The sequence below is a fragment of the Capricornis sumatraensis genome, chromosome 10, assembly GCF_032405125.1.
Source record: "Capricornis sumatraensis isolate serow.1 chromosome 10, serow.2, whole genome shotgun sequence".
In the NCBI taxonomy this organism is placed as follows: Eukaryota; Metazoa; Chordata; class Mammalia; order Artiodactyla; family Bovidae; genus Capricornis; species Capricornis sumatraensis.
Genome location: NC_091078.1, coordinates 48,259,072 through 48,380,967, shown reverse-complemented (window position 1 = coordinate 48,380,967; position 121,896 = coordinate 48,259,072). Strand labels below are relative to the sequence as shown.

General features: G+C 42.3%; 1 protein-coding gene across 2 annotated transcripts; it reads right to left on the bottom strand.

The window, feature by feature from the left end:
* Positions 1–1,828: 1,828 nt before the first annotated feature.
* Positions 1,829–84,533, bottom strand: CMC1 (C-X9-C motif containing 1). Of its 2 annotated transcripts, none has more exons than XM_068982739.1 (4): positions 84,451–84,533; positions 61,993–62,082; positions 5,064–5,154; positions 1,829–2,073 (listed from the first exon to the last, which is right to left on the bottom strand). In XM_068982739.1, the coding sequence occupies exons 1-4, from the start codon at positions 84,467–84,469 to the stop codon at positions 1,953–1,955; spliced, it is 321 nt and encodes a 106-aa protein (XP_068838840.1). In that variant the 5' UTR covers positions 84,470–84,533; the 3' UTR covers positions 1,829–1,952. The 2 variants fall into 2 exon arrangements, with proteins under 2 accessions (XP_068838840.1, XP_068838839.1); XM_068982738.1 differs by lacking the exon at positions 84,451–84,533 and adding an exon at positions 70,124–70,196.
* Positions 84,534–121,896: the final 37,363 nt, after the last annotated feature.

The window sequence follows — 121,896 nt, the reverse complement described above, 5'->3', positions numbered from 1 at the left end:
CGAAGGGCCGAGTCCTAGGGAACAGAGCAGCGTTCTCATCCAGAAGCGCCCTCTGGAGAAGACAGCTCACACAGGGTGGGAGGCCGGTGGCCTGCATCCGCCCAGGAGAGCCAGGGTCAGGGGGCGTTGCGCGACGGGGCCGAGGCAGGGAGCATGCGCGGCAGGGGCCAGCGGGAGGGGCGCCAGTGGCCGGGCACGCGTCTCCCACAGGGGACGTATTTACACTCTGTAAGCCAGTCTGTCCAGTAGCAGTAAGGATGCAACATCCGCACAGATGAACTGTCCACATAAAAATGAAGCTGGCCCCTACAGAATAGCCACAGGTTGTATGTTGCTTTTCAAAGTATCTTCCCTTTCTTCATGTAAGTCATCCGACTGCTCAACAGAAAAAGGCCCCCAGCGGCGCATGGGCTTGCTTACCCGCACACTGCTCTCTGCCGCCCTGGTCTCCCACCTTTTCATCCGTACACAAGTGGTGCGATACCTACACATGTGGGCGAGTTCCTCTCTTTCTGAGGTCCCCAAAATACTTGAGATTCCTGCTCCTTACCTGATAAAGGTGCTGGTGCGGGGCACCTAAGAGTTTCCAATTTCTAGAGGGACCATGTAGAAAAAGAAAATGTCTCAATTCTACTTAACAAAAGTGTCATTTACCAAGCTGCTGTAAGTCGTAATTAGCTTTAGGGGAAAAGTTTCCTTGTATCTGGAATATACAGATTACAAACCAGATATTTTAGCCAAAAACCAAAAAGATTATAATCTTGTTCATTCTGTTTCATGGGACTGGGGCCTAAGTTAAATCTTAGGCAGGAATTTCTATTTGTGATTTTAATAAGAACTATGTAAGTGCATATAAAATAAATATATATACATATATGTAAAAACATATAAAGTACCTGGAAACTAGTTGCAGTGGCTATGGTGAAGAGTTAACAGCTTGTATGAAAAAAAAGCAACTTTTAATATAAAAGCTCAGCCTGCAACCAAATTACTGTATAGGGACAGAAAATTTTTACTCTTATTACTATGTTACAAAATGGTCATTCATCCTTATAAAGAAGACTTTTAAAAACATTAAAATATTTTCAGTGGCAGAATTAACAGGTCAGGTCACGGAATGTTAATACATTTTAGGAAATTTCCTGTTAAAGATGTAAGCAGGGACTTCCCTGCCGGTCACTGGTTAGAACCCTCCCTGCCTGCGACAGGGGCACTAAGATCCCACACGGCACAGGGCAGCTAAGCCTGAGTGCTGCAGCAGCTGGGCCCGGGCACCGCAACTAGCGAGCGTGCCCCACAATGAAGGAGCCCACACACTGCAATGGAGACCCGATGCAGCCAAGTAAAAAAACAGAGATGTAAGTGCAACTGACTGATGTACAAGCACTTATCTGTTTCCAAATAACCCTTCTACCAAGTTACTGAAGTGCATTTACCTCATCCTAGACGCCGTCTTGCATATTCTGCTTAGCTGCAACAGTTAATCCTCACATCCACAGTCTGTGTAACTATGGAGACTACTTGCATCCACAGCTGCTTAGTTACTAATAAAATGGTTAAGCCGGGCTCATGACCGCCCTGCTACGCTGCCCAGTCACGAACTCCTCTGGAGACTGTCCACTCCTGCTCCCCTTTAGTTACTTCTGGCTCCATGATCAGTCTATACATTGACTAGTAATATTCATGTGGAAACCTAAAATTCAGTGTCACTGTTAGAGATCTATAGTTGTGAGACCATCTATTTAAAATCCATTACAACCAGGCAAACCATGTCCCAGGCCCCTGCTTACTCTTATCAGTCAATAACTTTGAGGTTAAAAAAAAAATCTTTATTTCAGATAACGTTATTTCCATAATTAAGGATAAAGGAAACACACTTCCCTGAGTCCATTATTTCAGGTGACTGATTTCCGTGAACACTGGCGTTCCTGAGCATCATCTTGAATATCTGCCTACATACTTGTGGGAAGCTTCTGTAGCCTTTTCTTGGTAGGAATTCCAGTTCTTCTGAATTCCTCCCTTTCCTTCAGGTATTCCATTTTGCATTCTTCATAAAAGGCTGGATCTTTATAGCTGCGAGAAGGAAAAGAAAATTCTTTTAAAGCAAATCACTTTGCAAGCATGTAAGATAAGCCTGCTTTAATGATAAATTCAGACACCCAGTTCATCAAGCACAATCTTTACAAGCAGGTTTTTTAGTCATAGTCATAAATTCATTGTAAAGGTGAGGCTACCAAATGAAAGGAAAAAAAAAACTAACGGTTCTTTCTTGAATAGCAATGTCCCAGGGGAGGACAGTGGGGAGCAGGGCCCCTGTGCTCAGGGACCCATGTGCGCAGACATCACAATGACATGCACAGCATGCCGTGTGGCCCAGGGCACCAGGGAGAGACAGGGTGAAGAGAACAGGGAGCTGCCGGGGAGACGTGTGAGCTGCATTCTGAAGGACCAACAGAAATCCCCACAGAAGGCCCACAAGGAAGAACCCACAGAGGAGGGAAGCTGAGATGTGTGGAGAAGCCCAATCTGCCCTGCCGGGCACTGTTAACAGCAGCTGGGAGATCAGCTCGGGGCCTCGGATGAATCTCACAGTGTGGAGTGTGTGTGGCCTGTGGAGCCCACACAGGCCAAGGGGGGCCAGGGGCCAGCAAGGTTAGAGGCTGAATGCCCAATAAATAAACTACTCCAGTAATCCAGACAGGAAATGACAAGGCCCAGTGATCTAAAGGAGTCAACTCTGGTGAAAAGGACGCAGTGGAGCTGGGAGAGACTGGGGAAATGCAATCAGTAAGATCCTAGATCCCAGACGATCAGAACTGCCCAAGACACGAGGCAGGACTCAGAGGAGCTGAGTTCAGTAAGGGACCTGCAGGAGGAAGCAGAGGAATGCCGTGACCCACAGGAAGCAGAGTTCCACGGGGGCACACTGAGCTTTCTCAGACTGAAGATGGAGAGGAGACCCTGGGGAAGTAGCTTTCAGGAGGAGGTTAAGGAGGAAAGGGTGGAGAAGAAGTAGGCAGAGACACCGGGGAGACAGGATGAAAGGGGGTCTAGTAACAGAGAAAGAATGTAAAAGACAGATGCTGGAACCCTTGGAAACAGTTCCAGGGGGTGAGGGCAGAAGCCAGACATGGTCACTGGGACGAGCAAGATGAGATAGGGAGAAATGGAAGAATACGACCATTGATGCTTCCCGTGTCACCAGCCAGAGACGCCAGAAGGTAGTGCTTCCACCCACAAAGTGTCCACAGGAGGCAGAGCCAAGGTGCCTCTTGTGCAAAGACGAAAACACAGTACTTCTTCAAGTATGCTGAGACTTGTGCTAGCGCTGAGTCGTTTTAACCGTATCCGACTCTTTGTGACCCTAGGGACCACAGCCTTCCAGGCTCCTCTGTCCAAGGGATTCTCCAGGCAAGAACACGAGTGGGTTGCCATTTCCTCCTCCAGGGGATCTTTCCGACCCAGGGATCAAACCCGCATCTCACTGGCAGGTTGAGATCGCCTGCACTGGCAGACGGGTTCTTGACCACTGAGCCACCTGGTGGAGACTTGTCAAGCAGAATTCTCCATCAGCAGCTCTCATTCCCTTCCCACATTCCCGTCCCTCCTCTCAGTTTCCCCTCTGCTCCTCTCTCTTCCAAGCAGCAGCAGGCTCCCCCAAACCCCCAGCCCCCCAGATGGCCTAGGACCTCTCTTCCCCTTCTCAAGGGTGAGAGATGGCGGGATATTCCAATGATTAATATTCACATAGCAAAAGCTGAAAATAACACAGACGAACTTTTAACAAGAGCCAACATCTCCTGAGTACCTGGCATCGATACATGCCCAGCACTGGAGTGACGTGTTTCCACGTGAGGAATAATCTCCTGCTGGAGCGCAAGGACCCTGCCCAGGGCCCGGGAGACCAGCCTGCTGCCCTCCCCACAGTCCTGCTCCCAGCTTCAGGGCCCCCCTGTCCCAACTAAGAGTTACAGGCACAACGGAGCCTGAAACGGGTGTCAAAAGCCACGGATCAGGTGCACGGGGAAGCTAACAACCTCAGCCACACAGACGTGCAAGAGGCTCACGTTCACCAGTGTCTCCTGGGGGCTCTAGGGACCCGAAGTCTGATTTCTCCACAGTTACATGGTCAGGGGAGGTCTGGGCTCATCAAAAAGAGCAGCTATTAAACTGTTTTTATTTATTACCAGCTTGAGAAAAGGCGTGGACTTGGACTATGTCTCCTTATCTATGAATGCAGATAATCAGTATTCTAAAAGAGTGCCTAAGTCCATGTGTACTAGTTATCCAAAAAGAAAACAATTTAAGATTCAGATAATCACCACTTTCTTTTTATGTAATCATCTAAGAAGTATCTGACATAGATGCTCACAGGCCAGGGGAGCTGAGTACAGAAGGTACTGATCTGATCTGACCTCACAGCTGTCTGATCTCACAGATAGCTCCCTACTCACGAAAGCACCTGTCAGTAACGTGGGTGATGATGAAATCTGGGCAGATGAGCAGAAAGCACCTGCATTCAAAGAACTCCACACATTTTTACTTTAAGACTCAACAAACTACAATGATGTATCAGTGAACACATTTAAGAACTATTTTTTAAAGTAATTTAACTTCAGAAATCTAAATATACCTTTGTTTCCTTTGTTTATTACAACTCTCCTAGAAGTTAAACATCTTCATCCAAAAGATCCTAAGGCTGGTAAAATTACCTTTTCATTAAAAGATAAGCATAATATATTCTATGGATTAAGCTGTTCATGAAAAGGCGTTTATTAAATCCTATAAAAAATCATGTATTTTTATGGCTGACCTAATATTTTAATCAGATAAAATGCTGACAAACACACATAACTTGAAAAGACCCTTCAAAAATATGTTGTACCACTTGTCTTAGAAGCATCTTTACCAAATTAAAATTTCAGACTCAGCCAACAATAGGATGAATCTGGTGGGGAGAAGTACAGAATATATGACACATAGCGAGTTAAATACACACTCTCACCTCCAACACATTATACACACATACACGCAGGAACACAAACACCAAGGCAACTACTTACTAAGAGGTTAGACAGTCTTTCAGTGCAGAATTTTCTTTCCGGCATTTTACTACCATAAGGACTCCAGAATCCTTGCAACACTTAGTGAAATCTGAAATAAAAAATTTGGAAGAGAAAAAATCATCTGTAATTACATCTCTATAAGTTTAAAGAGCTCTAAAATCTTCGTTCATTTAACATCTATGGCCTAGATTGTGCTTGGCACACACACAGTACATGTTCCACAAAAGACATGAACGTGAACAGAAGGTGGTAGGTCTGAAAGGAAGGAGGGGACCCCGGGGGGGAAGAAGGAGTTCGCTTCACGTGACACACGGAACGCGGAGACAAAGCAGGATTTCTAACCGGCTTCACTTTGCTGCTTTGCATCCACGTCTCCGTGTCATACTGTGGTAATTCTCGCAGCATTTCAGACTCTTTCAGTATTGCAATTGCTATGGTGACCTGTGATCAGGGATCTTTGATGTTACTGCTGTAACTGCAGACACAGAAAACAGCAGGCGAGCTAGAATTAGAGGTGGAGCCTGAAGATGGGATGGACTGCTTCGTCTCCTGATCACCCTTGACCAGGGAAGTCGCTTCTTAAGAATGAACAATGACTGTGGTGTCCTGAAATGGAGTCTATTCCTGGTGAAGATACTATAACCTTGCTGAAATGACAATAGAGCGTTAGAATATTACAGAAACTTAGTTGATAAAGCAGCAGCAGCAGGGTTTCAGAGGACTGACTCCAGTTTTGAAAATTCTCCACCAAATCAAATGCCACCAACTGGCACACTGTAGGCAGAAGAGAAATCGTTCCTAAAAGGAGGAGTCCTATGCAGCAAACTTTACTACTGCTCTCCTATTCTAAGGAACCCACCTCAACCTTCAGCAACCCCACCCTGATCAGTCAGCAGCCACCAATATCAAGGTAAGACCCTCTTCCTGCAAAAAGATTACGACTAGCTCAAGGATCAGGGCTCAGAGGAGCATTCGCATTTTTCAGCAATAAAGTATCCTTACTGAAAGCATGTACAGTGTTTTTTTTAGACGTAATGCTATTACACACTTCGTAGACTACAATGCAGTGTGGATATAACTTTTATATGCGCTAGGAAGCCAAAGACGGAATGCGACTTGCTCTCCTGTGATACTGAGTGTTTTGCATTGGTCTGGAACCAAACCACAGCATCTCCAAGGTCTGTCTACAGAGAGGAAGCATGTACTCCATGGATGAACAAGGTCCCGCTGTACAGCACAGGGAACTATGGTCAATGTCCTGTGATAAACCATCATGGAAGAGAGTATTTTAAAAAGAACACACACATATACGTGTGTGCGCACTCAGTCACTTCAGTCATGTATGACTCTTTGCAACCCCATGGACTGTAGCCAGCCAGGCTCCTCTGTGCGTGGGATTCTCTAGGCAATAATACTGGAGTGGGTCGCCATGCCCTCCTCCAGGGGATCTTCCTGACACAGGGATCAAACCTGCGTCTCCTGTGTCTCTTGCATTGCAGGCAGGTTCTTTGCCACTGAGCCACCAGGGAAACCCATAAACATATATATATACACACACACAAACACACATATATATACACCCATAAACTTATAGAAAACGGAGTCACTTTGCTGAACAGCAGAAATTAACACAACATTGTAAATCAACTATACTCCCAATTTTTTTAAAATGAAAGAGTATATTCCAGAAGAGAGAAGTAGGGAGAGTGAAGGGGGATGTATCGGACACAGCCCCTCCTGGGGTCCAGTCTCTGTGGCTACTGATGGCATCCTTCAACCCCGTTTCCTTCAGAGAACCTGCCATGGCCCTTTACTTTGATCCCAGGGCTCCCATCCCATTCCTGAGCCAACTCTGAGGTGACCCAGAACCCAAATGGCTTTCTATCACATTTCCATTCTGCTAGTTTGGCCCTCAAATCATACTGGTCCCCTCGGGGTCCTGCCTTCTCAGGGGCCCCAACCCAGAGAACTCTGGTGCCGGAGTCCAGCCACAGCGGCCCGCTGCTCTACCTGGCCTGCGCTGGGGCGGACCCGCTTGCTCCTCAGCCCCTCCTTGGGACGGGTGTGGGGCGCCCCTGCTCTAGCAGCGACTCTCCCCAGCTGTCTCAGTCCTTCCCCTCCCCGGGGGTCTCTAGGCCCAGCCTCGGCCTCCTCCCATCTGTAACCAGCCATGTCCATGTTAGACTTTAAAATACGACACCACCCTCACCAAGAAGCTTGTATCATCATTTAGTATAAAATTACCAGGATTCTCTTACCCTTCCAGCTACTAAGGAATATGATTTATAATCATCTTAAAACAAGCAGGTAACCTCAGGAGTCCCCATGAAGACACATAACTTGTAACAAAAGTGGTTTTAAACCACAAGCAAACTGAAAACGACTGACATTTGTAAATGCACAGAAAATTCGAGGGGCTTTGCTGGACCGAGAGGCCTCGGGCACGGACATCCGTCTGTCTGCAGCATCAGCGCAGTCTGCAGGCTGTGGGCGGGCAGAAACCAGGCCTGCTGGTGCAGGAGGGGCCTGACTCCAGACGGAGGGCACGTCTGGTCACAGCCACGGGGCAGGGATGCTCCAGAGCGGGTCACAGGCTCCGTGAACTAGCTGTTCACCAGTCTCAGGATGCCACCGTTTGCTCTGAGTCCTGAACTGAATCAGGCATCTTTTACACTCAACACACACTCTTGTGGTCCCTGTGCCGATGAGCTGTGCATGTGGCCAAATCAGAGCAAAGGGGACTTCCTGTGTCCTCTGCGACGCGAAAAGGCAAAGCAGGGGCTTCCCTGGTGACTCAGTGGAAAAGAAACCGCCTGCCAGCGCAGGAGACACGACTTTGATGCTTGAGCCGGGAGGATCTCACATGCCGCGGAGCAATTAAGCCTTGTGCAACGCAACTGCTGTGAGCCCGTGCTCTAGAGCCTGCGGGCCACCTCTACTGAAGCCCGGGTGCCCCAGAGCCCGTGCTCCGCAACGAGAGAGGCCATGCAGTAAGGAGCCCACACACCGCAACCAGACAGGAGCCCCCGCTCACCAGAGTTAGAGAAAAGCCTGCACGCAGCGAAGGCCCTGCACAGCCGAAAATAAACAAGTCAAACTATTGTTTTCTCAAAAAAGGGAAAAAACATTTCTCTTTTTAAAAAAGGCAAAGCAAATGCAGGATTAGTTCGTTCTCATCGGAGGTCCTGAAGGGAGCAAGCCCACTGAAACATCCACTAGCCTGCACTCTCGAAGTCATTAGCATCCTAACACGTTAACTGCTCTCCACACAGCCTGATGGGAAGACTTGCCTTTCCAGAGGCAAGGGCTACAATCCTAAGCATGAATGAAAGCATGAGCTACCCTCAATGGAAGCGTGGACACAAAGTTAATCCAGAGGTGACGAATGGTGGTGACAGGCCGGGGGCTGGCTCCTCGCAGCCCCACTGTCATTCAGAGGCCTGGACAGGCTCCCTCGGAAGATGGCGTCCACAGAAAGTTTGTGAGCATCAGGGACCTCCCCTCGTAAGCACGTGCGAGCTGACCAAACCCCAGGCCCTTTCCAGAAAACACGAACACAAGGGCTCCTAGCAACAGTACACTTTCTGAATTCAACACTCAGTACTCTGGCACATGACAAATTCACAAGCGAATGCTCAGGCACTGACTTATGTTAAGTTCTGTTTTCCCCAACGTGACTGAAAATGTCCTCAAGTAGGGAAGTGGCTCCAGACAGCACGTGTGTGTTCTGATGGGCATGAAGGCACAGTCTCTGCATCTTCACACTTGTCCAGATCTCTTCAGGAGTAACTGTGACTGGCCCGAAGCCTCAAGCTGTTTGTAAGGTTTCTGTCACTTGTTTAGCAACAAGATTTTAATGAGGATCCTTCTTTCAAACCACATTAGCAAACATTCATATAATGGTGATGTCGCCAGCTGATTTCTGCAATGGTATTCTGAAACAAGCCCAATTTAAATCACTTCTGTCTCTCAATAGTAAGTGTTAAAAAGTTTGTACACCTGTAAATAAATATTCACCTTTAACCACTACGAAAATGAACTGTCATTCACTAACATATACCTTAATGTTATGCAAATAAATATCAGTACAGAGTAAGAGTAGAGAGATGATTAAAAGTTATCGCAAACTTTAAAGAAGTTTGGGCTTAAAGACAGCATTCAAGACTTTTTTTCTTTAAAATATCAAGAACATGAAATTCTTTCTTTTGTAAACCCTCCTTTCTCTGAAAGAAACCACTGAATATCATATAAAATAAACTATTGGTAAACATATTCTGTGAGCATGATAAAATTTTCACCAAGTGAAGCTAGGGAAAACAGAGATAAAGTCTTCTCCCAACTGTAGTCTAAGATAATGGGCAAAATAATCATACTGTATTTAAGTACAAGAATACATAATTTCCAGTTTATATAAGAAAAAACTTAGGGAAACTCCATATGAAAGCAGTAAGAGAAAGAAATGGTTTGGAATTCATTGTTTTTCACTCATTTAATTTATGAACTTTGGAATATATGTTAATATTTAAATAACCGCCATAATTAGGTTTCCTGATTAAGCCGAAGATGAGCAACAAAGTGTGCATGGGAGCAGGAAGACTGACCCACACTTCATCAGTTTCAAGCAACATACAATTTTGCAGACACAGTCATCCAGGTAGGACTATAGCATTCAATGTGAGATAACAATTTAAAAACATACCAGATTAAAAGAAGTAATTCCAACGTTTCATATTTCTGACTAGAACCACTCCTTTTATAATTCCAACAATTTATGTTTTCTAAACCTGGAAAATCCCATGGACGGAGGAGCCTGGTAGGCTGCAGTCCATGGGGTCGCTAAGAGTCAGACACGACTGAGCGACTTCACTTTGACTTTTCCCTTTCATGCATTGGAGAAGGAAATGGCAACCCACTCCAGTGTTCTTGCCTGGAGAATCCCAGGGACAGGGGAGCCTGGTGGGTTGCCATCTATGGGGTCACACAGGGTCGGATACGACTGAAGCGACTTAGCAGCAGCAGCAGCAAACAATCCTGAGCTTATGAATTTTTACACAACTATCTTTAGAAACAGCACTTATTTCTAACTTTCTAGTACTTTTATTTCCTCAATCAGTGAAGTACTTAATAAAGTACCTATTTTGTTTCCAGCATTATAAAAAGCAGAGCTCTATTTAGGTACCAATGTAATTTAGAATTTTTAACATGTAAGTTCTGTGTAATAGTTCTGTGACTAAACCACCATCTTGATGGTCTCGCTTTTAAATCTGGAACTTCAATTTAATCGAAAAGAAAGACATTTAGGAGGTCTTGCTTACTGAAGAAATGTAGCAAGCAGATTTTTAAATCACCCTCAATTCAAAACATTTCATCAACTGCACAACAGGAAATCTTAAGCATAAAACTGCTTCCTTATAGAAAATTAGATAAAAATAAAAACAGAAATGTACTTGAAACGATGGATAAATGATCTGCCGGCAAACATTCTGACAACAACAAAATTTCAGAGACAATTTTTCGAGAGATCCATAAAATTAATCACTCAGTGGAAAACATAACACGCAGAAGCCACCTCATCTTTCACGAGCATCAGTCACCGAAACAGTGACTTCTTAACTGCACTCACGCCTTCAAAACGTTTCCGTTTCCAAAGGTGAGTCAAAAGCAGTGCAGACGGGGAAATCACCAAAGCATGCCATCACACCGTTTAGGAGAGGACCCAGCTGAGAACACTTCATGGATCTGTCCCTTTTCTAGCTTTTACTTTATGTTGGCGTACAGCTGACGAATAGTGTTGTGTTAGCCTCAGGTGTGCAGCAGCCAGTCATCCGTACACGCATACCTGCTCTCTTCCGGATTCTGATGCCGGGGGCCAGCGGGAGGAACTCCGCCTACGGCAAAGGTCATGAGGAAGGAGGCTTGGCATACGCAAAGGCGTGACCAAGCCTCAGGAAACCCCCTGTTCCCGAGCATCTGCCCCCCAAACCAGAGTCTATCTACTTTACTGTTTCGTCTCTCGCCTACACCTCTGACTTTACGGGGGGCTGTTCCCCACCGGTTCTCTCGGAGAAGGAGTTAACGTGCAGCTCCAAGTCAATAAAAATTCCTGGGCATGACAAGAGTGTTCCAACTTATGAACTCCTCTGAAGGTTATCTAGCCCACCTGTAAAGGTTCCTCTGGCCACATGTGATTGTTTACAGCCTCCCAACCTGAGAGGCACGAGATGTTTTAGGCTTACTAAAGGCAAATTCTTTTGGGAAATTGTCAGTATAGTGGGTTAGTTAGGAATTATATTGGTGAACGGTTTTTCATTTGTTGTGCCAATAATTGCTGCTAATTCCCTGCCCTGGGTGGGACAAGGGTGTCTCAGGTCAAACCTCTCTGCTGGCAAACTAGCTTGTGTGACAGGATTATCCATACTCCTGCCACTGCACACATGATTGTTTACTACCTCTCAACCATAAACAGCACAGAGAGTGTGGAGTATTTTGAGACTCTTAATTAGCATAGGGCTTTTCTCATTGTTGAGTCAATGATTGCCGCTAGGCCTCCATATCCTTAGGCACCTGGGAATATATTAATCAATTTATTTGGAATATAGAAAAGGAAATATAGTAGTTTTTAAGGTTAGCAATACTAGACTTTTTGAGTTAATGAATTTTCTCTTTTGTAATAGATCACTGTACTTTGTTATAAATCACTGTGTCCTTGCTATGTAAAAATGTAACTTTATCACTATCTTAAGACTAAACATATCTTAAGGGGAGCATTAGTGAAAGGATTTTCATCTGTTGGGCTGATGTTTGCTGCTACGTCTCCATATTCCCTGCCCTTATAATGAATATAACTAGCATATAGGAGAAATAAGTATTAACCTTTAAGCATATAGGAGAAATAAGTATTAACCTTTAAGCATATAGGAGAAATAAGTATTAACCTTTAAGATTAATCATGTTAACCTTGGGTTAAATAAATTCCTTTCTTGATTGTAACTCACTACACCCTCACCCTATAGGAATGCAACTTTATTTGGAGGGTGGTGCCTGGTTTAAGAAAAAACACCCTTGGAAAAAATAAGTTTTTTGGTTATCAGAAAGAAAGAGTCATAAAATGTCAGCAGGCCTTATGGCCAGAAGTTGATGTAAAACCCCTAAGATCTTTTTTTTTTATGTAAAGCACCTGATTTTGATAAAGGTCAGGACTGCTGACCCCCGCGTGACTCTGTATTCATCCCTATGTGTAGCAAAAGGTATATAAGCAAACTCCAAAATAAAGAAATCGGGATCAGTTTCCGGAAAGACATGTCGTTCTTTCTTGCTCCCCGTTTTTCTGGCTGAATTCCCATCTGGAGCGTGGGTGCTCGCCATGTCTACTTACTTGTCCCGGCTTTCAGGCCCAAGCGAGAAGGAGCCCAAGGAGGGGCACCTTCCGATATTCAAGTGGCACCAGTGGCCCAACGTAGATGGTGCAAATTTCTTGTCTTGGAATTTTATTGGTATCCCACGTAAACCAAGTTATTCAGCCTCTTTTTCTCTCCTACTATTTTCTGGCCAAATTCCCATCTGGTGCATGGGTACCCACCAAGGCTGCTAATTTTGCCTGGGCTTCTAAGATTGGACAGGGGGGGCCTCAGTGCCTCCTCTCCTTCAGGAGAACGGGAAGACGCCTGCGGCCTACGTAGGTGGTGATTGGTATTCCATGTAAACCAAGTTATTTAGCCTCTTTTTCTCTGCTAATTTTCTAATCCCTCTCTATCTGTAATTAAATAAGTTATTTCCAAGGACGCCGACTCCGTCCCCACCTTCGAATCACCCTGGATCCACTGGGGCTGGACCCCGGCATTCTGCTCCCACAAACGTCATTACAGAGCACTGAGAAGAGTTCCCTGTGCTACACAGTAAGCAGGCCCTTCCTAATTATCCATCTTATATACAGTAGTATGTATATGTTAATCTTATATCATTTATTTCTTAAAGTATCAGAGTAGAGTGAAAATGAAAAAGTCACTTACATTCCTGCCTCATAATAGTAACAACAGCGATAGTGAACACTTCTGTTTACTGTGTTCCTGGCACTAGCCAATGAGTTAGCACAGGCTTTCACAGGTATTAACTGATTAAAGTTTTGTTTTCAGGTATTCTTTCAGTACTTATACACAGGCTCATAAAAATGGCACTTGGGGACGGGCGTGTGCCAGCGACGACCGCAGGCGGCGTTCCACGTCGGGCTGCTCCTGAGGCAGTGGAAGCCCTCAGAAGGGCTCTGCACAGCAGAACGGCACGATCAGACTTTCTTCTGCAGAGAACTACAAGAGCTGGAAGCAGGCAGAGGTGGGGATAACAGGGAAACCGGTCAAGAACTGAGCACAGGACTCAGACCGAGAGACGGCAAGAGGGCAAGAGGCAGGGAGCGGCTCTGCAGAGGCGCGGACAGCTACCAGGGAACCGTGACGGACAGGGGTACACCATCAAGCCACAGGGTGACAGACGGGGAGTCCAGGATGACGCCGACACCTCCGCTGGGCACAGCCAGCGCGGTCTGATGTCTCAGAGACACAAGGAAAGTAACGCACATGACGGGGGAAAAGATCAGCGTGTGTTTCAGACACATCCAGCTGGGAGGAGCCGTGAAACACCCAAGTGGACTGTCCAGAAAACCCTCAGCTCTATGGGGCTGAGGCAAGTCGAAGACACTGGTGTGGCAGCAGTCACTTAAGAAAAATAAGGAAAAATAAAGAGGGCCCAGGTAACCACTGGGCCAATGGAAGGGTCAGTGGAAACAGGGAGCCTGAAAGATGGGAGGACCTTGGGGCATCACAGAAGGTAAGGGGACCAAGAGGCTGACCCTCTGAGTAGAGACCGGGGTCCACTGGACCCAATTTTAATTTCTGAGTTTCTTAGAGTAGTTCTAACTATTTTAAAGATATTTTGATTTTCATTTTTTCTGAGGCCTTCCAAAAAACCAAAGAAAACAGATACTTTGTAATATAATAAAACTCATTTCTATCTTGCAATTATCATATAGACTCACTAGAACTTTGAGTAAAGATAAGACACAAGATAGACTCAATGATCTTTTTCCTACATTTTGAAACTTTTTACTAGATCATCCTAGGACTTCTTTCATCATGACTCATCAATTATTTTCAACTGACTAAAATAAGAAAACACAATGATGGAATCAGCTAGAAAGAAAGTGAAATCATTCAGTCGTGTCCAACTCTTTGCAACCCCATGGACTGTAACCCACCAAGCTCCTCCATCCATGGATTCTCTAGGCAAGAGTACTGGAGTGGGTTGCCATTTCCTTCTCCAGGAGATCTTCCCAATCCAGTGATCGAACTCGGGTCTCCCACATTCCAGGCAGACACTTTAACCTCTGTGCCACCAGGGAAGCCGGGAAGCAGCTAGAAGAGTGATGCAAGTGAAATAACCACCATTTTATCAGTTTTCTTACTGGATCATCTGGCATATTACATCATCATTTATCAATATAGAAAAGGAGTCTTTTTGATGTTTGCTTTCCTTGAACACAGTTAAGATCTGAGATTTTTTTTTCACTTCCTGATTATGTTAGGTAGAATAATAGACCACACAGATCTCCAAATCCTCCTCCCAGAACCCAATGAATGTGTCAGGTTATATGGCAAAGGGAAATTACAGTTACTAATCAGCTACAACCAAATAAAGAGATTATCCTGGATTATCCGGCAGGGCCCAAAGGAATCACCAGGGTCCTGAGAAAGGGAGAAGGGAGGCACAGATGAAGAGAGAGAGAGGTGATGATGGGAGTGGGGACAGAGAGATGTCACCTTGGCGGCTTGAACAATGGAAAGAGGACACCAGACCAAAACAAAATAATAGGGTGCCTTATAATAGGATATGTGTATCCCCATAAAATTTGTGTGTTGAAACCCTACTGCCCCCACCCCCACCACTAACCCACCATGTGATGATATTAGGAGGTGGGGACCTGGGAGGAATTCAGTTCAATTCAGTTGCTCAGTCGTGTCCGACTCTTTGCAACCCCATGAACCGCAGCACACCAGGCCTCCCTGTCCATCACCATCCCCCGGAGTTCACTCAGACTCACGTCCATCGAGTCTGTGATGCCATCCAGCCATCTCATCCTCTGTCGTCCCCTTCTCCTCCTGCCACGAATCCCTCCCAGCATCAGAGTCTTTTCCAATGAGTCAACTCTTTGCATGAGGTGGCCGAAGTACTGGAGTTTCAGCTTTAGCATCATTCCTTCCAAAGAAATCCCAGGGCTGATCTCCTTCAGAATAGACTAGTTGGACCTCCTTGCAGTCCAAGGGACTCTCAAGAGTCTTCTCCAACACCACAGTTCAAAAGCATCAATTCTTCGGCACTCAGCCTTCTTCACAGTCCAACTCTCACATCCATACATGACCACAGGAAAAACCACAGCCTTGACTAGGCAGACCTTAGTTGGCAAAGTAATGTCTCTGCTTTTGAATATACTATCTAGGTTGGTCATAACTTTTCTTCCAAGGAGTAAGGGTCTTTTAATTTCATGGCTGCAGTCACCATCTGCAGTGATTTGGGAGCCCCTCAAAATAAAGTCTGACATTGTTTCTACTGTTTCCCCATCTATTTCCCATGAAGTGATGGGACCAGATGCCATGATCTTCGTTTTAAAGCTTGTTGAGCTTTAAGCCAACTTCTTTACTCTCCTCTTTCACTTTCATCAAGAGGCTTTTTAGCTCCTCTTCACTTTCTGCCATAAGGATGGTGTCATCTGCATACCTGAGGTGATTCGTATTTCTCCCGGCAATCCTGATTCCAGCTTGTGTTTCTTCCAGCCCAGCGTTTCTCATGATGTACTCTGCATAGAAGTTAAATAAGCAGGGTGACAATATACAGCCTTGACACACTCCTTTTCCTATTCGGAACCAGTCTGTTGTTCCATGTCCAGTTCTAACTGTTGCTTCCTGGCCTGCATACAGATTTCTCAAGAGGCAGGTCAGGTGGTCTGATATTCCCATCTCTCTCAGAATTTTCCAGTTGATTGTGATCCACACAGTCAAAGGCTTTGGCATAGTCAATAAAGCAGAAATAGATGTTTTTCTGGAACTCTCTTGCTTTTTCCATGATCCAGCGGATGTTGGCAATTTTATCTCTGGTTCCTCTGCCTTTTCTAAAACCAGCTTGAACATCAGGGAGTTCACGGTTCATGTATTGCTGAAGCCTGGCTTGGAGAATTTTGAGCATTACTTTACTATCATGTGAGATGAGTGCAATCGTGTGGTAGTTTGAGCATTCTTTGGCATTGCCTTTCTTTAAGGGAATGGCAAGCCACTTCAGTATTCTTGCCTTGAGAACCCCATGAACAACATGAAAAGGCAAAATGATAGGATACCAAAAGAGGAACTCCCCAGGTCATTAGGTGCCCAATATGCTACTGGAGATCAGTGGAGAAATAACTCCAGAAAGAATGAAGGGATGGAGCCAAAGCAAAAACAATACCCAGTTGTGGATGTGACTGGTGATAGAAACAAGATCCAATGCTGTAAAGAGCAATATTGCATAGGAACCTGGAATGTCAGGTCCATGAATCAAGGCAAATTCGAAGTGGTCAAACAAGAGATGGCAAGGGTGAACATCGACCTTCTAGCAATCAGTGAACTAAAATGGACTGGAATGGGTGAATTTAACTCAGATGACCATTGTATCTACTACTGCGGGCAGGAATCCCTCAGAAGAAATGGAGTAGCCACCATGGTCAACAAGAGAGTCTGAAATGCAGGACTTGGGAGGAATTAGGATGAGATAAGGTCAGGAGGGTGGATCCTCATTAATGGAGCAACACCTTGGTAAGAGTCAGGAGAGAGTGGCGTGCTCTCTGCTCCCCACCAGTGAGGTCTGCAGCCCAGAAGAGGAGCCAACCAAGCTAGCACCCTGAGCGAGGACTTCCAGCATCTAAACCTGTGAGAATGAAGTTTTGTTGTTTATGAATCATCAGTTTATGTTATTTTTGTTAAGCTGCTCATGCTAAGATAGGTTTCTAGAAACTGAAAAAGGCAAAGAAATGGACTCTCTCGTTGAGCTTCCAGAAGGGAATGCAGCTCTGCCAACATGTAGATATTAACCCAGAAAGACCTGTGTCACACCTCTGAGTTAGACTGTAATGTCACACATCTGTGTTGATTTATGGTACTAAATGTGTGTGACTAAGTTTGTGACAGCCACCATAATGAACTAACTGCACTGCCTGTAGCAGAAGAAGGAAAACCGACAAACGATGGTTCTCATTTATCAGATGAATCAGAAAGTGCATGCTAAGGCCTGAAAGCAGAGCTCGGGTTCTGCCCAAAATGACAGAATCATCTACCGCGAACAACAACCACCAACTAGTGCCTTCAGATGACAGTGTCCCAGATGAACTTCCCGAAAACCAGGAACTGATGAGTAAATAACAAGCTCTGCAGGACAAAAAGGAAATAAGGCCTCCTCATCCCATCAGTCACCTGACAAGAGGCACCTGGTGTCCTGTAACAGGAACTGGCACATCCCACGTGGTGGGGACCCACGGTGGCGTTCTCCCAGCTTCTATGCTGATGTGTATGTGACCCAAATACTTACGCCTGGCTTATAAGCAAAGACGATCACAAGGAAATAGCATTTATGGCCTGGGATGTGTAAGTCAAAAAACTAAAATTCTTAAAAATTAAAGAGCAAAAAAGATGACTATCTTCTCTTAAAGAAAAATTAGTAGCCAGCGATGTTTACAAAAGCACTGTATTTTATGAAAGCAAGCACAAAAAGAACCAGGGCTTCTGGTACGGAGGGCCAACTGGAGGTGTGTTGGAACCTGGTGCAGTACTGACAAGACAGGTGTGTTCAGGTTCACAACAAACACTTAGCTTCATTCAGGCAGCACCGACCATTTCAAGTATAAAACTTTCATAACAGGGAAATACAGAATAAAAACTGGTTCAGCTATATTTGATTATTATCAAAATTTTAAGGTCAGTCTTCCTTCGTTCTTTCAAAAATTTTTTGAATACGATTTTTAAGTAGAAAAATTAATAAAAGGTATCCACAGATGACTACCTTTTCTAGGACAGTATGGACTAAAGAAGGCATGGTCATGATTGTCAAATGCTAAGATGAGGGGAGAAAGTCACCTGTTAGTTTTTAGGTTAAGACTTGGTGACATTCTGCTGTCTAGGAAAATCTTTCATTCACGTGAGGTCAGGGAGAGGATCAGAACAAACAAAAATCCCTGCTCCTTATCACAGGTGAATTAAACATGCCTTTTATTTCCAGCACACTTATTTCTTTAATCAAGCATTCATTAAATACAAAATACGGTTCCTAACTTCAATGTACTTATAATATAGTGGCAGATACAAGAAGGAATTCAGTATTACCAAACAGTTATCTTCATTTGGTCAGCTTGGGTTTGTAGCCCTCTAAACCCTACACACAAAGCTACTAAGCAAGGTCTGAAATGCATCTAGTCTGAATCTCCCTGCCAGTTAGTTCAGTCGCTCAGTCGTATCAGACTCTTTGCGACCCCATGAATCGCAGCACACCAGGCCTCCCTGTCCATCAGCATCTCCCAGAGTTCATTCAGACTCACATCCATTGAGTCAGTGATGCCATCCAGCCATCTCATCCTCTCTCGTCCCCTTCTCCTCCTGCCCCCAATCTCTCCCAGCATCAGAGTCTTTTCCAGTGAGTCAACTCTTTGCATGAGGTGGCCAAAGTACTGGAGTTTCAGCTTTAGCATCATTCCTTCCAAAGAAATCCCAGGGCTGATCTCCTTCAGAATGGACTGATTGGATCTCCTTGCAGTCCAAGGGACTCTCAAGAGTCTTCTCCAACACTACAGTTCAAAAGCATCAATTCTTCAGCGCTCAGCCTTCTTCACAGTCCAGCTCTCACATCCATACATGACCTCTGGAAAAACCATAGCCTTGACTAGATGGACCTTAGTCGGCAGAGTAATGTCTCTGCTTTTGAATATGCTATTTAGGTTGGTCATAACTTTTCTTCCAAGGAGTAAGCATCTGTTAATATCATGGCTGCAATCATCATCTGTGGTGATTTTGGAGCCCCCAAAATAAAGTCTGACACTGTTTCCACTGTTTCCCCATCTATTTCCCATGAAGTGATGGGACCAGATGCCATGATCTTCATTTTCTGAATGTTGAGCTTTAAGCCAACTTTTTCACTCTCCTGTACTGTGAGTATAAAACACACACTGGAGGGATTCCCCTGGGGGTACAAGGGTTAAGCTGGTTTGGGGAGCTAAGATGCCACATGCCCTGTGGCCAGAACCAAAATACAAAAGCAATACTGTAACAAATTCAACAGACACTTGAAAAACATCTTAAAAAAAAAAAAAAAACAAACCACTGAATTGTGGGAGCTTAGAAGGAAAAATAAGCAGGGTAACAATATACAGCCTTGACGTACTGCTTTTCCTATTTGAAACCAGTTTGTTGTTCCATGTCCAGTTCTAACTGTTGCTTCCTGACCTGCATATAGGTTTCTCAAGAGGCAGGTCAGTTATTCCCATCTATTTCAAAATTTTCCACAGTTTACTGTGATCCACACAGTCAAAGGCTTTATTTAGCATAGTCAATAAGGCAGAAATAGATGTTTTTCTGGAACTCTCTTGCTTTTTCCATGATCCAGCGGATGTTGGCAATTTGATCTCTGGTTCCTCTGCCTTTTCTAAAACCAGCTTGAATATCAGGGAGTTCACGGTTCATGTATTGCTAAAGCCTGGCTTGGAGAATTTTGAGCATTACTTTACTAGCATGTGAGATGAGTGCAATTGTGTGGTAGTTTGAGCATTCTTTGGAGTTGCCTTTCTTTGGGATTGGAATGAAAACTGACCTTTTCCAGTCCTGTGGCCACTGCTGAGTTTTCCAAATTTGCTGGCATACTGAGTGCAGCACTTTCACAGCATCATCTTTCAGGATTTGAAATAGCTCAACTAAACTTCACCAGCTTTGTTTGTGGTGATGCTTTCTAAGGCCCACTTGACTTCACATTCCAGGATGTCTGGCTCTAGGTGAGTGATCACACCATCGTGATTATCTGGGTCGTGAAGATCTTTTTTGTACAGCTCTTCTGTGTATTTTTGCCACCTCTTCTTAATATTTTCTACTTCTGTTAGGTCCATACCATTTCTGTCCTTTATTGAGCCCATCTTTGCATGAAATGTTCCCTTGTATCTCTAATTTTCTTGAAGATATCTAGTCCTTCCCATTCTGTTGTTTTCCTCTATTTCCTTGCACTGATCCCTGAGGAAGGCTTTCTTATCTCTCCTTGCTATTCTTTGGAACTCTGCATTCAAATGGATATATCTTTCCTTTTCTCCTTTGCTTTTCGCTTCTCTTCTTTTCACAGCTATTTGAAAGGCCTCCTCAGACAGCCATTTTGCTTTCTTATCCATGGGGATGGTCTTGATCCCTGTCTCCTGTACAATGTCACAAACCTCCATCCATGGAAGAAGCACAAGCTGGAATCAAGACTGCCAGGAGAAATATCAATAACCTCAGATATGCAGATGACACCACCCTTATGGCAGAAGTGAAGAGGAACTAAAACGCCTCTTGATGAAAGTGAAAGAGGAGAGTGAAAAAGTTGGCTGAAAGCTCAACATTCAGAAAACGAAGATCATGGCATCTGGTCCCATCACCTCATGACAAATAGATGGGGAAACAGTGGAAACAGTGTCAGACTTTATTTTTTGGGCTCCAAAATCACTGCAGATGGTGACTGCAGCCATGAAATTAAAAGACGCTTACTCCTTGGAAGCAAAGTTATGACCAACCTAGATAGCATATTCAAAAGCAGAGACATTACTTTGCCAACAAAGGCCTGTCTAGTCAAGGCTATGGTTTTCCAGTGGTCATGTATGGATGTGAGAGTTGGACTGTGAAGAAAGCTGAGCGCCAAAGAATTGATGCGTTTGAACTGTGGTGTTGGAGAAGACTCTTGAGAGTCCCTTGGACTGCAAGGAGGTCCAACCAGTCCATCCTAAAGGAGATCAGTCCTGGGTGTTCACTGGAAGGACTGATGCTGAAGCTGAAACTCCAACACTTGGCCATCTAATGTGAAGAGCTGACTCACTGGAAAAGACCCTGATGCTGGGAGGGACTGGGGGCAGAAGGAGAAGGGGATGACAGAGGATGAGATGGCTGGATACTTGATGCCAATGAGTTTGGGTAAATTCCGGGAATTGGTGATGGACAGGGAGGCCTGGCTTGCTGCAGTTCATGGGGTCGCAAAGAGTCGGACATGGCTGGGCGACTGAACTGAACTGAACTGAGGATGAAAAATGTAACTAACTATCTTGTTCACAGTTTTCACATGATTGCATGCTAATAAGATAGATGTGCTGTGCTGTGCTTGTGGCTCAGTCGTGTCTGACTCTGTGACCCCATGGACTGTAGCCTGCCACGCTTCTCTGTCCATGGGGATTCTCTAGGAAAGAATACTGGAGTCGGTTGCCACGCCCTCCTCCAGGGGACGTTCCCAGCCCAGGGACTGAACCCAGGTTTCCCACATTGCAGGCAGATTCTTTACTGTTTGAGCCACAAGGGAAGCCCTAATAAGATAGATACTGTTTATTTAATACATAAATAAATATAACATTAAAATTAAGCTTACCTTTCAAAACTAATGTCCCATTAAAAAATACATGGCTACTACAGTTTAAGGAGAAGGAAAAGGCTACCCACTCCAGTATTCTGGTCTGGAGAATAGTATAGTCCATGGGGTCGCAAAGAGTTGGACACGACTGAGCGAGTTTTACTTTACTATAGTTTAAAATTATAAATATAGTTCATGCTATTTTCTCTGGTCCAGTGAGACTTTCTGCAGCGACAGAGATGTTCTCTGCACTTTCCGACAGTGCCACCAGAAGCCATGAAGGACGACCGAGCCCGCGAAGTGTGGCTGGATGCCACTGAGGGGCTGAGCGTGTCTTTGGAATTAATTAAGGTGAGAGTGACGTGCACAGTGGCTGCCATAGTGGAAGAGGCGGCCCTGCGTGCGTTTTGTTCCCTGCACTTCAGGTCAGATGTAGACAGGAGGCTGGCGGTGAGAGCCTCAGGTGGCTCATCTCCATGTACTGGAATGAAGCTCAATGGGCACAAACTGGGATTCTGACGAGAAGCCCTTAGCATGTAGCTCTTAGAACAGAGATGATTTCTCACAAAGGCTAACAATACATTAACTGATCAGCAGGATCTATACCATTAGAATAAACTATCTTATTTCAAGTGGAGTTTTTGTTTTTCCATTTTCCTATGTGATTTCATAATTTTTTCTTGCAAGGTATTTAAAGATGTTAATAATAACAGCAACAAAGTCAAATTAATAATGGCCACTGACATATACTGGGTATTTACTAGGTACCAGACACGATGAGCACTTCATTAGCTCACTTGAATTTTACAGAAACCTAACAGATAAGCACTATCATCATCTTCACTTGCCAGACAAGGACACCGAGCTTTCAGTAGGTGACATCATGCATTTCCAAGATGGACAGTATGGCAAGGACTAGCCTGGAACCAGGCCTTTAGTTCCTGAAAAAATCCATAACTCCTATGGAATCCCACTGACTCTTCTTCACAGTGAGAACAGAGGAGACTCCTCCACACTGGGCAAAAGACCTCATGGTCACAGCAGAGCCGTGAGCCCCGCCCGTCACCACACACAGGGTCACCACTGGGCCCAGGAAGCTGGTGGGACAGCTCAGTCCTTCCGGTCCCCACTTCCGGGGGAAGAAAAGCTACAGCTTAGAGCTCTGATGCTCTGCTCCTGAGCAATCATCTACAATAAAATGATGCCAGATACCTTGCCCTCTGGCTCCATACCTCCTTTTCCAGAATGCCTATAAAATATATTTAAATATTTAAAATACGGATTTTACACATTATAAAGTGGCTTTTCCAAGCAGTTTACAAGAAACTGCTAAGTTCTGTACCTGGGGTTCTAAGAGCCTTCAGAATAGGAAAGGGAGACGTCAGCATAGCTGAGCTGTGGCTAAGGAGAGCACCAACTCATCCCATCTCCCAAATGAGACGCACACGAGAGAGGCCATCAGCCTCCCCAAGCAGGAGAATCCGTATCACTAGCAGTGACAGAGGGGGAGGACTTAGACAGTGACAAAGCCAGAGAAACGCTAAGTGAGTCAATCTGGTTCACGCTGCACATGTCGGCTACATGCTCCCCCTTTGGCCCCCGCCCCCCGCCCCAGCCTCTAAAGTTAAAAGATCTGTTCATGAACGCATGCCCCTCAGAGCACCCAACAAAGGCACCATGTTTCTGAACATCCCCTGATAAGAAGCAGAGTCAACACTGTAAGCAACACAGGCAGCAAGCCAGCCTACTGCACCTTCCCATTCGTGCAGGTGGCTTCAGTCTGTTCTGTGGGCCAGCGGTGACCACTCACCGCCACTCACGAGGGGCCAGGAAAGGACCTTGTTCTCAACTCCTCGGGTGGAAACGGCCAGAGAAGGAAGGACTTAGACGTCACTAACCCAAACCCTAGACCCTTCCCCAATTCAGAAAGGCCCAGTTCACCTCACTGTGCAAACCTTGTGGGAACAGAACAAGGGAGCCAGTTCCACTGTGGCGGAGGGGATGTGTGTGCAAATAGGTGTGTGCATGCCTGTGTGCTGAGGGGCGTGGGGGAGGTTTGAGACTGGAAGAAACCAGAGTTCAGGGTCCTGCCAGCCCCCATCAAACTCCGCTGGCAGTAACAGTCCTGCTGCGCCGCCTCCTGGTGAGAACCAGCATGAACATGGCTCCCTCCTCCTTGCTGGATGTGGTTTCCAGGCTGTGGACAAAACCTGCTCACCCTCTTTCTAATCTACTGGTCTGTCAACTTTTCTTATGTATCAGACACCTTGCTTTGCTCCAAAAGAGGAGTTGACACAGTTTGGCATTTCCCTTCAAGAGACAGCATTCAAAAAGACAGTTATGTTCTTCATATCCAAACACGGGACAATTCAAATACAAAGATAACTATGACTACACCTTTCTTATGACAAAAGTCATTTGTAGAGAATCATTAAGAGAATGGCGTATCACAAGCCATTCCTCATCCTGTCTTCTCTTAGCTGAAGCAAAAAATGTCTTTATGTAGGTAAAAAATAGCCTTGGCACCATTCAAAGCCACTTAGCAGCTTTCTTTTAATCTAACAGAGTCACACCAACAGCCTAAGTAGAAATACTAAACCACAAAGCTCTATCCGGCCACTGAAGAAAGTGCACAGCTGAGGATGATCTCCAAGACCCAAAGTGGAAACAGCAAGGACACACACACACCCCTGTGCAGACAGGAGAGAAGGGGTGGGGGCCAGGAAGGGGCGGGTGGCCGTCACGGCCTCAGGAGAGAACCTGGAGTCTGGGGCGGTGGGGAAGAAGCAGGTTTCTATTGTGTTGTGGTAGTCTGTCCCTGTGCCAACCTTACAAAATGCAGTTTTAAAAAAGGAAAGTGAATAAAGTAATACCTTTGTGTGGAGGAGGGGGAGAGAGGAAGTCTGGCTTTGAAGCAGAGTGAGAGGTCATCTCTCTCAATTTTTTTTTTTTTTCAACAATCCTCTTCCATTTCCTCGGAACTGCCCGTTAGTGACAATAGGGCAGGGACCTGTCTTTCTTGCAACAGAACACCCTACCTTCACAGTCAATGGACACTTCTGCCTGGATGGCTTCATTTCATTAAATGCTGACTGTTCTCAAATAAAAATGTGGGCATTCCTTTTCACAAATTACAGAGCTACAGAGATCCTACGATTCCCACCCCACCAATGCCACGTGGAGCCCTAACCCAAGGTAAAAAGACACCGTCAAAACCCACACTCCTGGCTTTCTTTTAATTTAACACGGTCACACCAACTGCCAAAATGGAAGAAACCCAACACTGATAACGCGTGCTCCCTTGCTCATAAACTGGTCCCAATTCTCGGTTTTAAAGAGGAAAAAAAAAAAAGAGAACAGAAGACATGTGATGCTAAATTTAATTAGACATTTAATAAGTGTAGTGTCCCTAGTTAACAAGGCAAATCCATCCTTTCCGTTCAGGCTGCAGGTTATTTAAAGACTTTACAATTTTACTACTTAAGGGCAAGTCCTATGGAGGTGTTATCTCACCATTTATATTTTCACAACACTTATGATATTGCTATCACACTCTTAAAATAAATAAAAAGCCCATGCCGTGTGGTGGACCAATATAATGCTACATACTCTATTTCTGGAAATAAACATTAAAATCATTCTGTATTGTTCACTTGATTCTTGCAGTGTTGAATATTAGAAAAAAAGTAAAACTAATTTTTTTAAGTCCCAGGTATACTTGAAAAACAGAGGTTTTATCACTTGGTTTTTAAAATTAGGTACTAGAAAATATATCACTAGAAAATTCTGACCACAATAGCATTTTATGACAAAATTATTATGCTTTTAATTTTCTATTAAATTGTGGTTTATTAGCTTGCTACTTTAAAGATTAGACAGGGTACAGAATGAATTTAGTGGTGCATTTAATGAGACAAGAAAGATGAACATGAAAAGATGATTTTACACGGTGGTGCATAGGCTATTTGATAATTCTAACATAGTACAAAAGAAAGCTTCTCTCTAGATTGACCATGGTTCACTTAACATCACTGAATATCTAATACCTCCAACTCAATTAATTCTCACCTGATTAAGATCAGACTGATATTCAAACTAAATCATCTCTCCAGTCAAGTAGAAATCAATATTTCTGATTTTACTTTTAAATTACAATAGAAAATAAAATGCACACGTCTTCAGTATGCCTAGAGTAGCTTTTCCATTCTAGTCTACCATGGCGGGGATGACACAGTTGATTAAAGAATTATTCTAATTTGAGCACCAATATGTAGTCAGAATCTGATTAATCTGAACACGGAGATGGAATAAAGTAATTAAATATATCTTATACAGGGCAAATAGAAAATTGACATAAAATAAACTTGACTTCTTTAAAACAAACTTCACTATTTATCAGCTCAAGTAGTTAGGAATGTGCTTTTATTACAGACTGACTGCTCTTGGAGGGGTCTTGTTTCAGGCGCAGGTATTTACGAGGTAGCCAAAGAAAAGAAACAGTTTTGTTCAAGCCATCCTCCTTCTGTGATCACCAGTCCACAAAGCATGCACACACCTAGAAACAATCAAATCACTGTTTGACTCTTCCAAAAAAAAGCTGGACGTACTGAGCAGGATAGAAATTAGTGAATCCTAAAGTGACAGAACGCTTACACGCTTGTAACCTACACTTCTAAAGAGAAGATGAAACACACCTCCCTCCTTTCTCACTCCTGAGCACTCTTCAGATCCAAGGCGGAGAAGGGGAAAGTCAAATTACTCACTGGGTCGACTGAACAGAAGTATTGTTTGTCTTGTTAGCAAATGCAACCAACTCATATGAAAATGACAGAAAAACGTCAAACTTTAAACAATACATTTAAGAAAGCAAAGTCACTGCTAAATGTACTAATTATTAGAACTGAAAATAATAATACAATTTAGAGTATTTAATGCATGCCAAATATTGCTCATTATATATATTATTATATATAATATGTAAAATAGTCTATTGTAAAGATGTATTTTACATAAAATATATGAACCATTTATTTATTATCTATTATTTTTAAGCCTCACAATAGAGGTTATTCCTATATACTGAATAATTCATAGGTGTTACTTACCTTGGGTGCACCATTTCTCATTTCTTACCTATCATGTCCCAGAAAAGAATGTGAAGAACCAAAAAATTAAGTAAATTAACCTAGAAATGTAGATTTCCAAAATTCATATCCCATGAGAAACAGCCAAAGAAGTTACTTAGAGACCCAAACTAGGGGCATGAAACCCAGAATTTATAAGATATGCCATTCTCCAGAAACTTGTAGACTTTGAAGCTGGGGCTACCTATGCGACATGAAGTTGGGCCATTTGCACGGCAGACTCAAGAATATTCTTGACTTTCATGGAAGACTCTTTCCTATTTTTCTTGAACCATACAGACATCTGTTTGATTTTCTTATAACTAAAATGTATTTTCAGAGAAATAACCAATATAAGCAGTACATACATATTATACAGTATACATGTATAAAATAGTGTATTTATAATATAAAATATTTCACATGTATATAGGAATCACAGTGCAAGCACTGAGACTGCTGAGCCAGTGCACGTGCCCCAGGTTTAAAGGTGGAGCTGTTGCTTTATCCCAGATACTGTCTGCCTTGCAGGAATGGAAAGAGCATTGCCAGACCCACGGATTCATGCTTCTTTTTAAGCTGGAATTTATGTTTTATGTAAAATCTCACAATTTTAAGTAGCTCATTTAACTTTGTTTCTAAGACACCATGCAGAGGAAACACGAAATACACAACACCTGCGCCCGCACAGTGGCTTCTGGCTGAAGGCTGATGGTCTGTGTCACCAGCCTGAAAGGCTGTCACGGACAGGTCAGAGTAAACATGCACATGCGGCAATCCCCTGGAGTCCTACCATCACTCACTGGGCAACCTCTAAAGCAGAAGCCTCCTACAGATGCCAAATTAGCATCACCGCCCTAGAAGCAGAGGAATGCAATGGAGGTGTTCCCATCTCTAACTCCTCAACTTCCTACTCCACAGGCCTCAGCCTTTTCACAGTCCTACAAGGCTGGGACGGATGGAGAATACTCCTAGGAATCAACGACAGGGCATCAAAGTGCACTCTTCACTGAGTCTGCGTTTCCTTCAAGTCCTCACTGGGGGGGCGTGCCGTGTGGGCTGCTGAACCTCCCTGACAGTGAGCTCTAAGATGCACCCGAGTCAAGAGGAGTGCTTCACTGAGAGGGATGCTACTCTACAACACAAATAAGGAGGCTCTTTTCCTCCTCTGTGACACCGTGTGTGTGTGCTCAGCTGCTCAGTCATGTCAACTCTGCAGCCCATGGGCTACAGCCCACCAGGCTCTCTGTCCACGGGATTTTCCAATCAAGATTACTAGAGTAGGTAGCCATTTCCTATTCCAGGGGATCTTCCTGAGCCAGCGATTGAATTCATGTCTCCTGCATCTCCTGCCTTGACAGGTAGATTCTTTACCACTGCACCACTTCATCCCACCTCTATGACATTATCAGACGTTTAGTAACCTAAAAAGTAGTGTGTTTGCTGCCCTCCTGAAGCTTCCAACGGAGCAGCAGAGCAATGACACAGAAAACTGAACAGCAATTATGGGAAAATAGAGCAAACATCACAAGGCGGCAATGCCACCCGGGGGCAAGTGTGCAGACTACAGTAAGGTGCAGGGGGTTCCCCACGGCCAGAGAGGAAGCAGGACATTCAAAGGACTGGCCCCCCCGTTTGCAAAGACAGACGGAGGAGTCCCAAGAAATGAAAACTACATTCCTGACCTTTCCTCTCCTGCTGAATTGTCTATTAGTCAGTCTGTGAGTACAACTGCTGAAGTGAATAATTATCTAAAATAATCTCATGTTTTCGGAATCCAGTACAATACTGTTTGTTATACTCATGGATAACATGAGTGGTAAAATTTAACAAGTCAAACATATCAGGCATGGTCTTAAGAAGCCACTTTACAAAAAACAATGTTAAATAAGAATTTTACTTCTGACCGGTACTTTATTAGTAACTTTCATGAAAATAATAAAAATAAACAATAAAAATTAAATTAAAATATAAAATATTCTAAGTAGAAAAATAAAAAAGGATTTGGAAATTTTCTCTCATAGGAAACAGAAGAAAGCAGAGAAAGTAGCTGCCAGTCATGTTCATTAGACTCCACAAAGAATAGTTTTAATTTTAAAATAGAATGTCAACAGGGTTGACTGAAATAAAGAGAAATAAATTAATGCTAAATAATTACTAAGGAAGTTTTGTTTATGGAAATGAATAATTCAGTGTTTTACAAAGTAAATTCAAACAGCAGCTGCTTTGCTAACATTAAGCTAAAAAGAGCCTTCTCAAAATGTACAAACTTTAAAACTAGAGAATCATCATATTTTTAAATGTCAGAGTTATTTCCTGAGTCTTCTGGTTCTAGTGTAAAATATTACATGTTTTCAAACGTAATCGATCAACCATTTAAAGGAGTCTCCACGTTACATTTTTCATGGGGCATATCTGTCACATTCTAGCTAACTGAATATATGCATAATTCCTGGCCTGTTAAATCCTAGAACAGCTGGGGGAGATAGGAATTCAGATTTCTAACAATCTGTTCCCAATCCACTTGGTACTGAGTGATTCAGATCTCAAAATTAATCAATGGATGTCTTTCACTCCACTGCAGTTTCATTTCTGTCTCCCAACTACTGCCTCTCTTCCTCCTTCAAAAAGAAATGAATCCAAACTTAAAAACACACACACACTCAAGAGGAACTGCACAAATTACAAATTAAGTACATTTTTACTAAATAATGTATCCATAGTTATTTGTAAGAATCAGTTTCTCAAAACAGCAGCTAAGGCAGAAACCCAAGAAAAATACTCTCAAAGATCAATTTGAGATGAAGCAAAACATTTTCAAACAGTCACATCAAACAAATACTACTTATATAAAAAAGTTTCTTGGTTTATCTATTGCCCAATGCAAACTGCAGTCTGAACCCCTTTGATGGATCATGAAAATTTAGCAGATGGCAAATAACACCTGTTTTTTAAAATGAAAGAGAAGAGGAAGTAGCAGATATCATGCACTTCATCCATATAAATACATACATACATACAAAAGTGCCTATTTATTTATGTAGACACTAGGTTGACTTTAAAGTATATTTCTTACGTTCAGCCTGGTGAAAAAAAATTTTGAAAGACACTGGCCTAGTACATGCTAATTCTTATCCTCCACAACAGTAGGAAAACAACTGAAACAATATATTCCAACTTTATTCTTCTGTTAAATACCTAACATTTCTATATGTACCTACTCTAGGCACTTGGAATAAACAAACCAGGCTCCCTGTCCTCAAAAGAACCAGACAAGAAATACAATATTGTAAGGTGGGTCAGAATGTGGGCACAATTATAGGAAAAAAGCAGAGAGAGGTAAGGGGATTACGGGAGGGTAGATGCAGTGGGTCCTATTTTTTGCAGGGCTGCTGAGGTCAGACCTGCTGAGAATCTGGAGGGAAAACTTAAAGTAAGCAATCGATAGTATTATTTGTATACACAATGGCAGCATAATACAAATACTTTAGTTCCTTTTTCTTTTTTAATGTAATTTTTACTTTTTGACGGGAATACTAGACTGACTACCTGACCTGCCTCCTGAGAACTCTGTATGCAGGTCAAGAAGCAACAATTAGAACTGGACATGGAACAACAGACTGGTTCCAAATTGGGAAAGGAGTACGTCAAGGCTGTATATTGTCACTCTGCTTATTTAACTTCTATGCAGAGTACATCATGAGGAATGCTAGACTGGATGAAGCACAAGCTGGAATCAAGATTGCTGGGAGAAACATCAATAACCTCAGCTATGCAGATAACACCACCCTTATGGCAGAAAGCAAAGAAAAACTGAAGAGCCTCTGGATGAAAGTGAAAGAGGAGAGTGAAAAACTTGGCTTAAAACTCAACATTTAGAAAACGAAGATCATGGCATCTGGTCCCACCGCTTCATGGCAAATAGATGGGGAAACAATGAAAATAGTGACAGACTTTATTTTGGGGGGCTCCAAAATCACTGCAGATGGTGACTGCAGCCACGAAATTAAAAGAAGCTTGCTACTTGGAAGAAAAGCTATGACCAACATAGACAGCATATTAAAAAACAGAGACAGTACTTTGCTGACAAAGGTCTGTCTAGTCAAAGCTACGGTTTTTCCAGTGGTCATGTATGGATGTGACAGCTGGACTATAAAGAAAGCTGAGCACCGAAGAACTGATGCTTTTGAACTGTGGTGTTGGAGAAGACTCGTAAGACTCCCTTGGACTGCAAGGAGATCAAACCAATCAATTCTAAAGGAAATTAATCCTGAATATTCATTGGAAGGACTGATGCTCAAGCTGAAAACTCTAATACTTTGGCCACCTGATGCGAAGAACTGACTCACTTGAAAAGACCCTGATGCTGGGAAAGATTGAAGGTGGGAGGAGAATGGGATGACAGAGGATGAGATGGTTGGATGGCATCACCAACTTGATGGACACGAGTTTGAGTAAACTTCAGGAGTTGGTGATGGACAAGGAGGCCTGGCGTGCTGTGGTTCATGGGGTCGCAAAGAGTCAGACACGACTGAGCAACTGAACTGGAACTGGAATAGTTGATGAGGCTCTCAAAATTGTAGTGCCAGTTCTATAACTTTTTTGATGGAATTCATTTATGTAACTACCCCATAGACAAGAACCACTCACAGGCATACATCATGTTATGGTAAACAGAGGTCTCTGGAGCAGCCCTTTCTCACTGTACATGACTATCATGAAGGTTTAAAAAAAATAATAACCTTAATTTTAGCCCATTTTTTAAAAAAGAGGTTGGCAACAATATTTTATTTCATTTCATGAAAATTGGAATTATTTTGTTATTTTAGATATAAAAACATTTATTTAATCTACTTATACAGACATATGGGCATATGTCTGGACACTTAGATTGCTCACAATCTTCGCTATTAAAAACAGTGTGGCAATAAGTACTTTTGTACACACATACTTTAACCCCTTATCAAAATAAGTTCTTAAAAAAATAATTATCCTCTTCCTTTATTTGAAATCAATACAGTTCAAATTTAATCACACAGCAAAATATCTTAGGAAGGTCTTAGGAAGAAAATGAACATGGACTTTACAGAACTCAAAACAAGATTTTGAGTTAAAAAAAAATACTTTGTGGAATTCCCTGGCGGTCCCATGGTTAAGACTCCACCTTCCAATTTAGAGGGTATGGGTCTGCTTCCTGGTCAGCTAAGATCCCACATGTCTCATAGCCAAAAAAACACAAAATACAAACAACAGAAGAAATATTGTGACAAATTCAATAAAGACTTTAAAAAAGGTCCACATTAAAAAAAAATCTAAAAATATATATTAAAAAAATAAGAATACTTTGAAAACATGTATGTTTTGGTGTAATGTAATTAGAAACCTGAGACTGAAAAGTTTCTGCTGAACGCCGGGTATCTTCCTGGATATCTCACAACCACTGACCTCAGACCTAAGGCATCCAGGTTCTCTGCTTCTAGCAAATCATCTGAAACCAAACTTTCCCTGGCATCATCATGCTTCTCCTCAGTGACCTCTTCAATCACCAAGTACTGCTAAGGTCTCCTTTGATTAAAGGTGAAATTCTCAGGAATAAATGAAAATTTCTGCATTTATTACATTAAAAAAAAAAACCTTTAGAAGAGAATGACTATAAAGTCAATATGCTCTGACAATATAAAAAACAACAGGACGTCAGTGTCACAATCGCAGCGGCAGCTCACGGTCTCTCTGTGCTCTTGTCTGAGACGGTTCTGGACAAATCATTGCGTTCCTAGAGAAAGGGAGCAGGAACCTGGGAGGTCAGAAACCACAAGCGACGCACAAGCCATGTTATGGTCTAGCTACATCTTGGAAACCCACCTGGGGTATGCATGCTCAGTCGTCTCAGGCGTCTGACTTTTTGCAACCCTTGGGACGTAGCCTGCCAGGCTCCACTGTCCACGGGATTCCCTAGACAAGAGGACTGGAGTGGGTTGCCATGCTGTCCTCCAGGGGATCTTCCAGACACAGAGACTGAACCCACATCTCCTGCATCTCCTGCACTGCAGATGGATTCCTCAACACTGAGCCACCAGGGAAACCAATGGGAAACTGAAAACATTTAATTTAGCCAGAGCTGAAGCTCAAGAAAGAGAGAGAGACCGTGACTAGCAAGGCAGAGTAGAGTGACATCTTGTGTGTGTTAAGTCACTTCAGTCATGTCTGACTCTTTGTGACCCCATGGACTGTAGCCCGCCAGGCTCTTCTATCCATGGGACACTCCAGGCAAGAATACTGGAGTGGGTTGCATTTCCTCCTCCAGGAGATCTTCCCGACTCAGGGATCGAACCCACATCTCTTACACCTCCTGCACTGGCAGACGGGTTCCTTACCACTAGAGCCACCTCGGAAGTTCAAGGGACATCCTGGAAGATGCTGAACCTAAGAGTATAGCCTGGACCCTAGAGGCAGCGGGAACGACATGGACCAGACTGTGTACCTCAGCAAGCTCTACCGAGCAGTTACACACAGGGTGAAGTTAGGAAAGGGGAAGGAAAGGAAATCTTCCAGACAGGGAAAGCCAGTCTACAGACTAAGAAAACAATTCAAGCAACAGATACTGAGGACGGTCCTGGGTAAAAATGGCAGGATATTTCAAGCTCACGTGAAGTCTCTAAATCTACCTCTTGAATCTACAGGAAGGAGAAAGGTGCTGAGAGAACTCACTCAAGAGGCCAGAGAGCTGGTCTGTAGCAACACCTGTTCCCTGGGCAAGTGCATTCTGCCTCTGCTGCCTTCCAGGAGTTCTCAACCAGGAGGAGTATGAACTCCTGCTCTGCTTGTTCAGAAAAATAAACCAAAAGGAGTTTAAGAAAAGGAAACATTGGCTAGCTCTCACAATACAAGAAAAAGGTGTATCTCTGGTCTTACACACTTTACAAAGGAGCAGTAAGGAAAGAAAGAGAAGGTTCTGGTGAAACGAAGCTCAGATCCCATTCTTGCTCCACCCCTAGAACCCTGGATTCACAAAGAGCTGAGAAAGTCCTGGAATCTCCACTGCCAGCCCCTTAACCTCGAGAGAAGCAGACAAGGCACACACAGAAATCGTCAGGAAAAAGCAAAAGCAAAATAGAGCATCTAGAACAAAAGCCTCCAGCCCCTGCAGAGGACCCAACAGGGGAAGAAGACCCCCAGGGCTGCTGCTCCCCACCCAAGCTCCAAACTTAACAGAGTGGCACCCAAAGGCCACCCCACAGGAAAGAGGACGCGGCCCTGGAAGCTATCAGACAGGAACAAGGCACTGCCCGGCCTGCCTCCAGGCCCCCACAAGGGACCAGAGACATCAGAAAAAGGTGGCGAGAGTGCTAGCATTAACCCACAGCTTCTCAGAGAAGCGGCAGGGCAACTCTGCAGACACGCCCGAAGGAAAAGAAGATTCATCTCAGATGTCAAACTACATAAGAACTTCACAAAAACCTAAGCTCAAGAAAGCCAGACTTCGAGGAATGGCTGATAAAACAGAGCGAGATGAAGGAGGAGATAAAAATAGAAACTGAAGACCAAGACAAATCCATTATAGTGCTAATAAATAACAGAGTAGACACAGCTAAAATTCAACTGGGGGATTTTAATAGAAATGACTTGGGATAATCATGTTAAATTCAGAGGAAAACAAAAAAGGTCACACAGAGGTAGAGAAGGCCAAGGTGTGGCGGGCAGTTATTGTAGGAGGCAGGTTCTAAGGAGGCCTGGACAGATGCCAGCCTCCTGGGGCCCAGGCCTGGAGGGCAGGCTGAACCAGCCACCCTCTTCCGGGTAGAGGGCGCGCCCTGAGAAAGGATCACGACTTCCCCCCTGTGCACACACAGCTGCCTTCCCAGCTTGCGTGCTTTGAGGAAAACCGCCCGTGGAAGCGGCTCCTGCAACCAGGAAGACGGTGAGCAGCTGGGACGCTGTTGGCAGACCCCCTCCCCCTGCAGTCGAGGCTGCAGGTGAGCTGAGATCCCTGCCACCCATGAGAGACTGAGGCAGCCATGTGCAGTGCTGACCCGCAGACACTGTGAGATGGCCAGTGTGCACTGCTGGGGGACCACTCAGTTTGGGGGATTTGTGACGCAGCCAAAATGACATCAAGAGTTAATCCCATGTCCAAGTTCCCAGGATGACTGGCATCTTTGAGCAGAGGATTCAAAAAAGGCAAAGAAAAAAGACATTTTCAATGACAATTTAAGAAACGTTTTCTGAGATGAAGAATTGAATCTACAAATTAATGGACACGGTATAGAAAGAACTGATACAGGCTAATCAACACCCAACATGCCAAACGCAGAGATAAAGGAAGAATGTTTCTACTATCCAAGCAGAAAAATCGCATCATCTACGCAAGCTGGGTGCGAGGTGAGGAGGGGATGGAAGTCAGGATGGCCTCTGCCTTCCCACAGCAACATCCAGGGTCACGAATCACGAATGCAACACGCCCCAAGTTCTGAGGAAAAGAACACCATCATTTATACCCACCCTCTATCTCACGTAAGGCAACAAGCGGTCACTTCCAAACATGACGACAGTAAGGACTCTAGGATCCAAAGATTCCTCTCAAATAAGCTACGTGACAATGAAATCTAGCCCATGAACAGAAACCAAGAAACAGAATGAGGAGATGTGGTAGGCACTGAACTTTTCAGTTACAGAAAAGAAGTATTTATACACTGTGACCATGTGAAAATACAACTGACGAAGAATGGGACCCGAAGAGACAGGATGCAGGGGGAGTGTAACATTTCAATACTGTGCCAAACTAGATCACGAAATTAAAAAAGACCCAATGGCTCAAGTTTGTTAATGGCTTTTATATAACCTTAAGATTTGAGGCAAACTTAGAAGTAATACACTTTTTAATCAAAATATTTTACCTGAATGTCAGCAAATCTTTCAGTTTAGTTTAGTTCTGGTTTACTAAATTCAGTTTTAAAATATGATGTATTTTAAGTAATATCTTAATCACAGAGAGAGATCTGTATGTGTGAATGTTGACATTCAGGATAATTTTGTGGAAGGCATTTCATATTTTCTATATTTCTTATATAAATTTATATAACTCATAATTTTATATAATTATATGAATTTCATAGTTTAATATAGTATTTATAATTTTTATTTCAAGAATGGTGTTTTCTAAAAGACTAACAATCAGATATAGGAGGGTGTAAATAATCAAAGTCTGAACTGGGGCAGAGGTTTCAAAAATGGAAGCTCTCATATATAGTTGGAAAGATTCCTGAACTGGGACCAGTAACCTCCAAACATCCATCTAATGCAAACTTCTAAGATCCCAGAATTTCCCTAAATAAAACTTAGCTGCAGGGAAATCTCTGTTTTCTATTATATTAGGTCTAGGCTTTTTTTGCTAGGCTTTCAAGAAGCACCAAAACAGGGTCCTAAACTAGTCTTACAATTAGGCTTATTTTTAGGCTGATTTCTCTTCACTGTCCCACGGATAACTTACATTATATACAGCTTTCATGTTCTAACTCCTATTCAGGATATCTTCTAAATAGGTAATTGAGATGTTGCCCATTTTTAGGCTATTTCTTCCCTAATTATTGATAACATAAATGGATATGTTTTTAAAAAGTTAATCTAAATCTAACCTAGCTAAAAAGTCTATATGCTGCATAAAATTCTCCCTAAGCTTTTGGAATGTAACTAAAATATTATTTCAGAATTCCTACAGCATTCATAGACTTTTCCATATAAAAACTAAACTCTAAATTAATACTACTTTGTAAATTATATTAATCAACTAAAAAATACTTACCAAGCTAAAAGATTATAAAAACCAAAATATTAAGTTAAATAAAATCTGTTAAAAATCTTTAAGAAAGTTTTTAAAAATTATTTTAATTTTTAAAATTTTAAGTAAATTTGATTCTAATAAATCTGATTTGAAGTATGTTCTTAAATCTTTGATATTATATATTAGAAGTTAAGAAGATAATTTTATGCCTTTATGTAGAATGCTATAGTTTACAAATTATTTTAATGCCCATTTTAAAATTTACTTCCAAAAATAACTTTATAATGATAACTATCTTCAAAAAGGCGAGTTCATTCAAAAACTAGAAACTATAAAAACTAAAAATTATTTACTAAAAAAATTGTGTCAGCAAGAGACAATTTATGAAACTTCATAGATTTACCACAGAAACATATTTACCATAATCCTCTTTAACGACAACAAACTGTATCTCCAAGTAAGAAGCTAAAGCTGTCAGATATGTTTTTCTCTCAAGCATGACTAAAATGTTTGTATTCCTTGTTTTAATATTCCAACATACTCAAATGGCTTGTAGTTCTATATTTCCCCCTTTATAGTAACTATAAAATCTAAAATTATTTTTAGTTGGCTCCTGGAATAAGACCTAAAATTTTGTTAATAAACACTTCATTTACAGTAATGGGAAAGAGCAGAGAAAGTCAATGTAAATGAACATCATTTAACAACATTCTTAACAGGATTTACATATATTTCCACCACAAGATGGAGATAAAGGAGATATATTTACATATTTCAAAAATATATAATTTTTACTATAACAGTTGATATCATTTAGCTTCTAATTAGAAATATAGGCTGATCTTTAAATATATATATATGTAAAACTATTCCATATGTGATGAGTTTCAATTACAGTTATTTCCAAAATATTCTTTTGCTAAAAGAGAAGAAAATACAAAAGCATATAATGTTTACATATTTCAATTCATTTTACACAGGAAATTACCAGTATTAAGATGTTTTTAAAAATACACTGACAAGGATGATTCGTATGTCTATACCACTGCTGTCCAAAAAAACTTTCTGCAGTGGCAGAGATGATTAGTGACTGGATTATCCAGTATGCCAGCCACAGGCCACATGGAGCCAGTGAGCACTGCAAGTTTGGATAGTGCTAAGGAAAATGAAGTCGCTTCTGTGACTAGTGACTACCAAGCTAGACAGCACAAATCTATACCATATATATCAAAATCCAATGAGTTTCAGGTATTAAAGTGCTTAAGTAAAACCTGAATTTTAAAAGTACAAACTAATGATAAAAAACAGGTTCTGACAATTAATAATCAAGGTTTTTCCATAACCATGAGAAAAAGAATGGAAAAGCTCAATACAACTCCAGAAATGAAAATATATATTAAAAGGAGTAAAGTTTCATAGCACCCCTCAAAGGGAATAACAAAGAGCATTATTAAAACATATACACACACATACACTACATACTAATCTATTAAAAATATGTCAATAACCATCTGAATTTTTACATTTGATATAGAAATGTGCTGAAACAAACAAAACATTTAAATATCTGCACACAAACCCCATATTTGCCATTTACTCAAGTCCTGGTAGCTCAGCTGGTAAAAAATCCTCTTGCAATGCACGACACATCAGTTCAATTTCTGGGTCAGGACGATCTGCTGGAGAAGGGATAGGCTACCCACTCCAGTATTCCTGGGCTTCGCTGGTGGCTCAGAGGTAAAGAATCCACGTGTGATGCAGGGGACCTGGGTTCGATACCTGAGCTGGGAAGATCCCATGGAAAAGGGAACAGCTACACACTCCAGTATTTTGGCTGGAGGATTCCATGGACGGAGGAGCCTGGCAGGCTACAGTCCATGGAGTCACAAAGAGTCGGACACGACTGAGCGACTTTCACTTTCAAGCCCAAGTTCAGTTAACATTTGCGGTAATGGGGAACAAATTGCTCCCTCTTACTAAACAGTAAGGGACTTCCCTTGCAGCTCAGCAGTAAGAATCTGCCTGCAATGCAGGAGACATGTGCAGGAGATGTGGGTTCGATCCTGGATCAGGAAGATCCCCCAGAGAAGGGAATGCCAACCACTCCAGTACACCTGCCTGGAGAATCCCATGGACAAAGGAGCCTGGTGGGCTACAGTCTGTGGGGTCAGAGAAGAGCTGGACGTGACTTGGTGACTGAATGGTAAAGAGCCCGATTCTATGATTATGAGGTGGAGCGCTTTGTGTCAGAGACAGAGTCTGAAGAGAACAACTCGGCCTTAACTGATGCCAAGCTGGACCCCATCCAGGCCAGAAGACCCAGTCCACAGAGACGCCACTGGAATCCCACCACCGCAGCCTGAGAGCTCTGAGAGTCACGAGAAGCCCGCTTTGCTGAGGTCTCTGCTGGCTTGAGCAGCAGAGAGGAGGCAGCTGACTGGCAAGCTAGTGAGGTGACACTGAGGTCACAAAGAAGCATCAGAAAAGAATTCGTGGGTCAGATTCTTGAAAACACGTTGATGGTTGGATTATTCTGGCACACATGCTCTAGCTGTAAAACCAACCAAGAAATCCCAAAAAGGAGGTTCAATTAAACTGCCTGTAGGTTACAAAATTGGGATGTTCTCATTTTTAATTACAAAGTCAGCTTGCTTTGACTGGTCACACTCCACAGAAAATGAACAGAGCTTCCCACCCCACAAGATCTCATTACCTTGTTTCCACATGTGCCGTGTTAAAAGTGAACCCCTAGAGGGCAACTCAGCTTCATTTTTTATTTCATAATATACTTCAGTTCCCAACCAGTTTATAGACACCATGACCTGTTTCCTTAAACCTTGGAACTTTTCCTTTAAAACAAAAAGGAAACAGAAGAAAATGGAGATATTCCACTGCTGAAAAATATCATTATGGAATATATTCTTGAACAGTGATAATTCAAAGATGAAGAATATGGTATATTCTTATTAGGCATCTTCCTGAATAACTGACATCATAGATGGATATTTGAATATTAACATTCTCAGCAGGAACCATGCAGCAGATAGGAAAGACATACTTAACAAGTCTATTTAATATGAATGCTCTGCATAACTTTACATTCATTAAATGGTATGTTAAAATGTATAGGGAAAAAAGGTGAAGAATCCAATCCAATGACAACCCTAAAAAGGTCCCAGTATAACCCACTATAGGAAAACCAATGTTCCTTCAAGATCAAAAACATAAAGGGGTTTCCTGACTGCCCATCTAAGCTGAGTCTGCATCAGTGAGGCAGAAGTCTTGATATTCAAACAGGCCCACTCAAAATACTGTTACGGAAAAAAAGAGTTATTGTATACCAATGTGAAAAGTGTATTAGCTATCAAGGACACTAACCTATACACTTAACAGTGGTATCTTTGACTCAGCCTTTTTTTAGTGAAACACAAAAATGGGGCATATATGAGTCTAATATACATATATGATGAGAGTAACATAACAAACAGTACTCTTGCCTGGAAAATCCCATGGACGGAGGAGCCTGATGGGCTGCAGTCCATGGGGTCGCTAAGAGTCAGACCCGACTTCACTTTGACTTTTCACTTTCATGCATTGGAGAAGGAAATGGCAACCCACTCCAGTGTTCTTGCCTGGAGAATCCCAGGGATGGGGGAGCCTGCTGGGCTGCCGTCTATGGGGTTGCACAGAGTCGGACACGACTGAAACGACTTAGGAGCAGCAGCAGCAGCAGCAGCATAACAAAAACGAGCTGAGAATTTCCCTGGCTGATATGCAGGATTAGAGTAGTAACTCGATCAGTCACGTATGTGTATGTTCTTTAATCCAAATTAAGATTTTTAAAGGACCAATTTTCATGCTTGTATATATACTCTATAATACATACTCGCTAACTAGAACAACACTGTAATTCCATCTGTAGACAGTTTTTGAGTGTAAACATGTCGTGATGCAGGGCCTTCCTCTCGAACAGGGCATCGAGGGTGTCTCTGCATCTCTGTGCACGGGGAGCACCACCAGGGTGGGGAGGACCGAGCAGCCAGGCACAGGCTGGGTAAGGACCACAGCTTCATGTCAGAGCTACTGTCCTCCCTAAAACTGTAAGCTAATCACTCACATGACATCATCCTGTGAACTCAGGGATCTAAGATGACCAGAAATCAATCTCTGCTCACGGAGATTAGAGTCAAGATCTGAAATCTGACAAATCAAAGATCGTGCTGATGGAACACAGAGGAAAGGCCACCGTGGAAGGGGAAGTTTGCGTGCCACAAGGGGAGCGATTTTCCTAATGGGAAAGAGGGAGAGGGGTAATCGTGCCATTTACAGGATAAAACGGGGTTGAGAATGAAGACTGCGAAAAAATACTTGGATTTATCATTTCCTAAGAGGAGTTTACCAAGAATCTTTGAGACTCTGGAAAAGAAGCAGAAGGCTTGTCTACGTAATTTGGGGCTGAGCCTCCATGATGGAACCAAAGCAAATTAAGGTTCAGGAAATGTGACACATGAAAACTAAGAACAGCTACAACCACAGAGCAACCAGAACATTCACAGTTAATACGAAAAGTAGGAAAGATGTCTAATACCATAAACTCAGGGTTAAACTGGTGCTATGTTTTTTGAGTCTGGTCATCACTAAAACCAGTTATAAGGTTATGATGCAGAATCAACGGGATTAAAAAGTTCAATATAAACAGACTATGCATTTATGCATTTTGAAAGTAAGGACTTGTATATGATATTCCAGTACAGAATAAAACTATGGATGTTGATTACACACACAAAAAGGCAGCCTGGCAATGTGGCAATATGAACTTTCAGATTACGTAAGTAGAAGTCAATTGCTACTCAATAAAAGGATAAACTCTTTAGCTATTTAGCCATTCTTAGGCCACAGAAGGTTTTTCTTTAGCTCTGGGGACTTAAAAATATTAGATGTTAAAATCTGACAAATGTGATGACTCGATTTCTCTAGAAAAGATAACGAATAATACAAGTCTAAGGACACCTGAAGGAGGAAGAGACTGTGCAGAAGCCTGTGCCGTAGTAACGCCCCCCTCACACACACCAAAAAGGGGTCCTGCCACCGCAGATGGGTAACAGGGCGGCCCAGGGGTGACCCCAGGCTCTGGCAACACACACTATGGTCACCTGAATAAAAAACAGTTTCTTGCTGCAAAAGAATGAAGGCAAACTTTAGAAACCTGTCAGCTTGTCTTGCATTCTGTTGCAGAATTAGTTCTCCACTTTTCGTTGGATGAAGTCTCCTGGGAAGGGAGAGAGGAAGACAATGGAAGGGGGAGGAGCCACTTTGGATGCTTCTGATTTCTTACTAGAACCCAAGTCTACACTTCTGCCTGAGGTGTTGAAGGTGCTACAAAGTCAGGCTCGGCTCGATTCCCACTTCTGATCTACCATCAGCCTCCCCAGAGCACCCCTGCTCTCCCAAGGTCAGTCTCCTTACTGTTTCAGGGACACGCCAGGCCTTTCTCAGCTCCCTGCCTCAGTCCTGAGTATGGGGACCTGAGGGGCCTTTCCAGCCGGCCTGCACCACCCAAGTCCTGCCCCACCCAAGTCCGGAGCTGTGACTCCGGGGCCAGTGCCAGCCCACACTCTTCACTGAGGCTCCCCCGACTACAGCAGGACTCGTGGGCTTTTCCAAACTAATCCACACAATTTCACTGTAAACTGTAACTGCAGAATTCTATTCCACATGTGCCTGGGCCGCCACTCAGCCAGGCTAGAGGTCCTTAAGGCAAGTCTCACTTCCAGTCTCTTCAGCACGTCTCACTATGCTGCCCAAGTGACAGGCACTCAACAAATATTTAATAAGCTTGCTGTTAAAATTCTTTAAATCAGGAGCAATATTTTCTAGAAGTTTAAAAAATTTCTGAAGCAGCGAATGTCTGGTTATCGACTCAATCTTCTTTACTTCCCTCCAAACAAAGATAATTGACAAATGTAACAGAAACCTAGAAAACTCTGAAAAAGGACAAATTTTAAAAATCACCAATATGCCCAATACTTAGAAACAACTTCTGTTAACATGTCTTCACAGCTCTCTCTCTCCATACCATTAGTCATAACTTCGGTTTAAGCATTTATTTTCTAACTCCCACCTTCCATACTTAACCTCTGTAAGGATAAAGACCAACTTGGTCTCAGTCACACTTATGCACGCAGTGTTGTGCTTATTAATTAGTTACTTTTGGCAAGGCCTTCTATATTTTTAAGAATTTTATCTAATAAAACTAGGGATTGTACTTCCAAGGTGACACAGTGGTAAAGAATCCATCTCTCAATGCAGGAGATGCAGGTTCAGTCCCTGGGTTGGGAAGACTCTCCTGGAGCAGCAAATGGCAACCCAATCCACTGTTCTTGCTGAGGATTATCCCATGGACAGAGGAGCCTAGCAGACTACAATCCCTGAGGTCAAAGAGAGCTGGACACAATTGCATGCATGCACGCAAACAAGGGATCAGGAAATTTTTTCAGCAAAGAAGTTTATGGTAAATATTTTAGGCTCTGTGAGCAGTATTGTCTCTGCTGCAACTACTCCAATCTACTACAGCAGCGTGAGAGGGGCCACAGGTAATACCTAAGAAAATGGGCACGGCTGTGCTCCAGTGAGACAGACAGGCACAGGGCAGGAGCTGACCACTGCAGACCAGCAACCTTGGATGAAAATTACATAGTATGCCAGTCTCTAATATCGAAAATGAATCATTATGATCACAAGATCACAATATGTATATCATCACTTCTGATAACATAATCTTTATAACCAATCAACTCTTGACGTCAAACTTTTTGACAGACTTTCATATTACACCCAACTCTATGGCACATCTCTGATCATTGCTTTCACACACGTGGAGAAGCCATATTTAGGAATCTTTGTTAATTTTTTAAAAATATTTACCAACTCTTTTGCTGACATCATGCTGATCTATATTCTAAGCCAGAAGTGTAGAAACTGCTTCTCCAAAGCCTCACCGACGTTATACCTCATATACATTTTCTTACCACATACTTCATGATGAGCATGATCAGAGTTCTATATTTTTCTTAGTAGATGACATGTATATATAGTGAAATAAATAAATCTTAAATACAGTACTCAACAAAAGCATACACCTGTGCAACACAAATCAAAGCACAAAACATTAAAAATCACTCCAGAATGTTGCTTTAATGTCCCTTGCTAATCAGAACCTGTCCCCTAGCAGTTAGGTCTGTGTTATGAATTTGGAAGTCATATCAAGTTTATTAGTTACATACTGGGTGTGGTTTGCAATTAACACACTCAAAGTGAGAGCATACTTAATAATATGGTGAATAATATGTACTTACTGTGCCCATCTTTGCATGAAGTTTTCCCTTGGTATCTCTAATTTTCTTGACGAGATCTCTAGTCTTCAGCATTCCATTGTTTTCCTCTATCTCTTTGCACTGACCACTGAGGAAGGCTTTCTTACCCCTCTCCCCTTGCTATTCTTTGGAGCTCTGCATTCAGATGGGTATACCTTTTGCTATCTCTTTTGCCTTTAGCTTCTCTTTTCTCAGCTATTAGTATAAAAGGACAAAATAAAGGACAGAAATGGTCTGGACCTAACAGAAGCAGAAGATATGAAGAAAAGGTGGCAAAAATACACAGAAGAACTATACAAAAAAGATCTTCATGACCCAGATAATCATGATGGTGTGATCACTCACCTAGAGCTAGACATCCTGGAGTCCGAAGTCAAATGGGCCTTAGAAAGCATCACTACGAACAAAGCTAGTGGAGGTGATGGAATTCCAGTCGAGCTATTTCAAATCCTGAAAGATGATGCTGTGAAAGTGCTGCACTCAATATGCCAGCAAATTTGGAAAACTCAGCAGTGGCCACAGGACTGGACAAGGTCAGTTTTCATTCCAATTCCAAAGAAAGGCAACGCCAAAGAATGTTCAAACTACCGCACAATTGCACTCATCTCACATGCTAGCAAAGTAATGCTCAAAATTCTCCAAGCAAGGCTTCAACAGTACTTCCAGATGTTCAAGCTGGATTTAGAAAAGGAGGAACCAGAGATCAAATTGCCAACATCCACTGGATCATTAAAAAAGCAAGAGAGTTCCAGAAAAACATCTACTTCTGCTTTATTGACTACACCAAAGCCTTTTACTGTGTGAATCACAACAATCTGTGGAAAATTCTTCAAGAGATGGGAACACCAGACCACCTTACCTGCCCTCTGAGAAATCTGTATGCAGGCCAAGAAGCAACAGTTAGAACAAGACATGGAACAACAGAATGGTTCCAAATCGGGAAAGGAATACATCAAGGCTGTATATTGTCACCCTGCTTATTTAACTTATATGCAGGCTACATCATGCAAAATGCTGGGCTGGATGAAACACAAGCTGGAATCAAGATTACCGGGAGAAATAGCAATAATCTCAAATAGATGCAGATGACACTACCCTTATGGCAAAAAGCAAAGAGAACTAAAGAGCCTGTTGATGAAAGTGAAAAAAGAGAGTAAAAAACTTGGCTTAAAACTCAACATTTAGAAAACGAAGATCATGGCATCTGGTCCCATCACTTCATGGCAAATGGATGAGAAAACAAAGGAAACAGTGACAGACTTTATTTTGGCGGGCTCCAAAATCACTGCAGATGGTGACTGCAGCCACGAAATTAAAAGATGCTTGCTCCTTGGAAGAAAAGCTATGACCAACATAGACAGCATATTAAAAAGTAGAGACATTACTTTGCTGACAAAGGTCCATCTAGTCAAAGCTACAGTTTTTCCTACAGTCATGTATGGATGTGAGAGTTAGACTATTAAGAAAGCTGAGTGCCGAAGAATTTATGCTTTTGAACTGTGGTGTTGGAAAAGACTCTTGAGAGTCCCTTGGACTGCAAGGAGATCAAACCAGGCCATCCTAAAGGAAATCAGTCCTCAATATACATTGGAAGCATTGATGCTGAACCTGAAACTCCAATACTTTGGCCACCTGATGCGAAGAATTGACTGACTGGAAAAGCCCCTGATGCTGGGAAAGACTGAAGGTGGAAGGAGAAGGGGATGACAGAGGATGAGATGGTTGGATGGCAACACCAACTCGACGGACATGAGTTTGAGTAAGCTCCGGGAGTTAGTGATGGACAGGGAAGCCTGGCATGCTGTAGTCCATGGGGTCGCAAAGAGTCAGACACGACTGAGCTACTGAACTGAATATATACTTTATTAGAAATTTATATGTGATTAATTGGAAAGAAATTTTGTGTCCTTTGCTCATTTTTTTATATTAGTGGGACTTGTTCCAGAACAGCATACAAATGCTGCCTGTTCTAGTACACAATATTTTTAAACAGTACATACTCTCATATTTATATTCCATTCAGAATGACAGTTTGAGATTCGTCTATGCTACTGTGCATAACACTAGTATGTTCCATTTTACTGTTGAACAGTCTCCACTGCATAAGTACTCCAGAGTCTACCCTTTCTCCTTCTGAGAGATACCTGGGTTGTTTTCAGTTTGGGGCTATCTGAATGAGCTACTGCAAGTAGTAACTGTACAGGGCTGAAAGGTGTTTCATTTCTTCTGGGTACCACTGCTGCGTCAGTGGACAGGTCTATGTTTAGTGAATGCTGCCAGTGTTTTCATTGTAGTCATTCTGGTAAGTAGGCAATTCCTATTAAAGGATATCATCCTTATGTTTCTACAGGTCCCTGAGATTCTGTTCATCATGTTTAATCTTCTTTTCTCTGTTCTTAAGATTGAATATTTCTACTGATCTATTGCTGTATTCATCACTCCTTCTGCCATTTTTATTCTATGGTTTTCTATACCAGATATTTCCATTCTAGAATTTTGATTTGGGTCTTTCTTGTTTCAGATTCTGTTAAGATTTTCTTTTTATTCATTGCAACCATATTTTCCATTACATTCTTAAACAATTACAACAGGTGAGATAAAATCCTTGTCTGCTAATTCCAACATTTTAGTAATCCTAGAGTTCGCCTCTGCTGATTTTTTTTAAGAATCCGTCATATTTTCCTGTTTCTGTGTACACTGAATAGTTTCACATTGATCATGAATACTGTGAATGATATCATGTAAAAAGTTTTGATCCTGTTCTGTCTCTCTCAAGATATTTTTTTTCCTTTTCCTTTAAATAATCAAGTTTCTTCACTGAACTCAAAACTGCAGAAGCCTATCTCCCCAACAATGTACAGTGAGTAGAGCTCGAATTTTGGCTCAGTTCTTTCAGCCTTAACTGAGCTGCTTGGAATGCGCCCCACATGAAGTTCAGGACTAACCGTAGCTCATGTGCAGAGTATGAAGCTCCTCTTCTCTGGCTCAATCCTTGGGAATTATACTCCTCCCCTCTCCTCGACATACAAACACAAACTTTTCAGGGCTTGCAGGTATACCAAACCCTGTGTTTGGTTCTTCAAACCAGTAAGACCAATGTGTTTTTCTTTTGGTCAGTCTCAACCTCCCCTCCAGAGAAGGCAACGGCACCCCACTCCAGTACTCTTGCCTGGGAAATCCATGGACGGAGGAGCCTGGTAGGCTGTAGTCCATGGGGTCACTAAGAGTCGGACATGACTGAGTGACTTCACTTTCACTTTTCACTTTCATGCATTGGAGAAGGAAATGGCAACCCACTCCAGTGTTCTTGCCTGGAGAATCCCATGGACGGGGGAGCCTGGTGGGCTGCCGTCTATCGGGTCGCACAGAATCGGACACGACTGAAGCGACTTAGCAGCAGCAGCAGCCTCCCCTCAGTCAAACATCAACATGTGACTCCCCTTTGAATTCCATCTGTTCTTGTTTATCCTTCAAGGCCTTCAGGTGGTCCTCTTTAAATTTTGTTCACAGTTTATATTGTTTTCTACAGAAGGATGTGTGTGATAGAGCTACTAGGCCAGACCAGAAGCAAAAAGTCTCCATTGTGAATTTTTAAATCATATCAAGTTCACAAATTACATACTGGGTGTAGTTTTCAATTAACCCACTGAAAGTAAGAATATGTTTAATAATATGTACTTTATCAGAAATTTATACTTATCAGAAAGTAACTTTGTGTCCTTTGCTTTTTTTCACCTGGATATTCACTGATTCCTCATGGACAGTACATCTTTATATACTAAGGATATCAAATATTTGTCACATATGTTAGAAATATTTTCCTAGTTTATGATTTTTCTATACATTTATAGAACATAAAGAAAAATTTACTCTTTATATGTTTATAGCTTTACTGTATTAAAAAATATATGGTGAGTTTTTATAGGTTTATTTTTTAAGAAATATATGTTCATTATGGAGAACAACCTATGAAAACTTAAAAATCACCCATAATCCACCCTCTTCCTCCCATATTTCTTCATGAATCATTTTTAAAAGTTGGGTGTGTTTCCAGTATTCTGGGAGGTGAGTCATAGAGGATCCTGCTGTGATTTCTGTCAGAGAGTGTTTTGCCTATGTTCTCCTCTAGGAGTTTTATAGTTTCTGGTCTTACATTTAGATCTTTAATCCATTTTGAGTTTATTTTTGTGTATGGTGTTAGAAAGTGTTCTAGTTTCATTCTTTTGCAAGTGGTTGACCAGTTTTGCCAGCACCACTTGTTAAAGAGATTGTCTTTAATCCATTGTATATTCTTGCCTCCTTTGTTGAAGATAAGGTGTCCATAGGTGTATGGATTTATCTCTGGGCTTTCTATTTTGTTCCATTGATCTATATTTCTGTCTTTGTGCCAGTACCATACTGTCTTGATGACTGTGGCTTTGTAGTAGAGCCTGAAGTCAGGCAGGTGGATTCCTCCAGTTCCATTCTTCTTTCTCAAGATTGCTTTGGTTATTCGAGGTTTTCTTCTATTTCCACACAAATTGTGAAATTATTTGTTCAAACTCTATGAAAAATACCATTGGTAGCTTGATAGGGATTGCATTAAATCTGTAGATTGCTTTGGGTAGTATACTCATTTTCACTATATTGATTTTTCTGATCCATGAACATGGTATATTTCTCCATCTATTAGTGTCCTCTTTGATTTCTTTCACCAGTGTTTTATAGTTTTCTATATATAGGTCTTTAGTTTCTTTAGGTAGATATATTCCTAAGTATTTTATTATTTTCGTTGCAATGGTGAATGGAATTGTTTCCTTAATTTCTTTTTCTACTTTCTCATTATTAGTGTACAGGAATGCAATGGATTTCTGTGTGTTGATTTTATATCCTGCAACTTTACTATATTCATTGATCCAGTTCAGTCGCTCACTTGTGTCCAACTCTTTGCGACCCCATGAATCGCAGCACACCAGGCCTCCCTGTCCATCACCAACTCCCGGAGTTCAATCAGACTCACGTCCATTGAGTCGGTGATGCCATCCAGCAATCTCATCCTCGGTTGTCCCCTTCTCCTCCTGCCCCCAATCCGTCCCAGCATCAGAATCTTTTCCAATGAGTCAACTCTTCGGATGAGGTGGCCAAAGTACTGGAGTTTCAGCTTTAGCATCATTCCTTCCAAAGAAATCCCAGGACTGATCTCCTTCAGAGTGGATTGGTTGGATCTCCTTGCAGTCCAAGGGACTCTCAAGAGTCTTCTCCAACACCACTAGTAATTTTCTGGTAGAGTCTTTAGGGTTTTCTATGTAGAGGATCATGTTGTCTGCAAACAGTGAGAGTTTTACTTCTTCTTTTCCAATTTGGATTCCTTTTATTTCTTTTTCTGCCCTGATTGCTGTGGCCAAAACTTCCAGAACTATGTTGAATAGTAGTGGTGAAAGTGGGCACCCCTGTCTTGTTCCTGACTTTAGGGGAAATGCTTTCAATTTTTCACCATTGAGGATAATGTTTGCTGTGGGTTTGTCATATATAGCTTTTATTATGTTGAGGTATGTTCCTTCTATTCCTGCTTTCTGGAGAGTTTTTTTCATAAATGGATGTTGAATTTTGTCAAAGGCTTTCTCTGCATCTATTGAGATAATCATATGACTTTTATTTTTCAATTTGTTAATGTGGTGAATTACATTGATTGATTTGCAGATACTGAAGAATCCTTGCATCCCTGGGATAAAGCCCACTTGGTCATGATGTATGATCTTTTTAATATGTTGTTGGATTCTGTTTGCTAGAATTTTGTTAAGGATTTCTGCATCTATGTTCATCAGTGATATTGGCCTGTAGTTGTTTGTGTTTTTTTTGTGTGTGTGGCACCTTTGTCAGGTTTTGGTATTAGGGTGATGGTGGCCTCATAGAATGAGTTTGGAAGTTTACCTCCTCTGCAATTTTCTGGAAGAGTTTGAGTAGGATAGGTATTAGCTCTTCTCTACAAGCAATAAATGCTGGAGAGGGTGTGGAGAAAAGGGAACCCTCCTACACTGTTGGTGGGAATGCAAACTAGTACAGCCACTATGGAGAACAGTGTGGAGATTCCTTAAAAAACTGGAAATAGAACTGCATTATGGCCCAGCAATCCCACTGCTGGGCATACACACCAAGGAAACCAGAATTGAAAGAAACACGTGTACCCCAATGTTCATCGCAGCACTGTTCATAATAGCCAGGACATGGAAGCAACCTAGATGTCCATCAGCAGATGAATGGATAAGAAAACTGTGGTACATATACACAATGGAGTATTACTCAGCCATTAAAAAGAATACATTTGAATCAGTTCTAATGAGGTGGATGAAACTGGAGCCGATTATACAGAGTGAAGTAAGACAGAAAGAAAAACACCAATACAGTATACTAACACATATATATGGAATGTAGAAAGATGGTAACGATAACCCTGTACGGGAGACAGCGGAAGAGACGCGGATGTACAGAACAGTCTTTTGGACTCTGTGGGAGAGGGAGAGGGTGGGACGATTTGGGAAAATGGCACTGAAACATATATAATATCACATAAGAAATGAATCGCCAGTCTAGGTTCGATGCAGGATATAGGATGCTTGGGGCTGGTGCACTGGGATGACCCAGAGAGATGGTACAGGGAGGGAGGTGGGAGGAGGGGGTTCAGGATGGGAAACACGTGTACACTCATGGCAGATTCATGTTGATGTATGGCAAAACCAATACAGTAAAGTAAAATAAAAATAAATAAAAAATAAATAAAAGTTGGGTGTATGTGCGTCCAGTTATTTGTAAGTCTATCATGTACATTATAGGGCCCAGAAATCCCATTACTAAGTATATAAATAATAGAAATACATGTACACAATTACCAAAGAAAGTCAACAAAAATGTTTATAGGAGAAATTTCTACCACAGCAGAATCAAGGAACAGCACATTCACATCACGGTCCCGCATGACAGCGAAAGTGAAGGACTGTTACTACATGCAAGAACACGGGTGAGTCTCACAGAGTTTAGTGAAAGAAGCGAGGCACAAAAGAACACATACCATACGACTCCATTTACACTAAAACACATGCAACCTAATCTGTGTTCCCTTCTGGGAAGAAGAAAAGGACAGTGACTGGGAGGGAAGACAGAGAAAGTGACTTCTGGTCACGTCTGTCTCTTGGCTTCAACAATGGTGACACAGGCATGCTTACTACATCATACGTCATCAAGCTACATACTTATAATTTGCACACACAGGGCATAAGTTTATTTCAAGAAAGTAACGTAAAAACATAAAGCTTTGGAAAATATGAAAAAAAACTACACATAGGAAAAGAAATAACTTACGATCCACCTTTTCCTTCCCTCATTTCCAGATACTTATTAAACTTTGAATGTATTTTTTTCTATATGCATCTATCATTTTGTTATAATTAGGCTTTAACTATGTACACAATTTTACATCATGCTTTTTTTAAGTTAGCATGATAAATAAACATGTTCAGATTTGCTAACAATCCTTCCTAAAATCAACCATTAATTAGCACATAATATTTTGAGTGTATTTTTCATAAGATTACTAGGGTAATGAAAATCAAGAAGACTTTCAATTTTAGTAAAAACTAAACATCAAAAAAGTAGATACTATTAATTATAAAAATAAAACATTTAAGTTCAACACATAATCCAAATTACTATACCATGTAAGTATGACTGCATTTTTAATGAGTAAATAAATGGTCTATACTTTACATACATAGGGCTATACCCCCAAAAAAGAGCGCTACAGAAAACAGCATTGGAAGTGCACAAAATGAAGTGAATAATAAAAATTACTTACACTCTTGGAAGAAAATAACTTTTCAATCTAGGTGAAGTCTGAGATAAATAGTATACAGCACAGCAAACACGATCCAGAACTAAAAAGCAGTAACTACAAATAAATTTAGCATGTAGGCTGAAAGGACAAGTGCTAGACAAAGTGTATGGTCACCTAAAAACCCACCACTCCCGGCAGCCACAGCACCACCATGCTGGGCACACTTACAAGCTACTAGAGTCAGCACAGAGGAGCCATAATCACTACCCTTGGCAACATGTCATGTGACACGAATGGCCAATTCAGCTTCTTCACTATGGCGTGAATCCAGGTACCCAACCAGCAGTGCTACAGACAGTGTGCTGAGTAAACACATCCGTGCAGTCACAATTCACTCTGGAAGGAAAGTGGTCCAGGTGGCATCTTAAAACCAAGCAATAAAAGAGTCAGTTTTTATCACTAAGTCAACACCGTGTGTCAAACATATACTACAAGAACTTACACAAAAGCATCAGAAACATACCAGACCCACCACACTGGGTAAATATTCATTTCCCTTGAAAAGAGTGATGAATTTTCACCACTGTCCAATACAGTGGCTTGAAATCTCCAGAAGCTGAAATAAAATCATAAAACTTCTCGACAGGCAGGTTTCCCATCTCTGTTAACCACAGGTCTCTCTCAACCCTGTCTGCAAAGACACCCCAGGTCTGCTCACTGGTACCACCCGCTGCTCCACCACCTCGTCAGCTGGACCATCACACGCACATCCCTCACCTGGCCCCCGCTTAGCCCTCGCCCTGACCCATCTACTCCGAGTGCAGCAGGGAGTGGTGCGGCGCTTCGTGCATCAGACCCACCTTCCCTCCACTGCTCTAAGTCATCACATCCTTTCATTTGGCTCCTCGGTGCTCTCAAGACCCTGATCCTGCATGAGTCACCCTCCTGAACTCTCGCTTCCCACCCTAACCACAAGGACCTTTCTAGCACCCCCTCCAACATGCCAGTCACACCCACTGCGTCTGCCTCTTCCCATGTGCTCTGTTCACAATGCTCCTCCCAGAGATGTCTGTATGTCTCACCTTTTTACCTCCTACAAGAATTCTGTCCAAATGTCACCTTCTTGGTGCAACCTACACTGACCACCTACTAAAAACTGCAGCCTCGTCTAACATCGGCATCCTCATTGCTCTAACCCAACTTCATTACTCTCTAGATCACTTATATTTTCTTACAATAACTTAAGGTATTCACCAACTTCCTTCACTGAAATCTAAGAACTGTAAGCGTAAATATTTTTGTCTGTTTTATTGACTGTTCATATAATGGTGAGGAGCACGTCGGAAATACTCAGTAAATACTTTTGAATGACTTTGTTCCATATAACCCTAAGGGCCCATTCAAGTGCTAAAGGGCATCTGAAAATTCTGTTTTGCTTTGTAAAAATATATCTTAGTCATGTAAAAGTTGACAAACAAATAGTATATAACACTTTGGAGACAATCAATATATTAAAATATGATGCCAGATAAACTTGTTTCTGAGCCTCAGAACAAAACTTCTATTATATCTACTTAATTGAACAATTCTTTGAGTAAATTATAAGAAGTCATTTCTATTTAGAACTTCTTTATGTGATTTAGGATTTAGTCTACATTTGCATCCCCCAAAAGAGTGAACCATAAAAATGAACTGGGAAATACCCACTAGGCTGCAACTGTACTCCATAACATCTGAGTTCAGATTTGCTTCATGGAAATACCACAACACTGTTTTCACACATTGACTCCTTAAATGTAATGAAATTAATAACTTGTAATAAAACCAAAAAGTACTGTGTTTATCTGTTTTATATATTATCAGTTCAGTTCAGTTCAGTCACTCAGTTGTGTCCAACTCTTTACAACCCCATGGACTGCAGCACGCTAGGCCTCCCTGTCCATCACCAACTCCCGGAGTTTACTCAAACTCATGTCCTTCCATCAGTGATGCCATCCAACCATCTCATTCTCTGTCGTCCCCTTCTCCTCTGCCTTCAATCTTTCCCAGCATCAGTGTCTTTTCAAATGAGCCAGTTCTTTGCATCAGGTGGCCAAAGGATTGGAATTTCAGCTTCAGCATCAGTCCTTCCAATGAATATTCAGGACTGATTTCCTTTAGGATGGGCTGCAAATTCTAGACCATGCCCCCAAAAACCTGGTTATATTTTAAATAGTTCTACATCTATCAATTTAACATATTCCAGAGTTTTGTACAAGCCAAAAATTTTTCCATGGACATATAAGATTCCTATGAGAATGTACCTAGCCAAAATATAACTGGCTGTGAGTATCAGTCCCTGATTATCTGGAAAGAATCGCAATCACAACTCAGAATCATCAGGTAGCTGCAACAAAGTGTGACCTCATATTCGGACTTTATGAACAAGGCATGGAACTGTTTAAAGACTACAGTTAAGTCTGGATTAACTGCACATAAGATGATAGGATTTAAGTCTATTATGGCAAAATCTCTGAAAGTTGAACAGCTAAGAAACCTAGGAAAATAACACAAACTTGTTAATGAAGTACTGATAGAAACAGCTATAACTCTTAGTTTATATTAATAATATTTACTCATTTTAACAATATTTCTAAGTTCCAAGCAATGTAATTTTTTCGCTTTGTGTTCAAAATGTAGACTTTTCACTCTTAAACTTTTGGAGATAAGTTGAATAATCAGTTGTTAAAATACTAAATTCAGCACTTCACTGGTGATCCAGTGGTTAAGAATCTCCCCTTCCACTGAGCAGGTGCAGGTTTGATCCCTGTAGGGAAGCTAATATGCTACATGTTGCAGGGTGCATCCAAAAGAAAAAGAAAAAAATACTAAATTCATCTGCCCTAACAATATTCCCTGCTAACTGAGTCATTCAAAGATTTAGCTTAACTCCCAAAACAAATACACTGAACCTTTCTTTGTGAAATAAGAACTGGCCATATTATTCAAGAGTACTGATGTCCAAGTATACATAATTTTATTATAAAATTGCCATTATTCAGAAACCATCATAAGTCAAGACAATCATGAGTCCTACAAGAGAAGTGTGAATTAATGAGTGTGATCAAGAACCACTCAGTCAATGAGTCATGATCATCAAACGCTGTGCTCACTTGTTTTAAAAATCATTCAGCTGGATTTGTGACTGACAGAGGTCTACTACCCATGATGCCACTGGCATGGCATCAGGCCCAACAGGCACACATAATAACTGTAGTTAAACATGATTATTTAAGTATTATGGCAACCCACTCCAGTATCCTTGCCTGGAAAATCTCATGGACAGGGGAACCTGGTGGATTGCAGTCCATGGGGTCGCAGAGTCGGGCACGACTGAGCGACTAACACACACACACACACACACACACACACAGAAAGTTACTAAATACAGGGACTTGTCTGGTGGCCCAGTGGTTAAGACTCTGCGCTTCCACAGCAGGGGGTGTGGTTTCCATCCACGGCTGGGGAACTAAAGATCCCGCACGCCGCATGGTATGACCAAAAAATAACCGTAACACAGTTATTAAACATAATAACTTTACTGTGTCCGTGTGCAAGAAAGAGTTCCATAGCAGGCCTGACACTGCGCTGCTTAGAAAGCAGTGCCTCCAAGGCTGACCCTGAGCTGGGTCAGAGCCTGGATTTGGGGAGCACTCGCACTATTCCCTAACTGGTAAGAGCCGCCCCCTGCGCTCTGACCATCTGGGTAAGGCGTGTGGTTTGCGCTCCACACCTGCTTTCCTTCTGGGAGTCTGAAAGTTCAGTACACGCTATGCAGAAACTGCCATATCACCAACTCCCTGAGCCTCTGGTGAGTCTCCCCAGAGACAACACTTCACATGTGCCCACAATTTGACCACAGAAGAGTTAACGCTCAAGTTGACTGACTCTACTGAGTAAGACCTCGAGGAAGCTTGCGCCTGGTCTCCTCTAACCTTCACCCCACGTGCCTTTTCCCTCGGCTGGTTTTGCTGTAATAAACCTTAGCTGTGAGCATGACTGCGTGCTGAGGACAATGAGTCTTTGTAGGAAGTACTAAGCCCAGGGTGGTCTCAGGAACCTGACACACCCAGGGAAGGTCCAAAAGAGAGGACTTGGGCCTTAAATCCCTTTATGCTCCTTAGACCACATAACATACTCTTAAACATGACAGACAGTCATCACACATGACGATTTTTATATCTCGTCCTCCTAATTGATCCAAGCCTGTCTGAAGGTGAGCTGCATCTCCATTTCAGCGTGAGTTAACACTGGTGAACCAGTTACATGGCAGAAACATCATGCGATAATACAGGTACAATTCAACAACCAGTAGGCAACTTGGGGCAGGTTCAAGTAACAGAGTTGGAAAGACTGATTACTTTGACCATTTATAGTCTGTAGCCCTCCGATCAGTTTTAATGATGCCTTGATAGTTCTCTGCCTGCAAAGTCCCTGAAGGATATCCTAAGCATTCTTAATTTGAAGTTCTTCTTTTGTTAATTCATCCACCTTTGGAATTTAGTAAAACGCAACATATTTCAGTTGTATGTGACTGATAGAAAGGACAGGCATTTTTATCAAGGTTCTGTGTTATTTAACAACAGTTCTGTGATGTGTCAAATAAAAAACCCATGCCCTTAAACTTGTTACAATTCCTTTAGAACCAATGCTACCTATTGGCCAACAGATGAAAAAGACAGCTACAAAAAAACACTGACAAAAGAAACACTGAAATACCGTAAAAGAAGGTGCAAGGGATGAAAAGAGTCGGAGACTAGGAGAACATATCCAGGTTAACGAGAGTTCCAGGCCACCGCTGTGTCAAAGTCCTTTACTGGTCTTGATGTGTCACAGCAAAAACAAGACAAGGTTCTTGCTTCCCAGGTGGCGCTAGTGGTAAAAAGCCCACCTGCCAGTGCAGGAGACATAAGAGACACAGGCTTGACCGCTGGGTAGGGAAGATCCCCTGGAGGAGGGCATGGCTACCACTCCAGTATTCTTGCTGGAGAATTCCATGGACAGAGGAGCCTGGTGGGCTACAGTCTACAGAATCACAAAAAGTCAGACATGACTGAAGCAACTTAGCACACACACACACACTATTTTTAAGGCAAACTTCCTTAGTCAACAGAGACATTATTATAAAATGCTAATTATGCATTTCAAAAGAGCAAAGAAATACAATGAATTTTTATAACACATAGCAATTCAGTGACTCTTCCTCTTATGAAGGCTCTATTCTAAAAAAAATAACAACAGAATGCATACTTTACCAATATATATGACAAATAATATTCTTAAAAATATTACTAACATAGAAAATATAAAGCATGAAATTAGTGAAGAGTCAAATGTGTGGAAAAAGTCACATAGGGAAAAGTAACTCCCAGAGGTCATCAAACCATCCTCCTAAGACATGTCAAGGCCGTATATTTGTCACCCTGCTTATTTAACTTATATGCAGAGTACATCACGAGAAATGCTGGGCTGGAGGAAGCACAAGCTAGAATCAAGACTGCCGGGAGAAATATCAATAACCTCAGATATGCAGATGACACCACCCTTATGACAGAAAGTGAAGAGGAACTAAAAAGCCTCTTGATGAAAGTGAAAGAGAAGAGTGAAAAAGTTGGCTGAAAGCTCAACATTCAGAAAATGAAGATCATGGCATCTGACCCCATCACTTCATGGGAAATAGATGGGGAAACAGTGGAAACAGTGTCAGACTTTTTATTTTTTTGGGCTCCAAAATCACTGATGGTGACTGCAGCCATGAAATTAAAAGATGCTTACTCCTTGGAAGAAAAGTTATGACCAACCTAGGTAGCATAGTCAAAAGCAGAGACATTACTTTGCCGACTAAGGTCTGCCTAGTCAAGGCTATGGTTTTTCCTGTGGTCATGTATGGATGTGAGAGTTGGACTGTGAAGAAGGCTGAGCACCAAAGAATAGATGCGTTTGAACTGTGGTGTTGGAGAAGACTCTTGAGAGTCCCTTGGACTGCAAGGAGGTCCAACCAGTCCATTCTGAAGGAGATCAGCCCTGGGATTTCTTTGGAAGGAACGATGCTAAAGCTGAAACTCCAGTACTTTGGCCACCACATGCGAAGAGTTGACTCATTGGAAAAGACTGATGCTGGGAGGGATTGGGGGCAGGAGGAGAAGGGGACGACAGAGGATGAGATGGCTGGATGGCATCACTGACTCGATGGACTTGAGTGTGAATGAACTTCGGGAGATGGTGATGGACAGGGAGGCCTGGGGTGCTGCGATTCATGGGGTCACAAAGAGTCGGACACGACTGAGCAACTGAACTGAACTGAACTGAACTGAAGACACCACAAGCTGGTACGTTGCAGATTCAAGAAAAAGCAGTGATTCCACCACCACACTTGGTAGAAGGGGATTTCTGTTTTGGCCTTTGGGAGCTGGGGGCACAGTGGGGAGACAGGCAGAGACTAGCCGTTCAGGAGCTTTCCTTCTGTTCATCTCCAGCACACTTAGCCCTCACTGTTGCTTTGTTCATTTATTTCAGTGGTTCTGTTCACTGCTACTCATGCTTTGCTACTGGCAAAAGAAGAACATTATAAAGCTGAGTTTCTCTATTTAAATGAACTGTGCAAATGCCTTTCTTTTGATGTATGCTCTACCAATACAGTCTATCATCTTGTGAAATGATAACAGTAAGACTGGGATTCTCAATTCTGTATTTAATCATCAAGTCAAGCCATCTTTACTCATCGAATCAAAACTAAGTTCTAAGGGAAAAGCTGATGTGCATTCTTTTTCTCTTCAAAAAGAAACAAAGAAGTATATCTATTTTACAAAGACAAAGATTCTCAGGTTGACCCCAGTTTAATACAAACACTGCTTAATTATTACCCCAAAGCTGAGATTTTCTTGTTTCAGGTTATAATTTTCATTACATGGCAATGGTGAAGTTACCATGACTTTATAAATAATGAACTGTAGAATCAGAATCATGTAATTATAGGCAAAAGTCAAATTTTAGAAGCAATAGGGGATGTAACCATGGAACATTCTAAACATTATCCACTACTTAAGACAAATTTTAATTGTGTTTAAACAGAAGGTGAAGTGTGCAACACAGACTGAACCTGCGTAGAGTAAAACCCAGTAGTGCAGACACAGATAATGAAGGGATCGGGAAAGCGGGTTAAAACTTATAATGAAGAGAGAACTAGTAAGAATATAGCAACCTGGCTGAAATTGATATTCATTAGGGTGCTCTTCACATCAATAGGAGCATTTGGACCCTGTGGTCTTTATCAGTGTCCCAGCTGGTAATGGTTGAAGGTTAATGCTTTACCCCATTCTGTTCAATTTTCTATCCTAATTAGCCCTGCAAATCTATAGCTGTGAGCACCAAGTGTCTGTGCTCAAAAGAAACTAATTAATGCTGGCAAATTAGATCAAGTCCAAAGATCCAACAGCCAAACTCTTAGTTAAATGCTCCTTGTTAATAGGAAGTGTAGCTGTCAATAACTGCTGTTGCTGACTATAATGAGGCATCTCTTTTTTTTTCATTGAAAGTGATTTCATTTCTCTTTGTCACTGGAAAAGCTGTTCCATTCCCTTCACAAACCTAAGTTGCTGGCAGCCTGACCCAATTCTTATGATCAGCCGGGTTGAAATGACATAGGGGAAAAAAAAAAAAATCAAACAGAAAAGCTTTCTGACATAATCATGTTTCAGGCATTCAGCAGAAAGTCAGATCATTTATTAGAATTCCTGTATCTTTATCTGAGAACTATACAATTAGGATGCATAGTGCTTTTATATAGAATCCTATAATTACGCAATAAAACAAAGGCCATATATAGTAAATAAGCCACAATGGGAGTCTCCCGATTCTACACTGTGCCTTTTTGTTCAGTTTAAATAGAGCTGTTCTGCTCCTGCCTGAGCAATGCCAGTGTCTGTGCTCTCCTAACTCACCTGGTTAAACAGCAAGATCATTCTTAATAAAATAATCAATTTTAGATTCTAAAATATCGTTTTGAACCATATGGCCTAAAAGGAAAAAAAAATCAATATAGGATTATAAAAGTCCAAATACTCAAAGATCATTTGTTATAACATGTTCTATTAGGGATAAATGCATTGAAATAACTCAAATGAACCTCAAATTTCAAGGTGCTTTCAGTCTTTAAAGGATTTTAAGTATACTAAATAAAAAAAGAAAGAAAATCTTAACATTAACACTGTAAGCAACTTAAGTTTTGATAAAGAAGCAAAATTAAATATTTTTTCTGTACCATTACAAAGTAGTAGGTGTGTAACACTAATAAACCTTTTAAAGTTATACTCTAGTTGCTTCATTTTAAAGGCCAAAAACAAAGTTTCATTGTCCAAGAGCAAAGCGAAGGTAGTTCTGAAACCCAAACTCGACCATTTTGCATTTTCATCTGAATCATGAGAGTAAACAGTCTGTAACTGAGTTGCTTAGCTTTCTTTCATTCTAAGTCTCAGAATAACGTGTTACAAAAGAGAATAAAGTGAAGAATGTTACAAAAGAATAAAGTCACTCAGTAGTGTCTGATTCTTTGCAATCCCGTGAAGGGGGACCTGCCAGGCTCCTCTGTCCATGGGGCTCTCGAGGCAAGAACACAAGAGTGGGCTGGTTCAGGCAAGTCCTTCAGCAGTTGAGTACCAGGGCAGGCCCACAGAACACAGTGAGCACAACTGATGTTTATGGTTTTGGACCAATGCACTCAGTAATAAGTGAACAATTTTCCTGGTAGTGAACAGTTAGCCCTGTAATTTCATTATCCATTTTTAAGTTTCCTCCTTCATCACCAGAATCAGGATCTGTATTTTTGAAAGTTCTGTGAGGCGGATGGAAGCTTACTTCTTGAGACCATGGGCATGACTGCCCACCACCAAGTGTGTGCTGAATCGCACTGCAGGTGCCAACAGAGCAACTTCTCCTGGATCTGGGGGTGGGGGGAGGGAAGGGGCTCCAGTCAGACAACTAATTCATCATGAAAGCAAGACCACCAAATGATGCTGATAAATCGCTGATAATTCATTAATACGCTTATTTACAGATGGATTTAACTCAAACCTAGTTTATAGATGGATTTAAAATGGGAATAGCTCATAATAAGTCATTTACGAAAAAGAAATGATCATCACACAGTGTTGATTCTGAAGAACTACTCTTTTATCGTCTTTATCCATCAGTCCCAGAGGTTATTCTCTAAGGAGACAGCATCTAAGGGACAAGAATGTGCCTGACTCCCAAATGCTCCTGACATAGTCCCCAGATGACAGCTCATACAGCCTGGCTTCCTGCTGACACACGTGAGGGGAACTGCAGTCAGTCAGCACCCCCTGGCGTAACTATGGTCCCTCATCAAAGGCCACCGGGAGAGGGGAAACTTGCAGCCGGGGGAAAGTCCGCGTCTGCAAGATTTTGCCACTGCTTCTCTGACGTGGCCATTCCAAGAGGTGGACTGCTACTACAGGGCATTTCCCCAGTGATACTGCCATCTGCTTTTCTAATTACCCATCATTTAAGGCCTCAGGTTTCACCTTCCATGCCTTTGTTTATATTTTTCACCATAATATTACATGTTAATCAACAATATATCTCTAGATTTATAGAATACAGGAATACTTCATGGTAAAAACTAATTTCCAAACACAGGCATATGTGGGTGCATAGTACATGCATTTACATAAATACCTTCCACTTAGAATTGCAAAATTTAGAAAAATTTTTAAAAAGATTCACTGTATTTACCACTGCGATTCCATTCATAATTCAATAACAGCAACGATGCCAAAGAAATCATCTCAGAATTTATTCCTGTATTAATATGTTGATAGAGGAGACACAGGTATACATTACATTTGACATTTCTTCCTTCCCTATTAAAATCACCAGAACAACTTGTTTCTCCAAAATACAACTGCAAGTTTTTTCTCTATAACTGTACATCTGGGGGAAAAAATGTTCTTTCCTGGGAATTTGGGAGAATATTTTTAAATTGTAAATGAATGCCACCTGTAAGTTCTGAAAGCTGAAATACTGGTATCTTAGTGAAAGGGTGAGAACCAATTCATACATATTAATTCACTGACTATTTCATTCTGAGGCTAAGGATTAAATTCAGATCATATTATAAAAAACGTATTTGATCTTTATATGAATATTTGAATCTTACCTTGAACTTGTTCAGAACATCTCTCTCGGGCCTTTTCTCTCATTATTTTAGGGATCAAAACATCTTTTTCGACGTGTCTGAGATGCTGCTCTGAAAACAAAAAATCTTCATTTAATAAAGTCTCAAGTAAACAACCTGTTTAGGTGAAAAATAAGCACTGGTTTATTTAAAATAAAAGCCTATGCAAATGTATTAAAAAGTAACTCTTCTATAACCTCATGAAGCTGTAATTAAGTCACTGAAAATCATTAAACATTGTTTTAAATACAGCAGAAAAAAACATGAGGGATATAGGTAACATCTTCCTAAAACTTTCTGCAAACTACATTGTAACACTTTTATTTGGTGACATATTCCATGTAGTCTTGACACAATTAATGTCATAGACTAAAGCATTATCATTTATTAATTCATATAATCCATAAGAAGAGAATTTTTATCAACACTGAGACTCAAGGATAGATGAAGAGATCCAAGATTACGAGACATATATAAGTAGTTTCTCCAGCTAACAATGAGTACCTTAAGAAAGAGCTGGCAGAAGAAGAAAAAGTAGAACTACCTTGGCAAAGGAAAACAAAGCACAGGAAGTTTCTGTGTGTCTCAAACACAACTACCATAGTCAGATGAACACGGAGGCCTGGGCTCCTGCTCCAGACTACCCCCAGCATGCTCCTCAAATTCCCAGAGAGCCCTAAAACCCAAAGAGGTGAGTATTCTCCCGGCATCCACATGATCAGAAATTCCAAAAGGCAAAAGGTGGATGGGATCAGATTAAAGGAGGCAATCTTATCCTCAGAGTTTTTTCCCAGGAAAAAACGGATGCCAAAAGCGGGAAGCATGCCCCACACTCTGAAGCAACAGAAACAAAGAGGAGACGTCCCTAGAGAAAGTATCAGTGGTCGAAATAACCACAGCAGGAGTCAAAGTAGGTCACTCTTGCTGCCTTCAGACTGGGTAAAATAAGCAAATACAGGCACTTATCTCCAAAAGATGAGGAAGTTTCTCAGTATGTATCTAGTGACACTTAAGACCAGGAACTCCTAAATCTTTCCTGGTCCCCAACATCCTCTGGATGTAGCTATGAAGTGATACAGCATTTGCAGTTACGGTAAGGGGGCATCATCTCAAAAAGCAAATAAAATCAGCAACAACCAAACAGCCAAGAATCACCTAAATTTGGTAAGGACAACACAGTGAAAGGGAGAAGCCCACCACAATGAATCAAGAAGTAAACAACTCCGAAGACAGTTCAAGAGTACAGGAAATAAGACTTTCAAATAAATATAATCAATGTACTGAGGCAAATAAAAAGATACGAGCCCTCAGACAAAAACAAGTCATAGATCACCTAACTGATGAAAGTATGAAGCTCAAAACTCCTAAAAGCTTCAAAAGGAAAAAAAATATCACCCCACACACAGAGAAACAAGAACCAGATTCACATCATGTTTCATAAGCAAGATGTGGATGCAAGAAAATGATGGTGAAATAACTTCAAGGCTCTTTGGTGGTCCAGTGGTTAAGACTTTGCCTTCCAATGTGAAAGGTGAGAGTTCGATCCCTGGTTGGGGAGCGAAGACCCTACATGCTGTGTGACCAAAAAACCAAAGCATGCAACAGAAGCAATACTGTAACAAATTCAATGAAGACTTTAAAAATGGGAGGAAAATATGTATTTTCAGATATGTAGGAACTGAAAAGCTTATCTCTTTCAATCTTACTGAAAAAGAAATGATCTTTGTAACAGTGAGACCCACCAAGCTGCTAATCCAATGTGAATACAGAACAAACACCCTTCTGGGTGCACAGGGAGCCTGCAGGCAGGCTTTCAGGTAGGTGGAGCAGAACTGATTCTTCTCTGCCTCTGTGTATGGTGCTCACCTGGGAGACTCCAGCCACAGGCTTTGACTTCAAAACCCACAAAAGCTGGGCCTGGAGGGTTTACTCCAAGACTTCTTTCCTCACATATATATCTTGACACTTGGGCTAGGAAGACTGAGGGCAGGTTCAATGAGGAAGAGAAACCAAATCACCTCCACAGGACACAGCAGGGAGGTGATGAGCAGAAGCAAGCAGCCCAAGAAAACCAAGGGAAAGCAGAGGAGCCTTCTCTCTGAGCCTGTCGTGGGGGCCGTCAGCCGCATTTCTGCTACCTTCTGTGGATTTCAGCTCAGCCTATACCCAGCAGAGACAGGGCTACATCACACAGAGCTTGACAGATGGAAGATACTGGCGTAAGCTTCTCTGTAAAACAAAATTTGCCCCAAGAAGTAATAGAGAACATACTTTGATCAAAAGAAACGAATCTGTGATGTACAAATGTGAAGCATATTAAAAAACACACATTTAAATCTACATGTTAAACCTGTAACATCAACAACTAACTTGACCCAAGTAACATTTATAGAAGATTCCACTCAATAACAGCTGAATATTTAGCAAGATAAACTACAGAATGGGCTATGAAACAAATCTAAGTAAGAGAATTCAAACCATACAAAGTATGTGTCCTGACACCAGTGTGATTAAGGTAGAAATCAGTAACAGAAAGATCTCTTGAAAATCTCCAAGCCTCTGGAAACTAAACAACACACTTCTAAATAATCCATGGGTCTAAGCAGAAATGAAAAGGGAACTTAGAAAGCTTTTGTAAATGAAAGACAACGTAACACATCAAAATTTGTGTGATGCACTAAAACAGTACTGATAGAGAAACCTGTAGCACTGAAAGTCTACACTGGAAAAAGGATGGTCTTTAAATCAATGACTTAAGCTCCTGCCTTGAGAAATCGGAAAAAGAGTCAAAGAAACACAAGAAAAGAAATAATAAAGATCAAACCATAAATCAATGAAATGGAAAACAAAATGATCAAACAAGCAAAATGATGGAAAAAAGCAATGAAACCAAAACTGGTTCTTTGAAAAGATTATCAAAATTGATAAACAACCTAGCTGGAAAAGAGAGGTCACAAACATCAGAAATGATACACCTTTTATATAATAATAATGTATTCAACTTGTAAATGTAGGCCAATAAATTTGACAACAAAGATGAAGTAGACAAATTACTTGAAAAACACACATTAACAAACCAAGAGTCAGCACAACTGAGCGACTTCACTTTCACTTTTCACTTTCCTGCATTGGAGAAGGAAATGGCAACCCACTCCAGTGTTCTTGCCTGGAGAATCCCAGGGATGGTGGAGCCTGGTGGGGTGCCGTCTATGGGGTCGCACAGAGTCGGACATGACTGAAGTGACTTAGCAGCAGCAACTCATAAGGACATATAATCAGTATAGCGCCATACCTATTAAAGAAATTGAATCTGTAATCAAGTTTTTTCACAAAAGAATTCCAGATCCAGAGAGCCCTTACTAGTGAATGTGATCAAACACTTAAAGAAGACATAATATCAGTTCCACATAAACTCCTTCAGAAAACTGCTCTGAAGCCAGCATTACCGTGATACCAAAATCAGACACAGACATTATAAGAAACCTACGCCCAATATGCCATCATGAATACTAATGGAAAAATCTTAACAAAGATGAGCAAACTGAATCCAGCGATTATAAGAAGGATAATACTTCATGACCAGGTGGGGTTTATCCCAGGACTGCAAGATTTATTTAATATTCAAAAAATGAAAAAGTGTAATTCATCATATTAAAAAACATCATTATCACAACAGACACAGAAAACATATTTGACAAAAATCCAATATCCAATCCTAATTTAAACCTCCATAAAGTAGGAAACGAAGGGAACTTCCTCAACATGATAAATGGCATTTATAGAAAAAACACACAGCTGACATTACATTTAATGCTGAAATACTGAATGGCTCCCCTAAAATGGAGTGAGCCAAAGAAGGCTGCTCTTACCACTTCTATTAAGCGTTACACTGGGTGTTTTAGTCAGTGTAATTAGGCAAGAAAAATAAAAGGCTTCTAGATTGAAAAGAAAGAAATAAAACCATAGTTAATTGAAGGTCATATGATCATCTATATAGAAAATCCAATGAAATCTATAAAAAGTTACTAAAGCTAGTAAGTGAGTTTAGCAAGGTTTCCAGACACAGCATTAACATACAAAAATCTAATGGAAATGACATAAAAGTCAGAGGACCAGAAGATAATTCAATAATTTCCCAAGCTATAAAATAGAAAATGGCTTTTTAAAAAATGAACTGAGGCTCAAGAACCTGGAAGACCAAAAAAAAAAAAAAAATTAACATTGATTTTACCACAGTCTCATAAAAAGGAAAGAACAATTGCAAGGCTGAAAAAATATTTGAAGAAACAATGACTGAAGTTTTCCAAATTAGTGAAAAGACAAAACCCTATCAATCCAATACAACAGTTGAAAACCCAAAGAAATACACCCCCAGACAAACCACACTTATACTTCTGAAAATGAGAAAGAAAAATCATCAAAGTATCAGAAATACAGGGGAACAAAAATTCAAAAGACAAAGCATTTCTCATCAGAAACCAAAGAAGCCAGAAGGAAGTGGCATAGTATTTTCAGGTACTAAAAGAAAAGCACTGTCAATCAAGAATTCTATAACCAGTGAAAATATTCTTCAGGAATGAAGACAAAGACAACTCACATGAAAAGAAGCTATGGTAATTTCCTGCCAGCAGACCTATTCTAAAAGAAGGGCTGGAGGAAGTTATTCATACAGGAAGGAAACATTAACAAAAGGAAGCTCAGAACAACAGGAATGAAGAAAGGGCAACAGAAAGGGTAAACACAGTAAGCTATTTTATTCTTTAGTTTTAAGATTTATTTTTGACAGAAGCAAAAAATATAGCATTCTCAGTATACAGAGAGGTACTATTAAGGAACAGTAAAGGGAACAGGATAAAGCAACTTTGGCAGTAAGATATCTACGTTCTATTTGAAAGATAAAATGTTGATCCGACTAGACTGTGATAAGCTACGTATGCATAAGGTAATCTTCAGAACAACCACTAAAAAAAGACAAAGAAATGCATTCAAAAACACTACAGAAAAACCAAATGGAATGGAGTCAACCAGACAGTAATAAAAGAAAGATAGCAGGAAAATCTCCTGATACCTGGAAATTAAACAACACCCTGCTGCTAAATAATTCATAAGGCAGAAGAGGAATTAAAAGAAGACACTGACCTGCATGAAAATGAAAGCACAACATATCAAAATGTGTAAGACAAAGCTGAAGCAGGGCTTATAAGGAAGTTTACACCATAAATGTTCATATTTAAACTCTCAAACCAACACAGTTGACCTGTGAACAGCATGGGTTTGCCCTGTGAAGGTCCACTCACAAGGAGACTTTTCCCAACACAGAGGTAGTATGGTATTACACAGTGGCAGCTGGCTGGACCCACTGCATTTTATTAGGACAGCATTATTCAGATAGCAAAAGTAAAAACATTTGTTTAAAAAGTATCCTTCAAGATACTGTCCATCTTTCATTAGACTCATTTCTGTTGGTAAAGGTATCTGTTTACAAATAACATAATTATTTATTGCTGGTATGTAGGCTTCCCAGGTGGTGCTAGTGGTAAAGAACTTGCCTGCCAATGCAATGCAGGAGGAATAAGAGGCGCAGATTCAATCCCCAGGTCAGGAAGATCCCCTAGAGAAGGAAATAGCAACCCACCCCAGTATTCCTGCCTGGGAAATCCCACAGAGAGAGGAGCCTGCTGGGCTACAGTCGTTGGGGTCACAAAGACACAAGTGAGCACACACACACACAGGCTTGACTGAATCAATGCAACCTTGAAAGTAAAAGGGTTCGTGGCTCAGTCGTGTCTGACTCCTTGCAACCCCATGGACTGTACCCTGCCAGGCTCCTCTGTCCATCAAATTCTCCAGGAAAGAATACTAGAGTGGACTGCCATTCCCTTCTCCAGGGGATCTTCCTGACTCAGAGATCAAACCCAGGTCTCCCACACTGTAGGCAGATTATCATCAGAGCCACCACGGAAACCCAACACAACTTGACTGAACTCTAATTCTAATCCTCTGCCAACAGATTCTGTTCCGATTTCCATGCAGACAAGCATAAGGACAGCTCTGCATTTTCATTTTTTAATTCTTACTGTCAACACCTTTCAGAAGAACACTGAGCAGCAGCCAGCAGCACCTGCATCTTGGGCAATCCAGTTCTGTTTAGACTTTTTGCAGTTATCTTGATTTTGAGACCTGCCCATGACTTTCCTCTCTTATCTTTGTGTTGTTCTGGTATTAAAGTTACATGATTTAAACAATAAATTAGGAACTTTTCTTTGTATTCTCTGAAACACTGTACAAGATAAACATTATTATCAGTTCTGTGAAAAATCTGACAGAAACCACCTGTGATGGTCAGCTGTATGGCCAATTTGGCTAGGTGCTAGCCCCCAGTTACTCAAATAAACACTAATCCAGCTCTTGCTGTGAAGGTATTTTGCAGATGTGATTGAAGGCTATAATCAGTTGACTGTAAGAAGAAAGAAAAGAAAGTAAAGTTGCTCAGTCGCTGAAGTAGCTCTTGACATTTCTGAGATCCAGTTAGAGTTAAATCATTGATCAAACTGAAGTAGAAGTCGCTCAGTCATGTTCGACTCTTTGCAAGTCCAACTGCGGTGTTGGAAAAGACTCTTGACTTTCTTGGACTGCAAGAAAATCAAGCTCAGTTCAGTTCAGTCGCTCAGTTGTGTCCGACTCTGCGAAAATCAAGGTAGTCAATCCTAAAGGAAATCAGTGGAAGGACTGATGCTGAAGCTGAAACTCCAATACTTTGGCCACCTGATGCGAAGAGCCAACTCATTGGTAAAGACCCTGATGCTGGGAAAGACTGAGGGCAGGAGGAGAAGGGACAACAGAGGGTGAGATGGTTGGATGGCATCAGTGACTCGAAGGACATGAGCTTGAGCAAGCTCAGGGAGTTGGTGATGGACAGGGAAGCCTGGTGTGCTGCAGTCCATGGGGTAGCAAAGAGTTGGACAGAACTGAGCAAATGAACTGAACTGTGTTTATATGTGTGTACCAGGTTTAGTCAGGTTTTGTGAGTATGTGTGCGTTGGAAAGGGTTAGTCGCTCAGTTGTACCTGACACTTTGTGACCTCATCAACCATAGGCCACCATGCTCCTCTCTCCATGGGATTCTACAGGCAAGAATACTGGAGTAGGTGGCCGTTCACTTCTCCAGCGGATCTTCCTGACCCAGGGATCGAACCCAGGTCTCCTGCATTGCAGGCAGATTCTTTACCCTCTATGCCACCAAGGAAAGCCCCAAGGTAGTCAACAGTTCAGTTCAGTTCACTCACTCAGTCGTGTCCGACTCTTTGCGACCCCATGAATCTCAGCGTGCCAGGCCTCCCTGTCCATCACCAACTCCCGGAGTTCACTCAGACTCACGTCCATCGAGTCAGTGATGCCATCCAGCCATCTCATCCTCTGTTGTCCCCTTCTCCTCCTGCCCCCAATCCCTCCCAGCATCAGAGTCTTTTCCAGTGAGTCAACTCTTCGCATGAGGTGGCCAAAGTACTGGAGTTTCAGCTTTAGCATCATTCCTTCCAAAGAAATCCCAGGGCTGATCTCCTTCAGAATGGACTGGTTGGATCTCCTTGCAGTCCAAGGGACTCTCAAGAGTTTTCTCCAACACCACAGTTCAAAAGCATCAATTCTTCGGCGCTCAGCCTTCTTCACAGTCCAACTCTCACATCACACATGACCACTGGAAAAACCATAGCCTTGACTAGACGGACCTTTGTTGGCAAAGTAATGTCTCTGCTTTTCAATATGCTATCTAGGTAGTCGTAGAAAGACTTTCATCTATTGATCAAATTTTCTGAAGGTTTTTTATTCATTCTTGAGTCAACTGCAGTTTTCAGTAAGTTGGTATTTTTCAAGGAAACTATCCATTTCATCTAAAAGTTCAAAATAATGATATGGAAATGTTCACGTGACTTTTTCCTCTTTACTGCACTTATACGTTTATCCCAGTTTTTACTGCCTGCCAGCGGGTCAACCAGAGCGTAAATATTTCAAGCTGTGTGGGCTACACACCACCTCTGTCATGCATGCTCCTTGTTTTTTTTTCCAAACAACCCTTTGAAAATATTACTAACCATTCACAGCCTACCAGCCTTACCAGATTCTGCCCAGGCCATAGACGGTCGAAGTCTGACCGACACTACTGATTCATGCCTTCTCATCTTCCTTAGTTTCGCCAGAGCCGCTGTAAGGTGATAAAAAGAACACTAGCCCACAGAAGGAACTGCCGAGTATGGGTGGAGAGAGGGGAGGACTGAGAGGGCAGCCTTGGAGGCGTGGCGGGGCTGCGCGGACAGAGGGGGCAGGATGCGGCAAGGCGGGCTCCCAGGGTTTCGTCTCACAGTGAAATGAGATGACCACTCACCAAGGCAGGGAGACAAAAGAAGTCCAGCGGGGAGGGCAGTTCTGACTCGACAAACTGAATATGAGATTCCTAGGAGACACCGTGTGAGTGCAGAGCTGGGAACTACTTGGAAGAAAATCAATAAAACTGGAGCCATCTCCACACACTTCTTTCTCCTTGTCTATAGTGCAAACCACAGTCATCAGGGTAAAGAATCCACCCGCAATGCAGGAGACATGGGTTTACATGGAAGATTCCCCTGGAGGAGGAAACAGCAACCTGCTCCAGTATTCTTGCCTGGAAAATTCCACGGACGGAGGAGTCTGGTGGGCTACAGTCTGTGGGGCCATGAAAGAGTTGGACACGACTGAGCGTGCACACAGGCACGCACAATTAACAGTGCCACTACTGAAGAGACGAGAAGAAACACTGTGACATGCCGATCTAGTCTACACAATCAGCTTCAGCGTCTGAGCTCCTCCCTTCACTCACACACCTAGAACCAGACGGCTTATCTCCAACGCCTCCTCACGAATCTACCCTCTCTCTCCACAACCTGCAGTGCTCCTGAAACATTTTTTAAATGTGTTGTTAAGAAGTCCTTCTGATCATTCGTCTAAAACCTCCTAAGGCAAAGAAAATCATATGAATCATGCGAATGTTGATTTCGATTTTCCACACTCTTGGTGTTAAATCTCTGGGAGACCAGTGCTTAAAATTCTGCTTACACTGCAGGAGACACAGGTTCTAGCTCTGGTTGGGGAACTATGATCCTGCATGCTGAGCAGTCAAAAAAAAAAAAAAAAGCTTAAAAAAAAAAAATATATATATATATAAATTCTGCTAACACTTGGTAGCATACTAATCATTAAAAGTCAATTTTCAATTAATTGTGATTCTGTACATATGTACATATTTCAAAGTTTCCTTTGATACTACAAATATAGATATGGCACTTTTTATCCACAAAATTACAGGGTGATTCTCTCAGTGTCGATATGCTACATAGATGTTATACATCTGCATCAAAGATGGCAAAAAAAAAAATAAAATTTTGAGAATTTGCTACTCTACAGTCACATGGATTTATATTGAAATGAAGGATCAGGGTAACACCACCAGGGCAAATTTTCAAAGCTCTAACTCCTCGACATTCTATCACCACCTACAACTCAGTTTCTACCTTCTTCACTGGCTGACTTTGTTAGTGCAGACTCTGCTCTGGTGCTCATGTGTTCCTGCAACACAGCCACCCAGGATCACACAAAACCAGCGACAGCAGTGCTTGCCCTGAATCCACAGACAGCAGTGACTCAACTCAGCATCACAGAAGCTTCCCCCAGAAAGGCGGCCCCAGCAAGGCAAGGAACGCCTTTCAACACTGAAAATGTTCTAACACAACTAATGTAATTGCTATCATTTAGATAATGACACTTTTTTTGTTTTTTGGAACCTCCTAGTTGCCCATTTGTTCCTGTAGACATTACCATGACGTTGTTTACTCTGTAGGAAAAACCAGACAATCGCTTGTAGGAAACGTGCAAAGGTGCTCTTATTAGCAACAGTTTCTCCTTCGGGTCCGTCTTCTGTACGGAAGGGCCCCAGGTAGATGGCGCTGCACACCACTCAGCAGGACAGGGGCTGGCCAAAGGCCCCTTCACCCTGTGCGCTTCACACTGGAGCCCGCGAGGACCCTGGTCTCAGTGCTCAAGACACTCCTGCCCCAACCAGACCTCCTTGTCCCCTCCAGCTCACTCACACCCTCTTCTACAGTGAGCGCCTAAGATGAGGAAGGCGTGGGAGGCCGGGGACCAAGACCGGGAAGACAAAGACAGGCAGGCCTGTGTCTGTCCTCTTTCCTTTAAGCAACACTTGAATCGACAAAACAAAAGGGAAACTACAGAGTAGGAAAGATTCTCCTCCCAACAGTCCAGCTGCCTCTGGCTACGAAACCTCCAGACAAAGGCCAGGAATGCCCTTCAGTCTTCTAAACGCCCCTCAGGTTCAGTACCTGGATTCCATTTTGCACAGAAAAATGTGGAGACTCTAGCAGAGGGGAATAACCCAGGGGCAGGTTCCAAAGTTCTTCCATGACCCAACCCCTCCCCTAGGACAGTGGTCTATTTCAGGGGATCTCAGTAAACTAGGTCCCAGAGCTTCCAAAGCCCTGGTGAAGCCTGCAGGAACTCTTGGACAAGAAGAATGTTGGTTTCAGAAGCATCATTTTGAACAAGCAAAATTCAAAACTTCACAGTTCACATTTCTTGATCAGAAAGGAAGCTCAATGATTCCAACCATGAAGAAAACTATTTTAGAAAAGGCAAAAGGACTGATTTGTCAGCTGGCTGAAAAAGTACCTTCACGGGGAGTAAACATCAAATATTAGGTCAGTCGGTGACCAAAGAACTTTTTACAGTCTCGAACTCACAAGACCCGGAAAGCACATCAATGAGGCAGAAGTGCCTGTTTCTGCTCAGCTTCTGGGTCACACAGGCCAGCGTGCCACCATCGCTGCGCCACATCTGAGCTCCTCTGTGCTATCAGCTCCCACTGGCAGTAACCACTGCGTTTACACCACATGTGCCCAGTTCCCAAAAGCACCTATCTCTTGGACCTCAGATTCTGCAGATTGCGAGGTGTGAAAACTTCCTCTGCCACCCACGTCGTTTTAACCGAGATGAGGCCAGGAAGGGACAGCCCGTCTCAAAGCATACCGAATTAGGAGATCGGCTTACGCAAGACGACCTGCCCATTTTAAAGAAGCGTTGCGACCTCCGCTGTGGCAGTAATGCCTGCAGTGATGAGGCTTCACAGTTACTTTACTTGGTAAAACCTCAAGGCTGTCTTTTGCTATGGGCACAATTTCCCATGGACAGCTAATAGGAAATCAGTCATGTTACTACAGGAGACATGTCTACGTGAGCAGACATTTGAGAGAGGAATATCTGGCAGCACGCCTGGACCTCCCGGCAACACATCCCTCACTCACGTGCCTTCCCTCCAATGCCCGTCGGACACGGTGGGCTACCCCCACACCGACGAGTGCTCCTCAGTGGCTTCTGGCTGTCCAAGCTCTCCCGATCCTTCTCCTCCTTCTCTCAACAGTTCGTAAAATTTAACAAAAAACATGGACCATTTTGATAATAGAGCAGGGAAATTATTTTTATATTGAGAGCTTATTCACTCATTTCAAAAATTCAATGCTTGCTCGAATCATTCACATTTTTTAAAATGGGGATATAAGTGCTTTACAATGCTGTGTTAGTTTCTGCTGTACAGGAGCGTGAATCAGGCATAAGCATACAGACATCCCCTCCTTCCTAAACCTTCCTGCTACCCCTCATCCCACCCCTCTAGGTCATCACAGAGCATCAAGCTGAGCCATACAGCGGCTTCCCACTAACTATATACATGCCAATGCTAATCTCTCAATTTGTCCCCACCCTTCACCTCCCTGTGACTTCCCAGGTGGTGCAGTGGTAAAGAATATGCCTGCCAAGGCCAGAGACATGGGTTCGATCCCTGGGTTGGGAAGATCCCCTGGAGGAGGAAATGGCAACCCACTCCAGTATTCTTGCCTGGAGAACCCATGGACAGAGAAGCCTGGAAGGCTACAGTCCATGCGGTTGCAGAGAGTCAGATACGACTGAGCAGCTGAGACACACACACACAAATGGGGCCACACATCCATCCCTCATGTCTGCATCTCAATTCCTGCCCTGCAAATAGGGTCATCTGTACCATTTTTCTAGATTCCACATGCACACATTAATAAACGGTATTTGTTTTTCTCTTTCTGACTTACTTCACTCTGTATGACAGCCTCTAGGTCCTTCACTGCAACACTGTTTACAGCAGCCAGGACATGGAAGCAACCTAGATGTCCACTGAAAGACAAACGGATAAGGAAGACGTGGTACATACATACAAAGGAGTATTACTCAGCCATAAAAAGCAATGAAATTGGTTCATTTGTAGAGACTCACGACATCGTTCTCAGGATGGCCTTTAGAGCCAGGCTGAGTTAACATTACAATGCAACCTTCTTGGGGAGCAGTGTTCCCCAAGGAGGGTCATCTACTCCCTTCATCAGACTGCCTCTGGCTAACTGTGGCTGAAATTCAAGTTCACCTTCAAAACAAAAATTGACCAAACTGAGAATATTAAGATAATAAGATATTAAGATAAATGTACTGTAGTGGCTGAAGGCAAATTCTAAAAGTCTTGAAAATACTCTGAACAATGGTAACACTAAAAGCCGAATAAACACTCCCAAAGCAAGCTCCACTCCCATTCCTGCCCAGGCAATCCCCCAGACTCTATCTTTAAATTGGCACTTTTTATGCTGTGTTCTCAGTGCTGCTCTCTATCACCAAATCTACTTGACCCATGTTTTCCAGAATCTGTTATTAATTCCCAAGTCCCACCAGGATCAGAAGTTCAACTTAAAATTTCTATTGTTTAAATCCTTATTCTGCCATCCCAGTGGTTATATTCTTCTCCTTGGCTAAAAGTCAATCAATCCATCAGACAATCAGCTTAGATCTTACAGAAAGAAGGATGAAGTGGAGGTGAAGGGATCGTCTTATGGATACCATCACAGGCAGGGGCGGGGATTCTGAACCCGAGGCTCAGAGAGCACAGATGGATCCTGCAGCGCCGGGCAGCGAGCAAGCCGTCGGGTCAGACTCCGCCTGTCTGCTGCCTTTATTCTCCATCTCCCACCCTTCATTTCCTTTATCAAGGCTTACTCACTTACCACCACCCAAAGTGCTCCCTAAGCCCAGCACCCGAAAGTGGTTTCTCCTTCCACTAAGCCCAAGGCGTTTCACGCCCAGACACTGTGGCTCTGATCACACGGGGACTTAGAACCGAGAGTAGCACACTTCCTGCAGAAACTTCCTTCTCTTGATCAATGGTCGCCAAGGACCAAACTGCATTCCCACCACCGGAGGATTCAGGAAGCCCTAAGCTCGAAATGACTCTAGCTGGAGGTGATTAAGGGTAAATGAGTCGACATGTATGTACGTTATGTGTATGAAAGTGTGTTAGTCACTCCGTCATGTCCAACTCTTTGTGATCCGATGGACTGTAGGCGGCCAGGCTCCTCTGTCCATGGAATTCTCCAGGCAAGAATACTGGACCGGGTCGCCAGTGCCTCCTCCACAGGATCATCCTGACCCAGGGACTGAACCCAGGTCTCCTGTACTGCAGGCAGATTCTTCATCACCTGAGTCACCAGGGAAGAGCCTGGCTTAGAATGTGTCCATCATAGAATGTCTGCCCCATTCCAACCGGAAGCTTTCGACATCTCTCAGTCTGCTTTTCAGATTGCAGGATTTCCACTACCTGTCCTCTGCCTTGCTGCCGCGCCAGGATAATAGATGCTGCTTTCTGACAGATCCTTTCCTTTGTTTCAATACAGAAGTTTCCATGGGCCGATCTACTGAGTTCAGCCTAGGAGCTGAGGCCAACATCTGAGTCTCCTCAGCGCACAAGTTTGAGAGAAGTCTTAGCGACATGGGAGGGCCCTAATCAGATAGGTGGCCCTGCTAAGAATGGGAAAAAACAGCAGCTGAATCGGCCAGCACCTTGATCTCAGGCTGCCAGTCTTCCAAACTGCGAGAAAATAAACGTTTATTGTTTAAGCCACCCAGTCTAGAGAATGTTATTATGGCAACCCAAGAGGATGGAGATAGGATTTGGTAACAGAAGTTGTCAATTCTGGCCGCATCTAACAACCACACCTGATGTCTGGGCCCCACTCCAGACCAGTTAAATCAGACATGCTGGGTAACATCCAGGAACTGGTATTTTTAAAAGCTTCCCAGATGATTACATTAGATTCTAGATTAAGAACCACTGCATGAAATACAACTATAATGAGGTCTGAGACCACATCTCGTTAACCTCCATAATTCCCTCCTACTCCTCGTATATGGTAAAAATTCAGTAAACTATGTAATAAATGACACGTATGTATAAAATTTCCATATTTGATAATCATTATACTAACAAATAGTTGAAAAAATATATTTATTCATGTGATATTCATTCTGTTAAGAAACATTTACTAGGTGCCCACTATCTACCAATTATCAGGCTGGGGATTACAGATACATTGATGTGCCCTGTTCTGCAACATAAACATTTAAAATCGTCTTTCAATTAGTCATGCTTAGGGCTTCCCTGGTGGCCCAGATGGTAAAAAAGCCTGCAATACAGGTGACCCAGGTCCAATCCCTAAGTTGAGAAGATCCTCTGGAGAAGGAAATCACTACCCTTTTGCCTGGAGAATTATTCTTGCCTGGAGAATCCCATGGACAGAGGAGCCTGGTGGGCCACAGCCCATGGGGTCACAGAGAGTCAGACACAACTGAGTGATGAACACACAGTTAATTAAAATATGGAAAACCAGTAAGAGTTCTCCAGCAAAAACACAGCACAGGATTGTTCTTAAAAATGTTTTCCCTCAATCTCTTTACTTAAAAATGTAAAAGTGTAAAAGGAGCTGGCTGATACGTGGAGAAGGTTAACTTGGGAATCAAAGTTTTCATTTGGGCACATTTTGTGTGGCCCACTTATACCAAGTCTAGGAAATTTCTACAAATAAGGTAATAACAGCCCTCAGTTCAGTTCAGTTGCTCAGTCATGTCCAACTCTTTGCGACCCGATGGACTACAGCACGCCAGGCCTCCCTGTCCATCACCAACTCCCAAAGCTGGCTCAAACACATGTGCATCGAGTAGGTGATGCCATCCAACCATCTCTTCTCTGTCACCCCCTTCTCCTCCTCTTTTCCAGCATCAGGGTCTTTTCCAGTGAGTCAGTTCTTCCAATCAAGTGGCCAAAGTATTGGAACTTCAGCTTGAGCATCAATAACATGCCTAGAGACAAATAACCATACTAATCCAGTCAATGAAACATGAGCTTTCTGTGCTGAGTCTAGAACCCCTTAAGACCACCTGCACAAGAATTTAAACACACACAAGTTTAAGGCTTGAAGCAGCCTTAGCATCTGATACATCTTACTGTCCCTCCCTGTCATCCTCAAATCTCAGAATATGCCATTTAGAATTCCTGAAGGGCCTGAGATTACTAGCAAAGTCTGAAACACCTCAGTCCTACTCATTCCCCAATTCAATTCGGTGCTGTTTGCTTAACAGTGCAGAGCCTACTCGGGCTAGTGGAGAATCTCCTACCATCTGGCGTAATTAACTGGCCCATCCTCTCCTTATACTAATAAAGTTAAAGACACAGAACCAGATGAAAGACACTCTTCACCACAGAAGTAAATATTCCTTCACATCCGATCTTCCCTCATCTCTCAAATTATTTGATACATGTAGCTTTCATTTTATTTCTCAAAGAAAAAATTCTAGATCTAGAATGAAAGAAACTCCACACACTGGTTATTTGACATTTTGGTGGTTTTTAATATTCCATACATTAAAATAATTTTTTGTTAAAATATTAAAATAAAGACCGGAGGCAGTGACATCAAGGAAGGCTTTCTATGAAATCGATTTCAAAAAAGAATAAGACTTAAATGTGAGAGTGGGACAGAAAGGGAAACATTTCAAAGAGAAGGAATAGCACGTCAAAGGCCTAGAGGCAAAAAGGGGAAAAAAAAAGAGAGCGCGTGCACAATTTGGCATCTGTTATCCTACGGATAGAGGAGCCACTGTCCATGGGGTTGCCAAAGAGTCAGACACAACTTTGCAACTAAACAACAAAGTATATCTTAGGCCAGTGTTACCTACACTTCTTTATCACAACCCCATGATACTCCTGGACACAGTACACACATGTATTTTCATATATGCATAGGGGTCCTCCTTCCTACCTGACTTGCCCACCTGATTCACTGCACTTACTAAAATTCCTAACAGTCTCAGATCAGTTATTTATAGGCTGGAACAACAAACTGGTTCCAAATCAGGAAAGGAGTAGATCAAGGCTGTATGTCACCCTGCTTATTTAACTTATATGTAGAGTACATCATGAGAAATGCTGGACTGGATGAAGCATAAGCTGGAATCAAGACTGCAGGAGAAATATCAATAACCTCAGATATGCAGATGACACCACTCTTATGCCAGAGAGCAAAGAAGAATCAAAGAGCCTCTCGATGAAAGTGAAAGAGGAGAGTGAAAAAGTTGGCTTAAAACTCAAGATTTAGAAAACTAAGATTGTGGCATCTGATCCTATCACTTCATGGCAAATAGATGGGGAAACAGTGGAAACAGTGACAGACTTTATTTTGGGGGGCTTCAAAATCACTGAAGATGGTGACTGCAGCCATGATTTTAAAAGATGCTTGCTCCTTGCAAGAAAAGTTATGACCAACCTAGACAGCTTATTAAAAAGCAGAGACATTACGTTGCCAACAAAGGTTCGTCTAGTCAGAGCCATGGCTTTTCCAGGAGTCATGTATGAATGTGAGAGTTGGACTATAAAGAAAGCTGAGCACTGAACAATTGATGCTTTTGAACTGTGGTGCTGGAGAAGACTCTTGAGAGTCCCTGAGACTGCAAGAAGATCCAACCAATCCATCCTAAAGGAGATCAGTCCTGAATATTCATTGGAAGGACTGATGCTGAAGCTGAAACTCCAATACTTTGGCCACCTGACACAAAGAACTAACTCATTGTAAAAGATCCTGATGCTGGGAAAGATTGAAGGTGGGAGGAGAAGGGGACGACAGAGGATGAGATGGTTCAATGGCATCACCGACTCAAAGGACATGAGTTTGAGTAACCTCCAGGAGTTGGTGATGGACAGGGAGGCCTGGCGTGCTGCAGTCCATGGGGTCGCAAAGACTCAGACATGACTGAGCGACTGAACGAAACTGAACTGCTGGTGTCTCTCCCTGTAGCCGAGACGGAGGGGAGAGAGAGCCTGCTCACCCAGCCTGCAACCTTCCCAGCACCCGGCCTGGGCCGTGGGTGGTTGCACCTGGTATTTTTCCTTCTCCAGGCCCCTCTCCCTCCTCCTGCAGTGGGCAAGGGCTGACAGGGGGTCACAAAGCCCGATTCCTTTGCTTCGGAAGCTAGACAAGCCCCCATACTACACCCTTTCTCAGCCTCCTCCGTTCAGCTGCTACTCCCTTCTCTCTCCCGGAGGTCTGCACTCCAAGAATCAATCCCTGCACATGAAAAACTCACGTGATGCCCTGCTGCTGCTGCTAAGTGGCTTCAGTCGTGTCCAACTCTGTGTGATCCCACAGACGGCAGCCCACCAGGCTCCCCCATCCCTGGGATTCTCCAGGCAAGAACACTGGAGTGGGGTGCCATTTCCTTCTCCAATGCATGAAAATGAAAAGTGAAAGTGAAGTCGCTCAGTCGTGTCCGACTCTTAGCGACCCCATGGACTACAGCCTACCAGGCTCCTCCGTCCATGGGATTTTCCTACATATTGTGCTCCAAGACCACCCAAATAAAGGAACCAGGGCTTGTCCGAAACAAGAGTAATCCTGTGGCTGGGCCAGGGAGGTCCTAGAGGGGCCAGGACTTTCTGTGTGAGAAGTGAAGGAAACGCTCAAAAAAAGATGGGAGCACGTCACAAGGACCCAGAAGCTGGTCTGAAGGAACTCTAGGTGGCCAAATCTGAGAAAATGTGAGCACTGAAATATTTAGTGACAAATGATAACACCATTGAGAAAACAAATTCCTGAATCCATGCCAATAATATCAATAAGAAACAAAGTGTTTCCTCGTTTAAAGCAAAGTGTCAACAACCGTCTAAAGGAGAGATAACCATCTAAGTGGAAAGAATGTTGGAGGCAGAAAATCATTTTGCAACCATCTCAGGAAAGACTGAATCCGGCAAAAATCATCAACAGAGGCTCCATCAAAACGAGTTTTCTGATGAGGAATGAACACCCACATAGCCGTCAGTGGTCTCCCCGCATCATGCCATGCTAAGTCACTTCAGTCGTGTCTGGCTCTGCGACCCCATGGACTGTCGCCCACCAGGCTCCTCTGTATAGGGATTCTCCAGGCAAGAAGACTGGAGTGGGTTGCCATGCCCTCCTCCAGGGGATCTTCCCAACCCTGGGATCGAACTCTTGTCTCCTGTGACTCCTGCACTGTGAGCAGATTCTTGACCACTGAGCCACTTGCGAAGCCCACAGAGTGCTTATTGATTTCAGGAGAGGAAGACACAGCAAAGACACTGGCTGGGTGGTCAAAGTTAGAACCACCCACTAGCAACAGACCTCTCCCGTGCCTCCAAGTCTGACACCTCGATGCAGAGGGCTCAGCTGAGATCTCAATCCCCATCTGATCAAAAGTCAGAGCAATGCACAATGAAGAGGAATTCTACTGTCACTCCCTTCCCTAAGCACTCACAGTGTCTCCCTGCTGTTCCTGGATGAAATCCAACCCCCACAAATGGGTTTAAGAGCCATTTTGTGACCCACAGCCCAAACCCCGGGGCCTCCACACACGCACCGCTCAAAGCTTCTCTCTCCCTTGTGCTCCCTGCTCATGCCAGGGCTTTTCAATTTCGGAAAACAATTTCAGGTTGTTAAATTAATCAAATGAGGCAAACAAAAACAACGTATTTTGTAGTAGTGCAAACATGCTTTGACCTTAAAAATTTATAAAACGTGGAAGTCAGACATTTACCCCTGAACCATGAATATAATTTGTATCTAACAGGATACTGTAAAAACACAGAAGCAGTTACAAAATAAAAAAATTTCTAATCGACTACATTATAGTATTTTTTCTTTTTTTAACATATTAATCACCCAATGCTCAGGAAAAGAACAGAAACAGATTCTCCCAACCTGTTTAGCTGTCTAACTCCAAGAGTGGCCTTTTCCAGTGACCGAGCGGTGGTATACCCACAGCCCATCTACCTCCATCTCCATGGGAACCACTGAAAGAACCCCTGCAACCTAAGTATTCCCAGAGTTGCCAAGATGCCATCCTCCCAGGATACATACACTTGAAACCTGTACTCATGGGATGTCATGAAATTCCTGACCCCACTTCCCACCCTGAGCCTGCTCACTACCCATTCCTCCTGAGTAGGTTTCTGGAAGAAAACACCCACGGAGGGAGCCACAAAAGGCCACGCATGCGCTTAAAGAAACGTCACCTGTGCTGCCTGCTGCGGACCAGGCAACAGATGGGAAGGGAAACCCCCTCCCCAGCTCAAAAGGGAAAGAGCAGAAGGAACAATGGGGCAGAAAGAACTCTTCTCCTAGTTATTAGGAAAAGTAAGAAACTTCTCAGGCCCAGGTTCCTGCGAGTCGTCACCTGGGACGAATTATGTCAGATGATTTCTCTGAACTCTGGAAGCAGCGAAGGCTTCACGGGTGTCCTTTCAGGACAGCATTGGGCTGGGCTTCCCGTGACTGGGCTAGTTTACAACTTGTTAGGGGCAGAGGTTAAATTCTAGAACTCTGTCCAATCGAGACAGAAATAATTTCTAACCAGTGGAAAGATAACCCCCCAAGTAACAGTTCATAGCCCTACTGAAATTAATCAGCTTTTACCTAACCCAACTATCTATGACATTTTCTATGTATCTACCATTTCAATGTTTTTCAAGTAGTTTTTACATTTTACTGGCTCCCTCACTACTGAGTTGGAGAAAATCTTTAACAAATATCCACTTTGTATTACTGTAAGTAATCATTTTATCTTTCTGGAAATCCTACTTTAACAAGTACCACTTGAGCTACAGTCCATCGGGTCAGGCATCACTAAGCACACACATCCTCAGAAAACAGACTGTGCTTGTAATCTACATAAATGGTGTTGTGCTATAGATTTGATTTGGTGATTTCCCTTTTTGCTCAATACAATGTTTATAAGATCTTTAAAAAAAAAGTGTCACTTGTAACACCGTTTCTACAGATGATCAATAAACAACCTCTAAAATTTCAATCACCTCAGTTTGACTGGATTTTTAAATATATTCAGTACATACAATATACATACTGTATACTTCAACTTCTTAAGTCCTTTCATAGGAGAATGACCTATACTGTGTATTTCTTGAGTCATTACTGCGTTATCAAAGGTCCTACTTAGGGCTAAAGATGCAAGGCAAACTTCCCTGGCTGCTAAGAAAACAAAGCTGAAGGTCAAGTCAATAAACCCGGGTGAGTACAGAGCCCTGGCAATCCTCTGCAGGTTAGAACTCCCCGTGGACTATTTTAAATCACCAGAGGCTTGGGCAGGGTAAACATCTGCTAGTGCAAATGGCTACTAGTATTTTTTTTTTTAATTTCCCTCTCTCCTCAGTCACCTTCTCTGAGTGTTTTGCACTATCTAGCTTTTTCTCTCTGCATTCAAATAGTAAGAGAAAATAGTGGCCAGAATTATGGCTGATAAGCTTCAGAGAGTGTTATTACCTCAACGTTAACAAAAAGGGAAATTGCTTAAATAAAACTACATTTAAGAGTAAGTATGCATTGTTGGGTTCAGAGTTTTTTGAGAAAAATGGACCCTACAAAGTTAAAGGCTGCTGCCAAATGCAGATCAAACTTGTATAAAGATTTTTAAAAATCTAACATAAACCAATGGGAAAATAGATGTTCCTACATCATTTGGCATACTACTCATTTAGCAAGAAACATACCACTGTGTACCGTAAGAAGCAAAACAAATATCAAAACATGACTCTCTGTTTCAATCTATGAACCAAACACAAATTAACTTTAAAAGAGCGGACCTCAGTATATTTGTATTCTGGAGTCTAAACAAAGAAAATTTTCAAAAATAGTCCTACTAGCTGAGTCCGCTCTCTAACTTTCCATTCCAATCTTGCTTCCGAGCCTGCTCTTGTCTGAGTTTCCAATGGTTAGCGTGTTGTTAGATCTGACCATCACCAGTTATCCAGTTGCAGAGCCTAGGAATTCCCTGTCTCCCTTTTGCTCAATGAAACAGCGAGTCCTGTCAATTTCTCCTCCAAAACATCTGAAGCTTTGTATTTCTCCCCATTTTTTCCCTAATACTATCCCAGGCCAACATATACCAACACATGTGGCCTGAACCGCTGCCAGTGTGTCTTAACCTTCCACTCCTGGCCCCTCTACAAGGCTACCAGAGCGGTAAAAGTATGCCGTCTTTAAAAGCCTCCACAGGTTTTCGTTATCAAGAAAAGTCCAAACGCGCACTTATCAGGGCCTTTCGGCACTGCAACATGTAGGTTCTATCTACTTTCCCAGCACCTCCTCCATGCTCCGGACCGCAATCCAACCCAACAGTTGAAGTACTTGCACCTCGGAGCGCCTAGCACACCGGTTCCTTCCCTCTTTCCAGGACAGCTTCCGCTCTGAAGATGCCAACTCACACGAACCTGCCACCTAAAGTGGTCCTCTCTTTACCATCTACCTCTGACACCGCTTATCTTCCTTATAACGTTTACCACTATCTGTAAAAGTTCGGGGGGGGGGGGGGTGAGGGGGGCGGTGATGTCTTTTCTTGCACCCCTACAATACAAGCTCTAGACAGAGTAAGGGTCTTTCTGTCCTATAGACCAGTTTCCCAGGGCCTAGAAGAGACAGTGAATCCGTGTTTACTCCATGAGGCCTGGGCATAGGGGTCTCTGAGTCCCCAGCCACGAGACTCGTCCACTTCTTTCTCCTCGGGCCTACAGAGGCTGTCTCCCTTCTGGCTCTCCAAAGGCTGGAAGCCACTCCTCCTCCCAACGCCTTGAGTATAATATTGATACGAAGGGCATGTCCCAAAGCCCCTCAGCGTTCCCCACCGTGCAGCGAGCATCCTCGCGCCGGGTACCGCGGAAGTCACGGGGAGCGACCGGCTCTCTGGGGACACTTTCCAGCGGAACGACCCCCGTCCCGGTCAGTGCGTTCAAGTCGGACCGCAGATACTTAAAGGACCCTGTGACCCCAAGGGCCCAAAGAGAAAGGCGGCGAGGCGGCAGGCGCTAGGAAGGCGAGCGCCCGCAAACCCCGTCGGACCGCCGCCCCCGCCCCAGCGCCGGGCGCCCGAGGGCCGGGACGCGGGAGGGCGGGGCGGCCTCGGCGTCGCGCCTCCCAGCCCGCCCCGCCCCCTGCACGCCCCCCGGGCTGCGCGCCCCCGCCTCCCGCGCCTTACCTGCGGGGTCGAGCGCCATGTCCACGCGCGGGAGGCGGCAGCCGCGCGGCCGCCCGCGAGAGTGGGTGGGGCGGGGCCGCACGGGAGGCGGGGCGGGGCGGCCCACGGGGGCGAGAGGAGGAGCGCGGCGCCGGGCGCAAAGCGCGGCGGCTCCGACGCCTCTTACTTCCCGGTCGCGACTTCCGCCGCCCGCCGCGCCTGCGCACTCCCGACCCGTCCCTAGCCGCGTGACCCGAGCGGAGGGACTCGCCCGAGGGAAGCCCCGGGAGAGGGCGTGGCCGCCTGGACCCCGCAGGCGCGCCGGGCGCGAGCTTGTGCACCCGCTGCCCGGCTGCGTCCGTGAGGTTGCGGGCGGGGATCCACAGCCCTGACGACCCCATTCAATCCCAAGCCTCTCTCCTCTCTCCTGTCTTCGAACCTGAGAAGCCAGCCTGCTCCTTTGTTTGCACTTCGTTAACGTTCGTTCATTCAGAAGTGTCTGTGTCAAGCCTGCCAGGTTCTAGCCTTGGTTCTATATACTAGGGGGAAGTAACTGGATAAAAATGAAATCTCTAATTCTGAAAAAAGCAGTGTTGGTGAAGAAGCCGGTGAGAGCAGTGCGCTGCTAAATGCGGCGAGCAGTTCTTCTAGGCGGTGCAGCAACTTTGTACTATATGCAGCATCTTTCTCCCGTCCCGCCCCCATCGGAAGCCTGTGCCTCTCCTGGAGGTTACAAGTAGGAAATGGGCGCAAGGGGCACTTCTGTCCTGTGAAATGATACCCTTGGATGATGCTACAAATCCCCCTCTGTCGATTGAAGCTGTTAAGTGTGTGAGAAAAATGAAGGAAGGTGGTAGCCACCGTCCTCAAGAACCCCAATTGCCCCCTTCCCAGTAGAAACTTTCGCGGTAGCAATGATGCCCATAACCCATTCACCAAGCAGCCTTCAGAAAGGCCCCCTTCTTATGCTTACGTGTAACTAGCTCCAGCCCCCGAAGGTGCGGAGGGGGACAGATGGGACAGATGTTGGAAAAACAAGGAGCAGCTGCTGCTTCCCTGTGAGGGATTTAAGGCTTTCAAAAAAAAAACGATTCCCTCCCCACCTACCTGCAGGCCCTCCTCCCCTGCTGCTGCTTCCGCCTGGTCAGTTGGCAGAGAAGCTGACGCGGTGGAACAGGGCTGGGAAAGTGGGTCTCAGCTCAGCAGGTCTTCCGTTTAAGGGCCTATTTGGGCATAACGGTCCTTATCACAGCTGCAGGGTGAGGTGCCAAGCTGGAGAATTACTGTTTCACTCAGCCAGGCAGGAAATCGGGCCCTGTTCCCTGTATGTTTTATAAGTGTGTTTTAAAACACACCAAATTCATTCTAGAGGGGAAGGATTTAATTTAGGAAGTAAATATTTTTGAGGAGATGAGGTGGGGTAAAAAAAATATGAGTCAGTCACACACGTCAGTAGTTGAACGAAAAATTCCTTATATATAAAAAAAGAAAAGCATTCTGGTAAAGAGGGAACCTTGGAGAGCATTAGTCAGAGACGTGTAGGTACTGTCACCCAAATCCTGTTTCATGACCCATTCGCTTTCTAGGTTGGCTAAGTCCCAACGTTTCTCCGGACTTTTGCTTCTAATTTGCAAAGTTGTTGTGAGAAAGAAATATACCATCTAACACTCTTTCAGTCATTCGTGTACCACTTCCATAGTTTTTGCCATAACTATCACTTGAACCATTATTAATTTTTTATTTAAATAAACTGAATTTGAAAAATACCTTAAATGGACACTCCCTACTTTAGCCTTATCCTAAGCAAGAACAGTGTCAAACTTTATTTTGGGGGGCTCCAAAATCACTACAGATGGTGATTGCAGCCAAGACATTAAAAGACGCTTACTCCTTGGAAGGAAAGTTATGACCAACCTAGATAGCATATTGAAAAGCAGAGATGTTATACTTTGCCAACAAAGGTCCATCTAGTCAAGGCTATGGTTTTTCCAGTGGTCATGTGTGGATGTGAGAGTTGGACTGTGAAGAAGGCTGAGCACCGAAGAATTGATGCTTTTGAACTGTGGTGTTGGAGAGGACTCTTGAGGGTCCCTTGGACTGCAAGGAGATCCAACCAGTCCATTCTAAAGGAGATCAGTCCTGGGTGTTCATTGGCAGGACTGATGCTGAAGCTGAAACTCCAATACTTTGGCCACCTCATGCGAAGAGTTGACTCATAAAAGACTCTGATGCTGGGAGGGATTGGGGGCAGGAGGAGAAGGGTACGACAGAGGATATGATGGCTGGATGGCATCACCAACTCAATGGACGTGAGTTTGAGTGAACTCCGGGAGTTGGTGATGGACAGGGAGGTCTGGCGTGCTGCAATTCATGGGTTCGCAAAGAGTCGGACACAGCTGAGTGACTGAACTGAACTGAACTGAAGCAAGAATATCTGTAAAGTCATGGTTTTTCTGTGCCCCATAAAACAGTGTATGGTCAGGCCACGAAAAATGACTGTTCTCTTGCTCTCTATATCCCCTGCCCAACCAGAACCAGCTTCACCTGCAGCTACTCTGACTTTCCTATGTACTCACTCCTGCCCCAGCTTGTAATTGTTCTAATCCAGGGAATGGTGAGGGGCATGCCCTTCTGCTAGTTTCCATGGTAACCAAGAGCCAGCTTGACATCCATTATTTCTAGAACTGACAATATCCCCCTGTCTCTGGGGAGTGAAGACTGCCACCACATCCTGCCCACTGTCCATACAGTGGGACATTGGTCCAGGGCCCTTTTTCAGACGTGTAAGATCCCCCTGTCCATTAAACCACTGAAGTCTCTGTTGCCAACTCCAGGCTCTTTCTTAGGTCTTAAAGCTGGACAATATAAGGCTTGTAGGACTTCCCTGGTGGCTCAGACGGTAAAGTGTCTGCCTACAATGCGGGAGACCCAGGTTCAATACCTGGGTCGGGAAGATATCCTGGAGAAGGGAATGGCAACCCACTCCAGTATTCTTGCCTGGAAAATCCCATGGACGGAGAAGCCTGGTGGGCTACAGTCCATGGAGTCACAAAGAGTCGGACACGACTGTGAGTGACTTTAAAAAAAAAAAAAACAGACAGGCAGCTGGACCATTACACTATGAGAGTACTGGCAAGAACAGCACCTCACTGCCTGGTACCAGACAGTATATTCCATCTCCTCCCTCAAATGAAACTAGGTCATTTGGGGACGAAGTCTTTACAATCTGCCTGGGAAAGAGAAGTCATTTTTTTTTTAAGTTAAATCATAGAAATGTAATTGGCAATTCAAAACAGAAGAAATTTCGTAAGCAATCACACTATGAACACACAATTTGGGGCTGAGGGGCTCACTGCCCCAGGAGTAAAAGAGGGAGGAGGGCCCATCATCCTGGGAATGAGCTGCAACTGTCATCCCCAGTGATCATTGGGGTTCAAACATCAGACCCTAACGGCCCCACGGTTGCTGTCACCAAGGACTGAGTGTCGGGGTGGTTAGGAAAGATGTCAAAGATGAGGATAAATTAAGGTTGACTTTGAAAAATGGGTAGCACAGGTAAGCAGAGAAGAAGGCTTGTCATGCTAAGAGAAGAAGGAGCAGACACCTCTGGGTTTCGAGATGTTCTTGAAGGACCGTGTGACATGGGAAAGAGGGGGAAGGGAGAGACACGCAGGAGCAGAAGCGCAGGGACGCTCATGACCGCACTGTGGGCATGGGGGTGGGCGATGCCCGAAACCACCTCAGTGAATGTGGGGAAGCAAGGATGGTTATAAATAAGACTGGGAAAAAAAAAAAACAACAGGTTCCCAAAGCCTTAAGCATTAGTCTGAGGGGTGCTGAATGTGTTGCTATAAGCAGCTGAAGGCTAACAAGTACAATAGAAAATGGCATTGTGGTCAAAGTAATGTTTTTCAAAGATTTTCTGTAGGACAGATTTAGAGAGCCAAGAGGTGAGCAGAAGAGTCAGGAGGCTATTGCAACTGTTGAGGCAGAATCAGATGATAACTGAAACTGGAATATGTGAAATGTACCAAGAAAGGGTGAGTCAGAGTAATTATAAAGGGAGGATCTAGACTTCCTATTGTATTTAACAGAAAGGAGTCAGGAAGGATTTCTAGGTGTGTACGGACCAGTGAGACAGTCATGATGATTTATGCTTCAAGTGATCTGCCCTTGACCCTCATTTTTAGGGAGCAGTACTGAGACAGAGAGGAAGTTAGGAGGAAGATGGAGGACCCCAGGGAGCAAAGACAGGATGACCCACGACAGAGCATGTGAGATGTGTAGTATGTAGACGGAATGCGTGTGTAGGTATGCTATGCATATATTTATTTTGGGTTTTGTTTTTTTGGCTGTGCTGAGTCTTTTTTGCTACGCAAGCTCTCTCTAGTTGCAGCGAGTGGGGACTGCTCTCTTGGTTGTGCAGGGCCTTCTCATCGCGTGGCTTCTCTTGTTGCAGAGCACAGGCTCTGTGGTGGGCGGGCTCAGGGGTTGTGGCACCGGGGCTTGGTTGCCCCACAGTATATGGAGTCCTCCACGTTCCAGGGATCGAACCCGCGTCCCCTGTGTTGGCAGGCAGATCCTTAGCCACTGGACCACCAGGGAAGCCCCCATATGCTTATTTTTTGGTCTGGTATCCAAAGAATGTGCAAATGTAAACAAATATTTTGTTTGTCAAGTCAGTTCTCACTGGATCTAGCATTCCTTTTTGCTCAGAGTTGATATCCCATTATTTTTTGAAATTGAAATGCTTAGTCAGTCCCAGCTTGCTTCTACCTCTGCCTAGCATTGAAATTAAATACTCTACCTTTTTTGTGTGTGACTTATTTTTTATTGAAGTATAGTTGATTTACAATGTGGTGTTGATTTCTGCTGTACAGTGAAGTGATTCAGTTATACATATATATGAATATTTTCTTTATTTGTATTCTTTTCCATTGTGATTTATCATAGGATATTGAATATAGTTTCCTGTGCTATATAATGGCTTACCTGGTGGCTTAAATGGTAAAGAATCTGCCTGCAAAGCAGTAGACCCAGGTTCAATTCCTGGGGCGGGAAGATCACCTGGAAAAGGGAATGGCAACCTACTCCAGTATTCTTGCCTGGAGAATCCCATGGATGGATACAGCAGGACCTTGCTGTGTGTCCACCCTATGTATAATAGTTCTGATTTGCTAACCCCAGCCTCCCACTCTATACTTCCCCCAACCCTCTCCCTCTTGGCAACCACAAGTCTGTTCTTTCTGTGAGTCTGTTCTGTTTTGTAGATATGTTTGTTTGTGTTGTATTTTAGACTCCACATATTAGTGATATCGTGTGACATTGTGACTTGCTTCGCTTAATATGATAATCTATCTCTTGGTCCATCCATGTTGCTGCAAATGGCATTATTTGTTTTGAATGGCTGAGTAATATTCCACTGTGTATACGTACCACATCTTCTTTTTCCATTCATCTGCTGATGGACATTTAGGTTGTTTCCATGAAAGACTGTACCTTTAATCCACCTGTGGCTCTGCTCTGCCCAGTCTTTGTACCAACAACAGTTAAATTCAGAGGAATATTAACAGCCCCATCCCTACCAGTAGATGGACTTTGGAACCACTTCTTGGCTAGAAGCCCTGCCTGCTTTCTGAACTGTGATTTAGCCCCCGGTGCTCATGGCTGTGCCTTCTGTGATTTAAATGGCCTGAAGTCCAGGATGACATCTGTGCTTGTTTGCTAGGGTTGCCATTACAAATTACCACCTGCGGGGTGGCTTAAACCACAGACACTTGTATTCTTACAACTGGAAGCAAGAAGTGCAAGATCAGCGTCCCAGGTTTCAGCAGGTCTTCCGGGCTGCTCGTCCAAGCGTCTTGATGCTGTCTTCCCGTGTCTCTCCACACGGTCTTCTCGCAGTGTGTGTGTGTGTGTGTGTGTGTGTGTGTGTGTCTGTGTGTCTGTGTGTGTGTGTGTGTGTGTCCACGTTTCCTTTTCTTATCAGAAGACCAGAACTTCCTTTAACTTAATTACCTTTTAAAAGACCCTATCTCCAAATAAAGTCACATTCTGAGGTCCTGGGGGTCAGGACTTCAACATATGAATTGAGGATACACTATTAAGCCCATGACAACATTCTAGCTCTTCCCTGAACCCTGCGTTACTCGCCTGGAACCTCGACAATCTGTCGCACGTCGGCCTCTGCCCAGAGGACTGCACGTTGCCCTTGTTTCCCTGATGGTTACTTGTCACTGTTGATGTTCAGTTGCTCAGCCGTGTCCAGCTCTTTGTGACCCCATGGACTGCAGCATGCCAGGCTTCCCTGACCTTCACCATCTCCTGAAACTCGTTCAAACTCATGTCCATTGAATCAGTGATGCCATCCAACCAGCTCATACTCTGTTGTCCCCTTCTCCTGCCTTCAGTCTTTCGCAGCATCAGGGTCTTTTCCAGTGTGTTGGCTCGTCGCATGAGGTGGCCAAGGTATTGGAGCTTCAGTTTCAGCAAAAGTCCTTTCAGTGAATATTCAGGTTGATTTCCTTTAGAATTGACTGGTTTGATCTCCTTGCTATCCAAGAGTCTTTTCCAATACCACAGTTCGAAGATATCAATTCTCAAGCTTTTTTTATTGTCCAGCTCTCACATCCATACATGACTACTGGAAAAACCATAGCTTTGACCATACAGACCTTTGTCAACCAAGCGATGTCTCTGCTTTTTAATATGCCCTCTAGGTTTGTTATACCTTTTCTTCCAAGAAGCAAGCGTCTTTTAATTTCATCGCTGCAGTCTCCATCCACAGTGATTTTGGAGTCCCCCCAAAATAAAGTCTGTCACTGTTTCCACTGTTTTCCCCTCTATTTGCCATGCAGTGATGTGACTGGATGCCATTATCTTCATTTTTTGAATGCTGAGTTTTAAGCCTGGTTTTTCACTCTTCTCTTTCATTTTCATCAAGAGGCTCTTTAGTGCCTCTTCACTTTCTGCCATAAGGGTGGTGTCATCTGCATATCTGAGGTTATTGATATTTCTCCCCACAATCTTAATTCCAGCTTGTGCTTCATCCAGCCCAACGTTTCTTATGATGTACTCTGCATATAAATTAAATAAGCAGGGTGATAATATACAGCTTTGTCTACTTCCATCCCAATTTGGAACCAGTCCGTTGTTCCATGTCCAGTTCTAACTGTTGCTTCTTGATCTGCATACAGGTTTCACGGGAGGTGGTTAAGGTGGTATTCCCATCTCTGAGAATCTTCCACAGTTTGTTGTGATCTACACAGTCAATGAAGCAGAAGTAGATGTTTTACTGGAATTCTTTAGCTTTTTCTATGATCCAGCAGATATTGGCAATATGATCTCTGGTTCCTCTGCCTTTTCTAAATCCAGCTTGTACATCTGGAAGTTCTCGGTTCACGTCCTATTGAAGTGTAACTTGAAGGGTTTTGAGCGTTACTTTGCTAGCATGTGAAATGAGTGCAATTGTGCAGTAGTTTGGACATTCTTTGGCTTTGCCTTTCTTTGGGATTGGAATGAAAATGGACCTTTTCCAGTCCTGTGGCTACTGCTGAGTTTTCCAAATTTGCTGGCATATTGAGTGCAGCACTTTCACAGCATCATCTTTAGGATTTGAAATAGCTCAGCTAGAATTCCATCACCTCCTCTAGTTTTGTTCGTAGTGATGCTTTTTAAGGCCCACTTGACTTCACATCCCAGGATGTCTGGCTCTAGGTGAGTAGAGCCCCCTTTATTTGGAATTAGCCCTCCAAGTCATATCAGAGCTCCTGTCCACCCCTCATCTTTGTGTTGTGTGTTTTGTTCAGTTGCTTCGGTCATGACCGACTCTGCCACTCAAGGGACTGTAGCCCACCAGGCTCCTCTGTCCGTGGAATTCTCCAGGCAAGAATATTGGAGTGGGTTGCCATGCCCTTCCTCCAGGGGATGTTCCCAAGCCACAGATCCAACCCATGTCTCCTGTGTCTCCTGCATTGCAGGAGGATTCTTTACCGCTGAGCCATCGGGAAACTTCATTGCCCATATCCAGTTGCTCACAATGTCCACTAAACAGATGTTTGTTTCTTCTAAACCACTCCATTGCCATTCTCAGTCCAATGACAGAGACAATGACAATAGCTTTCCACCCCACTCTCTGCTGCCTGACCTTTCCCGCATCCTTCCATCCATCGTCTCTCATCTATCTCACCAACAATAGCAATGTGATCATAAAGCTTGTCATATCAAATACCTCAGAGGTTCCCCATATAAATAAAACACTTTCCTTGAACAAGGCTCACAAAACTCTTTATAAACCAGTCCTAGATGCTGTATTATCCTATCTCAACCACTCCTGTACTCTGCAATTTCTGTCACATAAGCTTATTTGCAATAGTTTATTAAAGTATCTGTGAGACTTTTCTGTGCAATATCCCACAGTCTATGTTGAACATAAACTTTTGAAACATTGTGGAAATAGTGTGTAGTAGAAAAAGAGAGCCTTTGGAACTAAACAGAGCTGAACTCTAATTCCTTTCCCCCTTCTCTTTTTAACTTTTTAAGAGGTACACCTTATATATAGAAAAGGGCACAGATATTTGTGCAGATGAATGGCTTTTTAACATGTATCCATGCTTTTGAACTACCGTCCAAGTCAAGATATAAAACACTTGTAGTCATCTAGAGGGTTCCCTGATAACCCTTTGTATCCAAACCCACCCCACAAAGGTAACTACTCTCATGATTTCTAGAGGATTTATTAGTTTTGCCTGCTTCTGAACTCTGTTGTTGTTGCTTAGTCACTAAGTCATGTCTGACTCTTTGAGACCCATGAGCTATAGATAGCCCACCAGGCTCCCCTGTCCATGGGATTTCCCAGGCAAGAATACTGGAGTGGGTTGCCATTTCCTTCTTCAGGGAATCTTCCTGACCAGGGATCAAACGCATGTCTCCTGCATAACAGGCAGTTTCTTTACCAATTTAGCACCAGGGAAACCCTCTTGAATTTTAATAAACAACATAATACAATGTGAAGTCTTTCATATCTGGCTCTTGTTCACCTCGAAAGCTGGGAGACTTATTCATATGCTGAAAAGACCTGCCTGTCTCCCCTCCTACATCTAATCTCCATTTAATAAATAATTCTTCTCCTGAGTCTCAGTTTTCTCAGTAACACCATCTGCACATGACTGATGTGAACATTAGATGACCTGTATCAAATGTCACTGATGCTTTCTGGCACAAAGTAGGCTGTTCCCAAATTCTAGTGGTTGTTACTATGAAAAGTAGTTTTTTAAAACTGTTCTTTATTATTGCACTATATTCTGGTTTTTGTTTATGTGTGTGTGTGTGTGTGTGTGTGTGTGTGTGTTTTGATAGAGTAGCTCAGAGCTACTCTGCCTTCCAGACTGAAATCTAGGTAATGGTATGTTTAAATCAAGATTATGTGAAACACCCTTCAAAGGAGATTTAACAGTGTGCCCTATCACTTATCAGGTGAGAAAAAAAAGTGTGAAAAAATCACCTCTCACCTCTGCAGAAGGCTTTCTGTGTTTTATGTTTTGTTTTTAGTCCGTACTGTTTTTCAGGTGGCCTCCTATGAGACAGACCACAATTTTCTCTGGGGTCAGAGACTCTTCTTCCTAAAAGAAATGATGATAATAAAGATCATAATAAAGATAACACTACAACTTGACTTACACTGGAAATCTCTTACCTCGATCTCCCACAGATGCTATCATCCTCCATAGAAATTTTTACAGGAGCTGACAAACTTAACAAACAAAAAAGAGTAGAGCTTTCTGTTGTCCTGTGAACCTGAAATATCAGTGGCATCCTAGTTAGTTGCATGGAAACATCTCTAGGATCCTTGGCTTATTTCCAAGGAATAAGCAGTGAGAACCTTAGTGACCTAAACCAAATGTCTGTGCCTTGTTAGCCTTTCAGAGGCCAAACTTGCTGAATTCATTATCTGCTTCTCTCCCAAACTGGAGGACCTGCTATGTGCCATGTACTGCGCTGGATCCTGGGAAAACAAAAAGAAAGAAGATGAAGTCCCTACCCTCAAGAAACTCTGAAGTCCAGAGGGAGAGAGACAAACACATAAACAAATTATTACAGTCCAACATGAGAGAAGATGATGTGGGAGCCTGCAGGAGGGAGAAATTAGTTTGAATTTTGAGGACTTTATAGCCCAGGTGGTAAATAATCTGCCTGCAATGTGGGAGACCCAGGTTTGATCCCTCGGTTAGGAAGATCCCCTGGAGAAGAAAACGGCAACCCACTCCAGTATTCTTGCCTGGAGTATCCCATGGATGGAGGAGCCTGATGGGCTACAGCCGATGTGGTCGCAAAGAGCTGGACACGACTGAGCAACTAACACTTTCATTTTCATGTCCTGACCTTAAGTAGGTCAATGATGTTTTGCCCTGGGACATTTTAGATGTGGGTCTAATTCTATCAGTTTATTTTCTGAGGATGAAATTGTAAGATGCACAATGTAGACGTCGTTAAAAGACGTCTACAAGTTTTCTATCATGCAGAGAAAAAGTGATGTCTCTTCAGCCAATGAGATATTCGAGAATAAGAAGGTCCAGGTGGACTGGAACTTCTGGTTAGTTTCATTGAGGTTCAGCTCTATTCCTGCCTTTCTGGGGCCTCGCTCTTCTTTGAGTCACCAAAGTCTCATGTATGGGGCATGTCTGGTGTCCCTTTGAGCCCTATCCCCTACATGAGGCCATCAGTGCTTTGTAGGTTTCAACCATCACCATGTAGGAGCAACCCAAGTGCACCAGGTGTGACTCATGTGCTCCTTTGACACCTTGGAGTGGGTACCCGAGAGCTCCCTCAGCTGTCACGCACACCACCTCACGTGCAGGAGGAGTTAGTGCTTGGGGGCCAACTTGATCGAGAGTGGTGGGATCTAGCGTGTGAATATGTCCTGCTTTCTATTTCCTGGGCAGACAGTTCTGAAAGGCCCTGAGGGATCCAGCCCTGGTGGCCTGTAGTGTGGGTCCATGTATTGTCCTTCCCAGCCCCATTCTTCCCTCTCACTCCTGCTCCTAGGATTACGCTCCAAGACAATCCACTTGCATGTGACCTAGGCTAGGAAAGGGCTTCCCTGAGAGCTCAGTTGGTAAAGAATCCACCTGCAATGCAGGAGACCCTGGTTTGATTCCTGGTCGGGAAGATCCACTGGAAAAATAGGCTACCCACTCCAGCAGTCTGGCCTAGAGAATTCGGACTCTGTAGTCCATGGGGTCACAAAGAGTTGGACATGACTGAGCGCCTTTCACTTTCACTTTTCACTAGGCTACAAAAGCATTTGCTGATTGCTTCCTACTTTTTTTTTTTAAGCTAATTCAAGTTCATTGTCCTAATTAATACAGAAACCAGCATTGGTTCCCTCACTGGCCACAGAATAAGATTGTAAAGCAGCAGAACTGAATGGGAACCCATGGAAATCTGACCCAGAGTTTACTAAATATTAAATATTCTTCTTTTAGAAAATATTCTTCATTAAATACTTTTTTATTTGGCTGCAGCAGGTCTTAGTCGTGGCACAGGGGATCTTCATCATGTCACGTGGGGTCATTCCATGCGGCTCAGGGACTCTCTAGTTGTCTCAGGTGGGCTTAGTTGCCCCAGGCATATGGGATCTTAGTTCCCCGACCAGGGATCAAACCCAAATCCTCTGCATTGCAAGGCAGATTCTTAACCAATGGACTATCAGGAAAGTCCCTGAGTTTACATTCTTAACTTCTCTGCTGCGGTATGAACGTCTGTCACCCTCTCCCAAACCATCAAATTCTCCCTCACTGCAAAATGACACCAGAAATACATAAAAATCCAAACAGGAAAACCAGACTACTGTCATTAGCCCACTCTTTGCCTGCTCTTTCCTGTTGTGACCTGAATGTATGTGTGTGTGTGTGTGTGCATGAGTGTGTGTGTGTGCGCAAGCTCAGTTGGGTCCAACTGTTTGTGACCTCACGGACTATAGCCCACCAGGTTCCTCTGTCCGCGGGATTCTCCAGGCAGGAATACTAGATTAGTTTGCCATTTCCTACTCTTGGGGATCTTCCCAACCCAGGGATGGAACCCAGTGTCCCTTGTGTCTCCTGCACTGGCAGGTGAATTTTTCTATCACTGTGTCTCTTGAGCATGCAGACCATCCTTTGCTGCTGCTGCTGCTGCTAAGTCGCTTCAGTTGTGTCCAACTCTGTGCGATCCCATAGATGGCAGCCCACCAGGCTTCCCCATCCCTGGGATTCTCCAGGCAAGAACACTGGAGTGGGTTGCCATTTCCTTCTCCAAAGCATGAAAGTGAAAAAGTCAAAGTGAAGTCACTAATGTCGTGTCCGACTCTTTGCAACCCCATGGACTGCAGCCCACCAGGCTCCTCCGTCCATGGGATTTTCCAGGCAAGAGTACTGTTACTTCACTGCTTATCTAGTGTCAAAGGTTTAGGTTGTTTCTCGTTTTTCTTCTAAAATTAACACTGAGATAAACACTCTAAAAATAAAGCTTTCATCTCTAGCTCTGTTTATTTCTGAAGGATTATTTCTAGAAAGAAGTGGAATTGTTGTGCCAATTGTTATGGATAAATTGTCAACAATAGGTATAGTCATTTTAAATATATATATTTGCTAAATTGATACAAACAGGTGTATTGTTACAACTTATTGACTCTCATTAACAATAATAAATACATGTATCCTTAATAGGCTTTTTACTATGAATTATCCATATTCTTTCACATTTAGAAGTTGTGTGTTACTATTTTTTCTATAGATTTTACTATCTTTCTATATAAAGACTTGTTCTGTTTGGGTTTTGGCACTTGTTTACTATAATTCTTGTTTTTCTTTTACTCCTCTACATTTCTTCTGTTTTCTGTTTGTTAAAAAATAGATATCTAGTTTATATCTATTTCTTTTCTCCCTCTTTATTTCATCTTATTACAGTAGGAATTGAGTATCGAAGTTGACTTTTTTTTCCAAATAACTAACCCATTTTCCCAGAACCTCTCTTTTCCTTTTCCGCTCTTTCTAACCTAGGATCTATTTCTAGGCTATTTATCCTGTCCATCTCTGTCTATTTCTGTGACTGTCATAGTCTTCTTATTTTCAACAGACGCAAGCTCTGGATCAGTAACTTGAAAGGGGCAAATGATGTTTTCATTTCTTCCAATTTCAGGCCATGTCTCAGCACTTTTGAACACTGGACTTACTGAAAGCTCAAGACAAGATCTGTGAGTGGTCCATGTCAGGACAGTGAGCAGGGTCATCAGCCGTCCATCCTGGTTCTACGCCCGCTGTCTCCTAGTGTGTGACCAGGCGGATGAGCGGTGGAGCTCGTAGCCACTTTCTGGGTTCAGCTAAAGAATCCCAGCTTTCAGAGCATGTTTATGTTTATCTCATACAACCTGCTCCTATGGCTGGGGTCCCTGGGAAGCAATTTCTGAGGTGGAGATTAGCACACAGGAGTGCTCTGGTGGTCATTACTTTGGGAGCAGAAGAGAAAAAAACAGATTTAGGCAGAGGGGAAAACTGAGCTGATGTGTAGGCATCAGTTCAGTTCAGTTCAATTCAGTCACTCAGTCGTGTCCGACTATTTGCGACCCCATGAATCGCAGCACACCAGGCCTCCCTGTTCATCACCATCTCCCAGAGTTCACTCAGACTCACGTCCATCGAGTCCGCGATGCCATCCAGCCATCTCACCCTTGGTCGTCCCCTTCTCCTCCTGCCCCCAATCCCTCCCAGTATCAAAGTCTTTTCCAATGAGTTAACTCTTCACATGAGGTGGCCGAAGTACTGGAGTTTCAGCTTTAGCATCATTCTTTCCAAAGAAATCCCAGGGCTGATCTCCTTCAGAATGGACTGGTTGGATCTCCTTGCAGTCCAAGGGACTCTCAAGAGTCTTCTCCAACACCACAGTTCAAAAGCGTCAATTCTTCGGTGCTCAGCCTTCTTCACAGTCCAACTCTCACATCCATACATGACCACAGGAAAAACCACAGCCTTGACTAGGCAGACCTTAGCTGGCAAAGTAATGTCTCTGCTTTTGAATATACTCTCTAGGTTGCTCATAACTTTTCTTCCAAGGAGTAAGCGTCTTTTAATTTCATGACTACAGTCACCATCTGCAGTGATTCTGGAGCCCCCCAAAATAAAGTCTGACACTGTTTCCACTGTTTCCCCATCTATTTCCTATGAAGTGATGGGACCGGATGCCATGATCTTCATTTTCTGAATGTTGAGCTTTAGGCCAACTTTTTCGCTCTCCTCTTTCACTTTCATCAAGAGTCTTCTTAGTTCCTCTTCACTTTCTGCCATAAGGATGGTGTCATCTGCATATCTGAGGTTATTGATATTTCTCCTGGCAATCTGGATTCCAGCTTGTGTTTCTTCCAGCCCAGCGTTTCTCATGATGTACTCTGCAAATAAGTTAAATAAGCAGGGTGACAATATACAGCCTTGATGCACTCCTTTTCCTATTTGGAACCAGTCTGTTGTTCCATGTCCAGTTCTAACTGTTGCTTCCTGACCTGCATACAGATTTCTCAAGAGGCAGGTCAGGTGGTCTGGTATTCCCATCTCTTTCAGAATTTTCCACAGTTGATTGTGATCCACACAGTCAAAGGCTTTGGCATAGTCAGTAAAGCAGAAATAGATGTTTTTCTGGAACTCTCTTTCTTTTTCCATGATCCAGCAGATGTTGGCAATTTGATCTCTTGTTCCTCTGCCTTTTCTAAAACCAGCTTGAACATCAGGGAGTTCACGGTTCATGTATTGCTGAAGCCTGGCTTGGAGAATTTTGAGCATTACTTTACTAGCATGTGTAGGCATAACAAGGACTTAACCAACTCCATGAGGTCTGAGCTGGGATGGCCCTTCTGGATTGTCCTGAATTAGAGGGACAGGCTCCTTTTGCATGGACCAAACTTTGCTAGTAAAGAATCCAGCCAGCAATGCAGGAGACATGGGTTCAATCCCTGGGTCAGGAAGACCTCCTAGAGAAGGGAATGGCAACCCACTCCAGTCTTCTTGCCTCAACAATTCCATGGGCAGAGGAGCCTGGCAGGCTACAGTCCATGGGATCGCAAAGAGTCGGACATGACTGAGCGACTTACATTTTCACACACTTTTCACTACGCTGGGACAGGGCATGGGGGGGTGAGGCATCTCTCTTTAGGGCAAAGCAGAAGCACTCATCGTAATTGCAAATCAACACAAATATGTGCAATTCATTCATCATTGCCCACCCCTCTGTACATCATAAGGTCCAAAATGTAAAGGACCCTGTTTTTAATATCTATTATAGCCTCTGAGCATAGCATTTTTTTGTTTAGTACCTGGCATGTGCTCAATAAATAATTGCTGAATAAATAAATGATGAGAGGGTGATTCTCATTATTTGCATTTAAAAATGAAGGCTATAGGACTTTGCTGGTGGTCCAGTGGTTGGGAACCTGTCTGCCAGTGCAGAGGACATATGGTCAACCTCTGGTCAGGGAAGATTCCACCTGTTGTGGGGCAACTAAGCCCAAGTGCCACAGCTACTGAGCCTGCTCTTCAGAGCTCGTGCTCCACAAGAAAAGCCCCTGCAGCTAGACAGCAGCCCTTGCTCACTGCAGTCAGAAAAAGCCTGCCTGCAGCATCGAAGACCCAGAGCAGGGAAATGAAAATTAAAAATTTTTAATAAAATAAAAGTCGTGCTTGTGGCTGGGGCTCCCTCCAGCAGTCTCTCTGGCTCACACACTTCCTTCTTGAAGTTCAGACTAGGTTCTCCAGCTGTCTCCTTGCTTGCCTCTACTTGCTGCCAGAAGAGCTCAGACACTTTCCTTAATCTGGTTTTTGGCTCCTTGAACCCGGCTACAGTCCTAGACAAAAGGCGCTTCCAGCTGTGGCGACTATAATCCTGATTGATCTCCCTCTCCTACGACCCTTTTCCCTAGTGCTCACCAGTCAACTCTTTCCACTGAACTTCAGTCATTATTTAACCATTTCGCAACTCATTCTTCTATTCATTCTTTAACTCAGGAGTTTGCCTGGGACAAAGGCTTTGACATCATCTACTATACTTCTTCTTCAAACTAGTTCTTATTACACTCAGAAATCATAAAAGGGGGACAACTCTGGGCTGAAAAATTAAAAAAAATAGTCAATCACAACCTACCTACGAAATATTGCTAATGACAGTCTCTTCAGTTTACCACTAAGAGGGCAACATAAGCTAGATTTTCAGAAGATGTGAATGACCCAACTCTTCATTAATTATACTGGAGTACATAGAACCCCAAATATAGGAAATATTAATTATGAAAAAGTGCATACCCTGTTTACTCTCAGGATCAAAAACAACTTCTTGAATTTGTAGATTCATTTTGTTTTGTAGGTTGGGTTTAAGTATAAATTATAGTATATTTCTCCCATAAGTTAAATAGATTTAAAACAGGAAACTGTGAACTTTTGTAAACTAGATGCAAGAGATGACAGCTAAGCCACTCTGTCAAATTTCAAATTAAAAGTTTTAACCAGGACAACGGAATTAACAGCAAAAAACATTCCTTACTCTCAGAAATTATGGTACTACATAAAGAGGTCAGTTTTTATTGCAACTAGATGAAATTTCATATAATTTGTAGTTTCAAATAATTATTGGTAACAAACAAGAACAATGGGTGATATATGGCCTGATTAGCATTATTCTCTAGTGTTGATGCTTTTCTGACTTTCATTATTTGATCTCTTGGTCCAAGAGTAGACCATTTTTTCAGTTTCAAAGGAACGGAGATAATGCCTTTCATTTCAAGAAGTATAAAACAACCTTGGGAGGCTACTCCAAAAAATGAGAAACGATAATACCCAATAATGTCCAATGTGCAATATTGTCAATATTACATAAAGAAACCATTATGGAAATACTAGCCAATGTATGGTGTGTAATTGGTGGTCAGTAAATGTTAGATGTTCTACAATAGAGATTAGAGATCTCTTCAAAAAAATTAGAGATACCAAGGGCACTTTTCATGCAAAAATGGTCACAATAAAGGACAGAAATGGTATGGACCTAACAGAAGCAGAAGATATTAAGAAGAGGTGGCAAGAATATACAGAAGAATCAAACAAAAAAGATCTTCATGGCCCAGATAATCATGATGGTGTAATCACTCACCTAGAGCCAGACATCCTGGAATGTGAAGTCAAGTGGGCTATAGGAAGCATCACTACAAACAAAGCTAGCGGAGGTGATGGAATTCCAGTTGAGCTTTTTCAAATCCTAAAAGATGATGCTGTGAAAGTGTTGCACTCAATATGCCAGCAAATTTGGAAAACTCAGCAGTGGCCACAGGATTGGAAAAGGTCAGTTTTCATTCCAATTCCAAAGAAAGGCAACTCCAAAGAATGCTCAAACTACCACACAATTACACTCATCTCACATGCTAGCAAAGTAATGCTCAAAATTCTCCAAGCAAGGCTTCAACAGTACGTGAACTGTGAACTTCTAGATGTTCAAGCTGGATTTCGAAAAGGCAGAGAAACCAGAGATCAAATTGCCAACAACCATTGGATCATCAAAAAAGCAAGAGAGATCCAGAAAAACATCTACTTCTGCTTTATTGACAACACCAAAGCCTTTGACTATGTGGATCACAACAAACTGTGGAAAATTCTTCAAGAGGTGAGAATACCAGACCACCTTACCTGCCTTATGGGAAACCTGTATGCAGTTCAAGAAGCAACAGTTAGAACTGGACATGGAACAACAGACTCGTTCCAAATTGGGAAAGGAGTATGTCAAGGCTGTATATTGTCACCCTGCTTATTTAACTTATATAGAGAGTACATCATGAGAAATGCTGGACTGGATGAAGCACAAGCTGGAATCAAGATTGCCAGGAGAAATATCAATAACCTCAGCTATGCAGATAACACCACCCTTATGGCAGAAAGTGAAGAAGAACTAAAGAGTCTCTTGATGAAAGTGAAACAGGAGAGTGAAAAAGTTGGCTTAAAACTCAATATTTAGAAAACGGAGATCATAGCATCTGGCCCCATTACTTCATGGCAAATAGATGGGGAAAGAGTGAAAACAATGCCTGACTTTATTATTTATTTATTTATTTATTTATTTTGGACTCTAAAATCACTGCAGATGGTGATTGCAGCCATGAAATTAAAAGACACTTGCTGCTTGGAGGAAAAGTTATAACCAACCTAGGCAGCTTATTAAAAAGCAGAGACATTACTTTGCCAACAAAAGCCCATCTAGTCAATTCTATGGTTTTTCCAGTAGTCATGTATGGATGTGAGAGGTGAACTATAAAAGCTGAGCATCTAAGAACTGATGCTTCTGAACTGTGGTATTGGAGAAGACTCCTGAGAGTGCGTTGGACTGCAGGGAGAGCCAACCTTTAGGAGTCCATCCTAAAGGAGATCAGTCTTGGGTGTTCATTGACAGGACTGATGCTGAACCTAAAACTCCAATACTTTGGTCACCCGATGCGAAAAACTGACTCATTGGAAAAGACCCTGATGCTGGGAAAGATTGAAGGCAAGTTGAGGAGGGGATGACAGAGGATGAGATGGTTGGATGGTGTCACTGACTTGATGGACATGAGTTTGAGTAAACTCCAGGAGTTGGTGATGGACAGAAAGGCCTGGCATGCTGCAGTCTATGGGGTTGCAAAGAGTCACATACAACTGAGTGACTGAACTGAACTGAAGCATCCTACAATAATACTTTAACACTCTCTGAATCCCAGAAATACCGTGGGCATCAAAGAGTTTACTCTTAGGAAATAGAAATGGCCATTAAGTCATCATATTTTCTGGGCAATGATAGCTTACATTGAACAGTGTCTGATTTGTGATCTCCAAAGAAAAAGATTTTAGCCTTGGGACCAGGGACCAGACTCGAACACTCAAGAGCTTTCGTGTAGGAGAGTTTTTTTTTTTTTTTAAGTATGTAAAGGGACAAAGAAAGCTCTGACATAGACATGAGAAGGGGGACAAGAGAGTGCCCCCACTCAGTAGTCTGATCAAGGCCTTATATACTTCTATCAGACCCACTCCCACAACATATATCTCAAATTAACAAGATTAGAACTAACAACAGAAAGGTCTGACCAGACCTCCCACAATATTTGTCTTAAGATAACAAGATTAGTCAGAAGGTTTTGTGAAGGAGAAACATGTCCACGAGCAAGATACATTGTTATATTGACTAAGACAAAGCAATGTAGAAAAAGCATTTGTCCTTCTCTCCTTAAGAGCCCCCGACCCCTTTCTCTTTCTCGAGGGCTCTGGACCCCTTTCTCCTCCTTGGGCACCCTAAACTTCTTATCAACCTACCTAGGAATTGACTCTCTCTGCAAGAGAGTGAGTTGCTCTTGTAGTGGTCAGAGAAGAATGTCAAAACTCATAAGTACCCAATTAGCCGCACCAGGTATTCCAGAAAGGCTATTTCAGGGGAGCAGGGGAGTTCTGACCCTGGAGTTCTGACCATGATGGAGGTGTATTTTCCACCATGCACAATAGAATCATGTTCCCTAAGAGGTGGTTCACCATCAAGGGATGAGACAAATAGGAAATGATTAAAGTTTTGCTTCCACAAAAATGTGTGGCAATTTCAACCTCTCTGAAGCATCCAACACTATTGCCCACACTCCAACACCCATCTGTTCTTTTAGAAAGCTTTTCTCAGAATAAGACTGATACTATCCTCACCTTCTTCTCCAGTGAATTCTGCTCTTTTTTGGCTCTTTGACTAATCCCCTACCATTTTTAAATCTTTGGCTTTCCCATTATGTTCAATCTGAGAGCTCTAGCCTTCACTGTGGCCTTCCTCTTAGAAAACTGATCCATTCTAAGGGATGCAACTGGTGCATTTTTTGTGGAGGGTTCCCAAATATCACTTGAGTTCTAATTTCTCAAGTTTCAGGCTTGCATTCTCAGCTCTCTACAGAACAGTCTTGATGTCTTATAAATACCACTAACTCAGCACCTTAGAAAAGACTTACCTTCTGTCATTCCTATTTCAACCAATGTTCTCAGAACTCAACCTGTCCTTTTGAATCAGCATTCTGCATTTCACTCCCTAAATCCAAATTACATTGTGTAAAACCATGAGTCTTTCTTTCTTCACAGTCAGCGTCTTTGTGCAGACCCATACCCCTTCCTACCCACACTATTTCTGTATTCTCCCAACTACTCAGACCTGGAGGCTTTCTTCTCAGTCATTCTGTGCACCTCAACTACATGATACCTTGTAAAACCATCTTCTATCTCATCACGTCACTGCTTCCTGCAACCTGTTTAATGACCCTAGATTTTCCACAAGATAATTGCCAAATCACTAGACCTACCTCTGGCCTGATCTGAGTTTATAAACCCACTCCTTCCCACTTAACTCTGTCCCTCTGGGGCGTCAGATTATTTTATTTATAGGGGATTTCAGAAAAGGAGTTGCTCTTTAAAGAAAGGGTTAAACATTCTGAGATCATTTATTTTCTATCTTAAACCATTCTGAGATACTTTGTTTTCTGTGTAAGACACTTTCTTATGATTCAAACCCCCCTCTTTAGAGACCCAATTTGACTCCACAGATTCAAAGTACCACAAGTGTTCTAGAGATCACCCCTGATCAACACTTTTTGCCACTTCCCCTGTAATTTGAACATTAAGAACTGGCAATTTTCCCAAGTTTTTTCTTCAGTCATACAAAGATCATTAAAAAGAAAAAACCTTCAATGTTTGTATTTTCATCAATTTACATTTATCTTTATTATAAAGTGCTATAAGTAGAAAATACAATATGTAACCCCTTTACAATCACCAGATGCAATAAATTCAGTTCAGTCACTCAGTTGTGTCCGACTCTTTGCAAACCCATGGATTGTAGCACGCCAGGTCTCCCTGTCCATCACCAACTCCCAGAGTTTACTCAAACTCATGTCCATCGGATTGGTGATGCCATCCAACCATCTCATCCTCTGTTGTCCTCTTCTTCTCCCACCTTCAATCTTTTCCAGCATCAGTGTCTTTTCCAGTGAGTCAGTTCTTCACACGAGGTGGCCAAAGGATTGAAATTTCAGCTTCAGCATCATTCCTTCCAATGAATATTCAGGACTGATTTCCTTTAGGATTGACTGGTTGGATCTCCTTGCAGTCCAAGGGACTCTCAAGAGTCTTCTCCAACAGCACAGTTTGGGAGCATCAATTCTTCGGTTCTCAGCTTTCTTTATATTATATTTAATAAGCGGGAAAAATATTAACACTCTAAATTAACCCTGTGGTAATGACTCAGAAGATACAAAGTATATTGAGATTTGCATAATATTTTTGTTAAATTTTGTCTATGGCTTAGTCAGAATGGAAAAAGAGTCTGTTTAGGAAAGAACAAGTCTGTAGGTATTCTTTTATGAGACCAGAGTTAAGTTACCTGGTGAATTTCCCATCATGTCTTAGCTGCCAGGAAACTTGCAGTATTTTAATTGCTAAGTCTGAAAAATTAACTCATTCCCAGGTCCCTGATACATCTGTTATTCTCCTCTCCTTTAACAGCTTTTTGCGCTTTTAATTTTTCATCATCTTATTTACATGTTTTTAAAAAATGAATTTAACCATTTATTGAACATGTGGGGATTAAAAAAAAACACATCAACATACTAATGTGACATATTGATGAAAATCATCAGAGAATTCTAAGATGCAGTTTTTCATCACAAATTCAATAACATTTCTTATAGGTATGACACTGATAGTTATTTGTTTTAAAAGAAGATAACAAAGACTAATTTTCATGAAGTCCACAGTGATCTGAAAGCTTCAGTTTCATTTTACTGTCCACCTTCTCTTCAACACCAAACTTTTTACCTGATCTACTAAAAAACAAGCAAAAAACTGATGGAGATCTATCAAATTGTTTTGATAAGATAGTCAAGGACTCAAATTCAAAATATCAAAAAAAAAAAAAAAGGAAAGGGAAAGAACTTCACTGAATTATTTACAACTGGAGAACAGCTCACTGAAGCCCCTCACTGTACAAATGAGGTGTCTCAGCTCTGTTCATGGCCCATAGATGAGTCTGGCTCCTGTAGTCCTTAGAGCAAAGCAGTGGGAAGAAATACAGGACTTCAGAGGGGTTGGTAGATCTTATATGATTGCCCAGTGGAGAAAGTCCAGCCTAGAACCGTCCATTTTTGACAGGCATTCCTGGTTTGTGTAGCCACAGTGTAAGCTGATTGTTGGCTAAAGAAATCATGTTAAAGGTCAGGATTTGCTTGTGAGTGTAAATTCTCTCATTTCTGTTGAGTCTCTCATTAATACCCTGGGCATCAACACAGGTGTTGATGATCCAGGCTGAATAAAACATTGCTTGTAGCTTTCAAGATGCTTATGTCTGCAAGTGAGTTTTTAATGACCATGATGCTCTCGAGAGGTGGTGGGGCCTTATGGGGACTGGGTGGTACGTGCACAGGAGGGCTGCCTGATCCAGCCCCACTTGGAATGAAGCTGGAGGTGAGCAGACCAGAAAAGTTTCTGAGAGAAACTGACATTTAAAATGTGAGATTAAGGTGCAGGAGAAAAGGACTGGGTATTTGTGATGAGCAGACACAAACTATTAAATATAGGATGGATAAATAGCAAGGTCCTACTGCGCAGCACAGGGAACTATATTCACTATTTTCTCATAATGGGAAAGAAGATGAAACAGAATACATGTATGACTAACTGAGTCACTTTGCTGTACAGCAGAAATTAACATAAAATTGTAAGTCAACTGTACTTCAATGAGAAAATTGAAAAAATGAAGTGTTTCTATGAAAATGAAACTTTCATAATATCTCTTGTCTCATCATTTACTGTTTAGCATTGATTCTGTAGAAAAGGATGTCTACTTATCATACAGCACTTGGCTAATTTGGGTGGGGTCATGCAGCCAGATTTCAAGGCATTTGCGGAGGGTTAATGTGTCTTTCAAACACCACACTATGAATCAGTAAGTGTTATGTGCCCCAAATATGCACTTTGGCTTTAAATGTAAATATAGATAAATACTTTTTATCTAGAGGCTTTTACTATGATGAACATGAAACGCTGGTCTTAGAGTGTCAATTATTAGATCCATATTCCTCCTAAAGTGTTACAGCCTTTTCCCAATTATCATTTCTTAAAGAGAACGCACAGATACACTTAGAAAATTACCAAAACAAAGAAGTCATGAAACCTATCTCTCAATTTGGATTTCTATTCATCTATCAAAAAAAAAATTGCTGGACTGGATGTTGAATTGCTTATTCAGATTAGTCTGCATTTTAAATAGAAATGACCAAGTCTGCAGGAGAAAAATAACTGACTATTCACTCAAATGTGCTTCTCCTTTCTTGGCTCTTCTTGCTTATGATCCTGAACTATAGCTAATCTTCTTAATCTCTTGTATTTTAAAATGCTTATGGTAGCTCTGCTTTTGATTTTTTTAAGATCCTCCACGATGTTTTCCATGTTGGCTGTATCAATTTTACATTCCCAACAACAGTGTACGAGGTTGTCTCCACTTTCACATCAGCATTTGTTACCACTTGCATTTTTGATGACAGCCATTCTTACAGGCATAAGGAAATATCTCATTGTGGCTTTAACTTGCTTTTTTTCTAATGACTAGTGACATTAAACATCTTTTCATAAATTGCCTGATGACCTTTTGTGTATCTTCTTTGGAGAAATGTCTATTCAGTTTCTCTTGTCCATTTTTTAAACTGGGTCATTTAGGTGTTTTGCTGTGGAGTTCTATGTTCTTTATATATTAATATTTTGCATATTAACACTATCAAATATATGCTTTGCAGATATTTTTTCCCCATTCTATAAGCTGCTTTTTCATTTTTTCAATGGTTTCTTTTGCTATATAGAAGCCTTTTACTTTGACGTAGTTGCACTTGTTTATTTTCTATCTTGTTGCTTGTCCTTTAGGTGTCAAATCTAAAAACTCATAACCAAAACCCATGTCAAGGGGGTTTATCTTTGTTTTCTTCTAAGAGTTTTATGGTTTCACATCTTATACTCAAGTCTTTAATGCATTTCAAGCTAATTTTTGTGAGTGGTGTTAAGTTTAATCTGTTAAAATAAAATCTTCATTTTATTACTTTACATGTGATTATTCAATTATCCCCAATGTCATATGCTGAGCATGAAGATCTTCATGACCCAGATAATCATAATGGTGTGATCACTCACCTAGAGCCAGACATCCTGGAATGTGAAGTCAAGTGGGCCTTAGGAAGCATCACTACGAACAAAGCTAGTGGAGGTGATGGAATTCCAGTTGAGCTTTTTTAAATCCTGAAAGATGATGCTGTGAAAGAGCTGCACTCAATATGCCAACAAATTTGGAAAACTCAGCAGTGGCCACAGGACTGGAAAAGGTCAGTTTTCATTCCAATCCCAAAGGAAGACAATGCCAAAGAATGCTCAAACTACCACACAATTGCAATCATCTCACATGCTAGTAAAGTAATGCTCAAAATTCTCCAAGCCAGGAATCAGCAATACTTGAACTATGAACTTCCAAATGTTCAAGCTAGTTTATAGAAAAGGCAGAGGAACCAGAGATCAAATTGCCAACATCCACTGGATTATTGAAACAGCAAGAGAGTTCCAGAAAAACGTCTATTTCTGCTTTATCAACAATGCCAAAGCCTTTGACTGTGTGGATCACAATAAACCATGGAAAATTCTGAAAGAGATGGGAATACCAGCCCACTTGACCTGCCTCTTGAGAAACCTGTATGCAGGTGAGGAAACAAGAGTTAGAACTGGACATGGAACAACAGACTGGTTCCAAATAGGAAAAGGAGTATGTCACCCTGCTTATTTAACTTATATGCATACATCACCACTGGAAAAACCATAGCCTTGACTAGACGGACTAGTCTTGTGGATTTCATGAGAAATGCTGGGCTGGAAGAAGCACAAGCTGGAATCAAGATTGCAAGGAGAAATATCAATAACCTCAAATATGCAGATGACACCACCCTTTTGGCAGAAAGTGAAGAACTAAAGAGTCTCTTGATGAAAGTGAAACAGGAGAGTGAAAAAGTTGGTTTAGGGCTCAACATTCAGAAAACGAAGATCATGGCATCCGGTCCCATCACTTCATGACAAATATATGGGGAGACAGTGGAAACAGTGTCAGACTTTATTTTTCTGGGCTGCAAAATCACTGCAAATGGTGATTGCAGCCATGAAATTAAAAGACATTTACTCCTTGGAAGGAAAGTTATGACCAACCTAGACAGCATATTAAAAAACAGAGACATTACTTTGCCAACAAAGGTCCGTGTAGTCAAGGCTATGGTTTTCCCAGTGGTCATGTATGGATGTGAGAATTGGACTGTGAAGAAATCTGAGTGCTGAAGATGTGATGCTTTTGAACCGTGGTGTTAGAGAAGACTCTTGAGAGTCCCTTGGACTGCAAGGAGATCCAACCAGTCCATCCTAAAGGTGATCAGTCTTGGGTGTTCATTGGAAGGACTGATGTTGAAGCTGAAATGGAATTTCAGCTACTTTGGCCACCTGATGCAAAGAGCTGACTCATTTGAAAAGACTCTGATGCCGAGAGAGATTGAGGGCAGGAGGAGAAGGGGATGACAGAGGATGAGATGGTTGGATTGCATCACCAACTCGATAGACATGGGTTTGGGTGGACTCTCGGAGTTGGTGATGGACAGGGAGGCCTGGGATGCTGTGGTTCATGGGGTCACAAAGAGTCGGACATGACTGAGCGACTTAACTGAAATGAACCATAGGATCAGCAATTCTACCTTGAGAATACATCCAAAAGGAATGAAAGCAATAACTCAGAAAGATATCTGAATCTCCATATTCATAGCCACATTATTTACAATAGCCAAGACATGGAAGCCACCCAAGTATTTATCGATGGATTAATGGATAAAGATGTTGTGAAATACATTTCAGAGAAGGCAATGGAAAATCTCATGGACGGAGGAGCTTGGTAGGCTGAAGTTCATGAGGTCACTAAGAGTCAGACATGACTGAGGGACTTCACTTTCACTTTTTACTTTCATGCATTGGAGAAGGAAATGGCAACCCACTCCAGTGTTCTTGCCTGGAGAATCCCAGGGACGGTAGAGCCTGGTGGGCTGCCTTCTATGGGGTCGCACAGAGTTGGACACGACTGAAGCGACTTAACAGCAGCAGCAGCAGCAAACATATATTTGCAATGGAATTTTATTCATTTATTAAAAATGAAGAAATGTTACCATTCACAGAAACACAGACAGAACTTGAAGACATCAGACTAAGTGAAATAAGTCAGAAAAAGACAAGTACTATATGATCTTACCTATATGGGAAACCTAAAAACAACCCAACGAAACAAAATTATAGCAAAGGAATCAGACTTGTGGATTTCATAGGTGGAGGGTGAGAGGAGAGAGAATTGGATAAATGTGGTCAAATCTGCAAACCTCCAGTTACAAGATAAGTGAGTACTAGGGACATAATATACATGATGATTAAGCTACACTGCTGTATGACATATGGGAAAACTGTTTAGAATAAATCCTAAGAATTCACATCACGAGAATTTTTTTCCCTTTCTTTTATTATATCTATATGAGAAGATGGATGTTGGATGTTAAGCTGAGCCTATTGTGGTCATCACAATATATGTAAATCAATATATGTAAACCATCCTGTTGTATGCCTTAAACGCATACAGTAGTAATAGTGGTAGTGTTAGTCACTCAGTCGTCTCTGACCCTTTGGGACCCCACAGTCTGTAGCCTACCAGGCTCCTCTGTCCATGGGATTCTCCAGGCAAGAATACTGGAGTGGGTTGCCATTCCCTTCTCCAGGAGATCTTCCTGACCCAGGAATCAAATCTGCTGCTGCTGCTGCTATGTCGCTTCAGTTGTGTCCAACTCTGTGCGACCCCATAGACGGCAGCCCACCAGGCTCCCCTATCCCTGGGATTCTCCAAGCAAGAACACTGGAGTGGGTTGCCATTTCCTTCTCCAATGCATGAAAGTGAAAACTGAAAGTGAAGTCGCTCCGTCATGTCTGACTCTTAGCAACCCCATGGACTGCAGCCTACCAGGCTCCTCTGTCCATGGGATTTTCCAGGCAAGAGTACTGGAGTGGGTTGCCATTGCCTTCTCCGAGGAATCAAACCTAGGTCTCCTCCATTACAGGCAGAATCTTTACTGTCTGAGCTACAGGGAAATCCCAAACTTATACAGTGATATATGTCAATTATTTCTCTGTAAAACTGAAAAAATGCCTAATTAGGGAAGAATCTGCAACTTTCTTCCTTCTTTTTTGAGGAGTCATGCAATTAAAAAGTTGAGAATCTGTTTAGATGTTTGAGGAGCACAGATTATACTGCACAATCCACCCTTCAAAATGAAATAGAAGGTTGCAATCATAAATAGCTCTGCCTTGCCGTCATTTCTGTAATTCTGTCTAACATTCATATTGTCATTTGATTAGTTAATCATCCATTTTCAAAGGTGTGAATGTGTTTTCACACTTCTGCTAAGACAGTGTTAACTATGAAACTATAGATAGCAATAGAGATTAATTATCTATTGCACAAGTTCCCACACCTTGTGCTTACCAGATAGAGGAAGAGAGTGCATGTCTTGAAACAGGTGTGATTTCAAAAAACGGAAAAAAACACTTGGTCAAATGAGTTCAAGACATACTTTCAATTGACATATCTGTAAAATGTTAACCGCATTTACACTTTTAATTTTGTTTCATAAAACAATTGATCTTCTGTGTGTAACAAGATTTGTTTCCTGAGTGGATTGATGCATCTATTTCTTTACAAAGGAGTGAATGGAGTAGAGCTTTTTATACATGAATTAGTCTTTCATGGAATTAGAAAAGGGAACAGAACTGTTTATCAGATTTTAACGATGGTTGTAACTTCAGTAAGACAAAAATGGAAACTTTAGATGTGTCTTCTGAAATTGAGCCTTCTGAGCCCTCTGGTTCAGTTCAGTTCAGTCAACTCATGTTCATCGAGTCAGTGATGCCATCCAGCAATCTCATCCTCTGTCGTCCCCTTCTCCTCCTGCCTTCAATCTTTCCCAGCATCAGGGTCTCTTCAAATGAGTCAGCTGTCCACATCAGGTGGCCAAAGTATTGGAGTTTCAGCTTCAACTTCAGTCCTTCCAATAAACAGTCAGGACTGATTTCCTTCATAATGGACTGGTTGGATCTCCTTGCAGTCCAAGGGACTCTCAAGAGTCTTCTCCAACACCATGGTTCAAAAGCATCAATTCTTCGGCGCTCAGCTTTCTTCACAATCCAACTCTCACGTCCATACATGACCACTGGGAAAACCATAGCCTTGACTAGATGGACCTTAGTCGACAAAGTAATGTCTCTGTTTTTTAATATGCTGTCTAGGTTGGTCATAACTTTCCTTCCAAGGAGTAAATGTCTTTTAATTTCATGGCTGCAATCACCATTTGCAGTGATTTTGCAGCCCAGAAAAATAAAGTCTGACACTGTTTCCACTGTCTCCCCATATATTTGTCATGAAGTGATGGGACCGGATGCCATGATCTTCGTTTTCTGAATGTTGAGCCCTAAACCAACTTTTTCACTCTCCTGTTTCACTTTCATCAAGAGACTCTTTAGTTCTTCACTTTCTGCCAAAAGGGTGGTGTCATCTGCATATTTGAGGTTATTGATATTTCTCCTTGCAATCTTGATTCCAGCTTGTGCTTCACCCAGTCCAACATTTCTCATGGTGTTCTCTCTGCATATAAGTTAAATAAGCAGGGTGACAATATACAGCCTTGACGTACTCCTTTTCCTATTTGGAATCAGTCTGTTGTTCCATGTCCAGTTCTAACTGTTGCTTCCTGACCTGCATACAGATTTCTCAAGAGGCAGGTCAGGTGGTCTGGTATTCCCATCTCTTGAAGAATTTTCCAGTTTGTTGTCATCCACACAGTCAAAGGCTTTGGCATAGTCAGTAAAGCAGAAATAGATGTTTTTTTGGAACTCTCTTGCTTTATCCATGACCCAGTGGTTGTTGGCAATTTGAACTCTGGTTCCTCTGCCTTTTCTATAAACCAGCTTAAACATCTGGAAGTTCATGGTTCACGTATTGTTGAAGCCTTGCTTGGAGAATTTTGTGCATTACTTAGCTAGCGTGTGAGATGAGGGCAATTGTGCAGTAGTTTGAGCATTCTTTGGCGTTGCTCTTCTTTGGAATTGGAATTGGAATAACTTAAACTAATAACAATAACCATGATTATAATTATGATAGTTGATTTTACTGCTGCTTTCTGACCCTAATCATGATATCTGTTAACCTAAAGTCTGGCTCCCCATCTCTTTGGGGTCTTGATTTTTCTCTCCTAGTGAGCTGTTACTCTTGATCTGTAGATATCGTGGTGGATGCAGGGACTGAGCCTGTGTACTATGCACTGGAAGGTAGATTCTTAACCACTGAAACACCAGAAACATTCCACCTCATTCTTTATGGAGTAAATATACGTTCAAATTTTAACCCATCATGAGAGGGAATGCTCTTCAGTCCTGGAGCAGTCTTAGCTTTAGCCCCTATGCTAAAGTGGTACAATTGATAATAAATAACCTAAAAACCTTATAAAAACCCAAACGCTGAAAATGAACACAAAATTACTTTCCTCATTCAGAAGCTGCCTCTTCCATTCCCTGTGCTTTCTTCTTTCTTCCAAAGAGTGGGCGAAACCATGTCCCAGGCCTGCTCTGTGTGGACACTCAGATGAGCCTGCAGACCTCGGATCAGCAGCTTTGTTCAAGTGTCTGTGCATTTCTCTGGTGGCTCAGTTGGTAAAGAATCTGCCTGCAATGCAGGAGACCGTCGTTCGACTCCTCGGTCTGGAAGATCCGCTGGAGAAGGGATAGGCTACCCACTCCAGTATTCTGGGGCTTCCCTGGTGGCTCAGCTGGTAAAGAATCTGCCTGCAATGTGGGAGACCTGGGTTCAATCCCTGGGTTGGGAAGATCTCCTGGAGAAGGGAAGGGCTACCCACTCCAGTATTCTGGCCTAGAGAATTCCGTGGACTGCATAGTCCATGGGATCACAAACAGTTGGACACGACTGAGTGACTTTCACTTTTGCTACAAATACAGAGCTCCAATTACTTCTTTCGTGGCTTGTTTATGATACCATGCAAACAAATGTCAAGCCATGAGGGTTTGAGGTAGCAGGAAAATGAGTTAAAAACTAAATATCATTGGTTGGCTTTGGATGAAGCAGCATAATATTCCAATATTTCTAACCAGCCTACTAGTAGCATTCCATGTTGCATCGCTACAAGCGGGATGGTTAATTTTATATTTCATTCTTCTTCCCTGATCTAAGTTCCCAACCCCACACCAATGCAGTTGCCATTGTGTAAATCAGAATGGCCATCATTTATCACCATGGCCCCACTCAGATACAGGACACTCTCGTTCTCAAGCTGATTTTGACCTTCTTGGAGGCCTGAGTTAACCAGGCAACGTCTACGTTCAGCTCTGGCAGCATCACCGACGATTTGGCAACCTTCCAACAGCAATATTTGGGAGAAAATCAGTTGAAAAGAAGAAAGTGAGATGTGACCAAGGCCAGAAACCTGTTCTTGTAAATGAGATTCCAGCAAAGTCAGCATCATCTTCGCTGGGCCTGCCTTCTGAAGAGGGAGAGCGCTGGGCCCTCAGGGACTTATATCAACCCTGCTGCAACCCATCTGCAGACCTAACAGAAAGAAAACACAAGCAGGTTGAAAGCGAGGGGAGTTTGGGGTACAGGGAACCTCAGATCTTCACGTTTAGGATTTTGAATGTTTTCACCAACTCCAAATGTGTTCACTAGAGCCATGGATTTGCCAGCCTTAATGTCTACAGGCCCTCTAATTTGGGGAAAAAAATATAACTCTGAAGTCTGCCTGAAACTCAGAGTTGGTTCTGGGACAGAATGATGCTCTGGGACGTGAAGCAGGTGACCTCTCTCATTCTTTGGAGCAATCTAAGCAAGAGAGTTTCTTGTGGAAGACAATACATGCCTCATCATTCCTAGCTTTGGGGACACGCTCCAGAATCATCGTAAGATATAACAGAGCCACCTAGAGATTTAGGAGTAGAAGTCAGTATTGACATGTGTCAATGCCCTTCCATTTTTCTGCTCGGCATTTAAAAATTGGATGTATAGGGAATTCCCTGGCACGCCAGTTGTCAGGACAGGGTGTTTTCACTGCTAAGGGCCTGGATTCAATTCCTAGTCAGGGAACTAAGATCCTGCAAGCTGTGTGGCATGGAACAAAAAGAATTTATAGATATCTGAGGTTCAACAATAAAATAAAATCACTGTGGCTAATAGATCATTAGTTTGTGTGTATATGTGTTTACTATTTGTTATAAATAATTCCTTTGCAGTAGGATTCTTATAGGAACAGAGACTATTAACATTAAAGATTTATATTATTATGCTTAATATTTACTATCTGCTAGACACTCAGCTAAGTATTTTACGGTGGTTTAGTTGCCAAGTCATGCCCGATTCTTGCAACCCCATGGACTGTAGCCCTCCAGACTCCTCTGTCTATGGATTCTCCAGGCAAGAACGCTGGAGTGGGTTGCCATGTCCTCCTCCAGGGGATCTTCCTGACCTAGGTATTGAACCTGCATCTTCTACGTCTATCTGCATTGGTGGGTGGGTTCTTTACACTAGTGCCACCTGGGAAGCCCGTATTAAGGTCAAGAACATGCAAATTAAGCTATGGTGACAGGAGTTGTAGGAGAGGCTGGCTTCCTCCAGGGAAAGAGGAATTGCCTGGAAAAGGTCATAAGAAAATCTTCTAAGGTGATGGAATATCGTAAAGCTTGATCTGGGTAATGGTTACATGGCTGGATACAAATGTAAAAATTGTGCTGTACAATTAACGTTTGCGCATTTTTACTGTGACAATTATATTACAATTAAAGCTAAGTAAATTGGTTCTGTCCTGGGAGATCTGGGCTTTCCTGGTGGCTCAGATGGTAAAGAATCTGCTTGCAATGAGGGAGACCTAGGTTTGATCCCTGAGTCAGGAAGATCCCCTGGAGGAGGAAATGGCAATCCACTCCAGTATTCCTGCCAGGGGATTTCATGGACAGTGGAGCCTGGAGGGCTACAGTCCATAGAGTCTCAAAGAGTTGGACACGATTGAGTGACTAAGCATACCTGGGAGGTCCAGGGGCAGTAAACACACATGCAATGAGAGAATCTTTTTTGCAGCGCATTGCTCTCTGGGCCAGTCATCAGTAAGGTTTAATAGGGCATCTGTGTATTCCTTTCCTTCAAATATTAGTGAAGAAGGAACTTCATTTTAGTATCAGTGAATCTTTATACTAATCAGTGCTATTGTACTTCTTGTTTTCTGTTAGAATATTATTTCATTCTTCATCTTTCTCTCTGGAGGGTCTTACATTAATTTTGCTCTTGGCATTTCACTTTGACTTATCCTGCGAGGGATTGGGGGCAGGAGGAGAAGGGGACGACAGAGGATGAGATGGCTGGGTGGCATCACTGACTCGATGGATGAGAGTCTGAGTGAACTCCGGGAGTTGGTGGTGGACAGGGAGGCCTGGTGTGCTGCGATTCATGGGGTGGCAAAGAGTCGGACACGACTGAGCGACTGAACTGAACAGAACTATCCTGATTTTGGAATTCATCACTTTTCATCATTTTTATTTTACAGCCTTTCAGTGTCAGTTGTTCCCAAATCCGTCTTCGAATCACAGTCTTAACAGTTCGTATGCCACCAGAGCCATATTGCTCATGGCTCTCGCTGTCATTGTGTAAATTACCTCCCCTTATAGCATAATAGCTTTTATTATGAGGAGAAGTTATGTTACCTTGTACATGAAATTATGTTTTGTTTTGTGATGGGTAGTCTGGCTTCGTTCTTCCCTTTTATCCTCCTTAGCTTGAGATAAACTCACTGCTTCTTGCTTGCTCCAAATTTAAACCCGACAGCTAGCAGAAAAGTGGCAGACAGGAAGTGACTGAAGGCGGAAGCTCTCCCTACCATGTCTGTTGACACCATCAAAGCAGACACTTTTTGCAAAACCTTTGTTTTTTGTACACAAAGGCGTGGGACGGTAACAGTATCCACTTATACACATATCCCTCCATTAATAAAAAAATGTCATTGAACAATGAGTACAGTGTCTTCCAGTTCTCATACACAATTTGGTTTGAATCAACAAATTCTTGCCTAAAATTTGGTCCAGATTATTTAGTTCAATACCCTTTGCCCCAAGAACCACAAACCAATGATGATAGTAAAACACAATGTGTCCCTTTTGGGACATTTTTGTTAACCCTAGACAAGAGTAATTGCATGAAAGGAGGCTGTCCTCTGTTGACTTAATGTGTGAATTTTAAGCCAATCTCTTAGATAAAAATGTTTCCACCTTCTAAACAAAAGTGAGATTGGAAATAGGCCATGGTTAAGGTGTGAAATTTAGGATGTTTCATAATCATGTAGGCCAACCCTGATTAACTTTTTAAATTAGATTTTTAATTGTGAGAAGAATGTACACTCATTACAAACACTGAAACCATGCAGAAACATGTTTCTCCCCTTCCTCACCAAGTAATCACAATCAATTTGCAGGGGTCTTTCCCTTTCCATGTATTTTCCATGTATGTACACAACACGTTTTCTTTTTCTCTTTACCCAAATGAAGTTGTACTGGACATAATGACCTAAAGTTTATTTTGTTCACTTAAAAGTATAATGTGAGTATCTCATCTTATTAATAATGGTAATTTATCTTTTTTTAAAAGTCTTTACTGAATTTGTTACAATATTGCTTCTGTTTTATCTTTTGGATTTCTGACCCCTAGGCATGTAGTGGGATCTTAGCTTCCCAGCCAGGGATAGAACCCACACTCCCTGCATTGAGATGTGAAGTCTTAACCACTGGATCACCAAGGAAGTCCCACTCATTGTAATTTATCTCTTCAAAATTTTTGAAGTAAAAAATTTTGTGGTTTATTTTAAAAATTGTTTTTACTTTTTACAAAAATGTATTTTCATGATCAAAATTAAAATGTTACAAGTGGGACTGCAGCTCTTTTTATCATGCTTTGATTTCTGTCCCACCCTCAACACTCTGGGTTGCCCCTGTGAGCAGCTCTGAAAATGTGCTTCCAGACCTTATTCTTTGCGTTTATGTGTCATTACCTATGAATTCACAACAACTTATACTATTGCTTTGTATATTCATTTAACTTAGTCTTCCATGCAGATAAAGTTCTACCTTGTTCTTTTTCACTCTGCAACTTTATCTGGAGACCTGTTCATGTGAATACACACAAATCTACCCCCATGCTTTTAATAAAGTAAAGAACCTGCCTGCCAGTGCAGGAGACATAATTGGTCCAGGTTTGATCCCTGGATCCGAAAGATCCCCTGGAGGAGGGCATGGCAACCCACTCCAGAGCTCTTGCCTGGAGAATCCCATAGACAGAGGAGCCTGACAGGCTATAGTCCACAGGGTCACAAAGAGTCGGAAATGTCTGAAGTGACTTTAGCACACACGCATGCACATTTTGCTTAGCACCTCCATTATTAATAACTGTTTTGGTTGTTTCTATTTTTTCATGCTTATCAATAATGGTATATAACTCTTGTAACTTTAAATGCAGTTCCTTATATAATAATTACACAAAACATATACATTTATTAATGCATTAAAAACAATAATTGTCTACCAAATATTTTAGGTTATGACTGGAATTCAACTGGTAAAATACTATTTAACTAACAAAAAATTGTATTTAACTGATAGCAAATTTTATTTGTGATAGTATTTAATTTTATTTAACTGATAAAAGATGAGGAAAAACATGTGACTTTGTCAATAATTTTTATGATATCAAAATGATTCCTTTTGGTTTATGAGAGTACTTTTTGTTCCACATTCTTTCCAACCACTGGTATTATTACATTTTGGGTCAGTTTTATTTCTGGCTTTCTGTTGAGGAAATAGGGTTATCTTCTTGTGGTTTTAATGTTTATTTTCCAATATCTTTAAAGTATCTTTTCATATGCTTATGGATTATTTATCCTTATTTGTGAAATGCTGTTCAGTTGTCTTCTGCATATTTTTATTGGGTTGCCTCTCTTTTTCTTAATGATTTGAAAGATTTACTTATATATTGTGGGTGCAATCTTTGTCAATTACGTGAGTTACAAAATACTCTTTCACTAAGTGAAAAAAAAATGCTTCATTTTGCATGGGAACAAAGGAGGTTAATGAAAGTGGAATTACTGGGTCACAGAGGCATGTGTTTTTTTTGTTTCAATATATTCTGCTGAGTTGGCCTCAGAATGTCTGTCGGGATTTCAGTTCCCCTTCTTCACATTATCACTGACACTTGATATTGTCAGGTTTTAAAAATTTATCACTCTGATATATAGGTGAAGAATGCTCTTTAATTGATTGTAATTTGAAATTCTCTGATTACTAGTGAGCTTTAGCATCTTTTCAAATAAGGATAAACAAATAGCCCATAAGCATTTGAAAAGATACTTTAAACATATTGGAAAATAAACATTAAAACCACAAGAAGAAACCCTACTTCCCCAACAGAACTTCCCTGGAGGCTCAGATGGTAAAGCATCTGCCTATAATGTGGGAGATATGGATTCGATCCCTGGGTTGGGAAGATCCCCTGGAGAAGGAAATGGCACCCCACTCCAGTACTCTTGCCTGGAAAACCCCATGGATGGAGGAGCTTGGTAGGCTATAGTCCATGGGGTCATCAAGAGCCTGACATGACTGAGCGACTTCACTTCTTCACTTAGCATCTTCTCTTAGTCATTCATGTTTTTGTTTCTGTAGAAGGCTTGCTTATATTTCTTTTCTATTCTCTCCTTATGTGGTTTATCTTTACTGATTTGTAGAAATGCTCTGTATAGTTTGGATATTGATCCATGTTGTATTTACATATGTGTCTATATATGTTTTCTCCAAACTGTCACTTCTCTTTGAACTTTGTTCATGGTATTTTGTAATAGAGATTTATTTAAAGTTCAATATTGTCAATTTTATTGGCAAGGTCATGGGCTGTTGAGGTCCTTTAATGGACTGGAACCTGGTGGTCCGGAGTCAACAATAAGAATGTAAAAGAGAGAGAGAAAGAGGTTTATGCAGAAAACCAATAAAGCCCTTGACAAGGGGCCTGCACTGCTTCACGTAGGCACAAGGCACTCTCTCGTGAGGGTCTTGCAAGCCCGGGCAAGAAAGTGAGCTCAGCGGGCTTCTGCGCTCCAAAGAATTAGCCCGAGAGAGAGAGAAAGAGAGAGAGAGAAAAAGAAAGAAAGACACGGGGACCCAAGCTCTGATGGAACAAGGGTGTTTTTTTCAACATAGTGTGGGTATATTCAACAAAAATCAAAAGTCCAGACTTACAAATTACCAAGGAAACATAAGGCAATCCATATCAAAGAGAGAGGGTTGTAAATAATCACTTTTACCATATGGTTCATAAAAAGGAAGAGGGTCATAAATAGTTACTTATCACCGTACGGAAAAACTAACGAAGGAAATGCATGCATTCCTCAGCCCTGGGAGCGGTTTGGCACTCCTCTTAATTCCTGAATATTCAGGAATTAATAAGGAACAGAGGATTCATGACAGATCCAAAACAGCACACAGGAAGCCTCCTGTTAAACGCTTCCTGACAATCCCCCCTATTTTATTATATTTGTAAAAAAGGTCCTGCCCAGTTGAGTTTGTTTAGTATTAACCAATCTTACAGAAAGGCAATGATAAACGACAAATATAATTACCAAGACAATCACTAAAGTTACAGTTCCAGACCTGATGCTGTGGGTAATACTTTGAAACCATCCTCGTGGGTCTAGCCCAGATAATTGATCAGCTAGTTGTTGAGTAGTGGAAGAAGGCAGACATTTAGAAAAGGTTTCAAAGATTTCCTTTTGCAGTAATTGTACATTCAGAGAGGCATTATCATGTATGTTTTGTAAATGAAATTTGATTTGTTCCCAGGTTTAGGCATTATGATCAAAATGAACAAGAGTAACACAAAATTGAGTAGAATTCCAATCACATTTTAGTATCATTTGTTTTTGCAAGTCTATTAATTGATCTCTGACCCCATTGATGGCTGTTTTTAGTTCCTGTATTTCTTCTTGAATATCCTCCTCTACCTGAGCTTGAGTAGCCCACATATTATGAGCATCTTCAGTGCAATTTTGGATAAAATTATGCATTTGAATCGAGGTATGTAAAGCAGTGCCGGCAACAGCAGCAGTGGTGCAAATAGCTATTAACCCCAAAATGCCAAGAATCAGCCATCCAACAAATCATTTAGATCATTGGAGCAGTTTAGTAAGTACTCTGGAAGCAAGTCCAACCATGGGACTGTCTTCCCAGGGTAGTTTGGGAA

Coding starts and splice junctions, on each gene's coding strand:
- CMC1 (XM_068982738.1), bottom strand. CDS start 70,187: ATGAGAAGGCATGAATCAGTAGTGTCGGTCAGACTTCGACCGTCTATG. Junction 62,083..70,123: donor TATGGCCTGGGCAGAATCTG/GTAAGGCTGGTA, acceptor TTTTGTTTTCAG/AGCAGCATCTCAGACACGTC. Junction 5,155..61,992: donor ATGTTCTGAACAAGTTCAAG/GTAAGATTCAAA, acceptor TTTTTATTTCAG/ATTTCACTAAGTGTTGCAAG.